We start from the raw sequence: 144179 nt of genomic DNA on the forward strand, positions 1-144179 counted from the left end.
AAGTTCATGTCAAGAAATTTGTGTATACCTACTTTATAAATCACTGGTTAGATAAATGAAAATACATTTTGCATGCAAATGTGTTTAGTCGACATGGATACTTTAGAGCATGCGCAACGTAGAACAACTCATGAGTGTAGAGAGATACAACGGAAGACTTCATGCTTTGAATTAATCAGCATCATATTTGTACATATATACAAAAATTGAGCCCTGGATCATGTGTCTAACATGATATTATTTCAAATAGTTACTGTGTACAACGATTAACAAATATCATCTATTATATATCACCTCTATAGAGGGCGCGCACTGGGTACGTCTCCCTTAAACCCATCGCTGGCTACGACAGTATAAACCAAATCACACCTCGCTGGATATGCAAACAAATATAAAGACTGGACTAATCTGAAACTGTGTAATTGATTTTAAACTTGGAGTTGAAGTTGAACTCAACGTCCGTACAAATTCTGCTGCATTTGTACATATTATCATTAGTATTTATTAATGCAGATCAAATAAATAAACAAATAAAAAATTGAAGTTAGATTGTTTATTTAGTTATTTATTGCTTCACTTTTGTAACAGGGGCTCAATATGTAAATTAGGAGCTGCACCAAATAAAAATACATTTCACTCAAAGACTAATGAAAAAACTTTTGATAGACAAAAAGAAACTAAGTTACATGAACTAAGATAACAAAATATAAGAACAACAAAAACATCTAAAAGTAGCAAAAAAATATGAAAAATAAAATATAAAAAGTACACTGGAAAAATATTATCTGTATACTTCTTTCTACTCTCCATGGCATCAACTAAGATTTTTTTGGTAAAAGTATCATTGTTAAATTGAGACATTATAATGTTACAAAATATTTAAGCCGTCATTCAGTTTTCGTGTAGTCAGTTGAACACGCAGTTACGATTTACACACACACCGTTGAAAACAATAGAATCACTGCGACCATCTCAATCCAGTGTATGGTTGATCGTATAAAACATGTACCAGACCAGACCACTGGAAGTTCAAAGTTTTTGTTTTTGTTGTTGTTGTTGTTGTTACTGTTGTTAGAATTGTGATATTGTCAGTATAAATCTGTATCATTTCACCATATAAAAACCCATACAAAGTTCTTTCAAGTGTAGACGAAGACGAAGTCCACACCGTAAGCCATGTTTAGGCAAAATCCGGGGGAAAAATGCTACAATTATGTTTAATGACTGCCATTTTTTACTGCCAAGTCATGGATAAATAATCACAACAACACAGAAAGATAAAAATGGGTATTAATTATTCATTCATCAAATGTGTTTATTGCGATTTTTTCTCTTTAGTTCCGCAATCGGTCGTATTAATCGGTGGTATGTGGGTTGTTGTGTTGAACTCAGCGGCGCCATAACCATGACAACACAGCGTTCTTAGAACACAGAAGAGGAAATAGCCGTTTTTCATCGTATTTTCTGAAACTAGGTACACAATGATCAGGTAACTTGTTTCCCATGGTGGTTTACGACATTGCGTTTGTTTACTGTCAAATCTAATAAAATGAGCGAACGATCTTCATGATACTGAATATGTGTTCTGAACGAATGCAGTGAGTGACTGGGCACAATAGCTATGTTTTGATTCGCTTAAAACAATCACGTGACTGTGGTCATGAACTCTGTTCCAATCTTCTTTACAACAGGTTTGCTAGTGCCTGTGCATGTGAAGGCGGCTTTTCACCCTTGACAAAACGCTTCGAGTTTCCTCTGCTTCTCGGCCATTTGAGAGTACGAAACCGCGATATATGCTTGCCAACTTAGTAGGCCGTCTATGTGACGAATCGTGCCCCAATCAGCCATTTTGGAAGGAAATAATTGCGGTCTGTGCATCGCAGTCGTTGTCGCTCGAACGCAGGCAAGGGAAAGGTGTGCGAGAAATCCGTGCTCACCAGTCCAGTTATCCGCTAAAGTTCTCCATGTCGCTTAGCTGATTAATTGCAGATTGTGATCATCATTCTGGGCATTTCGTTGTGACTATCGAAGAATTATATTATTGTTTAACTGAAGTTAAATATCTGAAATTTGAGTATCGTCTGCGCGGATAAGAAAATTCTGCGCCGTTCACTCTGGTACCCTGCAGTGGATTTGGGGATTCAGTTTTACCGGACGTATTGATGCTCTGAAATACAAGATACTTGATGTATTTCCATGGAGACATTTCTGGTGTTCTTTTTGCGTGATTAACTATGTTTTTTCTGTGACATAGTCGTTTGTGGCAGAAACCGGAACTGATTAGCACTGAACAAACTTGACAAACGACAGTCCGTTGTACAGCAGGAAAAGCTGGAAGGATTTGCTTGGATACCACGTTTGCAATATTTTATAATTTTACTGGACCAATCGGAAAAATACATTTTCAGTTTTTGGCGAGTTAGATAGTTTTTTTTGTTTTTATATATTATTTTAAAATGAAGTAGCTAGAAAGTTGAAGATATGAGCAGTTTCAACTACACACACTATACAGCTGCAGAGCCACCCAGCAAAACGTAAGTTCACTATTTTTTTTTATTTTAAATTTTTTTTTTTTTTATTTATGTTGTGTTCCACTTTTAGACCAAAGTTGACGAGTGTGATTATTTTACACTGTTTAAAGAGTTTTTACTAATGTGAGTTATTTTTACGACTGCTTAAAGATTGTTATCCAGTCAGTGGAGGATGTAAAATTTTATGCGACGGAGACTTCCATTAACAAGTTATGTTACTCTGTCATACTACGTAAAGTTTTAGCTAGCAACAATATCAACTTTTTCATTGAGTTCTACATCACGTTTCCAGTCAGTTACATTATTCTAGTTATAATCCGGTGAAACAATCAAACATGTTTTCCTACTTTTAACTCGTGGCATTCAGATCATCCATAGTGAGATTTAAAGTTCCACTCACTCCACCCACTTCCATGGAAACTGTATGTTCGACAACGAACAGTCTTTTCTTTCCCAATTTGCCCTGTATTGTTAGTTGTACAATATACCGCGATATTGATCTCATGTCAGTATATGCTATTTCAACACTGGTAGTCAGTGTTTACTCTAGGCTTCTAATTATTTCCATGCTGTTTTGGCCGCTATTATTCGACGTTACCGTTAAGTAAATCAACACCGTAGTTGACGCGACCTGTCGATTTTTTTAGTTGTACATTTTCTTCGAGTATAGTTTTAACTGTTGATTTGTTATCTGGTTAGTAAATGTAAACATGATAATACTCCTATTCAAGCGATGAGGATTTTTGAGCCGTTTTTTTTCGTGGTTCTTATTTCAATTTCCTCAATAGTAACTATTTCAATACATTCACTATGGCAACAGCTACTTCCAGCAGTAGGTATCATACCAAGTCTATGTTTTTGACAAAACATGACAATAACAATTGTCACCGTCCTTCTAATCAACAGACCCGTACAAAAGGGCACATAAAATAGCCAAGTGAAGAATTCTCACTTCCAGGTAGCAAATATGTAGCATCATTGCTTAGCTGCCCTTGTCCATGTCTCTGCATTGTTTTTCCTAAATTTAATTTGACTTGTGACTTGTGGAAAAATAGTAGATTTCTTGTGTTGGACACTTTTCTCTGTGTCATGAGTGAACACCATTGTTCAAGTAAAAAGATAACTACCTTGGTACTATGAATATTTGGCACATGTTGCATTGTTGACTGGTTTCAAAGAATCATTTTGAATAGGTGGAAAATTAAGTCAGTGCAGAGTTGTTTATATAGTTAACAGGTAGTTGATCTATGATCAGATGAAGTGAACTCATCTAGACAGGTTTTTGTGAACATTCTACTGACGTTGACAAGTATAGACAGTAATTGTGGGTGGGCCCCTTCTAACTCAGTGAGCAATGCTTTTTTAACATGGTGGTATATTTGATTGTGAACCAAGATTATAACTTAGTTACACTCCCTTCTTTATAGTTACTGCTGTGTGGAGGAGAGGGACTACATGTACTTCAACAATGTTTTGTGCATTTCTAGTAGCCTGAATCTGCCTGTCAGTTATTTAAACATACATGCCTCATACAAATGTCCTGGATTAGGAAATTAAAACTCAGTGATAAATATTTTTTTTTGGTCTACTGTCATGATTATCTTTTAGCTTTTTCTCCACCAGACTTTCTTGTCCAAATTTCCTGAACTTTTTTCTTATATTCTTCAATATTTCTGGAAATGAACCCTAATTTTGAAGCCAACAAGCAAAACTAGAGTCAATTTACAGTTTTTACTCAAAAAATTGGCTATTTTTGTCCCAGTCTAATGAAGGAAAGTATGGACTATACAGGAGTATTTTGTGAATTTGTGATGAAAAAAGGGAACTGGTGGTGAAAATGTTAGTTGGTTGATTTTTTACTCTGTGTTTGTGAAGCATGCAATGAATAAAAAATCTTCTTTACAGCAAGTCTCAGAAGTATTGGGGCAGCCAATTTGCAAACTTGCTAGCGAATTGGCTAACTGCTTGGGTTTTGACTAAACTAAAGTTGGCTTTCGAATCTCGCTGGCACCGACTAGTGGTCGTGTCCACTCTGGGCGAGTCTATATCGCATTAGGGAACATAGTATGCTTTTACGTAGCCTGGAACATGTCTGGATTCCCCTGAATGGTTTGCTTTGCGAGGCCTGGGAATGGCCAGAGTCAGCTCGCATACAAGTGATAATATGATAAATGTGATTACTTCGCCGATATTCACTATATTCACCATCTTGAACACTGATTGAAACAAAATAAAGAGACAAGTTGAGAAACAGTTTCCTATAAATCAGGGAGAAAATCGGCCGACCCCCTACTGTGATATAGATTCATCCAGAGTGGGTGTGACCACAGAACGATGCCAGCAAGAGATTCGAAAGCAAACCGTTCAGTCAAAACCAAAGCAGTTATCCAATTCGCTAGCGAATTTGCAAATTGGCTGCCCCAATACTTCTGAGACTTGCTGTAAGAAATAATTGCGAGTCAAATATGGAAACTCTGCAGTTGCTCTTAGACTTGTGTATCACCATTATTTATAAAAAAAACACAGAATTTTGGAATATTTCATACATGTTTTGTTGTTTTACCGTAAATGTGAACAGCATGTAATCTATTTTCACTGGGTTGCATGTAAAATATAGGTGCGATTGCATTTTAGGCCAGCCCATTCAAATAAAAACTTGCTGGTGGCATGCAACATTTTTTTTTCAAATATATTTAGAAATTTAAAGTTAAGCTAAGTCACCTTTATACCTGAATTTTTAGCTGATTTATTGCTGCAGCGAAAGTAAATTCTAGGTTAAAAAAGTCATCTACAGTGTGATGTTTTGTTTTTGAATGTCACCCCATGTGGTGTATAGAATTGCATATATAGCCTTTCAGTTGGAGTTGCATTTTGTTGTAAAAGACATGACTGGAATACAATTGAGAATATCACAACAAATTTGACCTTTTTTTTCGATTTTGTTTTTGTTTTTTAGATTTATTTTATGTGTGAATTGCATTATTATTTGAGTGCCAACATTGAATTTTTAGGTTTAGTGACCAATTCAGTACTTATACTTGTTTCAGTATTTTCCAACACTCTGCAATCCAGACTTTTGTGAATTGCTTGACATTAAAATCTGGGTTGGTTCACTTAATAATACGTTTCAGCCATATGTGGTTGAAGCAGTATATTATTTTTAGTAGTTCATTTAAACTAGTTGTGAATTTTTAAAATGTATGCACTTAATATATTATTATATGTACATGTGCGTGTAGGCTATTAAACATCTACTTTTGTTTCCTTAGCAACGCTTCAGTTTTCAGAAAGATGTACATGTTATACATTTATTTATAATGTTGGCCAGCAAATTACTGTCTCCGACAGACATGTTTGTCAACTTCATAAGCCATTTTAATGATGTTGGCTTTTAATGATTTGTTTTGCTTCAAACATTTTTAATGCTGCAGGCCGTCATATAGGTTATTCATGACTTATTCGCAATGGAATTATGACTTGCTTGTTCAGTTGATTTCTGAATTCAGATAATGTGAATTTTCTACAAACATTCTTTAAAGAAGGTGGGGCTGGTGTAGAAATAGGTGTGTATAGTGATCATTCCAAAATACATTCTTAGCAATAAAATCAGTACATACCAAATACTTTCTAGATGAATAAACTTTGTCTTAGACACAAGCATGGTAGATATCAACTATTAATCTATAAAATGACATTACCAAACAAACTTTCATCTTCGATTATTTCCTCTCACATCAAGGTTGTGTAATTACTTTGTTTTGTTATTTGTTCAATGTGCAACTCATATTGGCAATTAGAAAATTATGGTTAGGGTAAAGTACGAAACACTGAATGTTGACAATTTACTCTATATTTTAAATTATCACACCTTACCGTGACGTCATAGTTTGTGTTCATATGCACAACAAAATGTGCAGCCATGTTGAATCATTGTAATCCCATATTTACGAGTTTGAAAATTTGGACTATCGGGGCATTATCTTCATGAAGATTTTTAACAAAATTATTAAGGTCATTGTGAAGTTTATCCATCAAAGCATTTTGTATGTACAATTTGTATCACAAGAATTGTATTTTCAGGTGATAACTATGCACCTCTATCCTATACCAATGTTTTAGTGATTATGAAATAAGATTACTTCGCATGATGAATATAAAAAAAAGTTATACTTCACCTCCATTAAATGCACAAAACATTTGAAAAAGTTACAGTATCAAAATAAGGGCAGTAATGTCTTTTTGTGAAAGACTGTATTTTATTTTGTGAGTTATCATTATTTAAATAAATTATCACACTTTATATTTGGAGCCTTCAAGTGTGCTGCTACTTGTGTCTATTTGCTCTACCTATGATTTTGAACTACAGGTCGTAGTACAGCTACCACTTGAATTGATTATCAGGACTTCACTGATTAATAAAGTTATTAAATATAACTGTAATTCTCATATTATTGTATAAGGGATTGGCCATTTGAAATCATGGGGCCGAGATGATTTGTTAAAAAAAGTTTAAAAAAAAAAAAATTGCATGCAAAGTGTTGCAAGAACAAAATTATGGCACAATGACATTCAAGAAAAATAAAATTGTACAGTTTCCAGCCACCCATGATTTCAAACAATTACCTCCTAAAAGTGCTTTTCATGTTGAGATTTTTAGTAAATCTTTCTTTTTTCCCTTTAAATTTACTGTTACTGACAGTAGAAGCATAGACTTGTTGTGGAAAACTATGATCAGTCATTTATGTATATACTGTGGAATACTTTATTTTCACTTGGAATTAATTTCCGCTATTTTCGCTGAAAGAATGATTCATTGAAAATAAAATCCAGCGATATACCACATTTCCTATATTTTACATTCAACTTGTCAAAAACCATTGAAAATAAATCTCATACAAAACACCAAAAAAGTCTATCCAGCAAAAATTAAATCCAGCTAAAATAAAGTATTTTACAGTACATGTAGTTATTTAGATTTTACCCTTTTAAATTTAATTTTTAAAATTTTTTTTACAGAACACACCTCACTAAGGCAGAGAGACGAATGGAGCGAAAAAGTATCTTGCCACTTATAAAACCTGTGAAAACAGACCAGGTAGGACAAACTATGCTATTTACACATGTCACTATTGATAATGTGTGTATGCCATTCGTATGCTTTAATATTATTTGAGTGTCTAACACTGTTGACCTTAGGCCTGTGATATATTTCCCATTTTTATCTTGGGCACTATTCACTACTAAAAATGTAGAATTGTTTCTCTGACCTATAATATTACTACTTTCTGGCGTTACTATGTATGATTTTAATTTTGTATCGTGATATGTTGTATTTGCTCTATTAGAAACTATTTCCAATACAAGTGCATGTAAACCAAAAATCACATTTGCTATATAGTGAATCATTAAAATAATACTTATTTTGACAATAGAAACAACTCAGTAATTTTTGTAAGTGTATGCGCCACTAATAGAGCAAATATGGTAACTTGCAGGGACTTGCCAGTGTTGTTTGTTTCTTGTGTACTTTTATTAGAATTGTAACAAGTATTGGTGGATTACTCAATTTGAAATTGTTTTTGCTAATTTTGCTGGAGATATTCATGTAATCTGTGAAAACAAAATTAAAACTTCTTAAAAAAAATGTTGCTGCATGTTTTTCGCACATAACCATTTTCTAAATGGATTTCAAGTAAAATAACTGTACAAGATACAGGTCTCAACATTGAATATTTGGAACCCATATAACCCGTAACTTTTGAGATAAAACTGGTGAATGTAAATATCATGTGTCATTATTTTGTAAAAATATTATAGTGTTTACATTGTTACACACCTGTGAAAGACACTAAAATGATCACAAACGTTTCCCTTATTGATAATGTACCTCAGATGAATTTTTCTTATGATATAGTTTTATTACAATTCATTTATTCTTCCCAAACTGGTAAGTACATTAACAACAGCTGTAGAAACATTGCAATATCAACAACAGAAGACTGAATATTTTTGATATATCAGGTGACAATATAAATGTTCTTTGTTCGGTTTTCATTCAGTATTTTTTCAAATCAAATACAATTTCAAGCATTTCCTAACCTTTAATGTTTAGAAATACTTAGCACTGTCTTTCTTGTAGATTGTTTGGCTGAATATCTTGATATATGGTACATACACATGTATTGTCATTGCTTTTGTACATGTACATGTTCTGTAGCAGAATTCCATTGACTATCATAGCTTCTCTAATAGAATAAAATGAATTGGTTAGATCAAATGAAATAAATCCTGGGTTTTATGCAAGTGAGCCCTAAATTGTTTATTTCTATGCATATTAGCTAGAATTATTCAACCAATATTTTTTATGTAGTTGATAATGAGTGCTGTGTTGCATTAAGGTAATCTGTCTTGAAAACTGACTGATAAAATCATGGTTTTAATTTAGCAATAATGTGAAATGTGTGTAAAATAATGTATGGCTCATCGGGTAAAAGGGTAAAATATATAAAAATTCTTGTACCCAGTTACCGGAAGCACAAAGTTTGTTTTATTTGACTTTAAATATATTAAAATTAATAAAAATAAGATTTGTGTTCTCAAATAATTCAGAGTTGACAGGTTACTGTAATTTGTTTTGCTAGTTCCTTCCTCTAAGACTGGCTTGATTGTCAGAAGTGCAATCATGCACTCCAACTTACCGTTGGGCTTCACTGTTCTTTTTTATTGGTGCTGTTCTTTTGTTGGTTGTGATATAGGTGTTGTATTTGTGTGGAATATACATGTAGGACATCTTGAAGCTCTACTGAATTGTTGATTTATTCATGAGTTGGGAAATGAGTTAGGTAATATGTGTACTGTAATAAATGCCCGCAACTCAAAACCCGCAACCCACATATTAAATATTTTGAATTATGTCTAGTGTGCTTCTATAGCAGAACTTGTGCATGACAGGATTTATTGGCTTTATGGTGAAAATGCATCAAGTATTGAGTAGTGTAACTGATAATCCTACATAATACTGATGAAAAGTTGAGTATCTGAAAGTGATATAAACATGTATATATTCTGCCATATTGTTCCTTTATCTGGGAGCACTATGCTGTTTGCCAGGTCAGTCTGCCATCTTGAATCAGACCTTCGAACAAATACCAGTGAAAAATGTATGTACATATGTACCAAATCTGAGCGAAATCTGTTTCTGTTGATAAATTTCTGGCCTAAAATGGCCACCATTTGACTATTTTGAATCAGTTCATGAAGTCAATGGATGTGCATTTGTATCCCAAGATATATAGAATAGAATAGAATAGTACTTTATTGGCATCGTAAAGAAAATATTACATTTCTATTTTGGTTATGGATATCAATGAAGTTGAAAAAATTAAAAACATTAGTAATGTATTAAGTAAAAATAAATAATGAAAATAGCAGCATTAGACTAAACTACTAGTATTTTGATTGTGAAATTGGTTCTTTTACTCGTATTTTGATAATAAATTTTGACATTGTTAGGCAGTGTTTGTTTTTTTACATTGAAACAAATAGTTACTTTAATAGAGCATATACAATTGTCTTATTCCTTAATTGCATTATATAGTCAAATTTTTATCTTTTGTCTTAGTTTCTGAAGTCTTGGTTTAACTCTATTGCATTGTACAAAGTATTTCTACGTGTATATATTACAGTCTATTAGGAGGCGTATTTCATCTTCTATTTGGTTACAATGTTTGCATAGTCTCTCATCCATGTGTCTATTGCTAATCTATGATTACTTGTTCCATGCTTGTTCTAAATTTGGCTAAATCTCTTATATGATCTTGACTATAAGTGTTATGTATTGTTCCATGTTGAGATTGTCTTTGTATGTATGATAAGTCCGTAACTTTGCATCGTCTCTCATATTATCTTTCTTCCACAATGCACTGTAGTATTCTTTTAATTTAGTTTGTAGTGTTTTTACAGGGATATTGTCTATACATTTATGTATATCAAAGATTTTAAGATTTTGTTGTAGCCTTGACAACCGGATCCCCGAATATTTATTTCCTTTCATATCCTGTAGTGCATGGTATGCCAGATTTTTATTTTCAATTCCTTGTATATGTTGGGAGTATTTAATTGCTCCACTGTATGTGTTTATGAGTGGTTCTCTCCGTAACTCCATACAGCATGCTATTTTACTTGATTTGTTATTCAAACAGAGAGCATTTCTACAGAATTTGAAATTTCTCTCTGTCTGTTTTATCCCAGATAAATGGATTTGTCAAGACACCCCAAATCTTTCCTGCATATCTTAATATTGGGATCTGTTCAAGAGCTTCAGTTTGATGTGTATATTGTTTGTATTATTTGGGTATATTTGTGATTGCACTTGTTGTGGCTTGTTTGCATTGTCTGTCAGTCTGCTTGATGTTGTTTGTACATTTCCATTTGATTTGAAAGTGGCTCCTAAGTAGGTATATTGTTCTTTGATTGTTATATCTTCCTGATTATATTTGATCTGTAGGGATTCTGCCCTGCTTTCAATTTTCCTGAAGATAACTATTTGTGTCTTTTTGGTGTTCAGTTAGTTGTGCAGCTGTGTAAATAATCTAGTGCTTTCTGCAGTCCAGTACATGTTAAGTTAAAATATGATCGGTTTAAGCATGTCTGAAATCGGTGAAGTTTATTATAAACCCTTTTTGATGATAAGGCATGGCCGTAATACACATGCATATAAAATGATGTGAACACATCCAGTAGCTGCCATATTTACACTCTTTTTAAAAACAATGGTGTGAATGCAAGTTTGTGAGATCCTTATCTTTTACCAGGAACTACTTTCGCCAGGGCAACTTTTCTTGTGAAAACATGGTAATTCTGTTCTGAGTAAGAGCATGGCAGCTGCTATGTTCCATAATATCAGAGACATTATGTAACATTTCATTACTTATTCACTTTCAGTATTGTTACAAGCATGCACCTGTTTTCTTATAATTCCTTTAATTGCTTCGTAATAAAAGGACCAAAACATTTATAGTAACTTTAACACAAACTGTACTCTTATAAAATAAATATTTCATCTATCAGTCATTATGTAAGTATAGCCTATAACTTTTAAACTTTAGGAATGTCAGCCTCATTATAGCGCACTGGGAGATTGTCAGTCTGAATTAAAAAAAATTTTGCCACTCTATGCAGTATTTTTTTTATAATTTTATTCAATCTCTTGACATAATGATAGATGTGTCTCTGCTGAGTTAGCATATGTTAATCTGATAATGAGAAACAAATAATACAACACTTGTTATCCTTATCTATCTTACATCTTTAATTTATTATTATAACACGCTTGTTTGTCTTTTCATACACGCACACCTTGCTTATTGATAATTTATTACGAATCAATGGAAAACAATATTTGAATTGTGTTGCTTATGATCACATGGCTTGTATTTTAGGTTAATGTCTCTATTTTCACATAATTTGATATACATGTAGTTGGCTTTTCATGCAGTTTCATATATGCTTGGATTATTTTCTTAGTCTCAATGTAGTTAGGGTGTATACTGTGGAATACTTTATTTTCGCTGGAATTAATTTTCGCTGAAAAGGCTTTTTGGGTGTTTTGTATGGAATTTATTTTCACTGATTTTTGTTGAGTTTAATGTGAAATATAGGAAAAAAAGTATATTCGCTGGATTTTATTTTCACGGAATCATCCCTTCAGCGAAAATAGCAAAAATAAATTCCAAGCGAAAATAAAGTATTCTACAGTAATTTAAAGATTACTGGGATATAAATTATATATTAAAATATTCATTGCAAGGATGTATACAGTTTTTCTGCATTAGTATAAATCTAGCAAGCGGAGAGGGACAATTTATTTTTTATTTATTTATTAACACACAACATCCCCCGGAGGGGATGAAAAGGGTTACAAATCAGATATTAGTAAAAGAAAAATAACCACATAAAAAGTAAGGGAACAAAAAGGCATAAAAAAAAAAAAAAAAAAAAAAATATAGTGTAGTGTATTAGGTTACTGTAATGTGGAGATTTTATTTGTGGCTCTTGTTGTATAACGTTTCTATAATATTGAGGCCTTAATATGCTGATTGTGAAGTGTATATACATGTACCATATTTGCTCTATTTGGAGCGCATCTCCAATTGGAGCACATAGCACATCTCCAATTGATGCAATTTGTATGGGTTGTATTTTTGATCATTAGAATACGACATATTGTGCCCATTGAAATACAATACATTTTTGTAAGTAAGTAAGTAATTTATTATAGTTACTTGCAGCTCAGAGAACTGCCCAGCCCAGTGGACTTATAAGTCACCTTAAATAATAACGATTACATTTACAAATACAGGTTATGAAAGAGAGCTTGAAATAATATATCAACAATACAATTGTGTAGTTCAGTAAATTCAGATGTACAACAAATTTCTTCTTTTGTAAAAAGCCTTTTCTATAAAAAGAGCAAGTTTTCTTATTGGCCCTGAAAATAAACGAACCAGTATTTGTTCCCGTGATATGCCAGTTATTTCATTAAGAATTGAATCTAGATACTCATGCCTCAATTCATTGTATTGCTGACAGTCAAACAAAAATACATTTCGTCCTCAACGTTTGCATCACAAAATTTATAGATTTGTAAAGAGTATGCACTTCTAATAGAGGAAATATGATGCCTTTCTAATAGTATAGTAGCTGTTACCGGGTATTTCTGATCTAATTAATGTGGTTGAATCGAAGGCATTTATTACCTAGATAAAGTACACAGTGTTTATCATTGTTACATCATCATCCGGACACTAACCTTCAAACAGTACAGCGCATGTTCACAATCACAATCCTTAATCTTGAAAGTAAGCCTTTATTTATAATCCGAATAGTAACCTTATTAGTGAAATTGTGAAATTATAATTTTTATGTGAAAACTTAAAAAAAAATGTGTATTGTTGCTAAAAAATTGCCACACTACAAATAAATTGGAAGTCCATGGTGTCTTTGTTGCTGGAAACACATTGATATCGACTGTTTGGTTGGTGATTTTATAAGAAATGCAATTGTCAATAGGTAAATTTACATGCATTGTGGACAAGCGGAGATGTACGTTTCCTGTTTGGAGGTTTGCAGTCAAATGATGACATCACACTTATAAGCATTGTGTTATTTTGGTAACCATTACGTTTAAGTTCCTATGTACGGTTTGCATGTAAATGTCATTGAATAAATTATGAATATTGTTGACTGATGAATCGTTTATTCATAATTTTGTATTACATAACTTATATATTTTATTGTGGTTAAAATATGCTTGACAACAATGCAATATTAATTGCAATTTATTAATTTCTATTGTACTTCTGTTGTGCTCTACCTCGTACCAAAGCACCATGATGATAATTTACATAATAATATACTTTAATTTGCATATGAATGTGTCTCGTAACAATGGAAACAACTAACAACTCTAATTTCAAGTATGTTAATACATATGGTAAACCGAAGACAAAATATGATTATTTAATATTAACATGTTTTCATGTGTGAATCATTTCAATTGGCATCTTGACATAATGTGTAATTTGTGTTATTGCAACTATGGCATTTGAACAGGTAGTACAGTATTTTTTAATGTTTATAGTTCTTAGTAAACAATGGTATAAGGCTTGGTGCAAAGGTTAAGGTTTGATCTATCTTTATAAAGTGTTCATCAACTATTATATTGATCTGGCAAAGGCGATAACTTTAATGACCTAGGGCAGTGTGTACTATTCTTGCTGATAACCAGATCAGAGGGTGATTTATAGAGTCTATATTTGAAATAACACCAGACTTTGCCACAGTTAAACACATAGCTACAGCAAACACTGGAGTGTAAGAATATATTATTTCATTATAGTTATGCAGACTGTCTGTAACATGTATATTTCAACCTTTTGTCCATTTTGGCATGTTTTTTTACAGGGCTATGAGCTGTTTTTTGGCTAATAATTTTATTGCTTTTTAATCCTTACAATACTAAGCTAAAATATTTTTATATTAAATGTCAAATGAATAGCGTGGCAAAATGTCAGGATGTACTGCATATTGCATGTACTCAACACCTAGACACCTGTTTTTTTGTGTATAACTCTTCCAAAAGTTGACTCTTGTCACCTTTCACTTAATAAATTTGTGTAATTATTTTCATGATGGCAAATTTTGTCTTAGATCCAAAATTAGCAAAAAAAGCATGACAAATAAAAATGTAAAAAATGTTAGACCAAATTTTAGGTGGGAAAATTAATTTCTTGCATTTGGTTTTTTTGGGCTATTTTATCTGCATGCTGCTGAACTCAACATTAACATAACACATATTATTTTTGTCGATTGACCATACCATGTTCTCTTGACACTTTCAACTCTTATTTGGTCCAGTCAATATAAAAGTACATGGGCTGGCAGGTTAAGGGTTAAAGTGACTTCGATTGATTCTGTTTGATTTTAGTTTTGATGATATTTCTTTTTGTCCTCAAATGTCAATTCAGTGATAATACTATGTGTGAACTTTCACAGTTCATAATACTGGAGTGTGTGTGCTTCTAAAAGGGCAGATATGTATTAGTTGGACTAGAATGGTAACAGTATAAACATTTGTAAATTGATCTACAAGTGAAAACACTTACATCGTTAAAATACAACATGCTATGCTTTTCATGCAATACTGATAATTGCTGGTTTTTGTGTTCATATGTTAAAATCTAACTTCCCTTCTTATTTTTTTTAATACAAAATACTGACGATTGCTATATTTGCTGATAGATTTCTACTCTTTCAATCTCTAGTTTACTTATTTTAAGTATTGCCTAAAGCTTTCAAGTACCTATTCGGGAGTGTTTTTTTCCCCACATAGTTTGCTCATTCACAGTGTACGTTGTGTTTACACTTACTGGTAGTGTTTCTGTTATTGGTATCACATTCAGTAAATACACCTGCCAATAATTGTTCACCCAGTGTGACCTGTATTTATTAGAAGTTGATTAGTAACAATAGAAACCAGAAACATTAAACCAGTCATATTCAATGCTTATTTACTCTATTTTAACCCCAGTCTTGAATAGCAAAATCTGAAGTACTGGTATTAATGTCAGTGTGTTGGCTGTAATGTGTGTGCTTTCCCCCCTGTATGTATCAGTACAGAGCTTTATTTGTTTCTTTATTTGCTAAACTACATTATGTACCTTTTGAGATCTATATTAATTGTGCATGCAATTGTTCGTTAACAACAGGGAATAGCTATTCTTTATACATTCTTGCGCGAACATTAAATATTAGTATTGGTTAAGCTGGCCTGGGGGTATAACAAAACATGATTGGAATTCATTATAAAGGAGGGTATTAACAATACCTACATGTTTTCAATCACATTGACTTTGAAACAGGTATATTTTCTCCCTCTAAACTTCATGCTTTTTTTAAAATGTCAGCTTTGTTAACCTATAATACATTCTTCATTCTTTTAGTGTGTAATTGGAATTGTATGTTTCCTGAACCTGTCCTTAGGCAGTGTTTGTCAACATTGTTTTGGACCTCCCACTGATCCATCACGATAGTTTTTCAAAATATGCACATTTCAAGAAATTAAAATGTTTTATTTAATACCATACTAAGCGCATACACACGAGTGGGTGCCTTTAGCAATTACAATAGTTCACATTGAGTGACTGTTTTTGATTGGATATTACAAAATGATCAAAATACCGGTAATAGCTTTTCTGCTCACTCTGCTGGTTTATACTGCATGATTACGTATTTCAGTATGCTTCATTTGCTCAAAATGTAGTTTTGTAACACAGGTGAGTGTCAAATTTAATTAATTTTAAACATAATTAAATAATTTTCCTCAGGATATTGTTTGCAAAGGGGCAATAAAAAAGAAATATGTTTGATGATACTTGTGGTAACGTGCTGTAGTGTAAAAAATGCTTTATTCCAACCGTTTAGAAAAGTGACATTTCTAATTTGGTTACATTGGAAATAAAGTTGATGAAAATACAATAAGGTTTCAATAATAATGAAATATAAGAACATAAGTGCAAGGCTTACAGTTGTAAGCTTTCAAAAGATGTGCAACAATTGTTTGACTTTTAATTTTTATTTTAGTTTATGCTTACTCCATTGAATATTGCTGAATCGTAAAAAAAAAAAAAAGATTTTAATTATTATACATCTGTCACCGTAATGCCATAAGTTACAGCGTGCCATAATTTTGTGGTATTTTACAAGGTATTTTCATCCTACCATATAAGGAAATGTGAATTCATTATTCCAGATATGGAATGATTGCGCACGTAAGCGTCCTCTAATAATCAAAACAAACATGGCTGCCACCAGAATTTAACTGGACTCCATACAAAGAAGTTCACGGATTCTGTTCTAAACATTTTGGATTTCGGCATTCCCATGGTGTATTCTTAGAAGGAAAAGATGTATAATCATAAGGTTATTACGAGGATACCTCAAAGTATGCACTCAGACAGAACGCGATGTGCGTCAGTTGATACTCCAGCTGTACTGTCTTCGTGCATACTTTGAGGTATCCTTGTGATAACCTCATATTATTAATATTATTTGGTACCACAAGGCAAGGTTGGGCACTCCAAAATGACGAGAGGATAATGCTCATTATTTATTATCGTGCATTCATATGATTAATAATAATCTTTATTATAACCATACAGAAATTACAATAATAGATTAAATTTTAAGTTAGTGCTTGTCTAACATGCCTCTTTGATGTTTAAAATCATTGGTAATTTGTCTAAATATGTAGTTCTGTGTTAAGAAATTATTGTATTGTGATTACAGTACACAAAATGAAAATACAAATCTGGTTCACTACTCTATCACGACTTAAAAAAATGTTTTGGTGCAAGTATTTCTTCAACTTTTTTTTGCTTACATTGGCTGAAAAAGTTGTATACCTCATGTGCTGCTTAAAGTTGCATATAATTCTGTACTGGACCTTTTTGATATAGATACACCCATATCGTTTGTGTAAACACATATGTTACTAATAGAGCAAATACGGTATTCTTATTTATTATATGAAACCTAATATTGTTGTAAAACATAGTTTCTAGTGTGATGATATTATATTCAATGTGAAGTTTTGTAATATTTGATTTCACCTAAAAATACCTGAAATTGTTTAAAAATTCCCCAACTCTATTTCAAAGAAGATTTATGATGTGCTATGTGATATGTATGTAGACGTTCCACACTCTTATAAGCACAGCAATCATGTGTCACACGCCTACCTTCAGTAATATTTTTTGTTACTGTCTTATATGATCACTGATGTCAGAGCTTAATATAGCAGATTACAGTAATGCTTGAATTTATTAGCAAAGTGAGAAGATGACTAATAATAATTTTGACTAAGCTTTTGATTAATATTATTAGATGGGAATTGTACAGGTGTACCTGTATATAAAACCGTAATACACATACATACATACATACACAAATAACAAAAAATAATGAAAACTAAATTATCAGTTCAATATAGTACAGAGGTGAAAAACAAGTGTTTTAGTTGCTATGGCAATTTTAATTCTATGCTTCAATGTAGAACATGTAATAGTTTCTTTGACAGAAAATTTAAACATCAACATTGTGTTCTTAATGTTTAATTTCTTTGACTGACAAGTTCATTCATGGCTTTATTTGGGTGATTTGATAGTGAAATTGAACGTTTCTCATCTCAGTATGTGGTTATACTACAACAACATATTTGATTATTCAACCATGGTAGATGGAAATTGATGTAGAATATTCAGAATTATGAAGTATATAGTGCCGCACAAAATAATGTGAACACATTTACTGTGTCATTTATTTTGATATATATCAGTATCATATAATTATATTTAATGGAATATATTAGTTGTAGAAGTGTGGGGGAGGTTGCTGTACTTTACAGCAATTTCCTTTAAACTGTACAATTTTAACAAAGTACTTACTATAGTGCTTGTATCGTCGACATGCTTATCAAAAACATTACTCTATGATCTTGTTGATTTCCTTGGATACCAGGTTTGATCAAAACAGAAAATGTAACAAGGCTGAAGTTCTTTCACTACAGTGTTTAATTAAAAACAATTTAACAATTTAAAGCTGCACACAATGAGAGTCTTTGTAGTTACCCTGTCTGTGTGTGTTGGTACATGTACATTGTACATGTGTATGTATGTCTGTTCCATCGATATCTCAAGAACTAATCACTGCATTTCAATGAAACTTAGTACGTAGATGATCTGGGACAATGTCCATTCCTGATTAGTTTTGGGTTAAAATTTGTTCATACTAATTACACAATTTACTGTAAAACACATTGAAATACCTACATGCCATTTTAGCGAATTTGACTCAATACATGAATTTACAAAATCTTAATTTAGCTAAAATGACAACAATTTCATTGCAAGGATATACTTTTTTTTATAAATTAGCGACATCTTGAATTAGCAAAATTACAGGTTAGCTAAATTAGCTAAAATGACATGCTAGCTAAAAAGACGTGTTTTACTGTACAAAGTAATTAGTAAATTTTCAGCTTTTTCATCTCAAGAAGTAATCACTTTTCAGTGAAACTTAGTATATAAATGCTTTGGTACATTGGACTGACCTGCTTAGTTTGGAGTATACATTATGTGGCCTCAAAAAATTTGTTTATGGTTGAAATGAAAATTAGTAACCTGAATTAGCATAAATCAGACATTTTTCCAATATCTCAAAAAAATTGGTGCACATATGCTCCGGAGTAAATCATGAAGAGTAAACTAGAGATGTATACAATCAAATCTATTTCCTGTTAGTATTATAAATTTCAATGATGCAGATCACATTGCAGACCTTTTTCAGTCACCAGGCTTTTTAATTGTTTAAAATGCTCATGTTTAATTTTGAATATTTACTGTGCTTCCATTGCGTTTCTAATAGAGCAAATGGAAGGTATATGTACATGTACATTCCTAAATATCACAATACATTCTGGACACAACAAAATGGTTTTGCCTTTTTATAAAAAACTTTTTAAGAAAAAAATGTTTTAAAGTAATATCATTGAAAAATGTGGGAAGGTGACCTTTTATGGTTAATAAAGAAAAAACATTCGAGTGGGGAAAAATATATAACTTAACCTGATACACGTTTATGTTTTTCTTTAAATGTCATTGAGGTTGAATACGATTGTTGATGCATGAAAGCTTTTGAAAGTTTCCTCTGTTTGTATTTGCTGAATTGCGGCCCAACTTGAATTTCTACTTCAACATTGTATGAAACTGTCTTGAAGGAATGTTTCAAAATAAAGCTTGTATACAATGTAGTCAATTAGATGTGTTTTGTGAAATAAACCAGCTTTTAGTATGAGTGTGTTAGACTGGGCAGTTAGTAATTACAGTAACCACCTTCAAAATAGTCTGCATTTCAACTGCTTTAGAAGAAGCTATACTTCTCTGCAACATGAAAAATTATGAGGTTATTATAAGCATATGTCGAAAGTATGCATGAAGACTGCAGCAACATAATCGATGTAAAGTGATAATGTCTGAGTGCACACTTTGTGGTATCCTCGTAATTTTATTTATACATCTTCCCAATTCAACCACTTTGTTCATGAAGCAATCAATCAATTAAAAACTTTCTCACTGTGACTTTTGATATTAAAAATGTCTGCCATCTTAAAAAAGCAATGTAATTTGCATTTCCTAATGTGATAAGATGCAGATACCTTGCCCAACACTGCAAATAATGGCATACTGTTACTTGTGAAGTGCTGTGACAGATGTATAATAATACCTATTATTATACATCTGTCACCGTGGTATTTTACAGGGTATTTTGCAAATTCCAAATATACGTGCGTAAGTGTCCTCTAATAATAAAAACAAACATTGCTGCCACCAGGGTTTGATCGAATCTATACAAAGAAGTTCGCTGATTCTGTTCTAAACTTTTGGTATTCCCATGATGTATCCCTGGAAGGATAATGTTATTACGAAGATGCCTCAAATTATGTCGCATCGGCGTCGGTCAGTACTGCCACTGGTAATGTCTTCGTGCATACTTTGAGGTATCTTCGTAATAACCTTATATTACTACTGATATTCATGACATGTAACACCTGGAACGCACTTTCAAAATGAAAAAGATTTAATATATATACAATTTACGTATATTTATTTATTAATTTATTTTATTTGTCATTTGTCGTAAGTTATACCAAGTGTGTTGGACCGTACTATTTTTTAGGATCTACATAGTATGTGATTCGAGAATGTTAAAACAAATCAAAATAACCTGTTCCTGTTTTCTAACGATTGCGATCATTTTGATATTCGGCACTTTACAGTCGTATGATATGGGATGATCTAAACTGTGAACATGTCGATTGAACACCGCCGTCGAGTCTAGATTGGACAAAAACCAAAGTGTTTTGCAAAGTTGCAAGTCATTTTGCTTACTGTCCATCCAAAAAATTCTCAGAATGGCTGTAAATAGTTTGACAAGCATATTCTGTGGTACAGTAACATATTTTGTGTAAATTTACCATAACAAAATTATTTTTTAGAACAGTTCCATAGAACATAATTGTTTAATGCAAAATGACTGATTAAATATGGCCGACTGGTAGCCATTTTATTTTTTGAAAATATATTTTTGTCAGGGACCTGTTCATATTTCAGTCTCTCATTGACATGAACTGGTATTATTGATAGTATGACAAATTCTTCTAACTGATTACATAATCTTAGTATCTTTTTTGTAAACATTAGATTAAAGTTTATCAATAAAGGAAAAAATAGAATTTGTTATCAAGTATCAAGACTAGCTAGTTTTAACCTCTTCTGAAATAATTGTATTCTATTAACTATTGTAGGTTATTAACTATTGTAACTATTGTATAGGTATCTCCCCCTTATTCTGGAGCATTTCAAGACCAACATTTCTAACAATGCCTTGTGACTTCCAAGCCATCATTGCATTGTAAGCAATAGCTCTGTAAGTTTCTCACACTGTAATGGCCTTTTCATTGCTCCAAGATGAAATGTGAATTTCTGTATAAAATACTGCATTTAATCTTTCTTTGTTGTGTTCCCCTAGGATTTTCTTCATGGTTGGCATATTAATTAGCATAACATTTGCATAATTTATTCATAATGTTCGTACACTTTTCAGAAACACTTTATACAACTGTATTACTTTTAGTGTTATTATTATAGTGAACAAGAAATAATTCTGTATTTTAGAGTGAATATGTGAGTCATTGTATGAAATCAATGCACATGAAAAAAAAAAAATAAATCATAACACAAATATTATACTTTAAAATACTTTATTTTCGCTTGGAATTAATTTTCGCTATTTTCGCTGAAGGAATAAATAAAATCCAGCGAATATATCTTTTTTCCTATATTTTACATTTATGAAAATAAATTCCCTACAAAACACCCGAAAAGATTTTTCAGCGAAAATTAATTTTACATCAGTATTATTTGGCTACGGTTGTTGTAAATACTAATTAGGACACCTGTATTATTATAAAGTACACACTCTGGGCCTGCATGTATACTATTTTTTTTTTTACTGGGGCTGAACTGTACAAAATATTTCGTGCTGTATCGGAAACTGTCACACTGTTGTGACGAACATAAACAGTCATGGCAGCCATGTGTGTTACTTCAATCAATCAATCAGATCTAGCCAGAATGCAATATTTCAGTTGTCAGGTGACAGGGTTATAATTAGAGCACCCTTAACAGCGATAGGCTGCAGTCTGTGAATAAGGTAGTCCAAAAGGTCACCATGTAGCCATGATAGAAAGCGAGTGGTACCAAGTTTTTCTTGTAGAGTCTGCAAATTTTTGACAGCTCTGTTTACTATCCTTATGATCAGTGTACATACAAAATATACAGTTCTTATTCCAAAGACTAATGACTTATTAGGGGCCCAAGCCTGAAGGGCGAGGCCCCTATTCTTATTGTCCGGTTTTTTAGGGGCCCAAGCCCAAAGGGCGAGGCCCCTATTATTATCGTTCAGTTTTTTCTTTCTTTCTTTCTTTCTTTCTTCCGTAACTTTTTTCGTCAAGTCGTTTGAGAAAACCGCTGAACGGAATGGTCTGATAATGCTCTATACTGATAGTCCCTAATGTGAACTGGTGCAACATGCTTTCAGAATTTCGATTGGTCAATTAGTTTGGCAGCCATATTGGATTGAAATAAAATCGGAAGTGGCTGTTTGACCACTTTCTGAGGGTCTAGGCGTCTAGATTTTTTTATGGTATATAGTACAACTCATGTGTAATAAATATCAGCAATAAAAACTTTAGCGGTCATGTGACTTTTCCCGCCATTTTGTTTTTCGTAAAAACGGCAAAAAACACTTAAAAATCTTCTTCTTCAGAACCACCAAGTAGAATGCTCTCATATGTAGTATTTAGCTTCTATATATGAATCCCATTTAGGTTTGATAAAATTTTTACGATTGGTCACGTGGTTTGGCCACCATTTTGGATTTCTTCTAAACAGGAAGTAGTTTTTTACTATGGCAACACTTGAGGGATTATTTTCAATTTTGCTTCATGGCATCTGTATATCTATCTCTTTCAGAAACCTAAAAAAGATTTCAGATCAGTCACGTGGTTTGGCCGCCATCTTGGATTTTAAGCAAAATTGCCCAAAAGTTTGGGCATTTGTTTCTCAGAGGTGATTCAACCAATCTACCAGATGTTTTTATATTTACCATGCCTGGCCTTAGCTCCATATGAGAAAAATAATATTATTTTGATCAGTCACATGGTTTGGCCGCCATCTTGGATTTTATGAAAACAGATCTTGTGCAATTACATGTGTTGTATTGGTCCGATTTGGCTAAAATTGTATATGTGCATTCTACTCTTGAGATGCATTTTTTCAACCGAATGGCACGTGGCTGGGTTTTGTCGATGGGCGCCTAAGGGGTGGGGGCTTCTAACCTCATTAATATGCATTACTGATATATCTCAAGCACTGTTGGAGTTAGGAAGATGAAACCTGTGTTATTATGACAACATTAAACAATTGATTTCATTAAAATAACAGATTACCATATATGGTCATGTGAACTCATTAATATGCATAACCATTATATCTCAAACACTGTTGTAGTTAGGAAGATGATTCCTGTGTTATCATGACAACAGTGAACAAGAGATTTGATTAAAATAACAGATGACCATATATGGTCATGTCAACTCATTAATATGCATAACCATTATATCTTAAGCACTGTTGCAGTTAGGAAGATGAATCCTGTGTTATTATGACAACAGTGAACAAGAGATTTGATTAAAAATAACAGATGACCATATATGGTCATGTGAACTCATTAATATGCAAAGCAGTCATATCTAAAACACTGTCGCAGAGCAGGACGTGTAACAAGTGTCATTACGAAGACATTGAATGAAAGATGTAACTGACATTAGAAATGGCTATATATGATTATGTAATCTCATTATTAAGAACATGGCTCATTATATTTCTTCTTTCTTCTTTCTTTCTTTCTTCCGTAACTTTTTTCGTCAAGCCGTTTGAGAAAACCGCTGAACGGAATGGTCTGGTAATGTTCTATACTGATAGTCCCTAATGTGAACTGGTGTAACATGATTTCAGAATTTTGATTGGTCAATTAGTTTGGCAGCCATATTGGATTGAATTAAAACCGGAAGTGGCTGTTTGACCACTTTCTGAGGGTCTAGGTGTCTAGATTTTTTTATGGTATATAGTACAAGTCATGTGTAATAAATATCAGCAATAAAAACTTTAGCGGTCATGTGACTTTTCCCGCCATTTTGTTTTTCCTAAAAACGGCAAAAAACACTTAAAAATCTTCTTCTTCAGAACCACCAAGTAGAATGCTCTCATATGTAGTATTTAGCTTCTATATATGAATCCCATTTACGTTTGAACATTTTTTTACGATTGGTCACGTGGTTTGGCCACCATTTTGGATTTCTTCTAAACAGGAAGTAGTTTTTTACTCTGGCAACACTTGAGGGATTATTTTCAGTTTTGCTTCATGGCATCTGTGTATCAAACCCTTTCAGAAATCTAAAAAATAATTCAGATCAGTCACATGGTTTGGCCGCCATTTTGGATTTTAAGCAAAATTGACAAAAAGTTTGGGTATTTGTTTCTCAGAGACGATTCAACCAATCTACTAGATGTTTTTATATTTACCATGCCTGCCCTTAGCTCCTTATGAGAAAAATAATATTATGTTGATCAGTCACATGGTTTGGCCGCCATCTTGGATTTTGTGAAAATAGATATTATGCAACTACATGTTTTGTATTAGTCTGATTTCTTTCAAATTTTGTATGTGCATTTGTGTCATTAGATGCATCATTTTGCCACAATAGCACACTGCTTGGCCACGTGGCTGGGCACCCATGGGGTGGGGGTTTCTAACCTCATCAATATGCATAACTGTTATAACTTAAGCGCTGTTGTAGTTAGGATGATGAATCCTGTGTTATTATGACAACAGTGAACAAGATATTTGATTAAAATAACAGATGACCATATATGGTCATGTGAACTCATTAGTATACATAACCATTATATCCTAAACACTGTTGCATTTAGGAAGATGAATCCTGTGTTATTATGACAACAGTGAACAAGAGATTTAATTAAAATAACAGATGACCATATATGGTCATGTGAACTCATTAATATGCATAACCATTATATCTTAAACACTGTTGCAGTTAGGAAGATGAATCCTGTGTTATTATGACAACAGTGAACAAGAGATTTGATTAAAATAACAGATGACCATATATGGTCATGTAAACTCATTAATATGCATAGCAGTCATATCTGAAACACTGTCGCAGAGCAGGACATGTAACTAGTGTCATTATGAAGACATTGAATGAAAGATGTAACTGACATTAGAAATGGCTATATATGATTATGTAATCTCATTATTGTGCATAAGAACATGGCTCATTATATATCCTGAAAATCATACATGTATTTCGATAACCAAACCAGGTAAATACATGGTACCAACTTCATTTCGACCTCATGTTACTGATAATTCAAGCTACCAGATTGTATAACATGTGACCTCATTAATTATGAAACAGAATCTTATCAGCTTGGGCCCCGGTGACGCCGCTTGCGGCTTTAATTCTTCTTATTACATTTGTATGCTTTGTGTTAAGCGTGCTGTCCCTCATTCCAGAGTCTGAATATGTGCTCTATGCCTGTTGACATATGATAGCGTAGTATGAGTGGGTAATATGCATCCTCAATCTGATAAATACTGGTTAAATAAATAAGTGAATACATGTATACTATTTTTTGTGATTATAATTTATGCAGTGCTACGTGATTCAATTTGGATGTAAACACTGCATCCAATTCGTATAGTGCTATAAAGTTGTAAACATGGCAGGCAAAACTCAAGCATGGCTGCCTGACTGCTAAAATAAATATGAAACCAATAATACATGTATATAATAGTGCAAAAATATTGTTTTGTGTTCAATGAACAGTTTCTCTCATACATAGTATAGGTAGTATAGGTACTAAAGTTTACAATTATTTCTCAGTACTAGTTGCTGTTATTGTCCTCCTGCACAGTTTCTTTCATGAATTTCACCATCTGTACAGCTAGATTGAGGGCCTTTTCCCCCAATGTCTGGCTATGCTGCATGACGTGGATTGGTGTGGATAAGTTATACGGCCTCTGCATATAATAAATTAAGCTCAGTTATTAAACATTCTTTTTTGGGGATGCCTGGTAGCTGAGTGAAAGATGCGCCATGATATTTACCTGGGTGTAAATTTTGTACCGCACATGGCCGTCCAGATGAGTCACACACACAGTACATGGTTTACTTTGATTTAACTTACCCGGTACCTTGCAGTGTATTTGGTTTTATTTACATGTTTCTTTTATACAAGCCTTTCTCATCTCCCTAGGCAAAATAGCTCATGTCAATTTTAGAATGATCTGTAGAACATACAGAATGAAGGCTATATCTTGTGATGTTCACCGATATTGTGTACACACATATTTTGATGTCTGTGTTTGCCTGCAGCTAGTCTATTGTAATTGATAGACTTTGTACAGATACATTTATGCAGGTCTGATGAGATGCCACTTATTTTAGTTTTAATTGTTTTTTTCTCTCCTAACATAGTAGCCCAAAATGGAAGGCTTGTAGGTAGATATTTGAGGGCTCGTTGGCTATATAAAAGTTTAGGTCATGAGCGAAATTGCTAAAAAATATGGAAAAAAGGTCAACTGTATGGTAACTATAGGGACTATATTAGTATTGATATGAAAGAAATCTGTCATTTCATAACTAATCCCAGGGCTTTAAGGGTTATTTTCGTGATGCTCATGTGTTTTCATTGGCACCCTTCAAAAAATAAATATATTCTCATATTGTTCTCTATATGCTACAGCAATTTTATGAAATTTGGCCTTGAAACTGGGTGCCCTCTCGTTTGGATTGAAGTTGATGCCCTGTAATCCTATACACCATGATATCGACTCTGCAGGAATCAAGATCTTTATTCCTGTCAAAATGATTGAAATAACCATGTATGAAGTGCTGACTCTAAATCAATATTTCTGTCAATATGTGAATACTTGTTAATACACTGAATTTAAGAATGACAAAAAGTCCAGGGAGTGGATCATTAAAATGTTGGTTAAAGCATACTGCACCTGTTGCTAATGGCTTTAGGCTGTCTACTGTAAATAGCTAATGTTTAGTGGCATATATTAGATTTTGTGAATAGGTAGAGGTGATGTGTGAGACCCTGTGGTTGTTCTCGCTGCTGGCAATTAACATTCTCTTGTTGAGTTTTTTTGTTTTGACTGTTTCCATTAGTTAACACAGTACAACTTTATGCAGTTTAATAGTTATTCAACTGCTAATAATTTAATTTGAAATTTAAATTACTATCCCAAGGCTCAGTTAACTTGCACGTAATGGATTGTACTTTAATTGTCTGTTCATTGAATGAAATGATATTGAATGACTCAAAGTGGAATGTTAAATTTATGGTTTATAAGACATGTTGCCTCATGTTTCTGCTGGATGTAGTTGATTGAAATTGAGTAGATTGTGCATAGTTCAACCTTGGGTGCTGATTAGCATTTTAGTAAACAAAATTACAGTCTGATGAGGCGTATTGCAGGTAACAATAAACACCCATGTGATCATTATAGGCGTAATTGGTTTCAAAAAAACAAAACATGTACCGCAAAGATCCCCCTAAGCTGTGTTGTTATATTCCACAGAGAACTAAGTAATATAGAGCATTTGCCCACTTTAATAGGTTGGTCAATCACTTTTCATTATTTTGTTTTTATCCAAACCGGCCTCTGTTCCATTAAGATGACACATTTAGCATGTGATTGCAATCTTCCTTGTTAAATCAAGGATGTTAAGTGTTAGAAGAAACATGTACTTGTTGGATATCAACAATCATAGTTAATGATGCATGGAATCAGTTTTGAAAAGGCTGATCATTGACATCACCAGTTTAGCATTAGCATGCTACTGAGCTGATTCAGTTACTTAAATGTTATGGTATAAATCATTAAAAAAAATAATATTTTGTGTAGATACACAATTTATTATGAGCCCTTGAACATGTAGTTTCAAACACAGTCTTAACATATACTGTGTTTTCTCTATTAATAGTGTGTTGCTTCAGTAAATAGTGTTGTTTATGGGCACAGAAGTCGTATTTTGTTAGTGATAATGTAATATGTTAATGAGTTGCAATATTAAATTGAAAAAATAATCTACTGATTGGTTGTTTATTAAAATAGTAGTTGGGATTACCGGTACAATATTATTGGCTTATGCATACTTTCAGTAATAATACAAGTACTGACTGAAATTCACCATAAATTTCTGGAAACGTGAAAAAAGCAATCTATTTCTAGCTATATCTTGCATATGATTTAGATTACAGGGATGATTTTTCTATTTATTAATTTTTTTTATAATTGAGGTACTGTGTGTTCAATATTGGTCTTGTGCAATATACATGTAAAATATATTTGAATCTGACAAAAAATTATGACACTAACTTTAAAAATAAGATTGAATAAATTTGAATAAGATGGAATAAATTGTGTTTGAAAATTTTTATTAAAAAGGCTGACTGTTTTTTTGTGTTTATAAGTTTTTGTATGGTTTGGTTTGGAAGAAAAATAAATTATAGTAAAAGGTATTGGAACCATAGGAATAGACAACTCTCCGTTCATTTCGAGATCCCATGTTATGTATGAAATCAAACATAAAAACAGGACAAACAAAGATCATAGTATTGTAGTGGCTACAAACATCGCGTGGGATTCAACAAACGCGAAAGTATTTTGGGGGATATTTCCATGCTTAATAATGTGCTGTACACATTTGATGATGGTCAATTTTGATGAAGTAAGGGTATTGAAACGCATTATTCCCCTGTCAAATCTCAGCCTTTCGATGTGATCTATGAAATAAAACTATAAGAAATTTTAGGGCAAAATCAAATCGTTTTGTTTTCTGTATTTTTTTGCGGCAGACATTTAGTGCACGTCTTTCACACAATTTGCGACATCTCGCAGTTGGTCGACAAATCACCTATTGTTTCTACCAAATTGTTTGTTTACACAAATTTTGAGTTTTGTGCTGCTCAATAACTTGTGCTTTAAATCTACCTGATGGGCTGAATTCTTTAAACACTTAATTAATATGAACACTGAGTAAGCTTTTCTAGTTAAATGTATTCATAATAATTTCCACAATTTGATGATAGAGGGCGCTTGTTCACAAGGAGTGACTCATGTAAATTTCTTTTTGCTTTTTTTTAAAACTCCATGGTAATGACACCTTTTTTTTTCATTGTAATATTTTCATGTTATCGTTTTTGACTATGTATGAATAAATCTTTTTAAGGAAGAAAACAATGGCTAATGCTAGGATACCAAGTCATTTTAATTGTTATTTGTTTACACCACTGGTTGAATTTATTGATCTATTGTTAACACTTTTTAAAATCCTAACTTATCTTTGATAATGTGATCTTTAAGATTAGTTTTTCATTCTGAAAAGTGTGTTGTGACTATCATACAGCAATTCTTCAATCTTTTGTTAAATCAGTTTGTTATAAGCTGTCTGTTTGTAATCTAAAGTTACTTCTTTGCTATGCTTGAGTTGTAAACTCAACCACACAAAAAATGTCATAACTCACCTTTAATCTTATTATACTCTTGCTTTAGGTCTCAAAAAACAGATAAAACAAGTACTCAATCATGACTGCATGCTTTGCTGTCGCTGATTGCAGCCACTTGCAAGCACTTTCAGTAAACTTAAAATACGTTGACCAACAGAGTCAATCTTGGGGGGGGGGGACTTGATGATTTTCAGGTATTGCATCTGTTGTGCTCAAGGGAGTTATAGATGAATTCAAGTTATTGCATCTTTAGCCCATGTCAACAAAATTTCTAGATAAATTTTCACCATAAAAACTACTTGCAAAATCAAAAAAATTATAATTTTTGACTCCTGTGTGCAAAGCACACAATGGGAGTTTTTACCGTCTATGTGTGTGTGTGTGTGTGTGTGTGTGTGTGTGTGTGTGTGTTTGTATGTATGTATATGTCTGTCTGTTCCACGGATATCTCAAGAGCCAGTGGTCAGATTTTGTACTTTTCATGTGCTGTGGGACAATGCACATACCTGATTAATTTTAGGTTTAAATCTCATGCATAATACATGTTACTTTATAATAATTTGCATAATAATTAGTTTTCAGCTTTTATTCATATTTTTGGCTCAAGTATTAATCATTTTATTTCAATGTGTCTTGGTACATAAATTTACTAAGGCAATGTGACGATTAATTGTAGATTTAAAGGTATAATTTACCGGTACACATAATTCAATTTTTGGCTTTTCCACAGATTTTTACATAATCATTACATTGGGTCACAAAGTGGTATATTAAAATAAATCCCTTTAGTATAACAAATGCAGTTTGTGTATTACATTTTTTGCATATTTTGTGGAGAACACTTCATGTTATACATGAACTACAGGTGGTATTAATTTTTTTTATGTTTGACTTACTTTGGTTTTTACATACTTCAAAGTAACTACTCAGAAATAAAAACAATGTGTTTGCTTTAATATGTTAAACCATTGGTGTGTCTCAGATTGACAGTTGGTGGTCAAAATAAGTCATATTTTAATAATCCATTGCATAATAGATGCAATTTTTGGTGTATGTGGGCTTCTACTAATACAGGATGATTAGTGTAAACATTAGATATTGTCTCATTTACAGAATTATGAGTAGCTTTCTATTGAATGTTATCTTTTTCTTGTCTTTATTTGGTGATATTCATTCCTGCAGTTGCAAGTCACGATCCACCCAAGATTAATTAAACATGTGTAATTATTGTACATAATTATATATATTCATTATTTAATCTAATCAAAAAAAATTACTTGATCTTTATTTATCAAAATTTCTCATAATTTTTTTCTGTTACAACTAACAGTAATGATATCAAATATACACATGGGAAATTAAATGTTATTAATACTGTATATCTAAAATAACTGTCTTTTCTAATTAGTGATTAGAAACTAGAAAAAGATAACTAGAAGATAGGGAGGCACCTCAAATTAATAAATAATTATTTTCCTCTAATAATAGAAAAGTTCTCTTGATATTGTTTGTTTCATTGTAGAAACTATTTATTTCTTTTCGTAAAATACCAATGCTTTCATTGTATTTGTTTTAGGCAAGAGCATGCTATCACAACATTTTACTCGTCCTAAACTTAACTTATTGGATCATTTCATCCCTAGCTTGTCAAATCGTAACTTATTGGATCATTTCATCCCTAGCTTGTCAAATCGCAACCAAAAATCGGAAGCTTGCTTGCACATTTTAACACTATTATTATCATTTATATCAAAATTATTAATTTATTTATTTTATTATTGAAAATTTTACAACTTTGAAAGGAAAATACTGTATTAAAATTTAAAGAATCAAATTCCTATTTTTCATATTGAAAACAACACTAATAAATATGTTCTGCTCCTAAAACCCAAAACTTGTTTTTAGATATTACCAGGGTTATTAATTTCCTAAAATTAATGTCTAAAACATGCGAAAGAGTTTCTTTTCAATATTTTATACAGCATTCTACTTTTTCTCTTATTTTTTAAATTTTCATTTATTACACCATAGCTATTTATTGTTTCTCATTACGGTGGATTCGGTGAGCCCCCCCTTATTGGCAATAAATATATTTTTTCATTGTACTACAGTGTCTGCGTCATAAATAAATATTATACTAAGGGGTATTTACAGAAATTTCATTTCATTGTATTTTCTCAATTCCTGAGTCTATGCTACGTAGTCTAGGTCATTTAATTTTAACCCTCGCGCTGTCTGGAATGGAGTGTCAATATATCAATATGTTGACCTGCGTTAGTTCGGCCATTTTGATTCAGACCTGAGCTTTGAGTTATAAACACTCAATGTTTTTTTTTACTCCTGCCTGTCTCATTGTATATATAGTCACACTAGATTTGCAGCCCCAGTATTTTCCATATCTGAAATTATGTAAACTAAATAAAGTCCATTTGAGCGAATGTAATTCAGTTCTCTGTTTTCTGGGACATGCACATCTCTATAGAGAATGGATTACAAATTCCCTTCAACAATTATCATTTGTAAGATATAAAAGTCAGTTTTTTGCCTAATTGATGCTTCATCTGTGATTGTTTGAGTGGTAGATTTGTTAAGAGAAAAAATAAACATGAATTTTGATATAGTATAGTATAGTATAGTATATTTTATTTGGCACGAAATAATGCATTGAATTACATTATCTATGGTCAATAAACATACAACAACAAGTAACAAACATCAATAACAAATAAAACAATAAGTAAGCAAAGAAATAAAAAAAAAAATATATATAAAATGTTAAAAGTACATATCACTTAGCATGATGAAAGATTTATTCTTATTGCTTTATGTAGGTGCAATTTATGTGGTGTTATATTATTTTTCAAACTTGAGATTAGTTGATAAGTAACATATTTTTGTAAAGCTAAGATCCTGTTTAATATGCACTCTATAATAAATCTAAATCTAGGACAGTACTCGTGCCAAGGATTCAAGTACTGTACACTATGCCATGTTACAGTATCAGACCAGTTAAAGTTTGGTTGGTTTCCATGGAGACATACCACCTTGTATGTCGCTAATGATGGGGTTAACAAACAGTGTACCATTATAAAGATGAGCCACTTATAGTGACTTTAGGGACGACGTCAAAAGATCGATGTCGGATAAAAAACTTAACTCCTTTAGTTTTTTTTCCAAACCCCCTACCCCCCACTGAAACTTAATTGATAAATATTGGTCATGGCGTCAGACTACATTCACCATTAAATACAAATTGATAATCGGACAGTAGCATTGCATAGCAGTTGGTTGTCAGGTGGGTGTAAAAAGAGTTTACAAATGCACCTCATTTACCAGATTTACACTCGAACCAAACCATTTTTCTGTGTTTTTTTTCCTTTTCGGTTATTTCTGTCCATGATTGGATAGAACTACAAATACTCCAAGATTTTTTTTTGACTTCATTAAAAAATAAAATCTTTTTGTAGGATGGAAACTTTTTGAGGTCAAAACCCCCCACCCCCAAACTAAAGGAAATAAGTTTTTTTATCCGACATCGATCTTTTGACGTCGTCCCTTAGGTATGGTTTTTCCAAAACACTTCACAGAATAAGTTGATAACTTTTTTTCCCTATAATAACATTTTTACTTGGACCACATACTTGCCTATATCACTTGATATTGTGTCATACAACGTACACATCCGTTTTAGTAAAAGTAAGCTTAAAGGCCCAATTCAGTTGCCCTGCTTACTTGGGTATTGGGGGGGTGTGACTATGCTAATGAGTGCTGTTAATCACAGCGCATGTTTACAAAACCCCTTGTAGTTTAATTACAAACTGATAACACTAATCCAAAGAAGCATCAATGTATAGCGATCCAGTTAGGCTTGCTTCCATAGAGCCTGGACCTATGCTACATAGACATCTAAAAGATATGAATGATGTGGCATTGACAAATCCTTTGAATTTTTATCTCCTCTCCGCTGTCGACGAAGTCTCTAATTTTGATGAACATTTTTGGATTTTTTGGTCAAAAACGTTATTTTGAACTTCTTCTTGAAAACTGCTAATTTGATTGCTTTGTAACTTTATTTGTAGGTACCGGTACATGTACCTTGGGTGAATCTCTGTCAGATTTGGTAGTTTCATGCTGATATCTTCAATTCTCTATTTTTAGCAAATATTTTCGTCATTTTTCATTAAAAAACGTATTTTTGACTTGTCCTTCAAAACCAGTAGTCCAAATTCTTTGTTACTTGTACACATGCAGCTTGGGTAGACCTCTATTAGATTTGTCCATTTCATAAAGATATCTTCAATTCTCTACTTTTAGTGAAATATTCTCTGCAACAAAATCAAAAAAGTTAGAGTCTTGCTATATTAAAGCAGCTAGCATTAAGTTTAAATTGCTTCTTAGTCATTGCTTTCAGAGCATGCATCACAAACAGCAGAGCTATATCAGCGGACAGGCTGCTAGTTTTATTTCACTATAACTTTCGTTGGTAATGAGGGTTTGCTGCATTTTATATCCATTTGCCATCACTGAAGTATGGTTCCATAGTGGTAATTGGTATATGCATGCACCCTTCCGGTGCTGTATTCATGTGTTCGTAATGCACATGTTTTTAGTAAATAAACCTGTCATATATATGATAAAACACTGTACTTACAACATACAAGTTAAAAGTAAGTAGGTTAATGAATATGAATATATACAACTGCAAGAACTCTATCAAAAAGATATTTAAAACATGTGTGAGGCCCAGATGGCAAATGGTGTCCAAAACTTCCATGGCTGAAACTTTTGTTCATGTTCGTTTGTATTACGTACAATGAATAATAAAAAATAAGATATCCTGACATTTCCCACTTTCACTCTTCGTTCACCAAGATGTATTAAATTGCTGACTAGTAACATAAAGGCTACCGGTACTATTACATGTTTCTAATTATTAATGTGAGAAAACTATTTCCTAACTGACAGTGCTTTAATAATAAAAGAACATCTTCATTTTTCTCACTGTACACTTGCGACTTTGAACACGAAACAGGAAATTGTACCCATGATATTACATGTACATGTAAAATAATAATTACATGGATAAATAGTAACAGTATAGCATTGAAGCCTGAGTGCAAACAAATGAACAGTTGTATACTTCCGATAAAACTAGTCATTTTTGCAAGCCTTGAGTCACCAAAAATGACCAAAATTGGGTGGGCAGTAGTCAAGGCCCATGTGATAATAATGCCACTGTAAGATGTACATGAAATATTGGACAATGCTGGGGTGTAGTAATGTTTGGTACAATGATTGATGTATTGAATGCAAACGTGGACAGATGATTACAAACCGTAGATGTTGTTACTCATTCCAATCTGTGTTGCGCTACAGGTTTTTTTTTAAATAAAACAAAAAGAAAAGTACTGACTTAATTAGGCTGTCTGGGGACTGGTATATAATCTGGTACAAGTGAATTTGCTTTGGGATCTGTGTGAATGTTTCTGAAGCATAACCTGATACATCCTTTTTCAGTGTGTCCATTGATTGACAGCAGTTAATTATTCAAGCTTAGCATCTTGTCTGTTTACTGCTGTTTGCCTTTAATATTCAACAAAATCTCAACTCATACTCGTATGCATTTATTACATCAACTTTGGTACTATATAACCAATCTATTGGCTGAAGGAAAAACGATTTTACTGGAGCTTGACCGGAGCTGCTTACTATACAGAAAGACGCATTGTTTAGAAGCATATATTCTACTTGGGTTTTTAATCTGCAATTATAAACTATACCTCTCTATATTGTCCATTCAATCTTGTATGTCATACATGTGGGTCACGTTAATCTTGTATCTCAGATTTGTGTGGGATGTGGTGTGGTGGGGAGGTGGCTAAAATAATATGCCTCTGAAATGGCTAATACAGTACGTTAGATTTACATGACACAGTGTTGTTATTTAGGGAGAAAAGGATGACACACTGCACATTAATGTGCGATAATAGGGCAAGGACGGAGGATGTGCGCAATAATGGTGCAATAATGGGCGAGACACAGTAAAGTTCATTGTTTAAGCAAACATTCTTATCCAAGCCCTATTCTATCACATAATAATGAGCAGTGCAAAGTCCTTTATTTCAATTATAATAACCTGAAATGTCAACAAATTGAATATACGTGCAGAAAACAAATTGATAATGTTGTGTGTTGAATGCCCTTGTGTTACATATAGAACGTTGAGAGTAAAAACACACCTCTGTAGGTAATTTTCTAGATGAAAATAACAAGATTTCAATACAAATGTGGTGAAACATTGGATCTGGCTGAGTTAAACACAATCTTGTTTCAATATTTGTGAATTGAACTCAAGTACTGCCAAGTTATCATCTGATAACAGAGCTTCCCATGGTACCAATTGACCAATGAGAATGTGGTGTTTCAGTAATGGCATCATACAGTATTTATATTCTAAAATACTCTTTCATGAAATTTTCAGAAATTCAATGTACCTGAGGTTTTCACCTTTTTTACACGATTATTTAATGCAGACATGAACTGAAATTACAATTTGGTATATGGCACCAACAATAAACTGAAGGGGAAATATTCACATTCAGAACAGCTCAAATAATGTACATGTATCACCAACAACATACTACTTGACAAGACTTATCTGTTCACACCTGTAGTTAGTGTAAGCTCCTTATGGGAGAAGTACATAATTTATTACACAATCCCTTGACAGTGAACATAAGAATGACAAGAGAGGATAGTCAAACACTACTACAGTCTTAATGAGAAATTCATAAGGCTATCGATCATTTAATATAGTATATCATGACAAATTTTGTAAAGGAAAACGAGAATACATTAACTGAATGTTATCTGTTTTAATTCATGTCTACATGGTCTGTCACCAGCAAATTGTATCTTGATTGTTTTCAAGGAGTCAGTATGACTGATGCTCAAGACTGTACCCTATATAATTAATTCTCTTTTATATTTGTAGATAATCGAACAAAAAGTATATTGTACCAAAAAGTGAATTTATTTCACCTAGTGTTCTTGTGTATGGGCATGCTTAGTGCTCTGATAGAGCAAATAGGTTAATTTGTTTCATTATTTTGTGTTTTTATAATTGAAATAAAGAGAGATACTCTGCCCTTTACTGTATTATAAATCACTACATGTACTATCTGAATTAGAAGATTTTATGATGTCATATCTATATTATTACATAATGCAAACCTCTATTCTGAAGTAAATTAATTTCAAGAAAAAACCTTTTTTGGAGAAGGGTCTAGACATGATAATGTGTTTGGTTTTGCACATTATCTTGCTGTAGACCCTTCTCTTTATCCAATATGACGCAGTGGGAGATTCATTATTGTTTGAATAACAGAACAAAGAATGAGATGTGCACATACCTGGTATATTGCATACATCGCTTCGTTCTTGCCCTGTTACCACCTAATATTAAAGGGGCAATACATTTCTAATTTCCGAGTACCGGTAGATTTTTATTCTAAAATTAGCAACAACAACAAATTTCATGATTTTTTCTTTAAAACAAAAGACCCATAAATTTGTTTGATTTGCTCCAAAAAATATGTGTAGGTGAGCTTACTTGAAACACAGAATTTTTTAATATTTCATTTGGCCTGAGGGAAATAATTTCTGCTTTTATAGATTGTTTTTAACGAACTATAGTGTTCAACTTGGTGGTTAAACACAATGCTTTATCATGATGCAAGACCTTGACATGTACTGAATGTTTCTTCTTCATGTTTTTTCATTGGAACTCACTTTAATCAGGCCATATTTTTAGTCCTTATGGAATGACCTCCATTTGTGTGTGCGTGTGTGTGTGCGTGCTTATGTGTCTGTGTCTTTCTGTACATCCGTATGTCTGCAGCAGTATCTTGCACATGCTAGGACTGATTAAGTTTAAACTTCACACTTGCATCATATCGAATATATGCACATGCGTTTGTTTCATAATGTGATTCAAGATGGCTGAATTAGAGCCAATTATACATTTTCTCAATTCTGAAACCAGATCTCAGTTTGGTTTAAACATAATAAAATCGTTAAAGACAAGGAACCTTAAAGCATGTTATTTTGTTTGTTCAAATGGCCATTCTGCATTTAAAAAAATGCAGTTCTGGATCCATATCTTTGACATGCCTCAGTTCAAACTTCGCCCTGCCAGTACTATCAAACACCATATTGGTGAAATGCATTGTGCATTTTTGCCACCATCAAGTTCAAAATGGCTGACTGGCAGCCATCTCGTTTAAACAATTACAATTCTACTGAGCTGTATATATCTCGTACATGCCTGGACCAATCAATTTTCAACTTCACACATACATTACACATAAAGTCATACATCTTGTGCCTATAATATAATCCAGGACTATGTCATTGACAATGACTTGTTTCTTGAAAAATAAGCTGTTCTAATGATCATTTGCATAATTTTCTCGTATGTTTTTCAACCAGGGTTTGATTAGGTATGTACTGAGTACAACAATCATGTGCTGAGTCGAATATACAGCTCCGAGATCATGTTTTTTTTTTTTCGGCATGTGCTATTGCGATGCTCTGAATGCATCTTGTATCTTTGATACTGATACTTCTGCCCTGCAATAGCCAACTTTGATTTCCTTCACAAAATTACAATCAACATCTATTAACTTCTTATAATCCAGTTTACATATCCACAGGGAAATTGACATCTAATATAGTATAGCCTGAATTAATTGTCTAAAATACAATTTTCCTGTTACAGTAAAAATACATGAAGTAGTAATTAATTAATATATGATCACCTTAAATTTCATTGACCTTTCCTTTAGTGTTTGCCTTTTTGCTCATTCATGAATGTGCGTGTATATTAGAGTTAATTTTCTAAGTAGACTATCATTTGATCACTTCCAAATGAACAAACTGTAAATACAATTCATTAGGCTTTTAAGTGGTTATAATACACTACAGTTATGCTGGGTGCAAACCTTTTGATCCAACCGACTGGCTTACGACTGGATCGTACACTGTAGAACGTGAGCATTTGTAGGCCAGTCGCCAACTGATTTTTACATATAATTATATCAATATTGTGTTTCAACCAATCCAGTTTGACTATACAAATGCATTGCAGGTTATTTGGATCACTGAGATTTTGCATTTAAAATAACATAAGTATATATAAAATTGATTTCCAAAGTTGAACATATATGGTTCAGAAGTAGATACTTGACAATATTTCCTCTTTTGTGTGCTCATGTATTATTTCCACCAAACACATGTGGACTATGTCAATGACAATTGCTTTGTTGATGATCACTAAGCTGCATGTTGATAAAAAAAAAAATGTCATGGAAAAATTATTCTTTTCAGCATCTACCTTTAACTTACAAATGCTAGAAAGGCTCTTGAATCAAGTCTTCTTTCGTTAATTAAGTGTTGTTGACCATTGATTAAAATGCTATTTAATAATTAATTCTGCATTCCAATCTTATCATTGAGGTTTCTCTTAGACCTGCAGTTAACAATTCATTATCTCTTTCAAACCTTTAAAATTAGATATTTTTATCTCTTTAAAATTAATTACTTCCGGAAGCTGAATGATATTTCGTGACTGGAAACATCAATTACATTAAATAATTAGGATGGCTTTATATGGATTTGTTTTCGTTTAGATTCTTGATATTAACATTATTTATTCATTATATCTGTAGTTTACTCCACTCCACTCCAATACAATTCATTGAGAAATTACTATTTTGTATTTAGCAGTCAGAAGCTACCAGTTTTCTTATCATTAGGAAATTTAAGTACTTTTATATTTAGATGGTCTATATGTAAGTCCATGGGAATTAACTCAAATTTATCTTTACTTTTGTCACTTAATTCGTTTGTATGTTTTGTGAGTTGGACTTCAAAAATGTAATTGTGATTTCACATGTAAATGTATGATTTATGACACAGACACACCAGTGTATCGTCTTAGAAATATTTGCTGCGTGAATGTTCATGATGCATCAAAATTTCTTTGGGGTAAATTTGTCATCCCCAATGGTGAAACCCTGGAGGAGCACGAGAGTATAAAATTTTTAAAACTGAAATATACTGATGATCACATGAGCAATTAGATATATGGGAACCACGCAAGATGTTGAATATCTACATCATAAATACTGCTTATCATTACACAATTAAACAATGCATTTATGCAGCAGACACACAGGTGTATAGTCTTAGAAATATGTATTGCCAATAAGGGGGATGCACTCTATAAGTCAGTTAACAATGTCATTCTCTTATCTTCAGATGTGAATGAATGGCTCTTGCAAACTACTGATGTGTGAAAAACAAATGTGCCATCTTATGGGATAACTAAATGTCATTAAATATATCCATATACATGTATTACACTCAAAGCTTAAGTATAGGCAAATGTGTACTAATTTTTGTCCATGGGATTACTTAATGGTCAATCTCACTATTATCAGTTTTACTATTCTCACTATTGAACAGTTTTAGTCACGCGAATGACCTGTGAATTGCTTGTAACATTTGAAATACTATAGGCTGAGAAACTGCATCTTGCTTTTTTCTTATCTGTTTTTTCTAGTAGACGACCAAATAACTAAGATATGCTACTGACAATTCATTGGACAGTTTTGAAAACTTACAGCTGCATAGATAAAACAAAATTGAGATGCAGGTTTTTTGTACATTGTCACGAAAAAACTGCATACCAGTATGTACTACCGTATTTGCCTATATCTAAGATGATGTATAGGCTTTTACAGTAGTGTGCTTAAAAAAGTAACTTTTAGAGAATGTGTGATTCAGAGATCAAATTTTAACTTGCTTTTTCACTGTTGCTACCTTAAGACAGGGAGTTATAGTCACCTGTGTAAAATGTTATCCTTGTAAAATCTCTTCAGTAGGTTTGAGTATTTCCTTTATTCATACTTTCATTTTGGGTTTAGCCATTAAATACTGAAAATGCAAAAAACAAGTTGAGGCCATCAGAAACTTTTGTCTCTTGCGTTCCCAGTGTTGATAGGATATTTTATTTGGAACATTCGCAAAGCAAAGCTTGTGCAAAGTCCAAAGACATAAATAACACAAGAAAAACAAAATTAGCTATTATGCTGTAAATATAACTGTCATTACTAGAAAGCACAAAAGTAAATAACTCCTCATTGGAAAATTTGTCCATTCTCTTAGTGAATAGGTGATTTTCCGTACAATTGCGAGATCTCGCGAGATGCATGAAAGACGCGCGTCGAACGTCTGCCGCAAAAATTGAACGATTTGATTTTGAACTGGAATTTCCTTATTTCGTAGCTCACACTGACCGGCTGATCTTCGACAGAGGAATATTGCTTCCGAATACCCTTACTTAATCGAAATTGCCTATCATGAAATGTATACAGCACATTATTAAGCATGGAAATGTCCCCAAAATACTTTCGCGTTTGTCGAATCCCACGCGATGTTTGACGCGACTACGACGCTATGACCTTTGTTTGTCCTGTTTTTACGTTCGATTTCACGCATAACGCGTGATTCTCGCAGTGTACGGAAAATGGTCTATTCTATGCATTTGCATATAATATTCCTGAATAAATTTATTTGAGTTACATTTATAGACAATAATATCTCCTGAGGAAACTTAAATATCCTTTCATTGCATTCAACTTCCTGCATGAATAATAAAATAACGCATATTGAGGAAGGGTTTTTCAATTGAATTTTCCTGTACAGTTCACTCATTTTATTTCATTTAATTAGGTCAGGTGCTTCATAAAACGTCTACTTTTAACACTCACTAATCAAGAATATGTCTTATATTTTGAAAATACTTTAATGTCACTGTGTTTACAAATTAGATTACATAATTAAGTAATTTTGTTGATTTATATTATTACAAAGTCCTATAATAGTTAGATTTTAACAATAATTATCAAATTCTGCTAGAGATACCGGTATCCAAACAGGGTTGATCAGCACGGGAGATTTTCGGAATGTATGACTTATATTTTCTATAATTCTATCAGGAAACACTTGTCATTGAGTTTAATGCTTATATGATTGAATTGAGGATTAATTTCAAAAATAAGACTGTAAGCAGCTTGCGTTTCTGAGTCAGTTTTGATAAAAAAAAACTTCTATATGCAGGAGTTGTCAGGTTGTTCAAGAAGATTAGCTTCCCCCTTATCTGATCTCTGAATGAAATAAAATCTTAATTTCAACACAACAATACACATAGAAATTCTTTTTGGTGTCGTCAATTTTTATTCATCTTAGTGTATGGTGGGCTTTTGCTGGATATTTTTGAGATGATCATCTTAGTTGACAACAAAAAGTGAGGAATGGAATCTTTTTCTAAGCAAGGACTGCGGAGATGCCCATAAACAGCAGAAAGACAAATAGATCATCATGACCACATTTAACCAGAAAATTATTTTGCTTTGTTTTATTTTGACAAAATTATATTTCTAATTACATTTCTAATTGCATTCGTGCATTTCACTGACACTCCAAGGAAAGCACTGCTACGGTTACCTTCACACCATTGTATTCAAGAGCTGACCTACTTTTTCTCTTTGGCAATGTTTCCATGGCTATTTACCACATTCTCTGAATTATTCATTCATATCATAAAGTGACAAAAAAAAGAAGAAATAAAATGTAAATAAATAAAATATAAACTATAGAATAATGTAGTGTAATCCCGCACATTTGGGTATAAAATGTCGTACATGTATGTAGCAAAAACTGATTCAGGATTCCTCATGCATGCCATCAACTACACAAGGAGTAGCATTACATTGGAGAATACTAAATTATGCATCTTTAAATTTCAATAAAAATTGTCCTGTCTCTATTTCATCACATCATTATGTTACAGTTGAATCTTTTAAGGTAGAATGCCATACAGAAGAAAAATATTGTTATTTTCTTCATTTTTACCTATCTGATAGATCACGTCATGGGGATGAAGAAAATGGAATAAAAATATGGGGTCAAAATAGCATGTTTTTTTGTTTTTTTAGGTCATTTTTCTATTATTTCCTGTGGAACAGATGTTTCTCAATATCTCAAAATTTTGCACTGTGACTTTTGGATGTCTGGAAGTATTTACAAATTTGTTTTCATTGTGGTCTATGGAAGCCACTGCTTCATGCATATTATTTTACCATTTTTTTTTAAAAAACAGATTGACAGTGAACCCCAAAAAATTCGTATACTGTTGACTAATTCTAAAATGAATAATTGTTACGAAAGTCGTGTAAAAAACTTGTGAGTAGCATTTCATATTAACACGTACATATTAAGACATTTCAGTTTCATATTTTAAGTTTGTAATCTTAGATTTTTAGTTTGACACATTTAAGTGTTTGATCATGCCGATCATTCTTTAATGCATGTACTTTTTGCTTTAGGCTTAGATATAGGAATAAAATATAAAAGCTACATTATATAGGGGTTGTTCTACAAATTCGAAGATATCCAAGAATGTTATATTTAGCTCTAACTCAATTGAATTGTGGTTGTAGACTCACTGCAGTTGAGATAATGGTTGTATACATACTATTTTTAGAGAATATTTTTGTCATTTTTGGTCAAAAATGATTCTTTCATTTTAGTTACTGGGAATAAATATCGCACTGTTGTTCATTTCAAGCGTCACTCATCGTTGTCCTATTTTTATCCTGGTGAATGTATGAAAATGTACTTTAGTAGGCAGGAATTAATATAAATGCATAGACCCCTTTGGCCATTGCACTGGGACATCATTTGTTTTCATATTTGCCCATCATGGTAAGTCATCTACTGATCATCACTATCTCGCGATCTGCTATAACAACATTGTGTTTGTTATTTTATCTTTAGGTGCAAATAATCAGTTTCTGCCAACCAGTCACTGCGTATGCCTATAATTACATTGTAGTTCACAGTGTATTTCAATGTACTGTATTTGCTCTATTAGTTAGCGCATACACTTTAAATGACAGTGGTGTACCTAATCTGTTTTGAATCTAGACAGTAACACCTAGATTATTGATGTCACAAATCCTTTTTTCTTCTGCCATTTTCATTTTTTAGTGTTATTTTGTTTTTGGTCGTCTTGTTTTTGTGTGTGCATTCTATCCAATATATAATCGATTCCAATCCGCTTCTAATCCAATCAAAGTGATTAAATAAATAAATATAGTTAAAATAAATGATAATTCAATGATATTTTTATACAATGGTTTGCGTGCTTGTGCTTACGTGGATGTGCCTTTGAGCAAATGAGGTGTTGACAAGTCATTGTCATCTATTACACAAAAATAACATTTTTAACTGCGTATTTCTAGAGCATTACAACAGAAAGCTGGTTGAATGAATGTGACTCACAATTAAGTACATGCGTTATCACATGAATCATAATGAAACGTTTTTGTTAAAACGTTGTAGTCACACTTCCTCATATATTTAGCTTGTTTCCAATCAATACTGGCAACTTTCATTTATGAGAGGAAAGGAAGGGAAAGGGTTTGAATGTTAAACTACATGTAAGAGATTGCATTTGTGGTAAACAGGTTAATAAGTGTATACATGTCTCTTAACCTAGTGTGACACGTACACATACAGTTGTATATAGTCATAGTACAAGTCAAAGTGAATTGTGCTATGAATTTGCAAGCACATGCAATATTGAGGTGTTCATGATTCATTAAATGTGATTATAAAAGAATGTATCCTCTTTGAATAAATACTGATATAAGTGATAACATTTTTCCAGTTATATGTAAAGTTAAAAAAAAAAAACTTATTATATAATTATTTACATGTATACACTTTGTTGACAGTTACCAGTACATTTATATCGATGGTAAGCATTTGGAATTAGTTGATGAAATTTTGTACTGTCAATATGTAAATTACGGGTAGCTAAAATATCATACTAGCTGAAAAGACACATATACAGACATGTACACTATGCACATCAATTTTCATTATCATTTAATCAAGTATGGCTGACTGGTGGCCATTTTGGGCCTTAAAATTGCTAAATTCTGATACTTAAATGTGAATACTGTAGAATACTTTATTTTCGCTCGGAATTTATTTTCGCTATTTTCGCTGAAGGGATGATTCCGTGAAAATAAAATCCAGCGAATATACTTTTTTCCCTATATTTCACATTAAACTCATCAAAAATCAGTGAAAATAAATTCCAAGCAAAACGCCCAAAAAGCCTTCTCAGCGAAAATTAATTCCAGTGAAAATAAAGTATTCCACAGTAGTGCAATCTTATTCAAACTTTGGTTATAGCTGCATGTCATATTTTTTTTTTTTTTCAAATTCAAAACAAAAGTGTCTCACTGGTTTTTACTAGTATCCATGTCGATGGCTCACTAATATATTGCCTGATTCAGTGTTCGAAAAAAAAAATGGCTGACTGGAAGCCATTTTGTTTTATTCATGTCGAAGCAGATTTCTCTCTAATATATCACTTGATTTTGTTGATGGTTTGCACATGCATGTAAGTACTATACTTGTGTAGGGAATACCATAGGTTGTGTGCGACACATCAAACTTGTCCAATTGACAGTTATTTTGTCTAAAACCTTAAAATCACAGTCTGTAAATGTATCTGGCATCATTTCTTTGTATCAGGATCATACATACTGGGTTACAGGTGCATGTCATTTTAACTGTTTTTCTGAGATGTCTATTATTTCTTTCAATGTCGGTACAATGATACTATATACAGAATTTTGCTTGCCCATTTCATTTGTTAGTGATTCAACCAAATATGCTCAGCTCATTACAGTACAGTGCAATCAATTGCTGATCAAATCACAGCACTATTTAGCCAAATGTACTCTCACACTTCTGGAACACTGCTGGTGTAATGGAATTTGTTATTAAATATGGAATGACAGTGCTTGTTTTTACTAGATTTCAATTTTAATTCAGAGTAAAGATGGCTATATAAAGGATAAATTGAATGGTGGCATGTCACTAAATTATTTATTTATTTCCTGATTTTACATAAAGGCTTTGTTATTTTTATAAATAAATTTTGCTTTAATTGAGTTAATATTTAATGTCTTACTCTTGTCTGTCCCACTCCAGGTTTGAAAGTGAATATTTTCCCCCCTTGAAAATAATAAATTACCAATTTGCAAAACAACTTTCTTTTAATTAATTATTAATAACACAAATATTTTGATACAATTCTCAACTCGTGTGTTATTCACAGTCAGTATGGTTGGGTGACAGCAGCAATGTAATTTATCTAAAATTCAACCATGAAATATTTAAAGTAGACCCTCAGTTGTGGAATCTGACAAAATAGATGCAACCAGTGATACGTTTTGAGACAAAATGAAACCATTTTTATTTGTATCCCATAGTGCAATGTTACAATGACTCCATAAGAAATTTTTTTTAGTGATGATATCAATTCTTTAATTTTGATGAATATTTTTGTCATTATGGTAAAAAGTGATATTTTAGACTTTTTATTAAAAACCGTAGGTCTGATTGCTTTGATACTATACATATAAGTACCTCAGGTAGATCTGTCCCAGATTTGTTCATTTCATGATGTTATCTTCAATTATCTAATTGCAAGGAATATTTTTGTAATTTTTGGTAAAAAGTGATATTTTTGAATTCTTGTTAAAAAACTCAAGTCTGATTGCTTTGACTATATACATGTAGGTACCTCAGATACACCTATTAGTTCATTTTACCTAGTCCCCGTCGGACTTAGTCATTTGGACATGTCATCAACCGTTTCTGACATGCCTTCACCAATTTCATTCAAACTTGGCATTGATATCAGTCATGGTGGGTTACTGATGCACATCATTTTTCTTCGTGACTCGATTTAAGATGGCGGACTGGAGGCCATTTTGTTTTTTATGAATGTTCTGCTCATTTTACAGAGATGATTGTACAGATTTAAGTTAAATTTTGTGCGAAGGCAAGATATAATGGGTTAAATGTTTTTTTTTTTTTTTCAAAGTTGGTGCATCACAAGTCATGATACATGTAAATATCGCTTTGTTCTGTTTTGTTGACCTTCAACTGACAACCATTAATTGTCCCAAAAATCAACATTTGGACATGTCATTAACAGTTTCTGAAGCATGCCATGACCAATTTCATTCAAACTTAGTCTTTATACTTGTTTCATGCACATTTGTAGTTAATGTTAAATACTAATATTTAAACATTGTTTGACAAAGTCACTAAAAACATGACAGGGACTATGTCATTGAGAATGACTTGTCTCATGATAACTTACATAACGTACATTGCTAACAGTGGAGCTATCTCAGCCGAGAGGCTGCTTGTAGACTATTTAATTCTTCAATTATTCTTTCAAACAATGAATTTCCTAATTTCCGCTTCTAATTTATCGCCTTTTGCTATATCATAACTCTATGTACAGTGAACATTTTCAAAATCAGAAAAGATGATGGTCCCTATAGTGTAATTTCCTAAAATACAGTTTATAGCCTTGTTATATTTTTGGAGTGTACATCACAGTTGCTTAGTTACTAGGCAATTTCAGCAAGTGATAATTCAGGTGTGAACTTTATTAAGTCACATAACTGTCTCCCAAGATGGAAGTATATAATAAGGATTGATGATTGTCATTGTCAACTGTAAAATTCAGTCCAATAAAATGGAATTTTGTTTTTAGCTCCGCTGTCATCGATGATTACATTGCCTAGCTATTCATATTGGTAATTGTCCGTTCGTAGTCTGTCAACAATTGCATTTTTTTTACTTGTTCTTGAAAACTACCAGCTCAATTGCTTGGGTGGACCTCTGTCAGATTTGTTCATTTTGTGACGACATCTTCAATTCTCTATTTTTGGGGAATACCTTTGTCATATTTGGTAAAAAATGCTATTTTTGAGTTCTTCTTGAAAATTACAAGCTCAATTTCTTTTGTATCAAATTGTTGAAGAAGAAGTCTTATTGGTGTGTGTTGCTCAACCTGGCTGCCGAAATGTATTTGTATAGCAGCGGAGCTATTTTGACCGTCATGTGGCTTGTCTCAATTTTTCACAAAAGTGGCTAGGGGGGAGGGGCTTTACCCATAGTTCTTTGCTGAAATATCAAGATGGTGGACTACGTAATACTGCTGAAATGTTAAATATCTAGAGATGTGAAAAGTTATATAAAAATTCTATAAATACATTTGTGGAGCTCATTCATCTGGAAGCAGTTGTTTGCCTAGGCTTCCCCTTTAATTCTGTTTCAAGTTTTAAGTTTTTCCTATCAGCTTTTTTATACAACAGAACTAATTTACCTCTGTAGAAATTACCATACTGTGTATTCAGTTATGTTTACTTGCTCCATTTATATATACCTACATAGGTAAATGTCAATATTCCATAGATGAGTAAAGATAATATTTTCTTTATTGCTGAAAGGCTGGTATCAAATTTCATTTTCAAATAGAAAACTATTAAAACAGGGCTAGACACAGACAAAGTGAACTGAACATTTGCCAAGTCGTGTTATAATGTCTAGCTGCAGCCATGGAGCCAAAATCGCAGGCAAAAATGTGATCTCCCAATTGGTAAAGTCATAATACGTATAAATATAATCCTATGATATTTTCTCTTTCATCAATGTGAACTAATAAGAATAATTACTCATTTTTTGGAGTGACTGAATAATGGCTGAAAATAACATGAGCTGGCATGCATGAATCATTTCTACCAAAAGTGTTTGGGCCATATATAAAACCAGGAGCTTTACTGTTAGCACATAAAAACAGCTGTGTAGTTGTGTGTGAAGTAAAACTATGTGGCGGGCATCTGCAGTCTCTCCTATATATTACAAAATACAAAATATTTAAAACGGCTGATTTCACTTATATTATGTGCATAATACTGACAATAGTCTCAATCAGTTGTCATTAATATTAATATCATATGATTTTACAGAACTATTTTTCTATTTCCTGCTTCTACTTGTCAAGAATCATGTAATTTTGTAGCAGTAAATATGTCTCTAGGGTTCTCGAGTGATTTTTGCAAAAATTTTTTAAAATCTCAGGGGTTTCACAAATGTATTTAATAGCAGGCCAGCATCCTGTAACAAAAGGCCAAAAAATAATAAAAAGGCTTTCGGCAGTGCAAAATACTGCAGCGATGGTGACGTAGGCGGTCCAGGGGAAGTAGACAGGAAATTTGGGTTTGCCGACTCTTAACAAAACCCCTGAAATCTTAAAAAAAAAGTTAAAATCGTGAAAATTTCTAGTAGTGTAAATTAAACCATATTCACAGTGCCCAAGGTATCTTATCTATTGAAAATCATCCTGATCTTTCATTCACATCTGTTCATGAGAAGAGTTAATCATCTCTCCAATCCATACCATTTCAATAGATTTTAGTAGCTCAGCACCATTAATCATTCACATTTTCAGGAGAGCCATTTTTTGTTCCCAGGGCATTCTGAAATCAAGGCCGGGAAAACATTTTTTGCAACACTTCATGCAACCGTTGTTTTTTCACCATGCTAAGACATTCAAATTAAGCTATTTTTAATTTGGGAATATATTGGTCCACATAAACAAACTTTAAGATAAATTCGGCTTAAACCATCTGTGAAGTAGGTAGTAGACTGATAAATTAGGTAATAATTTAAAAAGCAAAGAAAAAAAAAAAACAGCTCATGAAATAAAGTGGAATAAATCCAGGTCCCAGTTAAATACTTTTTTGCCAATGGATATAAACTACTTTTTAATATGTCAAATATTCAGTTGCATTAAATTATTCACTGTCGACAAATAACTTTTGGCAATACCAAAAACCAACTGCAAATCACATCATGTTTAAATGATAGCCATCAGGGGCTGCTCTATTGAGTTCGTTTAATATACTACCTACGACTAAGCTTCTTAAAAGTTTTCATTGTTAAGTAAACCTCTGCTACAGGTGTTCTCTTTGCCATATTCTGTCGAGTATATTGTTCTAAGCTCAGTAAAAATGTAAAAATACAAGTCGAACATAATCCCTGAAGAAACTCTGCATTTTGAATACCTTTCGTATAACAAATTGTATTAATTTTGAAGCTATGATCCTAAAATGACGTGACTATATGATTTAATCATTTATCATCTCTAGCCAATAATGTTTTCTCGCCAAGATTATCATATAGGCTGTTTCCATGGTACTGTGATATATAAAAAAGTATGATTATATCATGTGCTTGTTGTTTTGAATTCAAATTTGTATCCTACTATTAGAAATAATTTGTTTAGTCAATTTGTTTATTCTTTATTAAAAATGATTGTGACATTATTAGAAGTGTTGGTAGCTCATTGTTTGATATTATTATATTATACATATTATAATATATATTACATTACATTACATTACATTACATTACATTACATATGCCTCCTATTATAAATTTCAGCCAAAGTATTTGGTTGTAGTGTTATTGTCAAACACACAATTTCTTAATGCAGTTAGTGGCCACATTATTATCAGGTCTTTTCATAGATTTAATACTTTGAACGCAATAATATTTCATGGCAGGAGAATATGTTTATAAAAGTATAATTATTTCTTAGAGAAAAACATAAATCTTGCAATAGCTTTTGCTCTGATAAAATTCTCCCCAGTAAACCTAGCAGATGTATTTTAAAAAGTACAACAAATTTATCATTATTGTTGTTAGTCAGCAATTTTTTGTAGATTGATAAATGATAATGAAGTTGACTGGTCAGACCCAGTTCAAGGTTTCATCTCAGTAATCACTCAGAGTTAAATGCCAATTTACAACTTAGAGACATGTATGTCCAAGTTAATTATCTAACTCATTGGCTAGTTGTTTCCCTGTGGGCTGATTGGTTATAGTGCTTTCAGTTTGATCAGTGAACTTGTAACTAACTATAGCATTCACAATAGTACCGGTATGTTTTTAGTTTGACCAGTAAACTTGTAAGTATCCCTATTTCCAAGTCTTGAACTTCAGAGTTTGAAGGGCATTCGATTTCAAGGCCATATTTAATAAAATTATCCTAGCATAGGAGTAATATTAAGTATATGTGTATTTTGGAAGGCTACCAAGGCAAACTCTGATGTCCCAGTGCCTACATTTTCCATGAATACATTGTTTATTGCTCAAAAACAATTTTAGGTCACTTCTTTTGAAGAAAGAGACTGATAATAGGCAAGAACATTATAATTGTACTCTTTATTTGTCCGTGTTTATATTCTATGTGTTTCATTGATATCTCAAGAGCAACTGGCTGGATTGGAATAAAACTTGGAAAACAATTACTAACTATATCATGGACACCAGATCTGGTTAGATTTTGGCACAAATTTGTGCATGTTAATTAGGTATTAAAGTTACATTGAATAGCATGTTTATTGTGTATCTTTGCAAAACGTGGTACATGATTGCTGTTTGTGTAGATCGATATCTAATAATAGCTTTTAATTAATCTGTATTTTAATTAGCTAATTTGCATAAAATGTATTAACTTTTGTACATGCTGTTTTTGTAGATGAATATGTAAAGAAAGTATCTTATACTGTGTGCATATTAATTAGCTAATTAAATATGCCAAGTAGACTAATTAAAATTGTGCTGGAATTATTGTTAGGCAATATTTGACACGCAGGAACACTGAGTTACTGCACGATTTATCCTTTTTCTTTCTTTTTCATTTCGCGTTTTCATCAAATTCAGTATTAAACGTGATTTTCATTGAAGATAATGAAATGGATCGCTTGCTAACATCATATGTCTTTGAACTTTACTTGCACTCTAGATATGACCCTTCTTATGATGCTAAGTCAATATGGTACAAGGCTGTTTTTGTATACTTTTGTGATTATACAATCAATCATTGTTCACATTGAATCAACATTTTGAAACTTTCATTTTGTTAAAATGAAAGCTTTCCTGAATAATCTTCCTTTCTACATCAATTGTATGGACTAACAATGATCGCCCACATAACCTCTTCAGATTTCCTGAAATTAAAATCCTTAATCTTTTCTAAGAACTTCAGTCAAAATTAGACCTTAAATAGTATTAATATCTCTGCAATTGAATCATTGCATTATTAAAGAGGTTCTCCCTTAACCTTTTCACCATCAGTTCCCTTTTTAGTCCCCGTTTAGACGAAGTCCGAAAACGGGGACTTATAATTCGATCTCCGTCCGTGCGTGCGTTCGTGCGTCTTGACCGATTCCATTCATTCTTTGCATGTGCCTAGTACTTTATGTGGGACATATGCACATGCAGTGGTTTAGCGATTTGATTCAAAATGGCCGACTGGCAGCCATCTTGTTTTTTGAAAATGTTGTATTTTGGATATGCTTTGTCAGTTTTCATTCAAACTTGGTACATAGATTATACATGTTAGGATACATGTCCATGACGATTTATTTCACAATTGGATCAAAGATGGCTGACTGGCAGCCATCTTGTTTTTTGAAAATGTTGTATTTTGGACATGCTTTGTCAGTTTTCATTCAAATTTAATACATAGATCATACATGTTAGGATACATGTCCCCGAACGTCCGTGAGTTCCCGAGTCCGTCCGTCCGTCCGTCCGTCAGTCTGTCCAGAGTCATATTTCAGAATCCTGTGGGCTGATTCCGTTCATTCTTTGCATATGCCTAGTACCTTATGTGGTACTTATGCACATGCAGTGGTTTAGCGATTTGATTCAAAATGGCCGACTGGCAGCCATCTTGTTTTTTTGAAAATGTTGTATTTTGGACATGCTTTGTCAGTTGTCATTCAAACTTGGTACATGGATTATACATGTTAGGAGACATGTCCATGATGATTTATTTCGCAATTGGATCAAAGATGGTCGACTGGTAGGCATCTTGTTTTTTATTTTTTTATGCGGTATTTTGAACGTGCTCAGTTTTCATTCAAATTTGGCACATACATGTACTTTATACATGTTAGGATGCATGTCCATGACAATTTGTTTTAAAATCTGGTCAAGGATGGCCGATTGACAGCCATCTGACTTTTTGGCCTTACTACTTCCACAATTTATGTACCATTTTCATTCGTATTTGGCACATACATCATACATATCAGTGTGTTTCATAATCAAAGATAGCCGAATAACGGCTGTTTTTATTTTTGGCCATATTACTACTACACGGAACACATGTTTTGATGTAAATAAACAATCTGTTGTAAACGCCACTTGGAACTCAAGTTTCAAGGACACGCTCGCGACAACCCCTCCGCTTTAATATGATGAGCTTAAAGACACCTATCAAAAATTTAACGGGACTGTGTCATTTTCAATGTACTTTTTTTTCAGAAGATTTGGACAAAAATAGCCAAATTTTTTTTTTTAGTAAAAACTGAAAACTGACTCAACTGACTTTTGTCGGTTGGCTCCAAAATTAGGGTTCATTTCCAGAAATATTGAAGAATATAAGATAAAAGTGTAGACAAATTTGGGCGAGAAAGTCACCTTTCATGAAATAAACCAGCATTATTTTGTTTCAAATCTTTTTTTTTTGAAAAAAATTGTTTATTTGATCCAAAATTAACATAGAAAAGAGAGCAATATACATAAACGTGTGCACATTTTTCGCCAAAATCAAGAAAAATGATTGCTTTCTTATACAGATTGCATTGTAACCTTCAACCACCTGTTAGATTCACTCTAGTCTTTCACAATTACTGTAGAATATTTTATTTTAGCTGGAATTAATTTTCGCTGAAAAGACTTTTTCGGTGTTTTGTATGGAATTTATTTTTACTGATTTTTGACAAGTTGTATGTAAAATAGGAAAAAAGTTTATTTTCACTGAATCATTCCTTCAGCGAAAATAGTGAAAATTAATTCCAAGCGAAAATAAAGTATTTTACAGTACTTGAATTTGAATGGGAATGCTTGATGTTTGTGTAACATACTGTATTAAGTGGATAAAGAACTATAATTGAACTTAACATGTTTAACACACTGTTAATTTTAAAACCTGTCATTTATTAAAGATTTAAATTTCTGTGTTACTATGGTAGATTTATTGATTTGTTGGTGTCTGCTTTCGTCATAGCCACTCCATCAATAAAACTTGTCATCAGCGTTTGATTTGTCTGAGACTTATGAACTGTTGTTTTCACTGATATTAAAATGAATTATTGTTCATAAATATGTGTACATACCTACCCCTGATTATATCTCAAATTTAAGAATTTGGCACAATTTCAAAATACTTAAATATTACTTCACTTCTCTGTTTATTGTTTGTATCCAGACATATCTGGTAGACAGACTTGTAAAATAATATTGGTGTTGGTAGAGTGGTAAATTGCACGCTTGAATAATAATCAGCAGAAATGAAACTAGTGATCTTCTGAATGTACACCCCTCCTCCCATGTAGTCTTAAATGTGGTTGCTGTACTATCTATGTAACCATGGATGTAATGTCAGTGTTTGCACTCTAAATTTGCACATCAAAAAATCAAAACATTCAGTGCATTGAACTTTCACCTAACACAAAATTATTCAAAAAAATAATCATGACATTAAAAATGAAAGGAAATGCCTCGTTTACTATTCCGATAGGACATGAGAACACAAATCCTAATTTTTAGTTTCTTCTAAGAGATATTTTGCTACACTTGCTCACCCTATCTTATGACATTCGATATTATAGTGTTAGTTAGACAGTGTTTCTGGCTTCATTCCCAACAGCAAACTTTGAGGAGGTGATCCTACATGTTTTATGGTCTTAACCATGGCTGGAAGTTACAGCCTTCTGTGTGATTTAAATAACAAAATGTTGTTAAAATAAGAACAGAAGACTGTAAACAAAGGACAACTGTGATTCTATTGTTTGAAGTTTGTACAGATTAGAGTAGACAATATGTAACAGTGAGCAAGTTAGTTCCCCTTGGTTACCATGTATACAGAGATAATAGGTACTAATAACATGTAAATGAGACTAAGTGCTGCCTACAACAATTCTTGGCTGTCATAGTTTTGCCTTACATCAATTCCAACTCTTACTATTCATGCACACAGTCCTCTGAACTCAGTCATGGGATTCTAAATCTCTGTTTCAAACTGTGGAGCTTCTTTCCTGGTCACTGCATTGCTGATGTGATTAATGCCATGGCTTTAGAATGTAGACAGTAGTAGACTGGCTGGATCACTGAGTATTAAGTGCATTAGGTTTGACAGTGGCAATAACAACAATGGACAGTAAATCCAGAAGAGAACGAAAGCACTTGGAAATAGCTCCAGTTACTGTACAATGTTTATCATTTGATCAAAGGAATTCAATGAAGTTTGATATCTGGTTACCAGACAAACAGGTAGGCTTAGTATAAAAAAGAAAAGTTTGTCTTCATATGATCGTCTATTAACCAAATCTTGGACATCAAGACCGAATCCAAGTGTCTGCTGAAATTACTAGGTACTTAACTCCTCAGCCACTTTATTTTAATTGTACCATCACAAATAAACAAATCCTTGTAGAACTTTTTTTTCATTGAAAATGTTCCCAATGTTCTGTTAGAATACTTGTTACATAATAGCTCATGTATCTGTTTGTCATTCCATGATGGCAATGAAAGTTTTTAAGGAAATTGTTAACTGCTTAAATCTACTGTACAGTGCACTCTAGTCAAATTTCATCTGTTTGCAAATGAATGTTTTCCGAGTCTCAAACCAAATTTGCTGAGAAAAATAAACAGTCACAGAGAACACTGGAACTGAAATGTATAAAAGTGTGCTTAAGCTGAAAGGAACCAATCTAGATAGTGAAACCGTCTTTTATACATAGTTTGTACTGTGGGATGCAAAGTGTGTATGCACACTTTCACTGATCAACAGCCATTTTAATTTAAAATTCATGAGGAGTCTTGTGAAAATAGCAAACTATTAGTTGATTAATTTGTATAGTGTCATGTTGCCTTGACTCAAAATCCAAATTGTACACTATGTGATGACTGGTGCTTGAAGTACAAGATGATTGATAATAGCAAAACAATATCAGTGTCACCTCGGTGCATTGAGCGTGAGATTACTCAGTTCTCTCAAGTGCAGTGTCTAATCAACTGAAGGCAAAATAGAACTGAGTGTCGTAGTATGGAGCTAAGGAATTCTCATTTTTACCAAGTAAAGCTATTGCTTCGCTGGTTCCGGCGTCCTTTGCGAATGGTAGGTAGGACGCAGGTAACTAGTAATCGCCATATTGTTCCATTTGGGCCGGTTTTCCGGCCGGAAGGCACGTGACAGAGTGACATAATTTGAAAACATTCCAAGTTCCGTTCTGCGTAAACGTGTCTGTAATACTACAATAAAGCCATGCTCATACATACTGCCTGCTTAGATTTACAGATTTGATATGTTCTATGCAAATTTATAACAAAAGAAACAGTTTTTTTTTATTTGCCCAACTTTCGAAAGTAAAAGGAAACCCCTGAACGACCACGAGCGTAAGCGCTGACGTCAGGTAACTAAGGGAAATGGAACAAGCAACGAGAAAGTGGTGTACCAATCAGAATGCCGGAACCGTTACTAGTTACCGGCCTCTTGTGGCTTGGTACGCCATGACACTTGAGGCGGGAACCAGCCAAAGCTATTGCAGGCAGTTGAAAAACACATTCTTTAAAACAGCTACAATTATTCTATAACGATGTGGTTAATTGGAGGACACTGACCACCCCTTAATCATCTCAAAACCAAACCAAAAAAATAGTCAAAATAAACACTTTTGATAAAAAAAATAGTTGTGAAGACAATGCATATGACGTCTAGCGTAGTCCTAATTCACACATGCACCCCTCCCCCAAATCCAACAAATCCAAATTGTAACTTTATGTTACTACCCATATTCAAATAGATTTTACAAGTCCCTTTCCTTCCTGGAAGTCAAAAAGAAATCTTCATATTTTTAGCTACCCATCACTATGTCCATGTAGCTTCTGAATACCACTGCTTAAATTCAATACTGTGAAAACCAAGTATCACTAACTAATCCAGTTGAGTACAATTTAAATTTAGCACAGTACAACTTAAGTTCACACCATATACTATGAAACCTCATTACTGACCCATTACCACTTTAGAGTGAAGTAGACGAACATGTATAAACGATTACAGTCAGAATTACTTATACGAAATACACGGGTATAAGAAACCCATTATATTACTGAACAGAAGTGAACATGCCTGATTAAAACTATATAGTGAACACTACTTAACAGTCAGTACCATTGCAAGATTTTTATATGTTGAATACCTTACTCCCTTCCATTTGCTTAATTGGTGCATTTTTTACTGCATTTCCAATCACTGACCATGATATATACTTTGTGGACCTGTTTCTAGTTGTTAATCTTGAAATATATATTTTTTTTCAAGTTGAAACATTAAATTTTTTTTCATGCTTTTTAAAACTGTTTAACACAACTAGAGTGGAATCACAAATCTTTGCTCGAAATTTATTTGTATACTGGTCCAATATTTGTTTTATATTTGAAGTCTAATTTTAGGATATCTAGCATTTTGTTTTATTGACTGTGCAAGCTTTATGTTGCTACATTTTGTTTTATAGTCACTTCTAGTCTTTGAAGTGAAAGTAAAAAAAAAAAAAAAAACATTAAAAAAAAGCTTTTATGCATTCGATTTATTGCCAAGTTTGTATGTATTCATCACTCAAGGTGATCCACAAATTTACATTTCCTCTGTTAAGAGCATGAACTTACTGTTTTCATGGCTTTTTACTCCCTTGAAGTGTTTTACTACATTTAAACAATTATTTAATACACTGTATAGGAAAATTAATAAGTATTCATTTTCTTTCAAGTATTTGTAAACTAAACCCAGCAAAAAGGAAATGTTCAACATTCACTTGCAGCAAGCGCCATAATGAAGTGAGCAAGAATGACTCAATACAATTATCACCATGTTTCTAAGTGAAGTACTACTTTCTATTGCTTATGTCTTTGTTAAAATATATCTACTATGACTTTTTGAATAGATATCAGTATTATCAGACGTAAGAATACATGGGCCTTGCATTAACTTTTTATATGATACTAATTGTAATGAATTCATTTTGTTATTAGTATTGTTTATGGAAATGGGGCTATTGTGTGGAAATTTACATAGTTTACAAAGGTGGTGAACAGACTAAATGTTGATTACTGGTACTGATTTGCTTGACTTTAAATTGGTACCAGTGCAGAATTCTCCTTGGGTATAGGCAAATCAATAATGCAACATCAGTTTCCTTGAAATAGTATCCTCAAGTATGAGTGATTGAGAATTGCTAGAAGTAAATATTACATGGTGCGCTTTCTAACTAGTCTATAGGGATATTTTTAATTTCTATAAGCTTTGTGGAACATTGCATATCTTGACCCCAAGAGAAATTGTATCTTCCTTCAAACAAGTCTCTTCAAGGAGTAATCAATAATTCCAAGTTGTAAATTTTTCATCTAATTTCGATTCCTAGAAATCATTAGAAGTAATATCACTATGACAACAGCCATAATTAGAACGTCTTATGAATTACTCAGTACATTTGTACAAGGGGTTGTCTAAAAGTTCAACAAACAAAAAATATTTCAATTTGACAGTCTGACATCATTCCCAAGTACTTGGGCTAAATATAGGTTTTTTGATATATCTACAGTTGCTTCAAAGATATGATATGCATATAGAAGTTGTACCATACATTTCTCTGAACACCCCTTCCTCTTTTCCCAAAAGCAGCTTTGCATGACTTACATGGCTAACAATTTTGTTATCACTGTTTGCAAATAACTTTCATGTGTCAAAATTCCTGTTATAGACAATCAAATTTTAAATGTGAAAACTGTGTCTCTGTGGAGAGGTTAATCAAGACATAAAGTTTTTTACTCACAGACCAAAATGGGATAGTTGTTAAGATGCTAATGTCAAAATAATTTCTCTACTTTTTAAGACCTGTGAAATGATCATGAACCAGGAATTTAACTTTTTAATTTCAAATTTTGTATCTTGCTAGCAATAGGTCCATCATCAATTGAGATTGGCATTTGTATTTTTCAACCCATCCAATGGACAGGCAACTGTAGTATGATTTTTAATAGCAATTCAGATTTTATCAGCATACTTTCTATTTTTTTCCCTCTCAATCAAAGTGATGAATTTGTCTTTTGGCACACCAGTTTTGCTTTAATACTGAAGAGCACTCTGAGAACTAGAACAGAAATTAACAACACATATTTACACTTTACACTGTTTCTTACTGAATATGTTGTTAAAGCTTGTTACATACTCCAGTACACTGCTCATAACATGTCTGACACCATGATGTCTACCGTTTTTGTGTAAATAATTGCATTCATCATTTTAAAGCCAGAACAATTTAATTGCACTTTTGAAATGGCCCTCAAAGCGACAACTGTCTAGACCGAGCTTAATTTAAAATTACAGGCACTTGTTCATATTTTCCTTTTGGTGGCTTCAAGATAAATATGTTTGATTAAATTGGTTCTTTATTACAGACTTTGTATTTGAACTTTTAATAGTCAAACAGTGACTTGGATGTTGAAGGACTACAGGAACCATACAGATTACAAAGTCAACATATTTGTTTTAATAAAGTCTCTGTTTTGTTAGTAATTATCACAAGGACATTACAATATCATTCATCAAATTCATTGACATTGATAATGACCTCCCACTAGGAATCTATGCATTAACTGCATCCTCACTCACTGATGGCTTGGACTTGGCAGTAATGTAGATAAAGGTCACAATGAAATACAATCGATACTACTCATATCCCAGTAATACAGAGGAATATCAACCCCAGAACTTCGGTACAGTCTTGCTCTTTGCAAGTTTTTCTTTTCTCATAGTTTGCAGCTTAAATGTCAGATGCAATTTTCATGTTTTTGAGATCTAAAGAAGTAAAGAAAGAATTCAGGCAGCTGGTAAAATAATTTGTTTTATGGTTAGCAGTGTCACTTCTTAAAGTCAAGCACTTGAAAATGTATTTCCTAAGATCCTTTAATTGGTCACTGGTAGCAATTGTGGTTGTCGCATCGGTAGTCCCAAGTTTGTATCCTACCTTAGGCTGAACACCAAAAATAGGGGCCAACCACCATCTTGGATGAGTGTGCTACAGACTCAATGGCCAAGATTCATCCACTAACAAAGTAACAGAATGCAAACCTTGGTTAAGGTCCACAGGTGCTTGTATTCAACCAAGCCTAGTTGACACCAGGATAGCACATTAAATTGCCATTTGTCCTGTAGTTCAAAACATGAATATGGCAATATTTAGCATGAAATGACGTTGATCTTTGATTTGGTTGTCCTTACACTAGAGGTTCTGTTTCAGGTTCTGTTCAATGTATCTGCCTCCTTCAATTTTAAGAGTATGTGCACTAATTCTCAATTTAGTTAGTAAGAGATATAGCAGATCTGTGTAAGGGTTTTTAACAATATTGAGGTATTTTTACAGACCAATTAACTCTATTTAATCTGTATATAGTTCTAAACTTGTTTTTATGGTTTTTACAATTATTATCATCGTATAAATATTTTTTGAAGGCTTCACTAATGTGAGTGTCTCAGGTTCATCTCTGTGAAACTTTTATCCAGTACTCAATCATCAGAATAGTGCTTGAAATTCTGTGAGAATTCTGCCCTAGTTCTAGAAGACAATAATCTATATGATAGATTACTCCTTACTAATTTTTTTATAATCGTGTGCCATTCATTATGTGCTTGTATGTACGTCATTATGGTAATACTGTACCATACTGCGACATTTTGTGGTTAGCACCTCAAACTGTGTGCATGATGCCACATTAGGTAACAGTATGACCAAGTCACTCTACAGGGTTTTTAAAAAACCATGAGTGATTGTTTTCAAATGTGGCTAATGGACATTCATGAGGTCTACTAGCTTTAATATGAAAAACTAAATTGTCTAGACTGAGTAATCTTTATAAATTTTGGCATCTGTATTTGGAGGTTAAACAGATTAACGTGGCTATTAGTGTTAAAGAATAGGGTATTGTTCAATGTTTGTATCACATACACATGTATCCTAATCACCATTAGCAACAGTCTCAGCTTTGTGAGTCTGTTGATGTTAGTTGTTTGTTTTTTTGCACAGTGCTAGAGATGGCTGGTTTGATTCATTTACTTGATTTAGCTGCATGACTTACTGCTCAACGTTATAATAATACTTTCTGGCCAGATCATATTCTACCGAGACAGGCATTCTATAAGCTAGTGACAATAAAAACTGGTCTGTTTTATGTGTGCTGTTTTTCTTTCTTGATGTATACATAATTCAACCATTGTCGTGCATTCCCATAGAATATCTTTCTTTTGTCTGCCTGGAAAAGTAGTATGGTGATGGAATTTTCTAAAATGTTGTTTCCCTAATATAATAATAATTAATCACCTAATTCACTGATAAAAAATCAATGCAGTTGTGTTATACAAGTATTTTAACATTAGGAAGCTTGGAGATAATACTACTATTTCCAAAAATATTTCATTTTACACATTTTCAAACAGCATGTATTTTTTTTCTCAATTTTTTAATTTTATTAGAAAGTAACGATAAATCACTAGTCAAGAGAAATTATTTCATTTTAATGCATTAATCCTGTTACTAATTCCCCCCTCTTGAAAATGGTAGTGTCCAAAACATAACAATCTTGAGATTTTCTGCCTGCAACACAACACCACTGCAGATTAGCTGCAGAAACATTTGTAATCACTGACATATTGCTGCCGTAGGTATGTACTTATTTACTCTATTCATGTACTCAGATGACAGACATAGCTCAATTACTGATACATGGAAACCTCTCTTGATCTTAAAAGAGGGGTGATGGTGTTAAGAATCAGCCAGTCATAAACCATGTGGATGATTCCATGCATACCAAACTCTATTCAACAAGCATTGATGATCCACAACATGTACTGAGTACATTTGTTATTGTGTCTTTGGATGGGATGGACAGTCTCCAAAACCTAATACTGCATGTCAGTATGGTTGTCTAGTCAGATAATTTCTAAAGACTCCTCAGTGCATGCATAGTCCCCTATCTCACCTACAACCTTTCTTACGTGCAGCGTATACACATTACCCACTACACTCAAGTACTCATTAAAGCATGTACTTTTCATCAATTGAATTTCAAAATATAAAAAGCAAACATGTTATTATGCTCATTTCAAAGATTGAAATGAGAAATGTAATAAGAATGCAGTGTGAATGTTGGATTTGAAGATTACTTGCACCAGATTAATTTGGAATTACTTTAATTCATTGTCATCAATGCATTAAGCATCAGTTTTTCGGGTACTATATATTGATCTTGTATTTGGTCTTCTATGTGGAACAAATCATCAATTAGCTACATTCTGACTTTTCTGCCAAGTTTTTAGTGTTTTATTTCGAAATCATAGAATCTGTTTTTAATTTCCAACATGCGTCACATGCCTATCATGTCTCAAGGGTATATATGCACAGACTTGAAAAACTACATGTATGGTGTACTTTGAACACAAGTATTTCAAACCTTTTATTCTAGTTTTTATTACCTAGTATAATTGATTCATGTAATTCTGTATGTCCTGTCATTCAGCAAATACTCAGGAAACATTCATCCTATTCATGTGAGAATGACACTTTAGTGATCCGACTATAAAACAATTGGAAGTTTTGGTGTACGCATCCTCATCTGTATCTTGGACATGCTGACCACATTTAAATTTCACACATGATACATTGTTGTACATCACATATACATCAACACATCTTGGGAGAAATGCCATGTCCATTCATTTTATGATTTTATTGAGAGGCTGAATTGAGGCTATTGCTATGCTAAAAAATCATCAAAATCAAGAATTTCTGTAATTCCAGAATGGTATCCTCACTCTGGTTTGGATGGATTTCGTTCAAAGTTTGTAAATACATTGGACATTATCAATTCGTTGATGTTCGTTTTTCAGATCATCTTCAAAATGACTGACTGGCGGCCATTTTGTTTTAATGAATTTCTGACATGCCTTAATCATATTCAAACTTTATATATAATAATAATAAATACAAGTTTATATAGCGCCTAGTATCCATCGCAGTGATGTTCAATGACGCTTAGTTTCACATATAGGCTTGCTGAAACAGGTAAGATTTGAGTTTGGTTTTGAAGATATATACATCATGTCACACGATTGCACAGGCATTTGTTCGATGATTCATGATGGCCAAATGGCAGCCTTTTTAATGTTAAAAATCCATCAAAATCAACATTTTGTTAATCCAGAACCAGATCTCAGTCATGTATGAATAGATTTTTTTCAAACTTTGTACATACATTGAACATTATCGAGCATGTTGTTTAGTTTTTCAAATACAAAAAAATAAAATAAGTGGCTTTGTTTTACGCAAGCTTGTAAAAATTGACTTTTTCATTCAATGATGGTAGAATCAACAAGAACATGTAAACCTAAGTAATGTACATGATAATCCTAGCATCACTGTGAGTAAGCCCTTCCTTATGCTATCAGATAAAAAACATGAGTAAAAACTAAAACTTTTTTTGTCATTCAAGGTGGTCGAAAGTTATTTACCTAACTGGCTTAGCTTTCTTTTTAGTGATAAATGGAGTTATATAATTTTTGAAATAGCTGGGACCATTGTTTACTTAACTACAATTAATTTGTATTTTCCTCCTTTAATGTTTTATTTATTACTGACCCCAATTGGCTTGGATGAATATAAAGATAACCTCAGGCAAAAGTTGCAAGATGTTTACGAGACAGTTTAAAAAGCTGGTTGTTTTCTGGTGATAAATCAAGACACATACTTCATACTTCAGAATAGGCTAGTGTCAGGAAAACACCTCTGTAGTGTAGTAAACTGATGTAAATTATAATGCACTGATAGGGTCACGGCACTTTCTGCATTTGATACTAGTATGAATTTGAACTCTATGCCACATGCTCCCTTGACAGTTGAAGTAGTTATATGGTGGATGAAATGCTTCAGTGACCTTGGATAAATGTAATAACAAATTAAGAGTGCTGTGACTCCTGTGAACATGGCTTCTATATAAGAATGTAGCAGTATCATTCTTTAAGACTGATAAAAAGTCGTAAACCCTTTTTTTTCAAATTTTTTACATCTGTACATATCAAGGAAAATGTTCACCATGTTGTTTACTTGTAAGTTCTTTATTATGTTGAAGTTGAAAGTGCCACTGTGTAGTTTTAATTGAGATTTTTTTGTGAATCAGTGCTTTTATCTCATATCACATACATTATAGTGTTATTCTAACAAAGTAAACCATATGTATTTGTTATATACCATTGAGTGAATCTATTCTTCATGTCTGCTTACTACATCTTCTTCCTGGCGCCAACAGTGGCTGAGCTGTCACTGTCATTGTTGCATGCATGGTGTCTTCACTCTGAAGTGATGTCCATATCATTCGTTAGTTTGTGTCTTATGGCTTGCTGGATTTTAAACTTCTGTTTATCTTATCAATATCAGCCTTTTTAAGGAAACATCCGGCATCCTCAGTCAATTTTCAATGGCATATCAGACGTGCCAGTTTGTTGCTATAAGAGATCAATAGAAACCAAGTGGCTAAACTCAACAATAGGGAATTTGTTTGTGAAAGGAGAAGATTTACTTAAGTATACATAATACAGAACTGTGGGATACATTGGGCCCTATTGTGTGCAGTCTACTGGCTTTTGTTTGCCTCTTGCTCTGTAGAATAAAAGCAGTTTGCCTCGCACATTAGACATTAGTTTGCAGTAGTGTTATGGGGCGAAAGTTGCGTTTATATGGCCGACCTATGCATCGTCACAAACAAACCGCCAAAGATGTCTATGCACGGAATTCCTTTCCTTTACCGGTGCAACATCGAACAACCCATAGGGTCACTATGTATGTGAAGAAACTTCAGTTTGGAGAGGATCAAGTAAGATGTTTTGTTTACACTTGTTATCCGTACATGAACTTTAATCTTATATTTGAGGTCTTTCTTTACTCTGATCATCTAGTATGTTTTTTTTATCATCTTTAATAATACTTTTTTACTTCAAGAGTGATTGTTTAAATAGGAATGGTGTCAATGATTTTGCGGAGTTTATTTTTTAAAGCCTGTTGACAATGTCAATAGTGACATTTAGAAGTCTTAAGTTACTTTGTAGCTACTATTTGAGACTTCCTTTCACTGTTTTCAACTTAAAACACTTTGGATCATAATGAGAAGTTAAATAAAAATTGTGAACATTGAGCAAACTTATTTGTCTTCAAAATGTAGGGATCTAAGACTTATCTCAACTTATGCAATTCAAGTGTGAAAGTTAAAGCGATGATAGACTACATTATGTTGCTGCAGGCACCTGTTGACTCAGACTTGAAAAGAAACTTTTGTGTACGTGCTGAGTCGTCTGCGTTCACAATTTTCAGACTTGTCAATTCAAAAGGTGCGTGGGGTATAATCAGCCACGAATGAATGGTTTAATTTGTCATGTGAATAAGAATAGTGGAGGTCAATTGATGTGTTTAAAATATCTTCTCTGGTATATAACATTATCGTGCTGGGTGACAGCTTGAGATATATGTAGTCATGTTTACACTTAATTTGCTGTTAATGTTGTTTATTATGTATTAACAGGCTTCGTTCAAAGTTCGAAATTTGTAAACTGTATGACCTAATGTCTATTCATCTCCATTAGTTCACTTAATAATTAATTACATTTAATCACCTTTTGCTATTTTAACATTGACGTCACATTCCAGACATTAAAAGAATTTATTCAGGGGCGTTTGTTGATTTTGTTTTGTGACTACTGCCTCCATACTGTATGAAAAGTCCTATCAAAAACCAGTTGACACGTCTACTAAGATGAAATAGTTCATGCCTACTTAAGGCTCGTCTATGCGTTACTGTGAAACTGCACCTCAGTTCGTCAAGGTATTTAGGCCAACTCGAAATACAATGGTAGTGTCACTAGGACTATCCATAGAAGCCATTACACCAAACCTCAAAGGGTTTCTGTCCCAACAAAAACGACAGGATATATGCTAGGATATATGTAGAACAGGTTGTATCATGAATAGAGGCAACTTTTATGCAAAATTCAGAATATTTCTAGTGCATACACGCTATTTTCAACAAGACTGTCACATAAAATAATTGGTACTAATCTGAAAGACGATTCAGGGCCAAGTTATTCATTATCAGTATAAAATCTATTCTAATTGGATATGTTCTTGCCAAGCGTGCACAAGGACACTTGCTTCTCTAATGTTTTCAAATAAAACAATTAGGACTGTTCTCTGTATAATATGAGAACTTCAGAATTAGTTTCTTTATCTTCTGGAGACTCGTAGTGTACCCTTTGCTCATTCATTCATTCATTCATTCATTCATTCATTCATTCATTCATTCATTCATTCATTCATTCCCACTATACATGTAATTGCATTATTTGGACTTTTATTGTTAACTATATACCGGTAAGCATAACAATTAATGATTGTAAAAATGAACAAAGAACCTACTAATTGATATATTTGATTGGAATGTGTTTTGAAACATTGCCAAGTGTAACTAGCAATTTGTACATGTAAATTAGTTACCTGCTCATTTTATCTGTCTTTGCCTGGCTTTACCTCCCTAAAATATTTCTTCCTATAATAAAGTTTAGTTTCATGCGATATTTCAAATCTCAAAGTATTTACAATATCCATTTTTGTAAGATATGATGGCACGACAAGATGGCACATACATTTTGTAACAGAAACTGTATTTCAGGGCTATTTCTTATTGTCATGGCAATAATACGTCATATGTTTTATGAACCTAGACCTTGTCGAACTCAAGCACTTGTAACTTCTAAAGTTCCACAAAGTTGCATACATTAATCTTAATATGAATTTTGGCCATGCAGTCACCGGATCAACCCCTTTTTGAACTCTGGTCTACTGGTCATGGGTTTGTTTCAACAACAACTACACTACCAGCGATATCGATCAATGGTTGTTAAATTTGATGAAATCATCCATTATGCTGTGGAGTGGCTTTTCTAACATTTATTGAGTGTCAGTTGTGATTGCCTACACATGGTGTTAATCCCAGGATACATGAAATCACTGAAGAGAGACTCTCTGGAGTTGTAAATGTATTGTTGACTTCATGAATGATTGGTCATAAAAAAAGTACAAAACATCAGAATGTCAATGCTTTGTATTTTTATTTTGAAAAACTAGAGCACTTTTTATTACGTATTTCAGTCATTGCCATGGAAACACAATGCAAGAAATATAACTTGATCAGCCTAGTTGAGTGGATTCTTACCTAATTGTGAATATCATGTTAATTACAACTTCAGTTGGTCTTTCAAGGATGTGTGTTAATCATTGAAATGAAAGAAAAACACATAATTGACATAGAACACACAATTATCGTAGATCAGACAAGTAGTTTATGACACAATAGTATGTCTTTCCTGAATAACCAATCCATTTCCACTAATGAGTCGTGATTAGTTGTGACACTAAATTACATTTGTGCTGTAATCGTGACTACAGCAAGTTTGCTCAAAGGAAATGCTTTAAAGAAGTGTAGTATTGCCTTTCTTTGGTAAACCAAACTAACCCTAACATTATGTTTTGCTTCAGGTACAATAAAGTACCATGCTCCTTTTCCTTTGTCTTCATGTTATCAAGAAGTATATACTACTGGTAGTTTTCACTTCTGGTATTAAATTTCAATCACTTTGCTTGACTGATTTCTTGGTTTTGTTTTGTGTATAATTCAAGACTGCATGACTAACTCAATACTAAGTCTCATTTGTTATGTCATTATCATAAAATTCAGCATGGTTACTGAACTGCTGTAAAGCTCTCTGTATATATGCATTCAACACATATTTATTTTCATAATATTACTTTAAATTGCTATTTCCCAGTCATATGTTTGATTCAGGTTTCAGAAATCTGGCCTTAAAATTTCTCAATTTCTTCACTGATAATTTATTAACTTACGCTTGAATATGTAAGGATGACTTGATTTTACATTCACTGATGTCTGGCTGTAACTCTTGATGAATTCTGGTTGCTTTCTTCTCCTTTATTCCCTCAAGACAGATAAGCCCCAAGTTAGATTACCATGGAGATGACCATCCCCTGTGTGACTCGATGAATTCACCGAGAACACCCAGGAACACCAATTATATGCATGGCTTCAAGCACTTTGTTGATGTTAAGAATGGAATTGACACCAATATTCCTCAGGCGATGGGTGTGACAGCTCAACCCCTTTAAGATGTCTGTCAAATTTGATGTCACAACTGTGAAGTCTATTTCATTATAGGTTTTTAAAATGTTTATTTGGAAATTTAGGTTCTGAAATAGCACTTTATGACACTAGCATTAAAGATGAAAACACCTTACTCTTCAATGATCTTGGCTGGATGTTACTGCTGTTGTAAAACAGGTTGACAGGTGTAGTCATGGTGAAATTAAACTGTTGTGATCAAAAACTCATTGGTGCTTCCATAATGTGAATGTGTGAAATTTCTTACCCTTGGAACCACAGACTGTCCTTTATTGCATGGTTGCATTTGGTCTACTTGGATGGAATATACGGCAACATTAAATTGAGTCTAGCTTACCGTAAAGATATCCTTCAGTTTTCTACACTTGATTGCGTATCGCTAATCTCTCAATCCTCATATTGACATTGACATCTTCATTAAGCTTTCAAAAATATTTCCAAACTAATCAACCTTCTTACTTTACAGTTGTCATTTATGTAACAGCAGTACATATTTTATTTCCAAGTGTCATGCAAGATAATTTGTATTCACAAGATCATGCATGTTTTATGTTCTTTTTAGTTAGGTGTATGTATATACATGTAGTTCTGTTTTTCTGTATCTAGGTCTAAACATTTTATAGCCAACATCTAACGACATACCTTACTTTCTAAGGGAAGAGAGCACTTGGCTTGCCTATCACGTGCCTGAACGCAGAAGGACTAATTAGCACTCTTTCAATCCATACCATTTTAAAGAGATTTTAGTAGCACAGCTCCCTTACTTGCTTTACTGTGTTTAGGAGAGTTATTTTTAGCTTCCATGACATTTTAAAAAGGCAAAGCCTGTTTAAATAATATACCATACCTTCATATGTTAATAGTCGGTTATTGTACCAGCTTTTGATTCAAACTACAAGAAAATTAAATATAACTATACAGACACTCAACTTCAAGGATAGTCCAAATGAATGGGGAAAAAATGCATCTGCAGGAAAAGTGTTAATGAAAGAACATATTATTATATGTAACAAAGTAAATTATATGTAATAAGTGAAAAGACTGCAGAGCTAAAAGAATTGAAATAAGTTTAATCTGATTTTCTGTCATGGTCACAATTTAAGTTACTATAAGTTATTTTGTTTCATGCATACTGTGCAACAAGCTTTCTGTGTTGTTACAGTTTAATGCTTCTTCAACTTGTCTGTGTGACCAACTTCTATTTTTCCCCATTTACTAGCTGACATGACTGATTCAAACCCCTGCTAATCTTGTATGATCCTGCAGCCAATGGCTGCTCTGTTATGTTTCCATGGAAACTGATTGTATTTGTGTTGCTTTGCATTTCATGTTTATTTAAATAAAACTGGCAATGGTTTAAAAAAAAAAAAATCAAAATACAGAAACTGTGGATGGTGTCGATTTTGAGAAGATAGACCTGTGTTTAAAACAGTCCATTTTCATTTGTTAGTATGAATTCTTCAACCTCCTCCGTTTATATAAACCTTCTTGTATGTTTACCTTGGTTACCGATACATTTAATATTAACCTCCCCCCTGTTTGTGCTTAATTACAGAGTCCACGAGATGCAATTCACCGAAATAGTCTTGTACATGAGAAGTACAATAAAACTATATCGCACAATGGTAAAGCTAAAACCTCAAATAGTAAAAAGAATTCAGAGAATCTACTTACAGAGGTAAATATTCAAATACGCTTTACATGTGTTTCCTAAGAGTAATGTTGTTGTCACCACACCAGTGTTGACACAAATATCTAATACACCTTTCCTATAAATCATATACCCTCTTGTTACTGAGCACTACCATGACGTCAAAATGACGTATATGAATGAAGGCAATGTCATTAAAATTGACAACTATGTTTGGTTGGGTAATCGTTCTTCATCTAGAATACAGTAAAATCACTCAAAAACAGGATCTTCATTGATGGATGTTGACAGATTAAAACAATATTGACGATTTTAATGGCTTTTGTTTTGCCTATTTACGTCATTGAAGCGCTTCGTCACTAGAGGGCACGATTACCTCGGCATGTGTACTGGAGAAAGTAAAATACGCCTGTTACATTCACCTGCCAATATTTAAGTCAGTGTTTGACAGTGATCACAGAGGAAGTACCAGAATGGTCTCTATTACTATTACGGCGAAACTTGGCCAATGCACCACAGTGATCACAGAGGACGTACCAGAATGGTCTCTATTACTATTATACGGCGAAACTTGGCCAATGCACCACAGTGATCACAGTGGACGTACCAGAATGGTCTCTATTACTATTACGGCGAAACTTGGCCAATGCACCACAGTGATCACAGAGGACGTACCAGAATGGTCTCTATTACTATTATACGGCGAAACTTGGCCAATGCACCACAGTGATCACAGAGGAAGTACCAGAATGGTCTCTATTACTATTATACGGCGAAACTTGGCCAATGCACCACAGTGATCACAGTGGACGTACCAGAATGGTCTCTATTACTATTATACGGCGAAACTTGGCCAATGCACCACAGTGATCACAGTGGACGTACCAGAATGGTCTCTATTACTATTATACGGCGAAACTTGGCCAATGCACCACAGTGATCACAGAGGACGTACCAAAATGGTCTCTATTACTATTATACAGCGAAACTTGGCCAATGCACCACAGTGATCACAGAGGAAGTACCAGAATGGTCTCTATTACTATTATATGGCAAAACTTGGCCAATGCAACACAGTGAACACAGAGGAAGTACCAGAATGGTCTCTATTACTATTATACGGCGAAACTTGGCCAATGCACCACAGTGATCACAGAGGACGTACCAGAATGGTCTCTATTACTATTATACAGCAAAACTTGGCCACAGTCACATCACAACTTGTAATGCTCAATTTATATTCAGAGCGCTTTATAGATGAATTGTTTTACACAAGCAAATATATGAGCAAGAGACTGGAAAATCTGTTTATTAAAAGTGATCAGTTTGGTTTTGAGCATCGTACTAGTTCAGTGTAATTACCACATTAACGAGTAGGGAGAGTTGAAGCATAATATTATTGCTCAGTCACATTTCATTTGAAACCATACTGGGAAAAACATTTGATCTCCACACATCGGAATTACTAACTTAACATATTGTATGTTTTCCCAAAAAGCTATAATGGCACATATTGACATTTTATTTTAATAGGTGACTTATGTACATGTATCATGAAAATAATACGCTTTTGTGTGTGTGTGTGTGTGTATGTGTGTGTGAGCGTTTCTTTTACCTCACTAGATTTGGTAGATGTTTGGAAAACTAGAATAATTTCATCAGTTATTAGGTTTAATTCCCATCGCCAGGGTATTTTGTCTGCTACACTCCAATTCCAAACATATTTTGACAAAATAGGCTGACAAGGCCTCTATTTGCGAACCATGCACAATTCATGAAAGCAAATCAACAGTTGTATATACCCTCATTCTAAAACATGTATGTACAAGTAGATTGACTGGTTCCCTGTGAAGGAAGAATGATGCACTTATTAATAGTGCATTTTCAAGCTACTGAATACTACAATGTAAGAGTATTTTGCCAGAGCTTTAATGTGGTAATCATCAGGTGAGGCAAAGATGCCTGATTATACAATGATGGATGTAAACAACAAAGTAATGAATTCCTGCACAAAGTAGTTAATTAGTAGTCATATCTGCATCATTGACTTCTCCATAGTTTTCAATATGTCTTGGTTTGACTTATCGGATAATTACATGGATTATGTTTCAGCAACATATATATTACATGTAGGTACTTATTTTGACCTCCTGCTTTTTTTTGTGTGCTCAATCAAGTTTTGTTATTGCGTTTCTTTATGAAGAATTGCCTTGAAGTCTTCACTTCATAGTAAACTCAGACAATTTTTATTAGCCTGTATCATCATAGATGGAAGGTAAAGGTATATATTGCATATTCGTTGTGTTGCAGTGACTCTGTCATGAAACTTTAAACTTGTGGTTACAGCAACTCAAACATCTTTTTTTCCAATTTCTTTCAAACTTGGATACTATGTTAACCAGTTCGGTATCTAGACCAAGTTCAATTCTGTAAAGTTCAATAAAAAAAATTAATTTAATTAATTAATTCAGTACATGTAGTATTATTTGAGTAGCATGAATATTAATTTATTTAATATGTAATTATGATGACTTCATTGTTCTTGTCCATTTTTGGCTAGAATTAGCCACACCTAAATGTTAGCCAGTATTTTTCACATAAAATGTTTAGATATATTATTGCATTTTTGCAGTTTTTCCCTGCAAAGAAAAGATTGTGCATTATTAGTTTGTATCAATCCATCTATTTGTTTTTTAATAAAGATTCTCAATGAACAAGATTGTAATAGTTACAGTTTTTTAATTTACAACTTTACCTTTAACAACTTTAATTGACTATGTAGTGCTTTGACATTTACATTTACTAAATAAAAGTAATTAATAAATGTACATAATAAATATGAAAGTTTAAGGGGTCAATATTGTAGTGCTTTTTTTAAAAAATTAATGACAGAGTTAACAGCTAATTTACATAATTTGAACAAATTAAGTTTTTAAACAATTGTCTTAATCACTTACACATTTGATACAGGACATAGGTAATTATTTTGTACTACCAATAATAAGTCATTGTCTTACAAGTATGAAAAACAATTCATTAATTCATAGTGACTTGTATATTATGCTCAGTGAAATCTAATTTGTTAGTTTCAGCATGTGTTAGAGCTATGAAATGTCCAAAAATCGTAGAAATAATTAATTATAATTTAAAAGCTTCTTTTCAATGTAATGTGATATTGTACTGTAAGAATTCTAAGCTTGAACTTGGCATTTTGAAGGCAAGTTTTTGCAATATAGATGCCTCATGCAGACTATTTGTTTGTACTTGTTGCCTGTTTTCAAGAAGAAGTCCATGGGCATCCAAGGGAAATGAAATGCACGCCAGTCCATAAGAACATTTTGAATAATTTACATTACAGTATTAGCTCTACATGTAAATAATAATAATATTAAATAATAATTTATTAGAAGTGCATGTGCGAATGAAATAGAGCAGAATAGATACAATATTCAATATTCAGATTTCACAATATGAACTTGTAAGCTATCCAATGAACAGTGTACTGTTAAGCTGTCTGCATCTTTTTCTTAGTTAGCTTGTTTTATCCTAAGCTGTTCAAATCTTAATTGTCATAACTTATTTCATCTTATTATCTAATGACGTATGGATAGTTAGTAGGGACAACCTAATAAGCCATTCAGTTTGATGTAGGTGAATAGAATAGAGTGAAATAGAAAAGACATCCAAAATACTGTAGAATACTTTATTTTCGCTTGGAATTTATTTTCGCTGAAGGGATTATTCCGTGAAAATAAAATCCGGTGAATATACATTTTTTCCTATATTTTATATTAATCTCATCAAAAATCAGTGAAAATAAATTCCAAGCAAAACGCCCAAAAAGCCTTTTCAGCGAAAATAAAGTATTCCACAGTATGCTGCATTAATATTGTAAAGATAACATTTCTTTTTTTTAATTCAATTATATATATATATATAAAATTATATATATATATATATAAAATGAATGTACATGAATGATCTGTTGAGGAGAGTTTGTCTGAAATCCAACCAAAGCAGACTTTTTCTCTCTCATGAAGTGCATCTTTATTGGAGGTGTAGTAAACATATGTTTTTGTAGAAGTGTGTGTGTGTGTGTGTGTGTGCGTGTGTGCGTGCGCGTGCGTGCGTGCGTGCGTGTGTGTGCACTTAGGTACCATTTCTATTTTAAAAATTGCTGACTGTAAATCAGGTAGTTTTTCGTCTTGTACATCTGCTTTGTTGGCGATACACTGACAGAACAGATAGTGTATATGCTGCTTCCTAAGAATGTATAAGGACCTTGAGTTATTTGTCTTGTTTGATAGACCTGCAGAAATACTAGACTTTTAAAAGAGCTGCCTACATTTTATACTTTGCATTGAAAGCAGATACAAAAGAAATACATTTCAAAGATTGTTCTTTAAAAATTGATTTCTAAAGAATTTCTGGAAAGGTGAGATGATAAACTATACAAAAACTGGCGAAGAAAGGAAAACTGTTGTAAATAGATGAGACAGTATTTAAAATCACAAGAACACAGAGGTAGATGAATTCAGTGTGTTGTCAATGCAAAAATTATCTTTTTTTTTTCAAATCAGGCTTGTGCATTCCAAAGTCCAGTAATAATTAACCTATAGCCTGTTACTGCAACTCCATGTACGTTTTGTGGCCTGCATTTCTTTTCATATATTCCTTGGCATTGGAAGTTTGACAAAAATGTGCATGTTAATAAATAAATCCAGTTATGATGCTCTGATGGAATGAGGCTGTTGTAATTAGTATAGTACATGCTCTTGCATATATGATAGACATATGTCTAGGTTCAAAATAAGTCATATTTTTATAACAAATATTTAATATACAATTTAAAATTAGCAATTTCTGGTTTACCTTTGTTTCTATTGGATAGATTTCGGTACACTAGTATGAAGCTAAAAGTACAAGACTTAAATGTAAGCATTCTAAGATCGAAGAAGGCAATTGTATTTTCAATTGCTCAAATCCCCCCCAAAAAAAGAGATTAATAAGGTTGATTGTACCTTGCATGATTTTTAATAACAAAAGTGAGAGATTAATGGAATACTACCTCAATGAAATGAATTCTATGGTTACTCAGAACACACCTGTGTGACGTTTTTTAAGATGATTGTGCTGTAACCTTGATCCTAGCAATTTCTTTTTTCAGTACTTTGATTCCAATTTATATGTGGGATCATTATTCTATTTGTATCTCAGTTGTAAGATTAACTCCCAATTTCACAAAAACAAAATAACATTCCTTTCACTAGTCCTCTAGTCTTGTGATATGCATCAATGCCAGTCATCATTCACAAAATCTATCGACCATTAAAGCATGCGCATGCATGACACAGTGAATGAAAATAGAAATAACAAACGTGTTGTTGTGACTGAAACACAGCCTCCCTTGTTCTGAAAGTTAAGCAACTCAATAATATATATTTGGGTCAGTACAACCTAATTACAGAAGTGTCAATGTAATAAACTATTTTATGTCTTCAGTATATTGACATCTTGTCTATATAAATAATGATTTCATTACTATAAACGCAATAATTTTTAATTCAATTCTCCACTTGTTTTTTAGCTCCGCTGTCGACTTTGTCGAGCGGAGCTTATCATATGAGTGATTGTCCGTCGTCGTCAATGTTTTACTTTTTCGCCTTCTTCTTAAAAACTACAAGCCTGAATGCTTTGATACTTGGTGTGTATGTACCTGGAGTAGACCTCTCTTAGATTTGTTCATTTCATGATGACAATTCTCTAATTTTGGTGAATACTTTTGTAATTTTTGGTAAAAAGTGATATTTTTGACTTCTTGTTAAAAACCGCAAATCCAATTGCTTTGATATTGCATATATAGATGCTACATGTGGACCTTTCTCAGATTTGTTCATTTCGTGATGATATCTTCAATTCTCTAATTTTGGAGAATATTTTTGTCATTTTTGGTAAATAGTGATATTTTTGACTTCTTGTTAAAAACCGCAAGTCTAATTGCTTTGATATTACATATCTAGGTACTACATGTGGACCTTTCTCAGATTTGTATCATTTTGTGATGATATCCTCAATTCTCTAATTTTGGTAAATATTTTTGTCATTTTTGGTAAATAGCGATATTTTTGACTTCTTGTTAAAAACCGCAAATCCAATTGCTTTGATATTACATATATAGATACTACATGTGGACCTTTCTCAGATTTGTTTATTTCATGATGATATCTTCAATTCTCTAATTTTGGAGAATATTTTTGTCATTTTTGGTAAATAGTGATATTTTTGACTTCTTGTTAAAAACTGCAAGTCTAATTGCTTTGATACTATACATATTGTTCATTTTCTAATGATATCTTCTGTTCTTTAATTGAAATGTGCCTTGCTAACAGAGGAGCTATCTCAGCCGAGAGGCTACTTGTTTTAGTTTAACAATAGTTTTAATTTGCATATTATGCAATGTCACTCTCAAACATGCCAATCAATTGATCAATTCCCATTTCCTATGTGAAAAAAACAGCGAAATTACACACCAGTTTACATTGTCAGAATATCAACCATATAACTATACTCTGAGTGACAGAATCAAACTAAAAATTACAGACACATAACATGTACAAACATATAAACATGATCGAAACACAAGATTTGAACTACTCTGCAAATGCACCTTGCTACTGTATTAGACACGTTCCCTGTTCCCTCAAATTCTTTTTCAGCAGATTTGTCAGAATGTGTTAATACCATATGTATTCAGTCATATGTGAATAATAGGCAGTCATTTGGCTTTAAAATAGGAGTTTTAGACAGTTCACAGTGAAAAAAAATAAATATTGATATTCCACATAATGGTTTTAATTTTGTTGGTAATAAAAAGTATAGAAAAATATTTATTTTATAGATTATTCACAGTTCTTTCATTTTTGCAAATGAACATTTTCTTTCTTTGAAATATTCTTATTCTGTTTTTTCTAAGCTATTCATTTAACATATTGTTAACCAATGAAAAAAAAATTTTTATTTCTAAAGATGCAACAAAGATATTATCATTAAATGAACGCTTTGTCCAATAATAACAACTTATTGTCAAAACAGAGTTTGTCTATTCACGCTAGTAACAATAAATGTTATTTTTGAATAAATGTAGGCAGAAAAAAACTACAAAAACATACATTTGCCTCTAATTTAGGTGTTGGAAGGATTGATATATTCCACCTAAATTAGAAATTACTTATTTGTAATGTGCTTTTTATATTTCATTGCAGACTAAGTTACCGTCCACAACGTCAGGCACAACATTTCCACAAATTACACACAAAACTACTAGCAATGTGGAGACACTACCACATCTCAGTAACACTTACGGCAATATCATGGGACAGCAGCAACAACAAAATAGTAGGCCAAACACTTATATGTAAGTATGAATAAACTAAATGTTATGTATTTAAAGCAGGTGACAAAATAAACAGAAAACCATTATCTCCCTATCAATGTCTCTTACAATACTGTAGAATACTTTATTTTCGCTGGAATTAATTTTCACTGAAAAGGTTTTTTGGGCGTTTTGCTTGGAATTTATTTTCACTGATTTTTGATGACTTTAATGTGAAATATAGGAAAAAAAGTATATTCGCTGGATTTTATTTTCACGGAATCATCCCTTCAGCGAAAATAGCGAAAATAAATTCCAAGCGAAAATAAAGTATTCTACAGTATCCATTCTTATCGGTGTTTATTTTGACTTGGCCACTTTGCAGTTCTATCAGCGGTCATTCCTTGAGCGCTACAACCATAGTTACCAGAAGTGCTAGGCAGTAAAAATTATATACAGAATACGCTGTTTTTTTTCTTCAGTTTTTCGTTAAAATTTTCGTTCTACTTACATAACACATGTGTTATGTTATGGATGAAAATTCAAATTATGGTTGTAAATATGGCTGAATATCATGTGACATATTGTCATCCATATTGAAATTACAGATTACAGTGTAGGGATTGTGAAATGCATGTATCACAAAAATAGTAATCATAGGACCATTCTACAATGAATTATGTGATAACAAGCATACGATTTAATTTCAAATTTAGACACCCCAATCAAATTTAGTGGTACTTTCGATATGTAAATTTTCAATGGTTGAATGCAAATTCATAACAAACACTGCAAATCTCCAAACTACTATTGCAATGTATCAAGGAAAATACATGCAATATTATTATAGCACTTTCCTGAACTATGTATATTGATCTTGAACATGAATGTTGAATTTTACTACATGTATGTTTATACTATTTCTAGCGTACTGATATGTCAATGATAATTGTTTTTGGTTCCTTAATAGAGATAAAGATGATAGACTTAGAAGAGATCCTAATGGAAATAAATTACCTTTATCCCCTGCAGGTATTTATGTTCATATTATATTAATATTGCTGTCTACATTTGCACCTGAACATTGCAAATGTGTCAAGAATGCATGGGGTGCTATAGCTAGAGGGCTGTGGTTGTGGCTGTGGCCAGATTAAAACTTGCATGCACCAGGAGAGAATATTAGGTTATTGGAAAATCATTGTTTATCAAAACAAATCTCACATGTGAGTCGCGCAATAACCACTGCCCTTTAAACATATAATGGCTTGTTATACGTGTATATACATAGTCTGGCATGAGGACATGAATGGGATGTCTTTTAAATAGTGTCAATATCTAGACAACAGTGTTTGAAATACCAAACATATAGCTAATTAGTGGTCTTCTTAATCACTAATTAAAGTGTAAATATTATGCAAATTAGCTGCTATATATAGTGAAAGTGTGGACATTCAACTATTGTATAAACCCCGCCACCACACTCCCTCACAACCACCCCAAACTCACCCACACATCCACCCCAAACACACCCGCACATCCACCCCAAACTCACCCACACATCCACCCCAAACTCACCCGCACATGCACTGCAAATTGCTGCTATGCAATATGTAACACTGCTATAAAGTCCATAGTTGCTCACAAAAATCACAAATCACGTATTTTAGAGTACACATTGCTTTTGAAACCCATGAACTTATAAGAACTAATTAAGTGTTTCATTTGAGAAGCTTGTGGTATACCTTATTTTTATTTTTAGAAACCATGTCTGTTGACTTCACCTAATAATATTTAATAAACCCGAGAATACTTATATTATCAGAATCATGTTACACAAATTTTGAAAAATGCATTGATTTTAGAGTTAGTATAATTTATAAAATAAAACTAGCAAGTGACTTGTTATTATGGGCTATTTTTTTTTTTAGCAGACTTTCTTCTTTTTGTACATTATGACCTGTTACGCTTTATGGCTTTTATTCCTTTCTAATTTTCAAGAAACTTCCTTCTATTAGAGAGAACATCATTAGACTAATAAATATAGCTATGGTATCCGGGCCCCACTATTCTTATCCCGTTAAAGTTACAAACAGACTGAAATGGAGAAAAGTCATCAATAATGTATGCTGTTTTACCTCTTTATCAGTGTAAAATGGAATTTTGAATATTACCTGCCTAACATAGTTAATTAAGATAAAAGCCAAATGTCAAAAAGCTTTCTTGATTACTTACCTATTTCTGTCATGATTTATAGTTGTTTTAAAATGTGTTTTTTTCCATCTCACAGAGACATTAAGGTTATACCGATCTAAACTAACAGCATTTGAGCAGAATGAAGTTCTGGAATTTCCGGATACATGGTTTTTAGGGTTAGAGGCTAAGAAGGTAGAGGGAGTTCAAGGTGCTTCACAGAACAACAGTTATGATGATGAAAATGGTTCTTACATTAAGGTAAGTTACTATATAACACAAGAAACACCATCTTCATTGCAATGCTGTCATAATGGCTGTGAGCATGTCTTAATTTACTTTATTCAGAGGAGTTTGTTGTATACAATCGAAAGTCCATTTTATTTTTAATCTGCTACTCTGATTTCTTTTTTCTTTTCACATTTCAAAACTGTTATTTTTAATTTCGTCGTTTAGACTGTTGAAAAAATATTTTATTTTCAATGAAATGCACATTTTAGTAAAAAAAATTGCATATTTTGTCTAGTTCACACTTCAAGACTTGTGTTGACACGCTAACCACCCCTCCCATGTCAAATTAAACTGGTTAATTTATTTCTATTTTCATAAACCTGAATGTTTTTAGAATATGGCTTTTTCATTCTTATTAAGCTATACAAAATCCAGTAGTTACACAAAAACTGACAGGAAATATAATGTAAAGTTATAATTTAATCATCATGTAGAAGTGAGTGACACATTAAACAACCAATTGACTCACATTTTGATACAAGAGAACTGTTATTCAGAGTAGAGTTAAATAGATCTAATTTCAACACAAAATGGAACACTGATGGCACGCATTGAACAGGTGCTGTCATTAACTGTAGAGGGGTTGGGTGATTAGCAGTGAAAAAAATGAACGAAATACCTAAAGTACAACAGTGTAGTAACACGCAGAGAATTCTAATGATATAACTGAAATACCACATACCAATACAGATTATACTGTAACCATAGTTACAACATTGTATTCAAGTAGCCTGTTACTGTTATTCTAATTATGTATTCACTGTCCATGAAATTCAGATTGTATTCCATCTCAAAGGTAGCAGGAATTTTCTCTGATGAAGAGCAAATGAATAATTCAATATGATATCTGTGACTTTTTATATAAACAAACATCTTAATTTTGTACCTGGAAGGTTTCATAATTAACAATCATAATTGGCCCTTTCAGTTAGTTAAATAACAGAAGGAATTAAAGATGTATTTAGCAAACAAAATTTTGACGTTAAATGATTTTGCTCCATGTAGGCATACAATGCATGCGATTTTCATTTTGTGCACTTCTCGAGAAATGCATTTCAAATAGACCCGGTGTTTTTTTTGCTTAGATTCACAGAGATAACAAAATTGCATGAGCCTTTTGTTTCTCACTGCTGGAAGTACTTTTATGAGTCATTGTATAGATATTATTTCAATAAATCTTTCCTTAATTGGGCAGATAGTTGAAAGAGTTATCTTGGTCTTTTCTTCATGATCGACTTAATAGTGGTTGTATCTAGCAAAATCAGGAGAATAAGAGAACAAAAAATGACTTTCCCAAGCTTGGCATTTTGCTTACGTTTAAAAACGAATTGGTGTAAATTTAATTCAAAAGTTATGCAATATTTTGACCATTAATAGTGATGGTAATCAGCAGGACTTCTGTAAAACCACTGGCCTTGTGAATTCATATTCATTTTCTTTTTTGATTAATTTATTTGTCTTTCAAAATAATGTCATTTTGAAAACATATAGTTTTAATATTTATGTCTTAAGATGGCTGTACTACCAATTTATTAGTTATTTTGTGAAATACTATGAAATAATTTATTTTCACTGGAATTTATTTTCACTGATTTTTGGTGACTTGAATGTAAAATGTAAGAAAAAAGATAATATTCGCTGGAGCGAAAATAGCGAAAATTAATTCCAAGCGAAAATAAAGTATTTTACAGTATTTTATTATTCATTTTCTTTTGCCCTATCATAAATTTTAATTTAATAGCAATAACAACGAGATCAATAGGGCTAAGCACAGTTACTAAAAAAGTAACCGTGGGCTAGGTGATCAGTCTTTGGTGGGTGAATAATCAAACACTTGGCGAATTCGGCTTTGAAGTAATTGTTGTGAATTTTTTGATTTTTCAGGTGCTACATGATCATTTAGCCTATAGATATGAAATTTTTGAAGTTATAGGTAAAGGTTCTTTTGGTCAAGTTGTAAGGGCTATAGATCACAAAACAGGGCAGGTGATTGCAGTAAAAATTATCAGGAATAAGAAAAGGTAAGAAATGATACACATTGATACAGGTAATGAAGGTTTGGTGCAACATTTAAAATTGTGATTTGTTTGCCATATACGCACTTGCATCAGCAGCCATGGCTGATTTTTCGGTAAGCATTTCTAAATAAATGACTTTATTCTTACCATCTTCTATTAAACTAAGCTGCTGTACTTCAACAACACAATTTCCTGGAGGAAATCCATTTTAATTTAGCAAATAATGCTTCCTTATATGGTGCCAAAGTTTACTATGTTTTAAATAAAGATCATTTTCTGCTGTATAGCAGTTAAAAGTAATATTATTTCGTTCAATTTCATTACTAAATGACATGTATGTGAATTCTTGATCATATAGACCTGATCAGTTCTTTTCACATTGCCTCTTGTTGTATCTGTTTCATGAATCCCAACTAGTTGGTATATAAGATATAATTAAGGCCAATCCCATATGATACTCAAAGACATGTACAAATAATGATAATGACTAATGTGCTTTTCTATGGCTGGTATATTCATTATTGTTATTATGGCTTTGTAATCCTTTTCATGTTAATTAAAGGTCGAATACAAAAAAACACAATGTTATCATTTATACTTATTTGCCCTCTCTCGCTAGAGTGTGATGTGTTATATTTATAACTGTCCAAAACCTGAATTATTGTTCTTGAGATGATTTTGCTTGTAGCAAACCTAATAATTATGCACACAATTTTACCTTGAACTTTTGGGGGGACTTTTTAGCTTTTTCCATATATGTCTTTTTATTAGCCAGTATTGCAAACAAGGCTTATAGATTGAATTGCTCTTGGTTGTAGTTATGGGGCTCTTTTACAAAAACAATATTTAGAAGTGTGGCTACGGTATTTAGTTTGCTGCTAACAGTCAATAGAGGGCAGTATGTTTCCAATGTTGAACACATTTGCATGTCGGCACAGAATAGGCGATAATTTACTTTAAGCGAAGTCCATTTAGCTTATTGAGTTTTATACTGTGGAATACTTTATTTTCGCTGGAATTAATTTTCGCTGAAAAGGCTTTTTGGGCGTTTTGCTTGGAATTTATTTTCACTGATTTTTTCATGAGTTTAATGTGAAATATAGGAAAAAAAGTATATTCACTGGATTTTATTTTCTCGGAATCATCCCTTCAGCGAAAATAGCGAAAATAAAGTATTCTACAGTACTAGTTTTAAACATTTCTATGTGTTAGGAGATTGGGTGCTGTAAATATAAACTTCTTTTAAGTATATAGATCTACCTTGTAAAATCTGTTTCTAACACCAGAACACATGCATATATGCACACACAAGAACTGTTGTATTAACAGTTATTTTGTATTGACTTCATTAACAAAACGTTGACTTTTTTAGGTTTCACCACCAAGCTTTGGTAGAAGTCAAAATATTAGATGCACTAAGGCGGAAAGATAAAGACAACTCCAATAATGTTATACACATGTTAGAATATTTTTACTTCAGAAATCATTTATGTATCACGTTTGAACTCATGGGGTAAGTTTTAATTATATTTTTTTCAAATTAGTTTCTGTGTTTCATGCTCTCTTTGATTTATTTAAATACTATCTGTGGGGTTCAGATACTACAGACATATTCATATTACTGTGAAATACTTTATTTTAGCTGGAATTAATTTTCGCTGAAAAGGCATTTTGGGTGTTTTGTATGGAATTTATTTTCACTGATTTTTGACGAGTTGAATGTGAAATATAGGGAAAAAAGTATATTCGCTGGATTTTATTTTCACGGAAGCATCCTTTCAGCAAAAACAGCAAAAATAAATTCCAAGCGAAAATAAAGTATTCTACAGTATATATCTATATTGACCTAGAATATGTGTGTAGGTGTTCTTGATCAATCTAAGAATCAATATTGGATATATTGATTCTAGATCTGGAATGCCTTGATATAATGCCGATTTTGATACAGAAATAAACTTTTACTACTGTAAAATCTGTATTAAAAGCCACATCTCTAATAGAAGTCGCACCCATTCTTTTTGAATAATTTAGAATAAAAAATTCATCATTTCTCATATGTGTAGATGCTCTAATAGAAGCTGCACCCCCTCTGTTGCATTGTACTATTTTAATAGAAGCTGTGGCTTTTAATACAGATATAACAGTACTACTTTTTCTATTATTTTCAATGACTCTGTAAATCCTGATTAACAATAATTACTGTATCTTTTGTGTTCAATTATCCTTACCTACAGCTATAGTTTAACAAATTATTTTATATTTTGTACATATATTAATTAAATATTTCATACTTTTTCTCTTGCAGAATGAATTTATATGAACTTATAAAGAAAAATAATTTCCAAGGATTCAGTGTAGCTTTGATACGAAGATTTGCATTTGCATTGCTACAGTGTCTAAGGCTACTTCGCAGAGAAAAAATAATTCACTGTGACCTCAAACCAGAGAATATTTTACTTAGACAAAGAGGACAGAGTCAAATTAAAGTGATAGACTTCGGTTCAAGTTGTTATGAACATCAAAGAGGTGAGAGTTTACAATTGTAACCTGTTCTCTGAATATTTACTGACTGTCAAGTTTGATTCATATAGTTTGTTTTTAGAAAATAAAATAAAAATTAGCATTTCAATATTTACATTGCCCCAGTGTAGTTGGATAGGTGTGACCACATTTGTCATTTCGAGTGTTCTCATATGTCACACACTTGCCAGACTTGTTATCTTGGTAAAATTTGGAAATGCTCTCATCCTGAGATTGATCTGTTAATGTGAATGTAATGGTAGAAGCCATTTTTGTGTTATACTTTTTTAGAACTTGTTTTTTTGTAATGTAGAATTTTTATTTAATACATTAATTCAGGCAAGTGACTTCCAGTAGTAGAATGTGTGTCTATGTATGTAAAATAAGTTATAATGATTCAGTATATAAAATAAATTTTGTGCTTTATATGCTTTTGATGGTACATATATGGATAAATAATGACAAATAACAGAACAGAAATTCAAGTTTCACTAATTCTTAAAAAGATACTGCTTGGTGTGATACAAAGAACTACTGTAAAATACTTTATTTTCGCTTGGAATTAATTTTCGTTATTTTCGTTGAAGGAGTAATTCAATGAAAATAATATCCAGTGAATATACTATTTTTTCTATATTTTACATTCAACTCACCAAAAATCAGAGAAAATAAATTCCATACAAAACACCCAACAAATCTTTTCAGTGAAAATTAATTCCAGTGAAAATAAATTATTTCACAGTACTTAAAGCAATTATAAATTTATGATGTATTTTTTTGACAGTGTATACATATATTCAGTCAAGGTTTTATCGATCACCTGAGGTGATTCTCGGTCTACCCTATGGGATGCCTATAGACATGTGGAGTTTTGGTTGTATACTTGCTGAGCTGTACACTGGATATCCAATCTTTCCTGGAGAGAATGAAGTAGAGCAGCTTGCCTGCATTATGGAGGTATCTACATTCTGTATTCAATTGCATACTAATTCCAAAAGTCGTTAGTGATAATCGCATGGGCATGAAGGATGCTGGTTTAATCTCCTTAATCGACAGTCATTCAGCAGTATAAAATTCAGTATGTTATGCCTTGTCAACAAAACATGCAGTGTTTGGGTTTGGGAGAATTGTGTCCTAATTGGATGTAAACAGGGTATCTTTCTGGCAAAGAGTAGCAGATTTTCAGTGAGATGATGTTCTTTTCTCTCATGTTAGTTCTTGTAAGATTCTGGCCTTCCAGATCTGTAATCAGACTCTTTACCAGCAGATCCTATGTAAAAGAAAATAAATGTGTTAATGATGTGGTTATGTATAACCAGAAAAATCAATTAGGGCCTACATACTTCTAAACGAGAAAAAAAAAATGTTTTTTATCCTTGTGTAAGAAGTCTGACCTTACCCATTTTACCTGAGGGAATACACATATTAGATTGCTGAAATTTGTTTATTCATAGTTAGTTGCCAATTTTATAAAAATTCATCAAACTTGAATATTTACTGTAACCCTTTCTTCTATTTGGGGTGTGGGCGTGGAGGGGAATCATACTAAACTGTCCTGATAAATTTTCTTGAATGTGTAAGATATAAGCCATGACGAGAAAATTACAACACTATAATGACTTGATATAAATAAAGAATTTTTGAAATTTGGATTATGTTACTATGACAACCACTGTAATTAAAACATATCCAACTGAGTGAAATGTGGTTGAATTGTATTGATTCAATCACTGTATGGTGTTTGCCTCATACAAATTAGCAAAATATATATTACATTACACCCCCCCCCCCCATTATTGGCATCTATATCATTTTTGTTTATTCATTAACAGTCATTCAAGTGAACACGTCTAAAGTGAAAAATAATAATGAAATTTATTTATTGTTATGGTTCTATTCATTTCACTGTTCTTGGTACTTTACGTTCATTTGCAAACTTCTTGTGGATTACCAGTGAATTTTATTAAAACATACTATAATTAGGTAGCAGAAATATTATTTGAAATCTTTCGTTTGAGACTAAATAGTGACTCAAAGACCCAGCAAGTATATTTTTAGAATTGCCTTTTATAAATGTACATATCTGTATCTACATTCTGAGACATTTCCCGGATATGCAATGACCAAGTGTGTATAATGACAAGTCGTACCATTTGACAGGTACACATCAAGTGATTCGGGGATCCCATTAATTTTTTACCAAATGGTGGCCATCTTAGTCCAAAAAATGCTGAAAAATTATATTTTTAATGTGTGATCAACCATTTTTCAAAGATGCCTGCCTCAATTTCTTTTAAACTTGGTATGAAGGTACAATATATAATCTGCGTAATTTCCAATGTCATTCGTGTGTAATTGATGTTAACGGCACAATCAAACACATTTTAGCATGCAGAGCAGATGATGATATTGTCACAAACTACCCGAGACCAATATTAAAATCAGTATTTATTATAAACAATGAGTACTTGATGCAGATTCTATAATTAAACAGTTGTTAACCCCATGTCGTCTCGGTGCACAAAATATATCTGATAATATAAGATAGCGCATATAAATATTTTAATATGAGTGAAAATAAAACCTATCTTGTGAAAGTAAATAACAGAATAGAAAAGAACCATGTTCCGTACGTTCACCGGCCATGCACCTGTAATTAATTCAAGTTTTCTCGTAAAAGCAGGAACCAAACTACCGTACCAATCACGATTATTATTCAATGAAATACACTTTTTACATGCATATTTGTAATAAATGTCGCTGACGCCCGGTAAAAACACCCTGGGCCTATACTCGGGGATGCCCTCAACTTGATGTCTAAAAACAGAGGGTGGGCTTATACTCTGGGAGGGGCTTATGCTCGGGAAGTACGGTGAATATTTTAATACACCTATCTTGTGAATGCCCTATTCAGCACTTATTCAGTCACAGCAAAATAGATTTATATATTTCGCTTCATAATTTATATTTGTGTTCATTTTAAATATCTTTATTACAGATTCTTGGACTGCCACCTTCACACCTTATAGAGGATGCTCAGAGGAGGAGATTGTTCTTTGGTAAGTCAGTTCACATGATTTGTCTATTGTCTTGAAATTATTTGAAATGTCCACTTGCCATTGTAGTTTACACTTTTGTAATTTTTTTATGTCGGGAGTAGCAGATATTCATTTGGTGCTGTAGAATACTTTATTTTAGCTGGAATTAATTTTCTCTAAAAAGACTTTTTGGGTGTTTTGTTTGGAATTGATTTTCACTGATTTTTGACGAGTTGAATGTAAAATATAGGGAAAAAAATATATAATCGCTGGATTTTATTTTCACTGAATAATTCCATCAGCGAAAATATCAAAAATTAATTCCAAGCGAAAATAAAGTATTTTATAGTACTTGTATTTATGTGTTTATGCATGTTCTGGGGCCTAAGATCAGCCATTTTCTGATGACCTACCATCATGTGATGTCCACTCAACCAATGAGCAAATGACATTTACATGGTGATTTTTGCATAAAACATTCTGATTACCAAATTGCTATTATCAGACCTCAGACCTGTACACTGTTATATCATGATGATGGTGTACAAAAGTGTATTGTATCAAACTTAGTTTCAAACTGCTCTTTTATAGATGATTATTTTGTGTTCATTACAATGGTACTAAACATTTGAATGCTATAAATGTTCTACGCCAAAAAATTTGGTGTGACATAATTTATTTTTGGGAAATTTGATTTTGGACCTATTAGATTTAAAAAAATATTTTGGGAAATTTGACAAAAGTTGATTTTGGCGTTCAATAGGAGAAGCTAGCATCCGATGGAAGGTACTGCAGCCTTAACACTGTATTTTGTGATTAAACATTTGACCATAATGTATTAATTAAAGTTAACCTTTATGCTTGGTTTTTAGACTCCAAAGGCACTCCTAGGTGTATCACAAATAGTAAAGGGAAAAAAAGAAGACCCAGCTCAAAGGATCTTTGCCATGCAGTCAGAACCAGTGATTCAAATTTTGTTGATTTCATTCGGCGATGCCTTGAGTAAGTAAAACAGCCCTCTTGTGTCACATTTTAGAAATTGTTTGTTTTTATTCATTAAATACAAGTTAAAGATGACTTGAAATATTTTAATTGTGTTGCTGTGAATGACACTTTATTATTTTTCAAGGGACATTTCCAGTGAGTTAGCTTAACCGATAATATTAATATTTCACTTTATTTAATTCAATAATTCTAATTACTGGTAGTTACACAAGAACTTAAAAAAAAAAATATCCGGAAAATTCTAGGAAAGCCAGTGCACAATCACTCATCTTGTATACATTTGAAATATGTGTTTTGTCTTGCGAACATTTGTATTCACAGTAATTCGAAAGAAACATATTTCCAGTGTATCAGACTAACTTTAGTACAACACAAGCACAACATTACATAGTCTGTGGGTAACCTGGGCTGCTAACAAGATTCCTTTGTTTTAAGTTGCTGCAGAATTGACAACCATCATCCAAGTCATTGATCATTTGTGAAGAATGAGATTTGATGATTGTGAAAAGCATTGCCACTACCTACTGCAAAGGAATCACTGCATTTTAATTTAGTTACATGTATTTTTGCAGAAAATAAAATCCCATCAATGAAATCTTCGTGTAAAATAACAATAAAACTTGTTGTTTCTCTGCAAAATGTGAAAATGCATCAAAATAGTGAAATCGAATGCCAGTGAAAATAGATGGTTTTTAAAAGCCTTGCAAAGCTAGTCTACTGTTGAATTGTGTGATGTGCGTTTGTTTGTCAACAGTTTTGCATTATTAGTGCTATTATGAGGTTATTACGAGGATACAGCAAAGTATGCACTCAGACAGTACATGGTCAATACTCCCGCTGTACTGTCTTTGTGCATACTTTGCAGTATCCTCGTAATAACTCTATTATTATACATCTTTTCCTCCCAGGAATATATCGTAGGAATGCTGAAATCCAAAATGTTTAGAACAGATTTAGCAAACTTTTTTGTGTGGGGTCCGATCAAACCCTGAGGCAGCCATGTTTGTTTTCTATTTTTAGAGGGCATTTATGCGTGTAATCATTCCATATTTTGAATTCGTGTTTCCTAATATGGTTGGATGAAAATACACAGTGCAATACCGCAAAATTATGTCCTGCTGTAACTTGTGGCATTACGGTGACAGATGTATAATAATAATTTATTTATTTCTCTCTGCAGATGGGATCCGTCAAAACGAATGACACCAGATGAAGCCATACAGCATGATTGGATATTAGAGGGAAAACTTTCCAAAAGTAAAGAGTCAAAGCACCACCATTCAGCAAGGCACAAGAACGTTTATTCGCATATACCGTCCATTAATACCTTTGCAAAGGACAAAGTAGATGAAGAAAGTGCAGGTATGAAGCCATAAACAGTATGTTTGAAGTCATTATCACAAGATATATTCAACAGTTAACTTTTATTAAATAATACTTTTTAATACATATATTAAAGGTTGATTTTGATCCAAAAAAAAACACCTCTGACACAGAAAACAAACTTTTCCTGAATTCTACCAAATCTGTTGCACTTCACCAGTACACATGATGTGCAGGATGATGAAAAGAAACAAAAACTTTTTTTTTAATGCCTTGACAACGTTTACATAACCAAAAGCTGGTACCTGTTTGTTTTGTTTATTGCTTATTATGTATAATGTTTAGCATACTTATAATTAACAAATCAACTACTTGTAAAATACTTTATTTTAGCTGGAATTATTTTCGCTGAAATGACTTTTTTGGTGTTTTGTATGGAATTTATTTTCACTGATTTTTAGCAAGTTGAATGTAAAATATAGGAAAAGAGGAATATTGACTGTATTTTATAATCACTGAATCATTCCTTCACCGAAAATAGCGTAAAATGATTGCGAGCGAACAAATAAAGTATTTTACAGTAGTTATATATAAAATAGACATAGGCACACCAATATTTTATCTACATGTATATATGATCATTTCCAATTTAAATAAATTTGTGATTCTCATATTACCCAAAATCCTTTTGACCTTGTGGTAGGCATTTCTTAAGTTATACTTAATAATCAAGGCTGGTTCAAGCGGATTTAAACGCTGTAATTTATAATTGCTTTGTCACAATGAAGTTCTCAGCAAATAATTTTTTTTTTTCCCCCCTGAAGACAAATCACCACCAGAAGAAAATATTAAACGAAAAGAAAAACGAAGTGGGAAAACAAAAGACAAATTGCTCCCAGTGGAGGCTGCTGATAACAGTCAGCTGACTGATCCTGTGGATAAACCTGTGAATAAAGTCAAACCATTACTTGCATCTGATACTAACCATATAACTGTGGAGTTGAAAACTGCCAACGATGAAAAGGTGGAACAAGCAACCGGTGGACAGTTCCTGCCCCCTATCTAATTATGTAACATCAAAGGGATCTATATATTACCAGCATTATTACCAATAAAATATATTTACAGTGAACTCTAATGGAATTAGCCAGGAATGTTGAATAGAAGGCAATATGTACTCGTATATACAGTTAAGAAGAGGTTTTTACATATACATTCCTACTTACGGATGTCAGAAAAACGCAATTTACAAATCAAAAAAAAAAAATCAGACATTACTGAGAAATATGGTATTTGATTGCAATAATTTTGGACATTCTCAAATTCTACTCTTTAAACTGTTAAGGCTTTATATAATAAATGAAATTTCATATTGCATTATTTTTAGCACACAGTGCTAAGTGTATAAGCTTTTTCTTTTTATTTACACCACCATTTTTAGTTTTTGTAAATTGATAGTTTTACCATTCAGCCACTTTGTGTAATCTTTCACTCAACAGATTTGTTTTATTTCCATGTGTGATAATTTGAGATTAATGTACAGTATCTGAAGAAGATTGTAAATTTTTCAAGTGCAATTTTTATAACCTAGAAAATTTAACCAGTCCTTGTATGTGGCATATCCCACCATGCTCAAGTCTTGGCTTTTTTAAAATACAATTTCTTTTTATTATTTTATCTTTTTAATCAGTGGGTTGAAAGCACACAGGACTGAATATTGTTTTTTATACTGTAACTCAATTTCTGTAAATATGCAAATGAGAATTTCAAATGTTAAATATAACGAATAATGATAATTGTATTTTTATATGTAGTGTGATTCAACTCGCATTCTACTCGTTGATTGTAATTAAAAGGTTCACTTACTTTGGGATAGCGCAAGGTTTAGTAAGTTTGAAATATTTCTGTTTCTCTCTCTCTCTATATATATATATATTGTCTGAACTCTGTTTTCTAAATCTTAAATTGCTATGGTAATTACACTGGTATGGATCTTGTTTAGTGTTTTAATAAATCACACAACAGACAGCTATGAAAATAAAGTACATGTTTATATATTTCATTCAAATGCAATTTACACATTATATATCATTAATTTAAAAAAATCAAATTTCAGTTTTTGAATATTGTATGTATAAGCAGGGAAAACAAAAACTCCATACTCTGTTTGTCCTATTCAAAACGTGCAATTATATGAATTTCCAGTCAAAATAGTGACAGTGTTAGGTTTCTTTACTCTTCTGTACTTTTATGTACTTCGAATAGAGCAAACAGAGTATGTGTTTTCTAAGGCATTTTATCCTATTTTCATACCCCAATTTGTGATTTATTAATATGACATGATATCTTGATTTGTGATGCTCAATCCATACTGATGTAATCCTGGTGCTTTCATAGAAAAATCTGCAGGGTCCTTACACGAGTCAATAGATCAAGCAAACAAGGAAGTTATGAGTCGCTATATCTTGAAACTATACAAAAGTAACTATGCACAAACTTGAGTCAGAATTCTGATGTGCAAAGTTTGCATAAAAAGTTTGTTTCGCCTACTACCAATGACTGCATTATACTATAAAGAAATGAGAACTAATAATGTGTAATAACTTTTTGCTTGATCCATTAAGGCTCAACAGTAATCACTGCAGGGTGTTTTCTGAAAAAAATGTATTCCGTCCTGTGTTATATTTTACACTTAGCATTTTTAATGAATGTACGTACCACCGTACAGTATTTAACGTCCAAACAGTATTGCATTTTAATTATTCTATTTCTATAAACACATTTACTGTACAGTTTTCCAAACATTGGTGGAATTGTTCTCCAATATGTGCTAAACTAAAAAAAGGAAGATGTGATGTACTTATTATCATATCATTTGATGCCTTGTTTTAGCCAAAATCGAGAGATATGTGTGAAACCACCTCATGGCCTTGTGTTTACTTTATACTTACCTAAATACTAAATACCGTTGTTGTAGACCAAAGGTAATCCGTCCATGCTCAGTCATCAATTACAAAAATTTCTTGGCCATTTCCATAATAAGCACATGGTATTCTCTATTGCTGCTGTCTATTTAAAAGTCCAAAAGCTACACTCAGTCCCCATATTTAGACTATTACACATCCTATCAAATGGCTAAACATGGTGTAATATGTTAGCTGAACATTTAGCCTGTATTTTTGTTTGAACAACAATTCATTTTATAGCTGTGCTGGTGTTCTTCATATGTTCTAACATTTTACATTGTGTGTAGTCATTTATAACCACTACGTAAATATTACCTGCTTCATTCACATGTATTCTGTATGTGTATTTCCTTATATGATCTTGTACAATTGTGACCACTTTTTTTTATTTATTTAATTAGAGGGCCAGGGGTTTTATTGAAAAATTACAAATTCTTGTAGTCTAAAGATATGAGAAGTGCAATGGGAATGAAATTCGAGTTTATTTGAAAATTACAAATGACCCATGACAAGAGCCATATTTATGCAGTCCACAGCATACCTGCTTGTTGAGTTCATGACTGTTTTCTTATATATTCAAAGTGAATGAGAGAAATAAGCCTTATCAGAAAGAATCCGTCCAGTCTTGTGTTTGGCAAAAGTTTATTGAAGAACCACGTGTTCAAAATATCAGCTCCAACACAAGACGCATTTTGTGTTAAGTGTGTCATCTCATCTCATATTTGAATCTGGAAAATATGTCAGTGTTTATTTTTATATATAAAATTGCATCCAGCATAGCCCTCAAATTTAATATATTGTATTCAATGTTCAAATGCTTTTGACTTTTACATTCTTTTAATTCATCTCTTAAAATCTATTTGTTGGTTATGCAGAGTCTGTGTTTACTTCCAGTGACTAGCAGCAACCACATTGATTTCCGTCCCATTAACTCATAAGTATTATGAAATGTATATATATATATATATGAATCAAAGATTTATCCTATATGGATAAGGAATGAAACTGTTCTGTTATATTGAGCGTTCAAGCATGTAATATGCAACATTGATAGCAGTGCCTTTCTTGATGCTCTCTGCCACTTTGTTTATGCGAAGCATATCTCTCACAACATTGTCTTAAAAATATATCTGACACTATGTGTACTCTGCTCAGTTAGCATTACTGTCTTTGTTCTTTTAGTTCCAGGTTACAAAACAGGATAGTTTTAGATTGGCTGGGAGCTTTTGATCCTTGTACACATTCACTGTAATTTACTCATCTTGTAGAGTAAATACAGTAATTTATTCTTGGAGATTTAAAAACTAAACCAAAAAAAATTGTTGTACGATATATATATATATCAGGAAAACTGGGTAATATCACTCAGGTCATGATCATGAAAATAATATATTTCCCAGACGCAACATGAATATTTTTTTTAAATTACACGTATATGGCAGTATGTTATCCAGCATTACCAGAGTATTATCAGATTTATTAATCAGCATTATGAAAGACCACCAGTCTAACTATACTTATAGTACCATTTAGACAGAAAATGCCAACTGCCAGAATTATTCATGTTTAAGTTAATGTATGATCAGCCCATTATTGCATAACTATGTGGAAATTACTACCACTACATCTTTTTGACAAAATAAAGAATTTCTTAACTTCTCTATTTCTCTCTTAAACAACATTTGTTAACTTTTTTCACAACTAGGCACTGAAAATTTGATAATCGGACTGCGATCAAATGCAATTAAAATAAGTTGCTAATTTTACTGTTGTAAACAAAATTTTGTTCTACATGTTTTCCTGTTCTGCACTTTAAGCATTGTTTTTCACACGTGTTCAGTTACAAGCAAAAAAAAAATATTGTATATTCTTGAATCTTAGCTGTTCAAGTGTGATTTCTCAAATTTCAGCTGTTGAGTCAGCACAGTATTTTTATGAAGTTGTCATGTTGCACTGTCATAAAGCCAAGAAGACAAATAAACTAAGGGCTGTTCGCATATACAGAACATAACATCCTGCTTTGTCTTTTTATACTTACTGTTATCGGTAGTGTAGTGGTTATTACATCAGATTTAAACTCATACCCTGGGTGAGTGTGCCACAGACTCAATGTGGCATCCAACAACTGGCCAAGAATAATTCACCAACTGCAAACTTTGAGTGGGGGAACCTAGTTATGTTTTGAAGGTGCTTGTACCATTATGTATTAACTCTGTTCGTATTTCCCAAATATGTTATTAGAAAAATTATCAAAAATGAATTTGCATATATTTAATAACAAAATAAAATATACTTTACATATTCTTATGTCCTTTGTACAAACTGCAGCTCATTACAACAATCAATTTATTTGCCCCAGAAAGTGATGGGGACCTACATGAATATAATCATTAATTACATGTTCTTGTGATAACTTTTCCTGACCATAATTTTTTTGTATAACAAGTCATGAGGTGACAGTTTCTGTTGTGCAAAAAAAACCTGAATCAGTCTGTCATATTGAATCAGAACTGTCAAGCTCAATTTCATGGAAAGGTAGAAATAATGCTTTTGATGCATTTTTAGTTTAAAAGTTTATGCCACATGCCAATTTTTTTGGTATCATGAACAACATGTGTTACTTCAAGTATGTGTGAAGTTTTAACACGATTGAATCATCTTCTCATTATGTTCAACATGATCTGTCCAGGTACATCTGAGATGTGGCTCTAAAACAGCATTTCCTAAAAAAAGAATTTCATTATGCATTTAACAAAAAATAAAGTATATTTTCACTGTAAAAATTGCATGTCTCAAATTATGTCATCTGATAAAAAGTAAATGAGAGTATTTTCTCATGAATCAAACTCCTTTCTGAGGGATTCTCGCATCTATAGGTGAAAATACAGTCCACCCTCTAGCGATGATAATACTAATACTAGTAAACAAATAGTTACCAAAGTGGAATATTCGCTTTTAATGGAATGAAGGTGAAATTAATGACAGAGGCGCAGTCAAGGTCGATAATTATTTTCTGAGGGTCAGTCAAACTGAATATTGACAGACACTGAGGTACCCAATGAATTAAGACATAAATCCAACTATGGAGTCTGTTACAGATGCCATTTGTAAATAACTATGCATGCACAGTAAATATGAATTTTATTAACGGCCACTTGGCCATGTTTTGTCAACGTAATGACTATGCACATGAGGTATAGTTATGTAATTTAATCCATCAACCATTCATAGAAAATAGTTTCTTTAATAAAAACAAAGGCATTATAAATGTGTGTCATTTTTAACATGAGGGCGAAATTATGATGACGACTGCCCTCTGGCGATGACCCGGTAAAATTAAAAATGGTGGCCATCAAGGTAAGTTATTTGCAGCTGCATGACAAAGGGAGATATTTTTATTGCTCCGTTCTATACGAGGAATGCTCTTATCAACAAAGATAAATATTTTTGCGACAGACAACAATTGGTAACGTTAGCACTATTTGCCCATTTATATATAGCTTGCACTCGTTATTTGTTCCAACGAGATGTTGTAATTATGTGTCCGTTGCCCTTGACCTAAACGCCAAACGCGGAACATAAACCCGCATATCTCCGACCATGGAGCTATAATGATTACGATCCAAGTGACTATGTGTCAGAGGGTCAGTGTCATACGCGTGTAAGGAATTTGGTACGCATATGCATTTACGTAAGTATTGTCTGTCTTTGAATGGGTTCACAAAAACGGATGAAACTCAAAGGGCGCGATGACCGCCGCCCTTCAACTAATCAGTGATTCGTACATCTATATAATTTTTACTTCGTATATTTTGTCAGACTTGATTAATTTCGTTTGAATGCGGGGATCTAATATGTGTACACGATGAACTTCAATTGCATGGCAAAGCTGGGTGTTTTGACCAAGTTGTAAATGTATGATGCAGTGTGGAACCTTATATAACCCCTATCATAAATGGATGTTGTCAATATACGTCCATTTAAGGATGTTCATTTACATTTATGGCTCCAGTAAAGGTTCACCATTATACTAAGACAGAATTCCCTCTGATGTATGATGACCTACATATGCACGCCAATTTTCGTTATGATTTGATTAAATATGGCTGACTGCCAGCCATTTTGTCCTCAAATTTGCTAAATTCTGGTATTTAAACATGTCCGAAACTGTTTCTCGGAGCTGAACAGGGTGATTTCAATCCAACTTTGTATGGTAATCATGCATATTGGGTTATAGGTGCATGTCACTTTTTTTTGGAGATTCGGCCCAAGATTGCTGTCTGGCGGCCATTTTGTTCAATCAAACTTTGTATGATGACCTTACATATTGGCTGCGTTTTTCTTTCTTTCCAATTCAGTTCAAAGTTTCCATGTAGGTACTATATTGACAGTAACACAATCTATAATCTCTGTTAGTGTTAAAAAAAACATTGATCTTTCATTTCTACATGTCACTTGTACTGAACATTTACATCGACTACAGCTACTACTGAACAGGGACTATGCATTATCAATGCTTGTTTTTTAAATATCTGCATATATAATCTATTTGGATTTTAATCATCCATATTGACTCCAAATTATAGTTAGGAAAAAGTACTTTAATTTCATGGTAAACACTTAAGTCTTTGCATAAAGCATGTAACTATAGTCACAATATTAAAATTAAATTCTATATAATGTCTGGCATGAATATTCATTGATTGTTGATATGTCCATATTTTTTTTAAATTTTCACATACAGCCCTGACATGGATTTAAATCGTCAATCAGACAATATGCGCATGTTTATAGTTACTGACTGAATATAGTTACTATGGTTACTATGTTATAGTTATTATGAATACACTTAATATGAGTGCAGGAGATGATTTCCTGATTTAAAAAAAACAAATATTTCTCGGTGAACCACAAATTACACTGGATATTCCTATTCTGAACAAGCAAGTGAGGATGTGTAGTTATGCTGTGAAACAAGTAGTGGTTGGTTATTTGGGTTTTAGTCATGAATATATGCTATATATATATATATATTTTACCTTGGCAAAACAGAGTTGCTTGGCAACCAGTGTAGCTTGGAAACTAGTGTATTGAAATAAGTGTAGCTAGGCAACTAGTGAAGTTTAGCAAGCAGTATATTTGCAACAAGTGTAGCTTGGCAACCAGTGTAGCTTGGCAACCAGTATATTGGCAACAAGTGTAGCTTGGCAACCAATGTAGCCTGGCAACAATTGTAGATCGGCAACCAGTGTTTTGTCAACAATTGTAGCTTGGCAACCAGTATATTGGCAACAACTATAGCTTGGCAACCAATGTAGCTTGGCAACCAGTATATTGGCAACAAGTGTAGCTTGGCAACCAGTGTAGCTTGGCAACCAGTATATTGGCAACAATTTTAACTTGGCAACCAATGTAGCTTGGCAACCAGTATATTGGCAACAAGTGTAGCTTGGCAACCAATGTAGCTTAGCAACAAGTGTAGAATGTCGACCAGTATATTGGCAACAAGTGTAACTTGGCAACCAGTGTATTGGCAACAAGTGTAGCTTGGCAACCAATGTAGCTTGGCAACCAATGTAGCTTGTATTGCAAAGTCATAAAATTGGCCATGCTTTGGTATCTTTGGATATGACATCACAGATTATCAGTAGCTAATTGGATATCAGGGGTGGGGTATCAAAAATATCCAAAGGATTGTATCACAAGGAACAGGCATGATACATGGGATTAAGACAATGATGTTAATGATTTCTTTATTTTCTCAGATCTGATGATGCCAGGGTGAAGACTATCATATATTCATCACTACATAGAAATGGAGGAGGGTGCGTTTGGAGGGTGGATGCAACAAGTGAATAGAACCTTTAATTCCGAGTTGAGCGACTCACAGCGATGTGTCGTGTTTGATCAACTCATATCCACATCTGGTGCTACTCAATTAAGATACTTATCAACAAAATTAGAATGCTTACTCAAAAGGGATTTCCTACGTCTTCTTCCACTGGAACTCAGTTTCTATTTACTGACGTGGCTGGATCCACAGTCGTTGTTTACGTGTTGTGTTGTTAGTAAACACTGGAATAAGGTCGTCAATGAGTGTGCTGTAACGTGGCAAAACGCGTGTCGTCGTCTTGGACTTAAGATTAATGCTGATGACTTACAGGTACAAAATGGCTGTCACTGGAAGGAGGCATTTGTTGCTGCTGGTAATCGAAGGAATCAGCTCGCCAGTGGACGTGCATTTGAGTTTTCCACAGTATATGGGCACACTGCCAGAGTTTATGCACTGTATCAAAAAGATGGGAAAATCGCAACAGGTAATGTCATGTCCATTGTGTTTTATGTGGATTATCAGGGCTGTCCACTTGATGTTTAAGATCAATGTTGTGGAAAGCAAAGAAAAGCACAGTTGTAAAGTTGTAGTGTACATAAATTTTATATATTATGTATGTAATTTATATTATATTCCAAATGCAAAGTACTTCAAAAATTTCTTCAAACAAATTGAAAGTATATTGAGTTGTTATACATTCATTGTGCACAGATATATATATATATATTATATAATTAATCAGGAAAATATTACTAAATATCAAGTGTAGGTTGCAGTAGTATATTTCTGTTTGTTTATATGGATTTTTATATTTTTGCCCCATGTACAATGTATGCAGAGCATAAAAAGTGGCTAAAGTATGCTAGTTGTTCAGTAACCGTCAAGGAACATTGAATTCACATCAGAGCACTTTCTAGTATGTTATACTGTTTCCTGTTTGTGAAGTGGGTTTAACAAGTTTTGATACGTACTTGATATTATTAGCCACAAAGGCTGTAAGTATTTTAAATTTAACTTTTTCATAATCAGACTTTCTCGACCAAATTTGTAGTCCCTGTTCGGACCTCCGTGCGTCCATGCTTCTGTGTGTGCGTGCATCCGGACCTGTATCTTAGAAATGCCTGCGCCAATCACAATCAAACTTCACACATACATCATACATGATATTATACATATGCACATCAATTTGTTTCACGATCTGATTCAAGATGGCCGAATGACAGCCATTTTTGTGCTAAAAAACATCAAAATCAAGCATTTCTGGCATTTCTGGATGGATTTTGTTCAAACTTGGTACATGCATTAGACATTACAGGTTCAATAACTAACAGGGACTGTGCAATGCATGGCTTTATTTTTTCTTGTATTCTTTATTATTCCTGGAAATGAACCTTAATTTTGGAGCCAACAGACTAAATTTGAGTAAATTTTCAGTGTTTACTCAAAAAAAAAAAAAAAATAATCTTCAGAAAGAAAGTGCAGACTATAAACGGAACTATTTTGTGAATTTTTGATGAAAAGTGGGAACTGGTGGTCAAAGTTTAATGTTAGCCAATAACGCTCGGTGAAGACATGTGGTACTTATTACAAGAGGTACAGCCTGGAAAGAGGAAACCGTTTCTACTATTGTTGATGGTGGAATTCCATTACAACCTACTTACACCATTGCCAAGTACACACTTGTCTGTAAAAGAACAATTTAAACTAGACTGGAATTTCTTGAATCTAACCAGGCCAATTCAATTGTCAAACAAACACTTGTCTATATCCTGTCTGATCGGTAGACTCAAGTTCAAATCCTACCTTAGGCTGAACATCAAAGGGTCGACCCTTACTCTGGGTGTGTGTGTGCCACAGACTGAATGGGAAGGCCAATTCCACTGGCCGAGATTCATTCACTAACGAATGCAACTTTGGGGGAACCTTGGTTAAGGTCTGCAGGTGATTGTGTTCGACCGAGCCTGGTTGACACCAGGATAGGATAACACTATAAAAGACAATTTAAACTAGAATTGAATTTCTTGAATCTAACCAATAGAAAGCCAATGTCGTTGTCAAGCACATTCAGTCATTCATTCACTTCCACCTACATAGAATACCAGATGTTAAAATAAAAATTGATGATAATCTGAGATTGATTCATTGTTTACAGGTTCTGATGACCAGTCAGTTAGATTATGGGATGTAGAAAGCGGTAGATGTCTATCAGTAATACAGGCACACACATGTGCTGATGTGAAGTTTGATGAAAACAAACTAATCACTGCCTCTTTTGATAACACTATTTCCTGCTGGGATTGGACAACTGGTGAGAGAACACAGCATTTTATTGGTCACACTGGAGCAGGTGAGTACACTGATTGGTTCATGTAGGTCACATGCCAATTTGCACAATATTGGCACAAAAGAACCTAAAATGATGAGAACCTAAAAATGGACAATGCTAATTAATTTTACCTTAAATAGGATGTTCAATCTAGTGAAAAGTGACTGATGGATACCTTTTTATCACCATACTTTAAATTTTGCCAAATTTCTGGTGTCACAGCTTTGTTGATATTTCCCACAATTGAACAGAATCCACTCCAGGTCCCAGTCATGGTGGTCAATAATTATAGTTATAATAATTATTACCCAACCATAATTAATTTTATACTTTTAGCTATACCTAATATTAAGCTATCGATGGATGATGTCAGAAACGGGGACTACATATTCACATAAATTTGTTTTTCTCCGATGTACTTTTACATATTATGTTATATTACGTACCGGTTCGAGTCACGCACGCAGTACGTATTTACTATAATTAGACATAGTCTTTACCTTGCCGTTTATTCGGTGTTATTTGCTTACTTATAATTGTATGTAGTTTGGTTATTACCAATTTGTAGTGTGTGCATAACATTTAGCGGTAACGCTTTTTAATTCAACTGACACACTGCTTCTATTGTTTGCCTTATCATAAATTTATTTTCTTTCAAAGTTTTCAGTGTAGATTACAGCGATGAACTTGGCCTTGTTGTGAGTGGATCAGCTGACAGAACTGTCAAGATATGGTCATTAATCACTGGAGAACTTTATAATACTTTTCACGGACACAAAGAATGGGTGACAGAGGTGGGTGAAACTAAACTGATCTTAAACTGGTATAAACTGATTGGATTAAAATTAACTTATCTAAGCTGGAATAAACTTGTCTAAACTGAAGGAAGAACTAAGCTTAGTTTGATCTGTTAAGTACTGTAGAATACTTTATTAGTCCCCGTTCGGACGGAGTCCGAAAACGGGGACTTATGTTTTGCCCTGTGTGCGTCCGTGCGTCCGTGCGTCCGTGATCACCTGTATCTCGAACATGCATGGACCGATTATGTTCAAACTTCACTCATACATCACACATTATATGGGACATATGCACATGCATTTTTTTCATGATCCGATTAACGATAGCCGAATAGCGGCCATTTTAAGGCCGAAAATGCATCAAAATGGCACATTTTCACCATTCCGGACCCGGATCTCAGTTATGCATGGACGGATTTCGTTCAAATTTGGTACATACATTAAACATAATAGGACCTTGATGCACGTCATTTTTTTTTTCGGATCAAGTTCGAAATGGCCGACTGGCGGCCATTTTGTTTTAAAGAATTCAGTTCTGGATCCGTATCAGAGACATGTCTGGATTGATCAAGTTCAAACTTCACACACACAAGGTACATCATGTCACAAATATGTATGTGCATTTGTTTCATGATCCCATTAACGATAGCCAAATGGCGGCCGCTTTAAGGCCGAAAATGCATTGAAATCGCACATTTTCACCATTCCGGACCCAGATCTCAGTTATGCATGGACGGATTTCATTCAAATTTGGTACATACATTAAACATAATAGGACCTTGATGCACGTCATTTTTTTTTTCAGATCAAGTTCGAAATGGCCGACTGGCGGCCATTTTGTTTTAAAGAATTCAGTTCTGGATCCGTATCCGAGACATGTCTGGATTGATCAAGTTCAAACTTCACACACACAAGGTACATCATGTCACAAATATGTATGTGCATTTGTTTCATGATCCCATTAACGATAGCCAAATGGCGGCCGCTTTAAGGCCGAAAATGCATTGAAATCGCACATTTTCACCATTCTGGACCCAGATCTCAGTTATGCATGAACGGATTTCATTCAAATTTGGTACATACATTAAACATAATAGGACCTTGATGCACGTCATTTTTTTTTTTCAGATCAAGTTCGAAATGGCCGACTGGCGGCCATTTTGTTTTAAAGAATTCAGTTCTGGATTCGTATCCGAGACATGTCTGGATTGATCAAGTTCAAACTTCACACACACAAGGTACATCATGTCACAAATATGTATGTGCATTTGTTTCATGATCCCATTAACGATAGCCAAATGGGGGCCGCTTTAAGGCCGAAAATGCATTGAAATCGCACATTTTCACCATTCCGAACCCGGATCTCAGTTATGCACGGACGGATTTTGTTCAAATTCGGTACTTACATTAAACATAATAGGACCTTGATGCACGTCATTTTTTTTTTCGGATCAAGTTCGAAATGGCCGACTGGCGGCCATTTTCTTAAAGAATTCAGTTCTGGATCCGTATCCAAGACATGTCTGGATTGATCAAGTTCAAACTTCACACACACAAGGTACATCATGTCACAAATATGTATGTGCATTTGTTTCATGATCCGCTTAGCAATAGCTGAATGATGGCCATTTTAAGGCCGAAAATGCATTAAAATCACGTATTTTCACAATTCCAGAACCGGATCTCAGTCATGCATGCATGGATTTTGTTCAGATTTAGTACAATGTGTTGTACATATGCAGGTGCATTTCGGTCATGATCTGCTTTGAATGTATATGTCACTCAAATATGAACGGAACGGGGACGTGTCATTGACAATGACTTGTTTTAGCTGGAATTAATAATTTTTGCTGAAAAGGCTCTTTGGGTGTTTTGTTTGGAATTTATTTTCACTGATTTTTGACAAGTTGAATATAGAAAAAAAGTATATTAACTGGATTTTATTTTCACTGAAGTATCCCTTCTGCAAAAATAGCAAAAATAAATATGTTAATAAATAAATAATCAACAACTCACTCATCTTAATCTGCTTGTACATGTGTCATCTATTCATCACAAGATACAGAACATTGATGTTTGCCAAAAAATGTTATCTCATTGCTAGTGCACACTAATTGTCATATTTAATTTTCAAATTTGAGCAAAATATTGCTTCGTCAGTGTGACAAATGAAACTTATAAGTCAACAAAGAATTAATCAATCGGGAAAACTGAAATTTTTGTTCTGTTGTGCTTCTACACTAATATCACGTTGGTATTTTGTGTTTTCTGATTATACATCTGGTGCCGAATAATTCTGAATATTACACAGTTAATGAATATGCATGTATAAAATGATACAGTAGGGGCGTTTAAAATGTGTTGGAAATGAGAGCTACCCCGAATTAGTTTGAATTGATTTGGCTATTAATCAAATTCAGTTATTGAATTCATGAGTTATGCAGGAGTTTCGTTAAGAGCCGGTCGCCGGCCGCCGGCCATATGGCCTGCTACAAGCCCATATTGGCCGTCTACTTTCTGGCCCTTGACCGCCTACGTCAGTCTCGCTGTAGTGCTTCACACTATTTTTTTTTGGCCTGTTGCTACAGGATGATGGCCTGCTATTAAATAAATTTGTGAAACCCCTGGTTATGTGTGGCAGTTGCAGGGGAATCTTTCCTCTCAATTTTCATTACTGCTTATGATTCACGCTAAACGACTGATCTACAAATGTTCAAAGTTCACTTTCAAAGTCATTCTGAAATGTTTACCAGGATGAATGAATGGCAGTATAAAACAAAGCAAAAGATGTACATTGCAGAACAATTTAAATGTGGGATGCATAAATTTTTGAATTTCGGAAAAAAACATCTTCAGATCCTCGATCAGAATATATTGTTTTTATTATATTGTTCTTATTATATGAAGTGTTTCTTGTTATTTTCTAAGTTGCTAATTGTAAAATGGAAAAGGGGAAATCTTTGCCCCTTCATTATTATCCTCGTAAGTTTAATTTTGTGTGGTATATTCATTTTGTATTATCACAATAATTTCTCCAGTAGTTTGGGTAAATCTAGGTAAACTAAAATGATCACTCTCCTTTACATACAGGTGCTTTTACGTCATTGTGCAATAGACTCAATAGTCCATAGCAAAGGAGACTACGTACTTATCAGTATGGATAGAAATGAAATTAAGGTATGCCACGCTTAATACTCTGTTTTCTTTGAATTGGAGCTTTAGGACAATGATTTTAAAGTATCGGTAATTTTGTAAACAAAAATCATCAGATCCCAGTGATTTTATTTGAATTTAAGCTGTTCACAGCTCTCATATAATTTGTGACATATGTATTGAATAAACATAAGGTAATCTGAGTTTACCCAATCTGTGTGTACATGCATTCTCAGTAAATGCAGATATATCTGATATATTTGATCCATATGTAAATATACCATATTTGTTATATATCTTATATCTAATAATGTACTGGTATATGCAGATATATACCTGTACAGGGTTTGTACACAGCCTTGAATTCCTGGAATATACTGGAATTTCAAAAATCACTTTTCCAGGCTTTAAAAAGCCTTGAAATTTTGCTTTTTTATTTAAAATCCTGGAAAAACCTTGAATTTCACCATTTTTTTTATTATTGGCCACTCTCCAATTTTTCCTCTCCGTCTTTTGATTATAAATTGACGATTGTCGATCTGTGGTGAAGTCTGCCGGTTTAGGGGTCATGTTGGTTGTCACAGCAACGTAAGGTCATGAGCTGCGTGAATTCAGCTTGTTGATTGGCTGTTGTAGAAATGCGTTCAGTGCCTACTTAGGCAAGCCCAGGAAATGTATGTGTTGTTTTTTTCATGGATCGCAAAAAGGAAATAAATAAATGTAAGCTATGGATTTTTTTGAGATTGTGAAAGCAATAAAATAATGTTAATATTGGGGGGATATGGTGACTCTGAAAAAGGGTTCGGTTTAGAGACTCATTCCGAATCGATCTGAATCAAGACGAGTAGCCATTTTGACATGACGTAATGTGCATGTGCAAAAGTAATTTGTGTGATGTGATCAGTGGGTTTCAATCTTTTTGTGTAAAAATTTCGACCTACGGCCTAGTTTGCTCACTTAGCTTTTCTGGTATTGGGAAAACCAAGTTTCGGGATTTGTGGTTGAGTCACAAAGTTTATGGGGAGTGGATTATGCGAAGTTCGTTATCACAGTACGAAGCCAGATGTTCGGTTTTCATGGTAAATTTTGACGTTGCTAGCATGGGCATCAGTGCTCTCAAAAGTCATAAAAAGGGGAAAAAGCATATGGAAATGCAAATTCCAAATATGGAATGATTACGCGCGTAAGCGTCCTCTAATAAAAAAAAAAAATGGCTGCCATCAGGGTTTGACCGGACTCCATACAAAGAAGTTCGCTGATTCTGTTCTAAACTTTTTGGAATTCGGCATTCCCATGACGTATCCGTGGAAGGAAAAGATGTATAATAAAAAGGTTATTATGAAGATACCTCAAAGTATGCACATCAGAAAGATATATTGCAAGTAAATTTTTTATATACATTAAAACGATTTATGAAATATATCGCAAGTCATATCTGTATGTGCATCCAATGAATGTATCAAATATATTATCAATATATGATATATAATATCAGAGGTACATTACTTGGGGTTAGCAACGCACATAGTTCTGTTTGGTGACATCATGTCAAGTCTCAATTCGTAGATAGCAAGACTGATGCTATGACCTTCTGACATGACATATATCAATGTTTGTAATGAAACAATAAAACATGACTCGCCACTACCATAGTGAAAAAATGTAATAAATCGAAAATGTACAGAAAATATAGTTCTCGTAATCCTACATATCGTGAGCAGCTATTTTGATCCACCTGGACCTCCCATTATCCTAGTTACCTTGGGCATGTGCGTTTGCATTGTTCAGTTAAGAACGCTTACGCAAGAGCGAGATTGAAACAAGATCTTGGTATCATGTCACCGTAGTTACAAACCCCTATAGTCTCTGATAATACCTGTCATAATCTCTTGTTGTTCAGTTTAAATACAATTTAAATTGGATTCATTTCATATTATCAATTGAATTACAGATTTGGCCAATAAGCCGAGAGGTTAATACAGAATGTTTAAAAACCCTAACCCTAGCCAATAATTTGGATAGAAGTCAGTGTTTCCAGCCTCATCTTCAATTTGATGGTCTGTACATTGGATGTGCTTCTGATAATGGTATCCACATATGGAGTTTTCAAACCTTAGACTTGATAAGGTAAAATAATTTTTAAACATTTGTTAACTTTATTATTAATATAGGATTCTTTTCAATTGAAATATTTATGACTTTTTTAGCCTTCTCAGCAAATAAAACGATGAAGTTGCTTCGCCATAGTAACCAACAAAAGAATACAATAGAAATGCTTTCACTTTACACACAAACTCTTTTCCTAGAAAAATTGTGTGGTCACATCAAATATGTTGACCGTATAATTATAAAGACCAACAAAATCGACCTTACACTTGACCCTTATAGTCATAGACAGTAATTTCTCTGAGGGGTGGGGTCACAAATGTGCTGAGATATCACTTGCTCTTGCAAATTACATGAACTAATAAATAATTTTAATGAAATGAAAACATAAAGCAGGTTTAGATCATAGTTGGAAGGAATCACTTACTTAGTTGATATTTTGACGGTATCAAAAATGTAAACCAGTGTATATCGCATTTTTCTGATAATTGTTCTTTATTTTTCTCTACAGAATAATTCCATGTAATGAGTTCATAAGTTGTGCACTGCTTGGCATAGGGTCTGTATTTGCGATATTACTGGACCAATATCATTTATGTATAACTGAAACTAAAACTGGTAAACTTGTATCGAAATGCCAACTGCCAGCCTACCGCAGATCAAAGAGAGGCTCTAGTTTCCTAGCTGGAGAAACAGCCTGGCTGGATGGGTTCAGTTTGGAACAGGAAAAAGGCTTGGTATTTGCTACAAGTATGCAAGACCATAGTATATATCTTGTGAAATGGAAAGATACTGGTTAATATGCAGACTAGTTTTCACCCCTACCAATAGTGGTATAATCCTGGTTAATATGCTGACTAGTTTCCACCCCTACCAGTAGTGGTACAATCCTGGCTAATATGCTGACTAGTTTTCACCCCTACCAGTCGTGGTATAATCCTGGCTAACATGCTGACTAGTTTCCACCCCTACCAGTAGTGGTATAATCCTGGCTAACATGCTGACTAGTTTCCACCCCTACCAGTAGTGGTATAATCCTGGCTAACATGCTGACTAGTTTCCACCCCTACCAGTAGTGGTATAATCCTGGCTAAAAGCTGACTAGTTTCCACCCCACCAGTAGTGGTATAATCCTGGCTAATATGCTGACTAGTTTCCACCCCTACGAGTAGTGATATAATCCTGGCTAATATGCTGACTAGTTTCCACCCCTACGAGTAGTGGTATAATCCTGGCTAATATGCTGACTAGTTTCCACCCCTAGCAGTAGTGGCATAACCCTTGCTAATATGCTGACTAGTTTCCACCCATACCAGTAGTGGTATAATCCTGGCTAATATGCTGACTAGTTTCCACCCCCACCAGTAGTGGTATAATCCTGGCTAATATGCAGACTAGTTTCACCCCTACCAGTAGTGGTATAATCCTGGCTAATATGCTGACTAGTTTTCACCCCTACCAGTAGTGGCATAACCCTTGCTAATATGCTGACTAGTTTCCACCCCTACCAGTAGTGGCATAACCCTGGCTAATATGCTGACTTGTTCTCACCCCCCACCAGTAGTGGTATAATCCTGGCTAACATGCTGACTAGTTTCCACCCCTACCAGTAGTGGCATAACCCTTGCTCATATACAGACTAGTTTTCACCCCTACCAGTAGTGGTATAATCCTGGCTAATATGCTGACTAGTTTCCACCCCTACCAGTAGTGGTATAACCCTGGCTAATATGCTGACTAGTTCTCACCCCCACCAGTAGTGGTATAATCCTGGCTAACATGCTGACTCGTTTCCACCCCTACCAGTAGTGGTAGTATTGTTTTTCTTAGAAAAGTTCTCAAAGTAATTAGTATATTTTTGTTTAATTATTTTTGTTCTTTTTGGTCAAAACTGGCATTTTAGACTATTTAAACTTTGTACTAGAATGGATTTTATGGATTTATTATTATATTTATTCATTTCATTGCAATATCTGATATTTATGTTTTAAGTAAATACATTTTTTTAGATTTCTTTCATATTTCCTAGGGTTGGTGGTTTCATATTTTTAATATTTTGTGTTATGTTATTACTGATTTTCTCTGATACTTGATTCATTGTACTAGTGTGAATGAATATTTTGCCAAAAATGTGTGGCTTTGAAACTAAATAAGATTGTACTTGTAATATATGCTTGAAATCAAAGTAGCTGGGTGTACGCTGCACTGTGTTGTACATATCAAAAGCAATATGTGGACACTGATGCCTTTCTTGGTCATGTGACTTATTTTACTGGCCATTTGTTCATTTCTGTGACTTCACCCTTAGTCTTTTGTGTCTACTGTAAAGAGGTTAATTATTCACTGGGTTTTAATTTTGTTTATTTCACTGACTGAGGAATGTGCTAAATTAAAACCCAGTGAATATTTAAAATTTAGCATAGAACACATTATCTAAATGATAAAACCATGAATTTAAATCCCACTAAATATACCTGAAATAGTAAATCAGCGAAATTTAAACCCAGTGAAAATAAGTCATTTTACAGTATGTAGATAAGTAATCGCCATGGTTTTTTTTTTCAATTGCAGATAAGTGACATTTTTTTTTAAATTCATGCTCAGATTAATAATTCACACAATTGTTACTATTGAAATTTTTTGAACTTGGATAACTTAGCTAAGTGTCAAGGTTTGGAAGTTTTGAAGCGGAAGGGAGTTGAATGAATGAACTATTCATAACCTATGAGAAAGTTAGCCACACCAGATTCAAACCATGACTAGTATTGGGATTCAGTACATATAACCCCTACTTTGGTTGGGATAGTTATACAAAATAATACGATTGAAGAACACATTGACTGTCGCATGGTATATATGACAAAGCACTGTGTTTATGCAATGGATACTGTTCCACTATCATCAATGAGACTAATGAGTCTGTGCTTTTGTCAAAGTGTACAATTGTATAACTCATAGCTGTGGTGTTACAGTGTATAACTCATAGCTGTGGTGTTACAGTGTATAACTCATAGCTGTGGTGTTACAGTGTATAACTCATAGCTGTGGTGTTACAGTGTATAACTCATAGCTGTGGTGTTACAGTGTATAACTCATAGCTGTGGTGTTACAGTGTATAACTCATAGCTGTGGTGTTACAGTGTATAACTCATAGCTGTGGTGTTACAGTGTATAACTCATAGCTGTGGTGTTACAGTGTATAACTCATAGCTGTGGTGTTACAGTGTATAACTCATAGCTGTGGTGTTACAGTGTCAGACTCATAGCTGTGGTGTTACAGTGTCAGACTCATAGCTGTGGTGTTACAGTGTATAACTCATAGCTGTGGTGTTACAGTGTATAACTCATAGCTGTGGTGTTACAGTGTATAACTCATAGCTGTGGTGTTACAGTGTACAACTCATAGCTGTGGTGTTACAGTGTACAACTCATAGCTGTGGTGTTACAGTGTATAACTCATAGCTGTGGTGTTACAGTGTATAACTCATAGCTGTGGTGTTACAGTGTCAGACTCATAGCTGTGGTGTTACAGTGTCAGACTCATAGCTGTGGTGTTACAGTGTATAACTCATAGCTGTGGTGTTACAGTGTATAACTCATAGCTGTGGTGTTACAGTGTATAACTCATAGCTGTGGTGTTACAGTGTATAACTCATAGCTGTGGTGTTACAGTGTATAACTCATAGCTGTGGTGTTACAGTGTATAACTCATAGCTGTGGTGTTACAGTGTCAGACTCATAGCTGTGGTGTTACAGTGTCAGACTCATAGCTGTGGTGTTACAGTGTCAGACTCATAGCTGTGGTGTTACAGTGTCAGACTCATAGCTGTGGTGTTACAGTGTATAACTCATAGCTGTGGTGTTACAGTGTATAACTCATAGCTGTGGTGTTACAGTGTACAACTCATAGCTGTGGTGTTACAGTGTATAACTCATAGCTGTGGTGTTACAGTGTCAGACTCATAGCTGTGGTGTTACAGTGTCAGACTCATAGCTGTGGTGTTACAGTGTATAACTCATAGCTGTGGTGTTACAGTGTACAACTCATAGCTGTGGTGTTACAGTGTATAACTCATAGCTGTGGTGTTACAGTGTATAACTCATAGCTGTGGTGTTACAGTGTATAACTCATAGCTGTGGTGTTACAGTGTCAGACCGCTCACATCTTTTAAATTATACTTAGCTGCAGGTCCTATTTTTTATTTTTATATCGTTTTACATTACCATAACTCTTTTAAAGGGACAGTATCATCTTAACTACGCATTATTCTACTTCTGTTGTTATTCTGTGCTTGGTGTTTATGTATGTGAACCATACATCAAGCACACTATGCAGCCTGAATGGCAGCCCGAATGGCAGCCCGAATGGCAGCCCGAATGGCAGCCCGAATGGCAGGCATGTGATAGACATGGCTTATGATGAAATCTCTCCAATTAAGCACTCAGCTGTGACCGAATTCATAGAATAATAAACAAATAGTTATCGAAGTGGAGGTCAATATCCTGTTTTAATGAACTGAGGTGCAGCTCAGGTCAATAATTATTTTCTGAGGGTCATTAAAACTGAATATTGACCTCCACTGAGGTAATTAGTCCAGGCTTTTATAATCCCTTGTTTCGCGAACCTGGAGCCGAAAATGAAATAAAAATAAAATTTTATTTCAGCATAATTTCTCGCACTCGCCGACTTATAAGTGCAAAAAAATGCTAAAAAAACTTATTTTTATCTTCATTTTTTTTCCGCCCGCCGCATAACAAACCCAAGTTGCATTTTCGTGGGAGTATCATGATCAAAGTACTGAAGTCTTACGTAGATGAGAAACAAGGTTATACATGGAATAAAATGTTATTTCATTTCTTCTCTCCGATCAATGATCTCACTTACAATTCTTTGAAAATCACATAAATCTAATGGAAAAAAAGAACTAATTTTATTTTTTTATCGCCCTCTTCAAAAAAATTGCCTCATAAAAACTCGAGAAACAAGGAATAAAAAAGTCTGGCCTTAAGTTTTATTTTACCAAATAAATTAACACAATATAAATGTTGGAGTCTGTTGCAAATAATAATAACAAAATCAAGGTCACAATGTCAATAATAAGATTTATTGACAACCATGTGATCGTCTCATGACCAATCAACATGACAAGCTTACACATGAAATTAATTTTTTCATTTGTCTTGAGTTTGTTACTGTTCAATTGTGGCTCACATTTTACACACCTTTAGCTATGTAAACATTTCTGTGGGGTGGGACTCACATGCCACCTGTGCACTTACAATGACAAAAGCTGTGTAATATTTCATTGTCATCTCGAACTTGTACACAAGTTTTTCATGTTATTATTAAACTGAACATTCAACAACAGACAAGTTATACTGCCATCAAGTTGGTTTCTGTGCAAGAATGGGGAGGGCTGCTTTCTAGTTTGCAGAATTTGTTCAATGTTTTCCCTGGTTCCTGGCATTCTGATGAACATTTACGCGGCAAAATTAAAAATTTTACTCTAGAATGAACAAGTTTCTAAGGTCACAGCAGAACTCAGAACTTGTCTATTTATTATTTATTCTATTAAGTTTGTATTAACTTTATTTTACTGCTGCTTAATTTCCATGGCAATGCAATCCACTTTAGTAAAGGGTCATTTATTTGTAAGCTAAATTTTGAGATCTATTCATGTAAATTGTAGGGGTAGTTGATGATTTTTTGACATGTTATAGTACAGTCTGATTTTCACCAAATTTATCGCACACATTCAGCCATTTATCACATTCACTTTGCATATCGTGTTCCTGACGCACATTATGGTCTCACAGTTTACTGCAGCATACTGCAGCTCGATTAGACAGGGTCCGTCATGCTAATTAGTGGATCAATTCTTTAAAAAAATTGGACTTGCAGATTTAATCGATTATGTAAGTCAGGTGTTTGTGTGTGTGTCGATCACAGTGGTGCTTAGGATGCGTGATAGAAATATGCGATGCACGCATGATGGGAGTGTAATTAATGCCCGACCTGAATGTTATGCAGAAACGAAAATTACACCAATGTGATAAATATGTAATCATGTGATAATTGAGTGATGCGAATGCTAAGGCTGAGAAAAAAAAAACAATCTCCGTTTCTCGTTTCTGCACGCATCATTTTGAACTATCCGCTTCGAATGTTTTTTCCTTCTAAAGCATTCCAAAATGCGCTTCCAAAACTCGCACTTGTCTCAAATTCCCCCCATTTCAAAAAAAAACATAGCCACGTTTCAATGAAACGAGAAACAGAGATTTTTTTTTCTGGCCTAAAATTAATAGTTTGTGCGAAAACTGTACTGTAAATATTGAAAGTATTAAACATTCTTATATTCATTTTCAACATTTTCAAACAATTATGGATTTCATATTCTAAATTTGATCAAAGAAATATTGTGTCTTTCTATTTAAGGTAGAATGCTACACTAAAATTGTATTAGTATTATAATTATATTGTCATTTTCTTTATTTTCACAAGGATTAAAAAAATAAACTAAAAATATGGTACAGTACAGTACTAGTACTCTGTTTAGAAAAAATCAATCAATAATATTCAGTGAAAATAGCATGTTTTTTTTTTCTTTTTATGCGTATTTACTATTGTTTTCTATGGCAAGAATATCATTATCTTAAAATGTTGCTTGACGACATATGATGAAAAAAAGGTGTGTAGTGTACTACAAGGTACCTTTTGATCGCTAGAGATATTAAAAAATATTTTTTTTGGGTGATTTTTAACAAAGAAATGGAAACTGCTAAAATGGCATTTTATTTGTACTTTGCTGTTTTTCTCAAAAATCAAATTAATAGTGAACCAAAAAAGTTCACATACTGTTGACTATTATTAATTTAAAAACAAAAAAATTTGACACTGTACGCTAAAATATGCGCAAGACTTGCGAGTAGCATTCTACCTTATTTTTTGTGGGATATTATTTGGAGCACCAATCACACATGTTGTGTTCCTTATTAGTCTCATGTGACATTTGCATGTGAAAAATACACTGTTTACATGTACTGTAGAATACTTTATTTTCGCTGAAGGGATTATTCAGTGACAATAAAATCCAGCAAATGTACTTTTTTTTCCTATATTTCACATTAAACTCATCAAAAATCAGTGAAAATAAGTTCCATAAATAATGCCCAAAAAGCCTTTTCAGCGAAATTTAATTCCAGCGAAAATAAAGTATTCCACAGTAATCTAAATTGTACAATTACTGTGGTGTAATCTTCACTAGTGACAAATTCATAAATACCTAATATTTCATTATTCATAAATACTATATGTACATCTAGTGTTGTGATTGATTGTGGAATATGTATTACAGAAACTGATGAAAGATGTAACACATGGGTTGTATCACCTCTCTTCTTGTCCTTGTGTATATCGTCATATTTTCTGTGAATCATACTCCAGCAGTTTGAATAATACATTATCACAATGTTTGAATAATTCAAACTGTATAAAACTCATATTTAAGCTAATTTGTCATGTATCAAAAGAGGAACACACTGAACAAATTAATAAATACTGTAGTCACAAGACTTAAAGATTATTATGTTGTATACGTTATTTCTCAACAAGTGGTTTTAGACATTATGTACCAAATTTGATTACATCTTGCATATTGCAACTCAAAAGTCCTCATGTTCTTGAAAAGATTATTGCATTTTTGACTCCCATGTGTAAACGCACAATTGGAGTCTTTGCAGTTAGTGCGTCTGTATGTGTGCAGTGTCTGTTCCACTGATATCTCAAGAACGTTATGTTAATTTTTGATGAAACTTGATGCATAGATGCTCTGGACTAATGTGCAGATTTGATTAGATTGGTTTAAAGCCATACATATTAATCACCTAATTTGCATGATAATTAGCTAATTTTAGCTGTTCCATGACTTTTTCATTGATATCTATAGAACCACTCATTGGATTTTGATGAAACTTAGCACATATATGCTCCAGGCCAATGCACAGATCTGATTAGTTTTAGGGAAAAAAAATCATATTACAAAGTAATTACCTAATTTGCATAATGATATCTCAAGTACTAATCATCACATTACAATGAAACTTTGTACATAGATGTCATAGGATAATGCACAAGCCTTATAAGTTTTGGGTTAATATCCATGCATATCAATTACCTAATGTACATAGTAACTGAATTTTTGGCTATTCTGATATTTCAAGTAGAAATCATTACATTTCAATGAAACTTGGTGCATAGATCTAATTAGTTTTGAATAAAAACTATGCATATTAATCACCTAATTTGCATACTGATTAGTAAATTTTTGGCTATTACAAGTTCTTATAACATTTCAATGAAACCTAGTACATTGATGGTATGGTATGTTATTTGTTTAACATTAAAATCTGTGCCTATTATTTAGCTGATTTGCATAATAATTAGTCAGTTTTCATATCTCACCTACTTATTTTATTTCGATGAACCTTGGTACATAAATACTCTAAGACAATCTAATTAGTTTTGAGTTTATATACATCTATAATAATTACTTAATTTGCATAATAATGTACTTTTAGACATGTGCCCTGGAACAATACACAGACCTTATTAATTTGTTGTTAAAATCTATGCATGATAATTGCTTAATTTGCATAGTATTTGACTAAATGGTCGCTATACCACCACCTCGAATTTGATCATGAAACAAATGTGCTTACGTATGCCATGATATGTGATGTACGTGTGGGGTTTAGATCAGACAAGGCATATGAGATATGGCCCTGGAATAGCATGTGTTAAAACAAAATGGCTGCCAGTCGGCCATTTTGAATCCGATCTGAGGAAAAAAGTGACATGCATCAAGGACCACTGTGCTTAATGGACATACCAAGTTCGAATAAGATACGTCCATGTACAACCGAGATCCGGTTCCGTAATTGCAGACACGCTTAAGTTTGATGAATTTGTAGCACTAAAATGGTGGCCATTCGACCATCTTGGCATGGTTCATGAAACAACTACACGTCATATGTATGATATGATGTGTGATGTATGTGTGAAGTTTGATCATTATCGGCCCAGTCATGTCTGAAATATAGGTGTGGTCGCACGCTCGCCGCTCGGACGCGCAGAAGTGAAATTATTATTTTTCGTTTTCGGAGTATGTTCGAAGTGGAACTAATCAGGTGATTATTCTGTCAGTATATTGGAAGTTGAAATTCAATTTCAATGGTTGTTGATGTGTGTAGCCACCACAAAACTCCATTTATGAACACAGTGACCGCCTTGCATATGACTTGTGATCTATCACACAAACACAATCAGGACAATCAGAAAATAAATATATGTTTAAATATCAACATTTTCCCCAGTTGAGTGTAAAACAAGTAAATTCTTAGAGGTTCGGTTGAAAATGATATCAACCAATTTTTAATGCATTATTATAGCTTTATTTAAATTATCCCTATCCTCTGATGTTTTTTTCCAGATCAACATGTACGACACCTAAGAGTTTTATTCCAAATAATTGGAATGTGGGAGTTACTACTCTCTTACAAAGTCGGCATAATTACCAAGACAGCCGTTTAAGATTGTTTGCACAACTCAAACTCATTGGGGGAGTGTACAAATAAAATGGCTTCATGTGACTGTCTTCATTGAATAAGAGACTGCAGGGAACTCGTCAATAAGCTTAAAACGAGCTAATTTCTCTATTGTGTTCTCAGTTTGCTATCACGGTAGCGTACATTACTCTCCAATATCCTCCATTCTCGTTATTCTAGATATGATATGGACCCAATAATTAGACGTCCTTTATCCGCCCTTCTCTGTTCTTTGTACCAATCACAACTCGTATAATTGTTGCCCATCAAAGTCAATATTATGAAAAATTGCCCGTTACTGGCCATATAAGACACCAACACATTACCACCATAACTTACACATTTGTGACACAAATTTGGGTTTACATTGTATTTATATACTATATCTAAGCGCAGACTAGTATTACTAGTCTGAGAGAGATCTAAGTACACCACACCAATAATATCTGCTTGCATACCGATGTCATTGTTTGTAATGGAAATTGAAGCCACATTTTGTACTGCTCACATGATAAGATCTCAACTTTATAAAATGTCATTTACCAGTTCAAAATATTATTCCTATGGTATAACTTATACATGTATGGAGATTGATAAAAATAAAATCACACAATTGTTCACATTTAACAATAAATCTGATGTTTATAGGTGATTGGATCGATAGTTGCCTTACTTCTATGAATATGGAGATGACGAATTGTTCGAAACCACGCCCAAATTGTAACTCGATGTTCAATTAACAGTTAAAGCGGGGGGTGTCGTCACCTGCGTCTGCGGCAAATAGCAATAGCGTGTCGTTGTTTACAAACAATAGCGTTTTTAGCGTGCGTTGTTATCGTCGCTTGGGACTCAATTCCCGCGCGTGCGCAGGTGACGACCCCTCCGCTTTAACAGAAATCGAGTTACGGGCAACATATATTTTTGTTTTTGTTGAACGTCCACATTTAGTAACTCGAACTTTAATTAACATTTAGTCAAACTTCAAGTAACGGGTAACATAGATTTTTTGTTTTGTTTAACTTTGTATATTCCCTGCATAATTCGATGTTCGGTTAACTAATAACGTTCAACAAAACAATAAATCGATGTTGCCCGTAACTTTTTCAAAATAATCTGAGCTAGTTTTAAATGATTTGATTATAATTATAATCATGATTAAAATGTGCATATTAACAAAATGTATATCTCTTGAAATGCGCTAGTCTAACATAAACTCTCATAAGATTACTTATTTGGATCTCAACTGTAAATTATTCTGGTAAGGACACCTTCACAGTGACGACACTTCGGTTTACAGACCACTTCCTACATGTACCTCTAGTGGTGCCTGGCCCACCTCTGTCATATAACGAGGGATCGGGAAACCGGGGCAAAGAGAATTGCTCATTTGTATTAGGATTGTATAATTTCGGAGAGTAAGGCCCTTCTCTGTAAACGTCACAGTCCATGACAGGACACCCATACAGTATACCATCTATATTCACAACGGTGTCATAGCTTCTAAATGGAATTTTACCCATTATATCCTTTATCTTTCCTTCCCCGGATTCAGCCACAATCACCCTATTCCGGTTAGTATCAATTACAATAGTATCACTGCCTGAAAATATCTCATGACCCATGGTCTCCACTACCTGGACATCATTGCCCTGTGATGATAACAGGAACATATTTCGTCCTTCATATGGCTGTGAAATGCACTCAGGACTCGACCATGCTTGTATTGTTGGTTCGTAAACCATGTAATAAATAGTCCAATTTACAGCTGACCTATCCCTAGTAGGACACCATCTCATTGCTAAGACGAATAAATGATCATCACAAGCAACTCCTCCGATAATTGCTGATCCATGACATCCTTGGTTCCCACTTTTTGACTTCACTTTCCGCCAATACTTGCGCACGCAGCTGACAGACTTCTCCACTAACACGGTTGGTAACGGCGGTAATGGGAGACTGCTCCATCTGTTTTCCTTATGGTCGAAGCATATATGTTCCTTACTTGTGATTAGATGAAGTCTTCCATTGAGAGTCATGTGAAACAGTAAACCTGACATAAATTTTAAACGCTTTAAAAGAGTTTCTGGACGCAGAACCATCCATTCATTCCTCCTTACACTGTAGCAAATCACCTTGTCCAGGTACACTTCTCCGGTATGCTGTGCATACTCCTTTGACCATTCATATCTTAATAATTTCAACTTCGGACAGAATTCAACTAAATCATAATAATATTTGGGGAAATGATTGAGATTAATTGGTGCTTCATGTAAATTCGCCTTCATAAAAAACATGTAGTCATCAACGGCAAATACAGCTGGAAGATCTGAAAGCTGGGAACAAAGATGTTGGGGAACTGTTGCAAGAAGCTTCCAAGATGCAGGTCTCTGCCAAATATACATGTTCAACTCCATGTCAGACAGACCATTTTCAATCGAACAGAATACAGGATCATAATAACTGTTATAAGGACCGTCTCTGATGAAGTTTTGTAAAGATTCACCAAGTTCAGTAAATGATGGAGATCTCCAAATCAAAGAATAGTGGTTCCTCATCCATTCGTACATTATATTGAGAAGTTTTTCTTTCCAATGAAAACCGTCATCACAATGTTCAGCAGCATTTAAGAATTCTCGCCATGTTCCTTGTGACACAGCAACATATACCATTGATGTCATCGGGCAAGCCTCTGATCTTATCTGAAGGTAGTCGTATCCGGCGAGAACCTCTTCCATGTTGCTAGGTGATAGAAACAGTTCCCCAGTATACATGTATTTTACCAACACTTTTATTCCAGATACTGTTAGGATGTTTTTCATGTCAATCTCATCTCCACGTGAAAACAGTGTCTCAAAGAACTTACTGTACTTCACTAATATGTCCTTGTTGACTTTTATGGAACTGCCTGCTACACGAATTGTAAAGTTTACATCTTCCATGGAGATAGAATCAGATAAGTTGATCGAGTCTACAAGTTGTGATAATGACTTATCAGTTTTCTGCTCTTCTATTTGCGACATGGTGTTGGGCATTCATCTAAAAAGTAAGCATACTAGTTAGTATTTGGTGCACTGTTTATGACTCTCATAACACGTCTTGTTGCAAGTAGATGTATTATATTGCCCTTGCTTAAGCAAATAACTAACTCGCTACAGGTCACCATTCTGTGTGTATGTGGGCATGGCATATATATAACTAACATATGAGTTATGATATATTAATTTAAGCATAGAAGTGTACCTCTTTAATCTCTAAACACGAACATAATACGCTTATTGTTTGTGTGAACAGACGCAACAACACTTGCTGTACTCACCGACAGAGCTGAACTACGAGGCGCGGGAAACTGATTGCCAACTTATCTATGCAACGTCCCAAATAAGTGTTATTGACCAATAAAATGATAGTTATGTTCAAACACGATGCACAGTGCAAACAGATTCGGGATATGAAGAGAGGTGTGGAACATATACTATGATTGAGTACTTTTTCGATTCTTCTAGTGTTACTGATTTTTAAACGATTTTAATTTGAGTAGAATTGGAAATGTCTTCTTTATATTATTCTGGAACCGTACGAGTTTGATTTGAGTTCGGTTGGTGAATCACCTTCATTCACCGACTATTTAGAATTAACAAAGTATTTGATGTTTATTGTTTTTTGTTGATAATGTAATTCAATGCATTATTTCTTACCAAATAAAATATACTATACTATGAACATACACGTCTTATTTAATTTAATAAGCCCTTCTCATTGTGTGAAACGGTCTCAGAAGAAAACACTGTATGAGTTTCCTCCTAGGATAAAAATTCAAACCTCGTGGCAGTATTGCTACTGCTTCCTGACTCACAAACACAGTGCACTGTGCACACCCACGCCAGTTTATCAATCACTCGTGATTTTACCGATCCCAATAACGAGTACTATACGTCATTTACCAAATTGTTAACTGGGGCTATGTCATCGCAATACGGCACCTTGTTTATCAATGTATGCCCTCGTTGAATCGCCTTATTTACTACATTTTGTATTTTACAATATTATTCGGTCGATTCTTATTTGCATTGAATTCATGATCATTGTGTACCCACTGGCATTTAATAAATAACCGTTGTTAGGTGTAACTAACATGTCAAATTGCGACAAATAACAACATTAATCTCTATCAGGAAACGTATAAAAAATAAACTTATACATGTTACTTTTGAAAAAAAAAATGTTTACAAATAATCACGTGTTTGCAACTAGAGGTTGGTTTTATTATGATTGTTTTGTGCGGGTCCTCTATTGTATATTTAATTATAGGTTGCTGATGCTGCTAGGCAACCTTATCATGTGTCATTGATCTTTGCACACGATGTTATCAGGACTGCAATGACGTCACATTTTATTGACATTCGCTATTCAACACATAAAGCGACAGCAATGTCGGTGTAAAGCGACATGAAGTTGTGTCATAAATTAATTGGCATCGTCTATTTGCATCTGAGAGGGAGGAATCAGTTAACCATCAACAATTTTTTTAGATTCCAAAAATAACAGCAACCTAAACAAAACAAATTGCAGTATGTGTTAAAGTCGCTATTATGTGTGTAATTTATTTTAACATTTTTGACAATGTTAAGTTAATTCAATATAAATCGTATTCTGGATAGATATACCTTTCCGAAAAATGTTCCAGTCTACATAACTTCAATTTAACAGTTTTCGACTGCGTCAATCTATCAGTCGGCTAGTGCTTACACTGTACGTGCGTGGTAAAACGTTCGACGACTCAGTTAGACAAGCATTCGCCGATTCCTACAGGCAAACGTACTAATCAAGGATATCTGACGCACTTCAAAATCAGGTACGTCATTACGACTATTGTGATTATTCATTCATAAAAATCGGAATAGTAAAACAACAAACAAAAACTAATAATATCACTGATTCAAAGTAAACTAATGATATGAACTCTACTTCAGGCGAGTATCCACTCAATTGCTTGTATTCTAAAACCAAATCAATAATGACATGGTATATTCAATATACTTTTAATTTCAATCACTTAATTCTATTCAACAACTTTTCTGGTATGTTTCTTGATGTGATCAATTACTGAAACATGTGACCGCGACATGTTTCATAGACGTAATACATTGTTTCCAATAATTAAAGGCACCGAACGCATCATGGGTGTTTGATCGGTCTGCCTGACTCACTTCTAATGTATATAATACAAATACGTGCTATGTATCATAAACGTTGGTCGAGGTCGAACTAACATTGCCATATTTATAGATACAGTATAAATGATATGTTTATGGTTATTGTGAGATGCCTTCAGTATAAATTCGATGTCAAGGCTCTTTATTAATTTGAAGTATTCCTGTTGGTGGTAAACATGTTTTGTTGTTGGAATAATAGATCCTCATACTAAATATTCAAGACACATTTGTCATTAAGAACTATATTCGTCAGATGAATGATATGGATAAAATATACACAAGTGAACGTGTTGACAAGTTTTTATTTCATAGTAGTTTACTTGTCGATTAAAATACATCTCCGTAAATTCATACCAGCTGTGTTTTGCCATTCTCTCGTATTCAATGATATATGTAATGTAGAGAGCTCGAATGGTTATTGTGGTACAAAATGATTATATTAATACGAAGATGCTAGCTCACCGATTAAAAGACGTATCACGTTGCCTCTAAACATTTGTCAGTTTTGGCGTTGTTTGCAATACTAACCATTGCAGTAACTTACATTTCACCATGAATATGGACCATCAAATTACTCGTAATAGAGCTATATCATTGGTAATACAGAGAGGTAATATTTTACGACAATGCGCTGAAAACACGCACAACAAACGCCTAAAATGTCGTACCAAGCTTACCAGGTATTATACTACTGTTCATTACATTTCTTAGGTACACGTGATCTGCACGGAAACACGATGAATACTCAAGCAATAAATGCTGCAATTCACACGATTTCTCATAAATACAGCACAGAATGTACCATTCACATAGGATCCAGCCGTATACATGCTAAAAGGGAGATTCTGGAAGAAAACAGCGATTATTTTAAGATACTGCTTAATTCCAATTTTACGGAGAAAGGAAAAAATGACATCATATTTAAAGGCATATCTACCTTTGCGTCAATGAAAATTTTGGTGAACTACATGTGTACGCATACACTAAAACTGACCCCTGGTGACCTCAGTGATGTACTGGTTGCTGCCGACTATCTCCAACTTAAAGGTGGGGTTGATCATCTCATAACGGTAATGTACGATTCTATATGTGAGGATACGTGGCTCGAATTCCTTCTAATGGCTGATGAATGCGATGAACGTTTCAACGGGAAACTCAAAGAAACAATCCACAAATGGATGAGATGCAATTATGCTATCATATGGGACACGCCTTCATTCAGCCAACTCGTTCCAGATCTCCAAAAGGATATTCAGTATGGTACATACGATGGAAAAGGATATCCAGTGTTCTGTGTGGTACAAACTAATTCGGAAAATAACTCAAACACAGAAGTTAATTTGTATAAATATGCAAATAAGAAATCATGGTCTCTCCTTGCGTCAATGCCGGCTCAAATGCAATCGAAACTGTCCGATATACCAGCTGTATTCGCACTTGATGACAGTATATGCATACTAAAGAAATTGACATTTGGTACAGAATCAGAAGTGCATCTGAAGGAAATCATATGCTACAACATAAGAAGGAAACAATGGACAGTCTGCACACCACAAACGCCGATAGATTTCATAAAATATGATTTGTCATCTCTGTTTGTCATTGCACTTAAAGGTAGACTTCACCTAGTTACAGACAATATTCATGCGTGTTTTAGTGCGAAGGAAAACAAAGTGGTTCTTCTACGACCTCCACCGCGGAAGACTGTATCGAGTATTAGTGGTTTAGACACCCATCACCAACACAGAACATGCACAAACTTTTTAGATTGGGGAGCTGCTAGTGATGACCATCTGATGTTGATTCGGAGAAATTGGTTTCAATGTTGTGAATTGTTCTCCATTGATGGTGTATTTTATGACTCAGCAACGAAGACGTGGTCAACACTCGAATGTATCTCTGAAACCGACCCGGAGTGTAGTCGGCTACTGGTGTCTGCAGAAAGAAATACAATAACGTTGGTGAAGTCACATGACGTTCCCACATTCTCCTGTAATACCTTCCTAGTCGATACAGTTGACAAAAAAGTGGTTAAAAAGGAGAAAACGGTCGAGAAACTGAATATGCCATTTTTCAGTTACAACACCGTAGTAGCAATTGGAGATGTTTTCTATGGTTTTGCCGATGATCCCCCAGGGACATGTGGAGACGGGTGGCGTATGAGACAATTCTTGCCAAGGATGTACACCCCTGAAAATGACATAGACATATTCCTCGATCAATTTCCTGGAAGTACAGAGGTCAAACTATCTTCAACCTCAAGTAGCTATGGAAACACTAACGTACAAGACGTGGCCGTTGTCAAGTTATTATTTCCATTAAGTGTATATGAATAAATGAAATCGATGAATTTCCGGTTTGCCATTATTAGGACATGTTCTGTTCACTTCAGTTGTAGATTCTGTCAATACGTAACTTTTGATGACGTATTTAACAGTATTTGTTGACAACAAATGATGTACTTTGTTGGTCTGCGCATCAAACGTCATCAACATAGAATGCATTCCGGATTATTTACTTCACATTTTATTTACATGTACTTCACATTTTGTCAGACGAACAAAACTCATACAACGATTTTTTGCTGGAATTGTCTAAAAACATACATAATACAATCACCGTATGGTACGATATTCACGTCATATATATATATATATATATATACAGAATAATATGGCTAACACATAACTCTTTGTTTCAGGAAAACAATACACATTTTCATAATGATTTAAACAAACATTTAAAAAGTGTATTTATTTTTTCAATTCTTCAAAATCTAAATCTTGTACACCAATACAATGATTTGTTACGACGCCGAATAGATCGTGGTTAATACTTCCAAAACTTCAGTAAATTCTACTTTGATTTACGTATTATTTATATGTCTCCTTTTTCACAATTAGCTAATTACAAATTATATATTCATTGTGAATACTGTTTGAACTTTTCAGACATCAAAAACTTCTTTCTCGACTAGTTTCTCCATTTTTTCTCTCTGATTTGATCTTTGAAACTTTGTCAGAATTGATATCGGGACTATCTTGTTATCAAGTCTGGCACCCTAACTCCACTTATATTTTTGAACACTTATATACGAGATATTGTAGTGATGATGGTAAGGTAAGGTAAGTATAACCTACACTACACTGTGAACTGTGACGCTCCACTGTAAAAACTTCAAATCCAAACCTTAATTCTCCAAATGAGAAGTATGACTTGTCTAAAAGGCGACCCTTCAACTCTTCTATTTCCGCAGACTCGCTGCCAGGCAACCAATGGGCATAGCAGTTTGAATCTTTAGCATTATGAGCTAAATCTGACAGACATTCGGCATCCCCCAAAATCCCGATGCTAAAACGTCATCAATTGACACATCTAACTGGGAAGACATATCGCTGTGAAGTGTGGGGTAACACAATATAAATCAACATTGAACAGTTTTATATTTGTTACAAAAATAAGTTAAACAAACGATGGCAAAAGCAGAGTATAGTAACCCATTTTAAAGTTTAAAAACTTCAAATATATATGATCTTATTGAATTAAGAATAGTATTAGTTCTTTATAAAGCATATAAAAATCAATTACCTCTGAGTGTACAACATTATTTTGTTAAAATATGTAATATCCATGAGTACAATACAATACATTGTCATAATTTTGGTACAATTTACATAAGAACTGGGGTAAAAGCTATGTGTTTATCTTGCGCTAGAGTTAACATTTGAAACAGTATTGATAATAATGTCATGAATTTGTTTTCGCGTATCTGTTAACCGACTTAATTAGTTGATTATTAGCTGAATTGCTGTGTTATGTCTGTCATCGTTTAGGTCTATTTGAAGTTTTGGACGGAACTTGGCTCAGTGATTTGGAACTAATTACAAGATACCTTCGCTATTCTGACATCCGTAGTTATTAATGTAGTGAACGATTAATCAAAAGATATGACGTATTCAGTACTTAGTGTGATTGGCTTTATGATTGAAGGTTACGCCCTAGAGTCTTTTACTGCTTTGTAATTGGTTAGAGTTTTGAAAATGAATAAAGAGAGTTTGAGTTGGTCTTGGCGAATACTCCACGACAGACGCAGCCTTGGGCAGTCGAGTCCAGTCCGAGAGAGTCCAGGGGCGAGCCTTGAGGCAGTCCAGTCTTGGGCTAGTCTTGGGTCAGCCTTGCGATATAGTCTTGGGGATCTTTTCCCCAGGGCGCTGTGTCTGGTAGAGTGCTCGAAAGATCGACTAAGACGAGAGCTGAAACGTATTTCGATGTGTGTGTCTTATTTGACTGTGAAGTATAAGTGACTTTCCCGATCCCGTACCTCAAGGGGACGAGATAGAGAGACGAGACGAGATTCCCCCCTGAAAGTGTGGAGAACCCGAGAGAAAGAGATTTATCCCCTGACACGTGGTGTGAGAACCCTGGGCATTGCGTCTTACGCACATTGACATCCTGTGAAGAGAAGTGAATTGGCGAAGATGTGTCTTTCTTGTGAACCGAACTAACTGGCTCGATGGCAGAGACGAAACCGCGCTTGACGACTAACACCGTTAACAGTATGGCACCGATGAACGACGCTGACGAGATGAAGACTTCAGAACCCCTTCGGAAGGACCAGTACCGGATAGGACTGTATAATTAAGAATTGAGCGACATTAAAGACAAGAAGAAGATGAAAGAACGACCCAGAATAACGCGACAAGAGAAGAGACACTTATAGACTTTGACTTTAGCTATCTGTGTATTGCTTAGAGAACCGCTCGTTGGACACTGTAACTGACACTGTGTAACTCAAGGACGTTGAACTCTTTTCCAGAACCCCAACCCTATTGCTCAGTAATGTAATGTATTGCTTGCTTTTCCTATTGTTTTACCGTTTTTTTTTGTGATGTTGAATTGTATGTACGTGAGCGCCCAGATCTTTGTTTTGAACTGATATTTAGTGACGTTCGAGGTCCTTTATAACGATTTAAGCGCGCTTCAGTGGACAAGTATTTGCAACACAGTGTTTTGAGTTTTGTTAAGTTTTATGGAGTTTTAATGAGTTTATGAGTACGGATTATGATGGGGAAAGTAATGCCCCAATGAGTTTTTCAGAGTTTTGAGATTTGTCGATGTACAGAGATATCGACGTTTTAAGAGTTGTTTTTTTTATGTGTTGTTTCCGGAATACTTCTGACGCTTTTTGAGTTGATAGCACCTTTGTAACGTTTTTTAATGTCTTTTTGAGATGAGAGTTTGGTGCGCTTATATACGTATTGTTTGATATCGCAAGTTTTTTTCATGATTGACAGGTTTTTATGTAACTTAGTAGTTTCTATCGTTTTAGCCTTTCCGTCTTTTTGCCAGAGGAGTAATGTGTTATGAAAGCGACTTTGTCTTTGCATTCTGTTTCCACGCCGTATGACCTTTGTTTAGATTAACGACTTGTGAGTTCAGTTGAAGTTTATAAGCGTATGTGACAGGAGTTTGATTAATAGCTTTTCATTCATTCTTTATTAGTTACCGCTTTGCAATGCTTTAACCAGAGACGCATCCCTGGTAATCACGTGATCATGCTGTCGACTGCAGCGATTGGCTGATCGCTTGGTTACACCGCCACGCCTTAGTTTTTTGACCTTTTGATATAGAGTTTGTAACTTTAGTAACGGAGACAGTGCAGCTAAGGGTTACCCTCAGCGGACCGTTTTGAGAAAAGTGAGTCGATTGGTAGCCTTTCCCTTGTTTTTGATTTATAACCGTTGATATTTGCGACTTTATAACCATTGTATTTAGACTTTATAATCATTGTACTTAATTAGTGTGTTTTACTCTTTTTGATTTATACCTTTTATTATTAGTATTGTATTTAACCCGTATGACGATGAGTGGCTGACGGTATCTTTGATTTGTGAACGTGTAATGCCAAGAGGCATATCTCAGTTTGGGTGAAGGGATGTGTCATGAATTTGTTTTCGCGTATCTGTTAACCGACTTAATTAGTTGATTATTAGCTGAATTGCTGTGTTATGTCTGTCATCGTTTAGGTCTATTTGAAGTTTTTGACGGAACTTGGCTCAGTGATTTGGAACTAATTACAAGATACCTTCGCTATTCTGACATCCGTAGTTATTAATGTAGTGAACGATTAATCAAAAGATATGACGTATTCAGTACTTAGTGTGATTGGCTTTATGATTGAAGGTTACGCCCTAGAGTCTTTTACTGCTTTGTAATTGGTTAGAGTTTTGAAAATGAATAAAGAGAGTTTGAGTTGGTCTTGGCGAATACTCCACGACAGACGCAGCCTTGGGCAGTCGAGTCCAGTCCGAGAGAGTCCAGGGGCGAGCCTTGAGGCAGTCCAGTCTTGGGCTAGTCTTGGGTCAGCCTTGCGATATAGTCTTGGGGATCTTTTCCCCAGGGCGCTGTGTCTGGTAGAGTGCTCGAAAGATCGACTAAGACGAGAGCTGAAACGTATTTCGATGTGTGTGTCTTATTTGACTGTGAAGTATAAGTGACTTTCCCGATCCCGTACCTCAAGGGGACGAGATAGAGAGACGAGACGAGATTCCCCGCTGGCAAGTGTGGAGACCCCGTGGAGAAGAGATTTCCCCCTGATAATAACCTTAAAAATTGTAATCTTTCCACACATATAAGCAAATGTACAAAAAGGAATTGTTAGAACAATATCAAGAAATAAGATTTTTTTTTGATTATTTTATCATGCTTGTTTAAGAATTTTCTTTCATGTTATTTGTAATTAATATCTTGATTCGCCCATTAAGGCAATTACCAATTTAGTGAGTGTAAACAGAGAACATCGTCAATAAGCAGTGACTCGTGATGTCCCCCTTTTCTTGTAACTATATTTTTTGTTGTGCATAATGTATAAAATGCAGATTGATGCAAGGATATAAAATGTATTGTCATTGTCGTTGATGTTAGATGAATCCAGGATTTTTATTATTATTACGAAGACATGAGATGATGTGAAATACAGTACATGAAATCATACATGACTCTGTCTCCCACGATGTGCACGATTTACATCCTTGACAATACCATAGCCACATATTGCTTACTATTACTATTTATACATATACAATGCATTGTTTGTTTTAAATACTCGTTTGTAAGGTCACATGACACAAAAAAAAATTTAGGGGCATAACGTTACAGTTCAGTCCATGTTTGGTGTATGTGTTGTCAATGGCAACGAGAATCAACTCGCGCGTCACGAAGGAAACTATATAATATCAATGTGTAATTGCTAGTATTATACATGTGCATATGCAAATTTGATACGTGCTTAAACATAATATTGATGATACTTTAGTTCATAATAGCGTACTAGGGTATAACTTGTTTAAGAGCGATCCCCGTCTTTAAATTGTGTCTTCTTCACCTTACTGTTTCAGATTATTAAGGTTGACGTCTGCTTCAGCTTCTGAAAACAATTCACGAATTTCTATTAATAGGTGAAAACATTGTTATTGTTTGCAGACAAATATCAGAATGTGAAAACAAGTATGTGAAGTTCATCGACAAATTTGATCGAGTAACAAGTCTTATTTTTGCTATTGCAAATATTTTTTTGAACCGCCTTCCCATTATTACTTGTCAAGTACGTGTGCAACCCACGTTGATTGAGAGAATCCAAATTTACCTAGTTTGTCACCCAAATTTTCGTGTCCTATAGCGACATCACCAAGGATCCTCACTGCCGCATCATTCTCGGCGTTAACTGTAAAGTTGTTAGCACTGACATTGCCATGGATATGTACTATTTGTTTTCTATGACGACGTCCTGTATTCAAAAATGAAATTAGTGAAAAACACATCCTATCAAAATTATGGCAGGTATTGTGCCGAGAACCGAAACAACATGTGCTATGTCGATCACTTTGGAAACACATAATAGTGAAGAACTAATTGTAAACTAGTACTCACGGATATAGCAGATTATTCCACTAATAATCATGATTACAACGGCTAGGGAGCCTCCAATCACGGCAAATATCATACCCATTGATAACTCTAAGTCAAAAAAAAGACTCAGATTGTACGTCTGAAGATATTCGACATATTAAATAGAGTGATATTTTTTATGCAGTGCAAAATATTTGTTTGCGAGAAAAAAATGTCTGGAAAAACTGTTCGTTTTGGATTTATTTCTATAGTATATTTCAATTTTATTCGAATTTTCTAATAATTCGTGACAACCATATTTGTTTCCGCCATATGTAACCGAACAGCTATTTTGAGTATGTGACGAGGCGTTTTTATCATAAACCAATGTTTTATCAATTTCTTGTGTGAAAATTATTTCTATGACTATTTTTGTTATTGAGGTTTTGTGAATATTAGCTCGTAACATAAAATTCTATTGTAAAAGGCGATGACAATTTTAATGAAAACGCCAACTACGTCAACGGGATATCAGTAAGTTGCATTTAAACCATAATATATATAGTAAGTAACCACGTATGTGCCTGGGAAAATGGTACGGGAACAGAGATCAATGAATTGTGCGGATGTCGGAACAAAGTGACGTATTGACGTATTGTGCCAAATCAAACATGTATACTGCCGACGACAACTTACAAAATTCAAGTTGGAAACAAATAATCATTGAAATTACCCGTGATTGAAGGGCGGCAGTCGTCGTGCCGCGTCCTGTTCGATATGGGACTCATAGCGACGTATACAACGCGTGTAAAATACATTGTTTATTTACATGAAATTCGAACACGCGCTGTGCGACGACCACCGCGCTTTAAGACGTGGATTTAAAAGTCTAGTCGATAATGGCAAGTGATATACTTAAAGGCACAATCTTTCCTGCTTAAATTGCAACATTTTGTCTATTTTTATGTTTTTTTTTATCTTTCGATCAACAATTTCCTATTGGCTACAGGTTTTGCAAAATTTCGGTAAAAATATGAACCACATTATGTGAGTTTTATTTGGTGAAAATGACAAAAGCTGACTTTTGCGCTCAGAGGGTTAATGATATGCAAATGACCTATTAATATGCGATACTGTATTTAGAACTATTCTCTGAATGGTGACAAAAGTTGACTTTGGCGCTCAGAGGGTTAATGATATGCGAATTACCTAATTAATATGCACATACGGTATGTAGAACTATTTTGTGAATGGTGACAAAAGTTGACTTTGGCGCTCAGAGGGTTAATGATATGCGAATTACCTAATTAATATGCACAGACGGTATGTAGAACTTTTTATGTGAATGGTGACAAAAGTTGACTTTGGCGCTCAGAGGGTTAATGATATGCAAATTACCTAATTAATATGCACATACGGTATGTAGAACTTTTTATGTGAATGGTGACAAAAGTTGACTTTGGCGCTCAGAGGGTTAATGATATGCAAATTACCTAATTAATATGCACATACGGTATGTAGAACTATTTTGTGAATGGTGACAAAAGTTGACTTTGGCGCTCTGAGGGTTAAATTGCTGAGCAATACACGACACTAAAATTTACTAAAATTTAAAATGTATTCGATTACCTGGCTGGTCAGGGGGCTCAATAAGTAGTTCACCAGTCGGCATAGCGTCTAAGAACAATCAGAACAAATATATTAGACCAACAGGTACATATTAGCATAATTAATAGAACATGACTGGTCAGTTCCAACTCCGAGTGTTCCGGAAAATGTACCAGTGTCGTAAAACAATCCAAGGGTTAGGTAGGGTATTCCATAAGTCACGAGTCAACAAATCGCGAATCACGATTTAAATAGTTGAAGACCAAATGTGGATCACACATAGTGATAATTATTAATTAAATATTAATAATATCATTATTAGTTTTTAAAAATCTCTGCAGTGTATGGAATCCACATTTTCCCTGCTTATGTGAATCATAATTGTTACAAGATTTGCTTATTCGTGAGTTTTGGATTACGCTAACCAACTTCACTCGGCCTCGCGCTCGTGTTGCGTCATATATAATTGAATGCAGGTTACCTGTCATGACCGTTAATTCTGCATCCGTCGACGTTGCCTGGCCTAGTATATTGGTTGCTATGCAATTGTAGACGCCTTCATCCTGTGGCAGAGTCTCATTTATATTCAGCCAACTGACGTCATCACTGGACATCGTGACGAAACGAGAACTGGAACGTAATTTTAAAAATTAACTTGACATATTTCAACTATGGAATGATGGTACAGCTGCAAAAGATCTGTTTAATATTAGCGCATATGAACATAACTGAACTAAACTGCAAACAATGAATGTAACATGAATTTAATGTATTTAAAACAGCGAACGTAAGAGTACATGATACCGCGAGATATCCCCTCTGCCCGTGATATTTCCTACACTGACTTGCACCATAGGTTACCGCTCTTTAACACACATTATTATTTGATGACACTGGACTCGCGTAACCACAATAAATGGCTAAACGATCCCTAAACCAGACTTACTTATCAAAGAAACCCAACTCATGTCCCGATTTCATCCATTTTATGTGAGGAGGTGGAAACCCGGAACTCTCGCACCTGAGTGTTGAAGACGCTCCCGCGCTTACTGTGATATTTTCTGGCTGCTCCGTTATGTGAGGCTGTTCAACTGTAAACCGAGTTAGAAATAGCGGTGTTTTATCTACTATATCAGATTAATACTAAACAGTTATCAGCAATATTTTTCAGGAGCAGTTGTCTACTGTCAGGCAAACATCGTATTTTGAAAGAAAGAAAGAAAGAAACAAATAAATAAACTAAAAAAACAAAAAAACAAACGAACAAACAAACAAACAAACAAATTAAAAACGAATAAATAAATACTCTTCGCAGAATACTCTTCAATGAAAATAATTTTCAGAAAAAAATCGACGCAGTTTAGAGCTACGATTCGTCAGTCACTGCACTATATGATACAGAGAATACAATTCGTCAGTCACTGCACTATATGATACAGAGAATACGATTCGTCAGTCACTGCACTATATGATACAGAGAATACGATTCGTCAGTAACTGCACTATATGATACAGAGAATACGATTTGTCAGTCACTGCACTATAGAGAATACGATTCGTCAGTCACTGCACTATATGATACAGAGAATACGATTCGTCAGTCACTGCACTATATGATACAGAGAATACGATTCGTCAGTCACTGCACTATAGAGAAGACGATTCGTCAGTCACTGCACTATTTGATACAGAGAATACGATTCGTCAATCACTGTACTATATTATATTACACAGAGAATACGATTCGTCAGTCACTGCACTATATGATACAGAGAATACGATTTGTCAGTCACTGCACTATAGAGAATACGATTCGTCAGTCACTGCACTATATGATACAGAGAATACGATTCGTCAGTCACTGCACTATATGATACAGAGAATACGATTCGTCAGTAACTGCACTATATGATACAGAGAATACGATTCATCAGTCACTGCACTATATGATACAGAGAATACGATTCGTCAGTCACTGCACTATATGATACAGAGAATACGATTCGTCAGTCACTGCACTATAGAGAAGACGATTCGTCAGTCACTGCACTATTTGATACAGAGAATACGATTCGTCAATCACTGTACTATATTATATTACACAGAGAATACGATTCGTCAGTCACTGCACTATATGATACAGAGAATACGATTCGTCAGTCACTGCACTATATGATACAGAGAATACGATTCGTCAGTTACTGCACTATGTGATACAGAGAATATGATTCGTCAGTCACTGCACTATATGATACAGAGCAGACGACTCGTCAGTCACTGCACTACTAGTATATGATACAGAGAATACGATTCGTCAGTTACTGCACTATGTGATACAGAGAATACGATTCGTCAGTTACTGCACTATATGATACAGAGAATACGATTCGTCAGTTACTGCACTATATGATACAGAGAATACAATTCGTCAGTTACTGCACTATGTGACACAGTGAATACGATTCGTCAACCACTCTACAAGTATGTACATGTAACACGATTCGACAATCACTGTACAGGTAATTATGAAGAATGTTATGTTGCTACTTTGTTAAATAATATAACGTACAATTGTTTATATTTGAACATTTTGCAAAGTAAATTGCTGAAGACATCCTTTATTATGAAACTATCTCTGAAAAAAAACATGTAATGGAAAGTTAAAATAAAGATAAAATAATATAAACGAAAGTTAATAATACAGGTAGTTATTGAAATTAATGATAATAGAGCACATATGTTTAGACAATCCTTACACGTAATGATGGGTTACACAAGTAAATGGATTACTGAAATGGGGGAGAATGTAATAATGCTAAATTCTAACCTTTGACCTCGAGTATTCCATGTACCCATTTACCACCACTATATTGAACAAGACAGAAGTACGAATCTGAAGAATTATCATATATCGTTATTCTGTAATTCAGAGACACTTCGTAACTTGTGGTTCTATTGAACAATTTGGGTATCTTCGCTGAATGGGGGCACATACAGTTAAGGAGATGAGCCTCTCCCGCAGATTCTTTACACATCCACAGCTCAAAATCGTACCCTTCCTGCAAATAAAAAGTAACTATGTTTTCTAGTATGCTTAAAGGGAAAGTCAAGGCTAACAACTTACTACTCCCAGATAAAAGAGCTCGACAAATGTAAGAACATGCAATTTACATTTTTTTATATCACTTTTCATTCTCTAGATATTCAATTTTTCATTAATTTATGTAGTCCGCCATTTCGAGTCTTCAGCAAAGGGTTATGGGTAGAGTATGACATCATAGGATCTGTTGTCAGAAATTGAGAAATGATTTCATCTATAACTTCAAAAGTTGGCTGAAAGTTTAGAACATGGTAGCATACATGTACTGGTGCCAAACATAGTTGTCCTGGAAACAGAACTGAAAATAATTATTTTTATGTTTTTCTACCAAATGCTCAAATTTCCTTTAATATTGTATACAATTTACCGATGTGAGTAGGTTATATAGGTGATGTATTACCTGTTGACCACAAAAAGGGGACAACAAGTGTCATTCTATATTTCATGACTAAAATAACGATTTTTATTTTTTTGTTATTTTTTGGCAATATCTTAACTTTATGTGTATTTGTAACATTTTAATGAAAAGTAATGTCATGGATCCAGGATTGTTTTAGCCAGTAATTCTGTTTTCTGGTTCACAAATGTTGCAAGGTGAACGCCATATTGTAACAATGAATGTCTCGTATATTGATGTAAGAGTAAACTGTTGTTACTCCGTGCCTAAATATGAGATCCGTCATAATGTCAGGGGTATCTGTGACGGGGTCAAATGGGGGGGGGGGCATGGGCTATATTAACTTAAAGCGCGGTAGTCGTCGCGCTGCGCATGTGCGAGATATATGGGTCTCATATAAACAAAGATGGCGACTTTGACTGTTGCGCAGATCAACGAGTACGAACTGACACGTTTCCAAGCTTTAATTAGGTATTTTTCATGTGATTGGAAGGTATCGAAGGAGTCACCGGCGGTAATCAGTGCAAGTCGCGCCCAGGTCAAACCTCATACTTGTGATTTCCATTTGAAGAGCGCATTGTGGGAAAATCAATGTTCATCAACACAAATGTCGAACATGCGCAGCGCGACGACTACCGCGCTTTAACATCGATTACTGACCAGACAACTCAATAGAAAATATATTACTCACCAGACAACTTAATATCGATTACTGACCAGACAAATCAATAGTAAATATATCGAAAATATATTACTCACCAGCATAAACAATGAACTAATTATAAAAAATAGATTACTTACTAAAGTTGACTCTGCTCTGCAGACCATCTCTGCTTCGACGTTTCTGTTCGACTTTGAACTTGTGATTACCGATGCCGTGAAGCTGAGGGATTTAATAAACCCTTTATTAAAGTAGCAGTCATCGCTTGGAAAAATAAGTTCATTGGTATCACTGGCTGTACACACATCAAAGTAAGGCAGAACGTCACCGTAGTAGTCACACTCTGTGGAAGGGAGTGCAGTTAGAGAAAACAGCGTGTCCTCAAAGTTAGATAGGCGTTGTATAGAGGCTTTGCAGTGACGTCACAAAATCAGAAGCTCACGGGCAACTCTTCCGAACCTTAGATCCAAGCGCGCCCTCTACCACAGGAAGTTGTTAAAAGCGTTATTTTTGTTTCTAGGAAATGATCACCAGGTTAGAAACTGGTCATTTTCTTCGGCTTGGATGCCGGGGAAAAACAAGGGGACCAAGCTATTTTTAAATTGAATAAAGGAGGCATGCCTTTTTCCTATTGTCTTGGAGGAAACCAATCAATTCTGTTATGTGCAGAAAAAAATACATAGTTTTAATCAGACACAATATTTACATTAATGATTATTGGACAATTTTTATTGCACAAAAATATTCAAGTTCATGAACTTTCTTTTATTTTATGAAGTTTATTGTATTTTTTAATTGTTTTCTTCTTTGAATAACTCAACTCATCATAATGTATAATACCAAAGAAGGTAGCAAAAAATGAGCATGATATATTTGCCATAAAATTTATCATTAATACAAAATATCAAAAAAAAGTATATAACATAACGGTATATGAACTATTTGTAAATCTTGAATGTCAATATCACCAGCACCATTTCAAAATCACAAGTTCTATTTAATAGCATCACTGCTGCCATATGCTGAGGGATGGTCGAGTATGTACATTCTAATTTGCAGCATATATACCTAAATGCGCTGAGCAATCCAAAACAATTACTTTGCGCAAAAGTGTGTTCGAGGTCGATTTAGTTGCAATTTTCGTAGCCATCGCCATTAATTCACAAAAACAACTTTTAAATTTTAAAACTGTTTAAAAATAAATCAAAGCTTCATGAAATGCACACAACTACTACTTATTTACAATGTAAAATTGAATAATTTTTCTGAAAACTAATGTAACTCATTTAACAACTTCCCGTTGTAGAGGGCGCAATTGATTCTGAGGATCTAACAATTTGCCATCTGTGGTTCAGAGTTTCTGATTCTGAAATGTGTAAATACCAACAATTTATTCAGATTGTCGTCATGTTGTAAACTGAACCATACAAGGACATTTTCAGAAAAAAACAGGCATTTTTTTTTTAGAAAATTATGGTTATATACAGAAATCAATGGCGGCCATTTTGTCAGTTTTGGAATCTTTCTTTCTTTCAGTGGTTGTCATGGAACAGCTCATGTCTCAAATTCGTTCATGCTGTCATGTGGTGAAATGAACAATTATCGTCACTGAAAAAAATTTCATCTTGAGCATTTTCCGTGGAGTTCATCGAAATACTAGTAGACCGTAAAGGGTGAACCATTAGAACATCTAGGGGAGGGTAGAAATCATGCAGGGATCAATAACAGAAACAAATATTTCACACAGAGGAAATAACAAAAATTACAGTGAATTCATCACTGAAAAGCAAATCAACACAAAACTAAGTGAATAAAAAAATATCTGCGTAGTTTTTTTCTGTCATTGCTGTTCATGGTTAATTAAAGCGCGGTAGACGTTGCGCAGCGCGTGTTCGAATTTCATGTAAACAAACAATGTATTTTACATGCGTTGTATACGTCGCTATGAGTCCCATATCGATCAGGACGCGGCGCGATGACCACCTCCCTCTAACATTCACTTTTCTCAATACTTGTATGCAATATAGCTTTTACATTGAAACTGAAAACTGTGACTACTGTTTTCGTGAGAACATTCTGATCTTCATAAGTTTGATATTTCTGCATTTACGATTTAAATGTAGTTCAGCGGTAGACTATGACACACCATGGATGTTCTTAATACATCCATGGATACACTTACTGAGATAATATATTCACTACTACGCATGCGTAAACACAATGAAATCGTCACATAAAGAGACAGGAAATGTCTACTCATGGTCTACTCTGGTTCAGTGAAATCATGTGCTATTTACAGACCTGACCTGGCACTGAGGTCAGTCACTTCACAGGGAAAAACATGCGGCGTATGCCCATGTCGTATTGGGTACTATTGAACTACAAGTTGAAATAAATAGACAAGATCTCGTTATGATTATGCTACATGGGCGATCAGCCGTCAAGAGACAATGGAAAGCATGAAAAGGACACTGTGTATGTTGCTGTGTTGTTTCATTTTACACACAGGGAACGCTAAAACCAATAAATATGTGCGGCGACTGATATGTAGGTGAGGTCTGTTAACAACAACAACGGATCTTACTGTTAACAGCAGCATTATGTATTGGAAGTTGAAAGACCCATATCGTCAGTACGTATATCGCAACCATAGCCATACAATCTTTGTCCTTCCTCATTGAAGACGAAAGTTAGTTCTAAAAGTCGCAGCGGTAATAGTTGCTCCTAAAGTCTGCCGCTATATATGGCTGCTGTTTTCGACGTCGTATTAGGTGTGACCAGAACAGATATCTCACGAACGACTCTGGTACATACTTAGATTATACAACGGAACAGCACGGCAACGTCGTTGAATATAGTCATTTCCGGTCAACGTTGTTGTACCCCGGTGTAATATTTCAACGCCTACAATTTCGGGGAATTTCCCATAAGTTGCTGTTAAATCCATTGTGATTAACATATGACGACGGGCGCAAAAGCTTCGCGATGAGTGGCTTTCGTGGTAAGTGAATTTCGTAGCGGGTAGCTTTCGCGGGGAGTAGGGCTTTGTAATCGTCGGTGAGAACGAAAGTTGTATGTGCCTTTAACAACTGGTGCTATTCTGAGAATACCATCCCTAGGATCTGTTAATTTGTCCTTATGATTTGTGTAGTTGCACTGGCAGGAGTTTCTAAGACCCATGTTCTGTTAATGCTCTTAGTTTCTTAGAAACCACGAAACATTTGACCATTTATAGAATGGGCGTTGCATCATACATTTTTATACTGTTTAGTGACATACTGTAAGTAATGATCTTATTGGGATTGCAGAAGGATAGTTGAATATTGTTTATTGAAAATAAAGTGGGAGGGTCGTCACCTGCGCACGCGCGGGAATTAAGTCCCAAGCGACGATAACAACATACGCTATAAACGCAAAGGCTCATGGGTAGACGCTTGCTTGTAAACAGTGATACGCTATGGCCATCTGACGCATGCGCAGGTGACGACTCCCCCGCTTTAACAATCCCCAGAACAATTTTACAATATTAGATAAGACATTATAGTACAAAACAAATGTATAACTCTCTCTCAGCAATAAAAATAAGAAAATATATATATTTTAATTATTACTAATGTATTGCAATGCAACTAATTAAAATTGAAAGAAATTGCAATATAAAGTATTCCATCAGTGACACTTCTCGAGGGTGTATTTATATACGAAAATATTTGTTCACAGTTTTTATAAACTGGCTTTGCAATTCCCACCACCAATAATTGATAATGTGTACATATTTTAATACATACCCAGGTACACTAACACAAATGAAATATTAAGAGCAAATGTCTGTAAGAATCAAACAATGGTGGCAGGGGTCAAAAAATAGATTTGGCTCATATTTTGCACAGTGATAGTACTTGGTCCACATCCCTTCAAAATAGCTTTCTTTTAGATCAAAACTCCTTGTTGTCATGGTAACGGGCAAACAAAGTTTTCTGGCCATCTCCTATTTTCGCATCTCTAAAACACGGAAATCAGCATATTTTATGGCACTGTCTCGGCAACACCTTCAAACCTACCATAAAAACAAAACAAAATCTGAATAGACCAACATTTTGGCTTTTTCAAAATTGTTGTGCAATTTCCAAAGACATACATTTTAGTTCTTCAGCAGCCTGAAAACAATTAGATGTTTCAAGTTTCAAAAAAAAATATTTTTGGCCCAAATTTGTAACGCTATAAGTGCCGCTCTGGTATTTTTTTGGCTTGAAACTTGTACCATATATAGATAATTGGAACATCTATCAAAAGCATTTTTGCAAAATTTGGTACCTTGTTTTGTTGTCTCGTGACTGCCCCTTAAATTAGGTCACTTTTTGTGTGTTGCGAAAAATGTGAACTTTAGCTATGTTCAAAGTACGCTACATGACGAAGTAAAATATATTTCTAATTCAACTTATTATCAAAGGTGAATCTATGTATTGCCTATCAAATGTATGCTTGCAGAGTTTCGGGTCATGACGTTCGGTCACGTGGTTGTCCCTGGTCAAATTCTATAAATGATTAAAGTGTGTGATATATGCTTGCATTACATTACATTACCAAACTGTTTCAATTGTATAATTTCTATTATTTTGAGCAAGTATAAGGACCCGTACCGGGATATAGTCGTCCTACCCCAATAGACGTCCATGTTATAACACGAATAGACTGCCAGGCCCCTATGGGTCAACCCAAGATAGAAACCGACAAGACTTAGCCTACATACGTCCGTCAAAATTGGCAACACTTTGCAAATCAAAATCGAAATTAATTGGAAAGAGAGTGTATTGGGACGAACGTGAATTAGGGCGAAAGTGAATTGGGACGAATTGACTGATTCCTCATGTAGACTCGACATACGTATCCATACGATATTTGGCTGGTAACTAACTTTGTGTGATCCCAAGGAAGTATATTACATTGTAATTGAAAATATTCAGAGACTTGATTTTTAATAAGACACATGCAGCTGAATAAATCAATAGAAATCTTTACTGATTTGGAACTATTTCATGTTTATTTCAACAAGGGAGCTTTTGCCATTTTGCTTCACTGGGGATTGATTTAACTTTATAACAGGATGAGTCATTTTAATGCGTTTGGCTAAGCCATGTATAGTTTCCAAATGCATCAACATGTATACACACGCCTACACCGAAATAACTAGTGTAGAGAAAACTTTACAGAGAAGAACGAATGAAAGTTATTATTCATTATTTATTGGAGATTTCCAATATTAGTGAGGTCTGATGCTGTTCGGCCGGCGAAGGCCTACTCACATGTCAGGCTAATATCCACTTAGACGAAGCGATCTCTATGACGACTAACAAATCACGACAATGCTCTCTATACATATTATTATACATCTGTCACCGTCCTGGCACAAGTTACAACGTACCGTAATTTGAGGTACTGCACTGGGTATTTTCATCCTACCATCGTAGGTAACGCAAATTCAAGATATGGCACGATTACGGGCGTAAGCATCCTTTAAAGGGCGGTGGTCGTCGCACCGCGTCCTGTTCAATATGGGACTCATAGCGACGTATACAACGCGTGTAAAATACATTGTTTATTTACATGAAATTCGAACACGCGCTGAGCGACGACTACCGCCCTTTAATAATAACAAAAAACATGGCTGCCCCCAGGGTTTGACCGAACCCTACACAAAGAAGTTCGCTAAATCTGTTCTAAACGTTTTGGACTATTACGATGGTACTGTATGCACTCACGCAGCACTCAGTCACATCGACCTCCGCTACGCGTCGGTCGATACTTCCGCTGTACTGTCTTCGTGCACAATTCGTAGTATCCTTGCGATAACCTCATACTATGACACGGGAAAGTTGTCAGTTATTTACGTAGTTGTTCTGGTTGTTAGAGTAGTAGTCGATACTGTGCCCTCAATTTCACAGGCATATCTTCTTAAGCCAGAACACTCTCTGTCATCCCAAAGACCAGTAGTACGGCCCATCTGAACGCATTTATCAGCAGTTCCTCCATTGGGTTCTATGGGTGTATTCCAATTAAAATATGTTACGCTTGTTCCATCTGCGTAGGTATAACCTGTTGAGAGCTGCATAATTATGAGAACGATAATGTGGTATTAATTGTTTTTTTCAATGATTTAATATTTTGTAATCAATGTTACTGAGCCAAGGTGAGCTTTGAACAAATGGGGTGCAATTGCAAACAACAACTAGACAACAGGAAATGCAAAGAGCACCCAGACAGTAGAAATTGAAAACAGCAACTAGACAGCAGGAAATGCAAACAGCAACTAGACAGTGGAAATTGCAAACAAAAACTAGACATCCAGATACGAAAACTGCAACCACACACCAAGAATTGAAAACAGCAACTAGACAGCAGGAAATGCAAACAAAAACTAGACATCCAGATACGAAAACTGCAACCACACACCAAGAATTGAAAACAGCAACTAGACAGCAGGAAATGCAAACAAAAACTAGACATCCAGATACGAAAACTGCAACCACACACCAAGAATTGAAAACAGCAACTAGACAGCAGGAAATGCAAACAAAAACTAGACATCCAGATACGAAAACTGCAACCACACACCAAGAATTGAAAACAGCAACTAGACAGCAGGAAATGCAAACAGCAACTAGACAGCAGGAAATGCAAACAGCAACTAGACAGTGGAAATTGTAAACAAAAACTAGACATCCAGATACGAAAACTGCAACCACACACCAAGAATTGAAAACAGCAACTAGACAGCAGGAAATGCAAACAAAAACTAGACATCCAGATACGAAAACTGCAACCACACACCAAGAATTGAAAACAGCAACTAGACAGCAGGAAATGCAAACAAAAACTAGACATCCAGATACGAACACTGCAACCACACACCAAGAATTGAAAACAGCAACTAGACAGCAGGAAATGCAAACAAAAACTAGACATCCAGATACGAAAACTGCAACCACACACCAAGAATTGAAAACAGCAACTAGACAGCAGGAAATGCAAACAGCAACTAGACAGCAGGAAATGCAAACAGCAACTAGACAGTGGAAATTGCAAACAAAAACTAGACATCCAGATACGAAAACTGCAACCACACACCAAGAATTGAAAACAGCAACTAGACAGCAGGAAATGCAAACAAAAACTAGACATCCAGATACGAAAACTGCAACCACACACCAAGAATTGAAAACAGCAACTAGACAGCAGGAAATGCAAACAGCAACTAGACAGTTGAAATTGCAAACAAAAACTAGACATCCAGATACGAAAACTGCAACCACACACCAAGAATTGAAAACAGCAACTAGACAGCAGCAAATGGAAACAGCAACTAGACAGAAGGAAATGCAAACAGCAACTAGACAGCAACGACCATGATAAGCTTATCTCATTATCTTATAAACTCGCATTCGAATGCCACATATTGCAGTTTAAATGCTATGAAAAACACTAACTAAATAACAAATAAATAACATAAATTTGTAAGATAATAGAATGTTAACAATTTAGTGTGGCATTCAATTCAATTATACTGTTTTATTGTAAAATATCAGTAACCATCATGACTTACGGTAAATGAAACTCCGATCCATACATCGCATAGACTTAATGGAATACACCCAGCTACTGACACTTGAAACATTTGTGCTGTAATAAAATCCTGTTCGGTTTGGTTCTCTATTTTCACCAGATCACCACCTGGATGTGCATTTTCACATGTGACACGTGCAGAATTCCAGTCTTGACTATCTGATCCGATCTTGTAGCATGACACTCGATCATTATTACAAAGGTACAACCAGTCTATTGGACATGTAACTGAGAAAATAACATAGACATTATTTTAACTGAGAATCTGGTGCATAAACCTTTTTCAAATATACCATATGTCCGTAGCCATGGAAACTATTATACACAATGATTTTTCCCACAGCGCCGTGTTGAAATTGACAATTAACATGTGTTTAGCATAAAAATAGACCTACCAATGCATTAGATATTTGTGAAACTGTGACCGATCGCTGGATTACAGCCTTGACACATAATAGCCATACAATAAAAACTTCGGTATTACAAGCTGCATTGTAGGGTAATATGGTTGGTATGAATAATACATTTTTGTCGTAACATTGAAATACAAATTTTAATAACTTGTTGGTGATTTATAGACAATTCGCTCAGCAACATTTTTAGAGATGGTACTGAGAAATCTGGTGTCACCTGAGTTTGTTTTTTGAACTGAAGCTGACAAACAATGGAACAATCAGTCTACAATGGAACTACCTGTGCACGTTCACCAGTTAACATCAGCTCATTTGTTCAAACAAGCTGACTATAAAAGAACAGTGAGAGAAGAAGGCAAACAAACAGCAACATTTTAAAGCTGTCCATAATGTTTACTTGTTTGTATTAAATTATCATAGGTCATGCAAATCAATGCCATACGGACATTGTTTCACCATTCCTGCAAATACATTTGCACAATTTTAATTCATTGCACAAATATTGTTAGGAGCAGGGGGTAGTGTTAGGATACATACACACATCCTTATACTATGAGATCTCTCGCAAAGTTAGTTGAAATGTTGAATTACTCCATTCTGTGTTTACTTGTCCACGTCATGTGACACGACAATTATTTATTTACTAAATATGGGTAATTTGCATAAATTTGTATTGTATATAAATCTCGTAGAATAATGTGTGTAAGCATGTAAACGTACCTGCTGTATTGCATGCCTGTGTAGTCGCTACCTCTGTTGTCATTGTAACCTGTACGGTTGAGGTCAAAACTTCAGTAGTAGGTAAAAATGTTGAATGTGGCAATATAGTACTGGTTTTATCTATAAACAAGGAAAATACAATTTTAAACAGTAGCAACCTATTTAATGCATTCATGC

The 144179-nt window shown here is 33.9% G+C and overlaps 4 protein-coding genes across 10 annotated transcripts in view; 2 read left to right on the forward strand and 2 right to left on the reverse strand.

The window, feature by feature from the left end:
* The first annotated feature begins 1702 nt into the window (after window positions 1-1702).
* On the forward strand, window positions 1703-94576 carry LOC100370831 (dual specificity tyrosine-phosphorylation-regulated kinase 4-like). 3 transcript variants are annotated; one of them, XM_085507896.1, is made up of 14 exons: window positions 1703-2534; window positions 7548-7626; window positions 69747-69869; window positions 77105-77256; window positions 78185-78246; window positions 79502-79665; window positions 81580-81716; window positions 83086-83226; window positions 84019-84239; window positions 85018-85190; window positions 87232-87292; window positions 88144-88273; window positions 89457-89638; window positions 90424-94576. In XM_085507896.1, exons 1-14 carry the CDS (start codon window positions 2482-2484, stop codon window positions 90663-90665), a joined length of 1920 nt encoding a protein of 639 aa, XP_085364022.1. In that variant the 5' UTR covers window positions 1703-2481; the 3' UTR covers window positions 90666-94576. The 3 variants fall into 3 exon arrangements, with proteins under 3 accessions (XP_085364022.1, XP_085364023.1, XP_077861766.1); XM_085507897.1 differs by lacking the exon at window positions 69747-69869 and having other exon boundaries at window positions 1704-2534; XM_078005640.2 differs by lacking the exons at window positions 1703-2534; window positions 7548-7626 and adding an exon at window positions 64664-64822.
* Window positions 94577-95889: 1313 nt separating this feature from the next.
* Window positions 95890-107580, forward strand: LOC100370685 (F-box/WD repeat-containing protein 2-like). Its single transcript, XM_002741255.2, has 7 exons — window positions 95890-95922; window positions 98331-98882; window positions 100551-100745; window positions 101385-101518; window positions 104612-104698; window positions 106626-106801; window positions 107292-107580. The coding sequence occupies exons 2-7, from the start codon at window positions 98381-98383 to the stop codon at window positions 107578-107580; spliced, it is 1383 nt and encodes a 460-aa protein (XP_002741301.1). The 5' UTR covers window positions 95890-95922; window positions 98331-98380.
* Window positions 107581-128516: 20936 nt separating this feature from the next.
* LOC102804845 (muscle, skeletal receptor tyrosine protein kinase-like) lies at window positions 128517-138116 on the reverse strand. 2 transcript variants are annotated; one of them, XM_085507899.1, is made up of 9 exons: window positions 137834-138116; window positions 135390-135471; window positions 133919-134150; window positions 132038-132182; window positions 131573-131721; window positions 131113-131160; window positions 129526-129612; window positions 129242-129382; window positions 128517-129022 (listed from the first exon to the last, which is right to left on the reverse strand). In XM_085507899.1, exons 2-9 carry the CDS (start codon window positions 135414-135416, stop codon window positions 128982-128984), a joined length of 870 nt encoding a protein of 289 aa, XP_085364025.1. In that variant the 5' UTR covers window positions 135417-135471; window positions 137834-138116; the 3' UTR covers window positions 128517-128981. The 2 variants fall into 2 exon arrangements, with proteins under 2 accessions (XP_085364025.1, XP_085364024.1); XM_085507898.1 differs by having other exon boundaries at window positions 135390-135592.
* A 2147-nt stretch (window positions 138117-140263) lies between these two features.
* The window catches only part of LOC144342571 (uncharacterized), a 25209-nt gene continuing 21293 nt past the window's right edge, over window positions 140264-144179 (reverse strand). For all 4 annotated transcript variants that reach the window (XM_085507640.1, XM_085507641.1, XM_085507639.1 and 1 more), the window contains 3 exons: window positions 144003-144122; window positions 142850-143097; window positions 140264-141352 (listed from right to left, as the gene is read on the reverse strand). In XM_085507640.1, the coding sequence (XP_085363766.1) occupies window positions 141134-141352; window positions 142850-143097; window positions 144003-144122 (587 nt within the window). In that variant the 3' untranslated portion in view covers window positions 140264-141133. The remainder of the gene's footprint in view (window positions 141353-142849; window positions 143098-144002; window positions 144123-144179) is intronic.

This window comes from Saccoglossus kowalevskii, chromosome 14, assembly GCF_978046115.1.
Source record: "Saccoglossus kowalevskii chromosome 14, keSacKowa6.1, whole genome shotgun sequence".
In the NCBI taxonomy this organism is placed as follows: domain Eukaryota; kingdom Metazoa; phylum Hemichordata; class Enteropneusta; family Harrimaniidae; genus Saccoglossus; species Saccoglossus kowalevskii.

Coding starts and splice junctions, on each gene's coding strand:
- LOC100370685 (XM_002741255.2), top strand. CDS start 98,381: ATGGAGGAGGGTGCGTTTGGAGGGTGGATGCAACAAGTGAATAGAACC. Junction 98,883..100,550: donor AGATGGGAAAATCGCAACAG/GTAATGTCATGT, acceptor CATTGTTTACAG/GTTCTGATGACCAGTCAGTT. Junction 100,746..101,384: donor TATTGGTCACACTGGAGCAG/GTGAGTACACTG, acceptor TTTCTTTCAAAG/TTTTCAGTGTAGATTACAGC.
- LOC102804845 (XM_085507898.1), bottom strand. CDS start 137,927: ATGAGGAAGGACAAAGATTGTATGGCTATGGTTGCGATATACGTACTG. Junction 134,151..135,389: donor GCAGAGCAGAGTCAACTTTA/GTAAGTAATCTA, acceptor TTTTATTTGCAG/GAAGGGTACGATTTTGAGCT. Junction 129,613..131,112: donor TGAGCCCCCTGACCAGCCAG/GTAATCGAATAC, acceptor TTTTTGACTTAG/AGTTATCAATGGGTATGATA.
- LOC100370831 (XM_078005640.2), top strand. CDS start 64,664: ATGGGGCGAAAGTTGCGTTTATATGGCCGACCTATGCATCGTCACAAA. Junction 77,257..78,184: donor AGTAGGCCAAACACTTATAT/GTAAGTATGAAT, acceptor GTTCCTTAATAG/AGATAAAGATGATAGACTTA. Junction 89,639..90,423: donor AGTAGATGAAGAAAGTGCAG/GTATGAAGCCAT, acceptor TCCCCCCTGAAG/ACAAATCACCACCAGAAGAA.